We start from the raw sequence: 144,179 nt of genomic DNA on the forward strand, positions 1-144,179 counted from the left end.
ATGCCAAGTTGTAATTAGATCGCTTGCTGAGTCGGCACACACAAACACAACACAATCGCCCTTTTTGCTACTTTCCTCCTTGTGGAATGGGTGCAACACACACACACACACACACACATGCAGTGCACACATCTACTAGTCTTTCTCTCAGCTACAACCGAAACCTCAAAAGATTAGTCAGCATGGAAGTGGGTCCGAGGTGCAAACTATCATCCACCTTAAGCTCCCCTCACATCAACCCACTCACGTCTCTCCTGAGTCCCCACTGTATTCGCCAGTCGACTCGACTCTCCATCCTTGACCCTTGCCTTTGGCTACTGAAAACAAGGTTGACTTGTTTCTCTCTGTTGGCTGAGATAAGCATGAGAACTCCCAGCTTCAGCCCTTCACATGCTATCAGGTGACGTGCAAAAATCTGATCACAAATGGACATTCACCGTTGTAGACCCCATCATGGTATCCACAACTTGTCTCTGCTGATGTCATAGTTTGCTGAGTTTGAGTCGTTTCATGCTTTGATGTTTGGCGAATTCCAAAAGTTTAACCTTATCCCCATCTCCATCAAAATCATTAGAGCATGGTCGCATGGCGCGATATCTTTGTCGTTAGCCGGTTGCCAACAGGTAAAAGTAGAGAGAAAAAGTTAAGTCACATCTATTTAATTCTCTCGAAACCTGTTCGGATTCTCTCCTGAACACGAAGATTGCCTCGTAAACACCACGATTCTCCACTTTGTAGAGCAGCCGCCCTGCTGAATGCGCTCTTTCGTTTCTTCAACCTTTGCTTCAGCAGTTGACCAGCCCCTTGCAGCCAATGATGGCGCGTCTCATCAACCGAATGACCGGGCTGGAATGCTGTTGAGCAGGCGTACGCGACCAGGCTCTTAGCTCGCCACCGTAAAGACTTCATGGCTCCACACCCCCTGAGTTTAATCTCAGGAGCCAGCACCCTCGCTTTTGTTGCACTTACAGCTGGCCCAAAATCAAGACACACCAACGGCCAGCCCCTAGAGTTTCTGGCTACGCCCTTCACACTCCACCAAACCCCAGAGACTATGTCCTCCACTCTCTACCTTGGCTTGCTACAGCCTGCGCTGTTACGGCCCTGCCTTGAAGTTTCCCCACACACACATACAATGCCTCGCTAGCCTGCTGTGCTGCATAACTCCCCTCTCTCCCGTAGCTTGGTGCAACCCAACGAGCTCGCTTGTGATGCCGTCAAGAACTCCCACCGCCCATACAGCGCTGATATCCTCGTTCCACTTTCTAGGTTTTAGAACCAGGATTCGATCTTCGCATGAGCCCTATTTGGAAGCTAGCCGCGGCAACTCAGTGCAGTACAAGCCTACAGTTATTGTTGCCATACTAATAATGCCATCATGGCCTCCTTGCAGACGTCATGCAACGCGCTCATCTGGGCTACCACTTAACCTCGCTATCATACGCATGGCCCACCATAGTGCCTAATGTGGAGCAGTCTCTCGCTGCTTTTGGGGATGTACTACTTAGTGCTACACACCGGCTCAAGCTTCCCTTAGAAGTTCAAAACACTCCGGGCCTCTGCTACCAAGTCCTCCGATTCTCACCCTCATCCAATATCTGCTGAATGTGCCGATACACAACCCCACTTGCCATTTAATGTGTTTCTGTGGCCGAGGTCGTCGCTTTTGCAGGCCCCGAATCACCATCTCTTCCACAGACTCCACACCTCTGAATCACCACACATGCATCAACTTGTGAGAGCTTGCCTACGTGGTGCAACACAATCGAATCTTCTCCCTCTATCTGTCTTTCGCCTGCAGGTGGCCAATCCAACTCAGTAAGGATAAAAGGATATTGCCACATTATTTTATTTTAATTTTGAAAAGAACAGGAGCGGTTCTCACTCATGCTTTCATCTCGGGCCTGATATAAAACAAAAACAAACAAGGGGGTCTCTAATGTGTTCATGCTGGCGGTTGGCCATCAAAAAAAATAATAAAAGAAATTTAGTTTATCATTGAGCCAAAAGAGAAATTTGGGGATGCTCAAAAGCACAATCTGCCAATAAAGATAATATGTACACGATTTAGATTTCTTTTGAGATTGATTTCAATGTTCAAAAGCTTTAAATATGCACTTATTGTTGATCAATTTTGAAGCGGCAAGGTTGAGCTTTTTGAACGAAGGGAAGACATAATGTTTGGCTATGCAAAGTCCAGCATCATGCATCTTGTCTAGTAACAGTCAGAGTCGGTTGTCCTAGAAATTATGCATCAAATGACCATATTCATTAGATTATAAATTTGAGGATGACACATTTATGGGTGCTAGATAAGCTACGTGAGAGATTGAGCTACTATGTTTTACATTAACCATATTTCTTTGCTTGAAATGAACTTGCTACATGAGAGCACATTGTGTCATGAATCAAGAATCTGTACATGGATTGAGTCTATGATTGAGCATGACACTGCTTGGCTTGATTGAATTTCTCATTGCATTGAAGGAAACTCCTTTGTGGTATGCATGCGAGCTTTCTTTGAGAGTAAATTGATTATGCGTTCATGCTTGATCAAGAAGTCTTGTATATTAAAATTTGGGCTTGGTATTGATTGTGCATTTTAGTGATCGCTTTAAATGCAAAACCCCTACATAGCATTAAAAATTGAGATTCTTTGAATGACCATGGGAGAGCAGTAAAATTTCAAGCTTGTGATCAGTTGTGAATTCTTCTAGAACTTGTGATGAATGATCATATGACTATATAGCACTAATGATTGTGCTTTATTTTGAAGGGATGTGGGCAGGCATGTGCTTTTAATTGATCCAAGGAGGGTTCATCATTGCAATGTATTGCAATATGTGGCTATTTAGAGCCATTTAATTTCATTTGACCCAAGTTGTATAAATTCTAGCTCTAAGTTTTGTCTAAATGCAAATTTTTTCATTTGAGCTAGTGTTTAGTCAACTTTTTGAGAGATTCCAATTGTACAATTTGGTTATCAAGAGCCAATTCACTTAATTAAAAATTGCATGATTTCTGGCTTAACTTAAATTTGACACATTTTCATTTGAGATAGCAATTAATCAACTTTTGATTATGCATGAGAGAACATAAAATTTGCAAAATGAGCTTATGTAGAAGAATTATTTCTCTCATTTTTGATATGTATGTATACACTTGCTACTAAAGAGCATCATGTGCATAACCAAAGGCACTTTTTTCCCTTAGGGCTTTTTTTCTTTGGCATATTTGGGTATTTGAGACCCTAGCTTTAGGTTTTCAATAATGTTTCTTGTGTGTTGTTCTTGGCTTTAAATAAATGGTTTTTGGAGTGTTTGTTAACACTTAGCTTCAAGAATCTTGGTTTGTAAATAAAAGGAATCAAGAGACTAGCTTCTCTACCAAATGGATGCTTTGCTCAAGGATGCTTTAAAGAGCATGAATAGATGAAATCCTTACATGATATTGCTCTTTTGTTTCTCTCTCCATTCTCTATGCTTGGATTGCTTCTAAGCTATGGTCCTTTTATTTTCAAAAGCTAGGCATACTAAAGTTTCAACACTTTGATTTGTGAATATTAAACTCATTAAAAATTTGGTTTTATGTGTGCTAATCATAGGTAATTGGCATTGACCTTAGGCTAATGTAGGATCATTGCTTGTTAGTCATAGACTCTTAATGATTGACTTAATACTCCACTCATTTCTAGCATGACCTAAGGCTATGATTAGGTTTTTAGTCTCTGAGTCCATTTGCCATAAACACTTTAATCATGAAGGCAATAAAAAAATGCTAAAAAATGAAACAATGAAGCAAAAAAGGTGTCCTAAAAAAGTAGCAAAAATGCTACTAGACACATGAAAAAGAAAGTTTTATGTTATGTTGTGTCCATGTGAGGCCTAGCACCTTATTGGCACTTGGTAGGGGAGGGGAAACACCTTGGCTTGCTTGATCAAGGCCCTAAACCGATGCTTTGGGATGATAGGGTTAGCCATCGCCTTGGTAGGCTAGTAGATTCTTGGAACACCTTCTTGGGGTTCAAGGAGCATGGAGTCATAGCTAGACTTGCCTTGGGGTGATAGCCTTGTGATGTGCTGTAACTTTTTCTATGAAATGTTAAAAAATAGTCTTCCATAAGTTTCAAAAAGTTGTGACAATGTACTAATTGATTAGGAGCTTCTTTGTGGCCATAGACATGATAGACTTGGATGCTTTATTAAGGATTGATCATATAGTTTTTAGGTTAGTAGTTTTATGAACTTGCATTAGCATAGGGTCATAATTGTGGCCATAGACATGATAGACTTGGATGCTTTATTAAGGATTGATCATATAGTTTTTAGGCTAGTAGGTTTATGAACTTGCATTAGCATAGGGTCATAATTGATTGCTTGTGTTTCACGCATAAAACTGAAATTTCAAGTGGTTTAATCTTTATAATAGTTTAGGTGTTTTTTTGCTTTATGTTGTTTAAATTTGGCATCTTTTAGAAGCAAAAATTTACTTTGCATGATTGTTCATTGCACTTTATGTTTTATTCATCTTTGTTGGCCTTTGATACTCATGACTTGTCTTATGTTTTGCAGCTCAACATTCTTCATGGACGTGCTTTTTACCATGTCATCATGCTCTGCTTCAGCGACGCACAAGGACGTGCACCAAATTAGGAGGGGGGGAATGTTAGTAGTATCTAGCACGTGATACACCGATTATGCATCAAGCTAAGGATGTGCTATGGATATGCACAATATTTCCTATTCACATTGTATAAGGTCTTGGGCTCATTTGGAAGTTCCAAATTGTATATGCTAGAGGGCTCAACTTAATCCCATAGTAGAAAAGCTTGTGGTGCATGCCTTTATGCAAAGAGGCTTGATTCTTGAGTAGTCATTCTTGAGAGCTCTCTCTTGAGTGGTCTTGGATAGCCTAGCCTTGAACTTAATGTCCATGCTTAGAAGGCTAGTGCTAATCCTTTGTAATTAGAGAAGCACTTCTTGATTAATCTGATCTCTACTTTCTTCATTAGTTTTAATTATTCTATATTCCATTATGTCATGAAGTAGTTTCACCTTCTCATTATTCTAGATTTGAGTGTGTGGTGATGACTTCTTGCTTATTGACCACTCCTATCATTCTATGAGTACTCAATTAGTTATATTTAACATCTCTAATTAGGTTGATTAAGTGGATTCTTAATGTTGTGATTAGAGTATATGCCCTATTGTTTGCTCATGTGTGGATGGATTTAATGAGATTCAAGCATCGTTCACCCTTGTGTGTGTAGCTTTTGATTAAGTACCTTCATTGGCATGTGGTGATTGGAGAGGCCATCACCAATGCAATTAGTGTGTTCTTGTCAAGAGAGTGCTTTGAGATTCAAGTCTATGGTGGCAAGTCAGACTTTGGTGGGCTTAATGTGTGTAGGTGATGCTTTATTGATGATTATGGTGTGATTAGAGTTAGTGATTCATGTCTAATCTCTATTTCATTGGAAGATCGAGCATTCTCTTGAATCCTCTCATTCAATACATCCAATGATGCTCATGCCTCCAAACGCTAGACGGGTTGCGCCCGACCGGCCCACGGATTGATAATTTTGTTGGACTTGGGTTGTGATTAGATGATGCTACGATGACCCCCAAAAACTTACATCCATGAGAAGATTCACCTAGCAAAATACATCACAATACTCGAAATCAAACTGCAATGTTGCATCAAGAAGAAATGAGTAGATAAAGTCTACAGACACACATAGCTCAACAAATGTACGATAGCCAAAAACTTAAGACTTTAAGTTACAAAAATGACCTTTATACTTTGGCCAAAGTATAGAATTTGGTCCTTGGCACAAAATAGCTCACACTAAGTGCCAAAAGATGTGATCATTACAAATTGGCAGCTTGTATTCTAATAATTTCTCATGTACCAAAATAATAAAAAATTCCAAGTCAAGATGACAAAATTAAATAATTGGTATCATATAAAAGTGGGAAATTTTACAAAGTAGTGCCACATAATCTTAATTAGTTGTTATTGTAACCTAGCACCTAACATTCCCCCTACTAGTTCATGTTGTCGCTTGACATGGCACGACGAGAGTGCTAGGTAGTGTGTCGGGGCTTTAGCTTCAAGTCTCTTCTTCATTTGCTCCAAGTCCTCCTACACTACAAGAGGTTGTGTGCTCTTGTGACGCTGTTAGCGACGGAAATAAACTGGGTTTTTATAACCCCCGACGTCGCTAAAACCGTCGCTAATAGCGTCGCTATAAGCGTCGCTATATAGAGACGCTCATAGCGACGGTTATAGCGACGTTTACACAGAAGTCTATAGCGACGCTACAGAGCCATAAATAGCGACGCTATAGAGCCATAAATAGCGACGCCCGAGAGAATTTTTTTTTGGTGACAGGGCATTGAATGCCCTGCCACCCATCAAGCATATTGTACTTGATTCACTTTTTAAAAAAAGTGCAAGGGCAGATAATAGACCCAAAATAGTCACCCACAAGACGCATTGTTTGCAAAATTGACAAGCGTAAAATTGACAATTGTACACATCATAGGCAAAATGAATTGATTGGCAAATGTAATAATGACAATTGTACAACATCATAGGCATAAAGAATTGATTGGCAAAATGAACTGCGGTGACAAATGTAATAATATACATGGTTCAAAAAGACGTATAAAATCCGTCTCATGATACATAAGCTATGAGAAACCCTTAACTAATGCTATCTAGCTACGGCTAAACTGACGTCGTCTAGTCAGACGTCTCATCGCGTCCAAGCGGCGTATCTGTCGGATTCTGCAAAAAAAGACAATAAGACAGCTTTCAGTAAGTATAAACATATAACGACATTTATAAAACAATACAAAAAATAGAAAAGAGTAAACCCTAATACTAACCATGCCGCCGCGAGAACTGAGAATGTCCATCAGGGCGTTTAAGCCCTTCCTGCCTGCGTACTCGCGCTCGTACGGTGTGGGATCACGTCCTGTCATCGACCACTGTCAAAACATACAAAGATTTCATTATGTTAGAATTAAAAAACTCAAAAACCCTAAACTATCGAACATAAAGAGAAATGCGAAAACACTTACAAAATCGGCCTCAAATGATGCCCATCCACCGCTCCCCAAGTGGTGCGAGCTCCCTGCCTCTACTCGCGCTCTGGCTGCATCCTTTTGTTGCTTCCACTTGTCGGGATTCTCGCACGCTCCTTTCTTCGCATTCTTCCAATCTTCTTTGGCCAGCCAATCTGGCCTGTTCCACCCATGCTTGATTGCTTTTTGCACTTCGGAATGCTTGTGTTTGCAGTATTCGCGCATTCGAATCTTCATCAAGTCTTCATTGAAGCGCTGATCCCGTGTTGGAACGGGAAACTCATCATGAAGTATGTTGATGACTCTGTTTTTTAAATCACTTGGTACTTCACTCCATTTGTTTAGTATGTAGTGTCTAAACAGCTGAGAGCAAAGACCACGCATGCGCGAGATCACCTTCTTGCCGTCATCATCCATGATGATGCCGCCGCTGAAGTCGACGGAGTAAGGCAAGCCCTCTGGCCGGTGACGCGTGAACCTAGGTGTCCCGGCAGGGGTCTCTAGCGGCGTGTCGATGGGGGTACGAACGTCAAGTGTCTCCACCGGTGTCTGGGCCCCGAAGCGAGGAGTGTCGAGTGGGGTGGCTCCTGGCGGAGTAGGTAGAGGTGTGTAGCTGGTAGGAACAGTCAGCCGCGCAAAACTTGGCGTAGATGGCGATGCTATGGCTGGTGTGGGGGCGGGCAAAGAAGGGGAGGGTAAAGAGCCTCGTCGAACACGAGGCGGTGTGGAGGCATCGGCGGCGGAATCCCCACAACAACCGCCACCGCCACCACTAGAGCTCCGGTGTCTAGACGAGTGTGAAGATCGTCTCGTCGATGCCGAAGCTTCGGAGCGCGCCGAATGCTCTGAAAGAGAGGGAGATGCGGATGGAGTAGGAACGCGCGATGATGCGCCAGAGCTATGACGCTCCATGTACCACTGTCTCTGCTACGGTGACAAAGAAGAAAGAAACTCCTCATCATCCATACCTGCATTAAACACACGAATATTTAAACTTAATATTGAATGAATAGAGTAGACAATGATGCAAAGACCATTAAATACAATGACGTAATGACGCATATAAATACAATGACGCAATGAATTGAGTGATAGAAGAGGCAAGTCGAAAACTCAGAATTTTCAATCAAAAGATGTGAGACGAGTAGAAAAGAGCGTTATACACCATGGAAGGTACTTAGAGAGCCAGAGATTTTACAACACGGAGCAAAATTGTTCAAATACAATATTTGTGGCTTTAAGAGATCTCTCCATCTCCACTCGATTCGTGCCCTTTGTCGCTCTTGCTTTGCATCCTCATATTGTGAAATCCACTTTTGCATCACTGGATTGTGAAGCATGCAAAATCGGTTGATTTTAGCCTCTAGATCTTCCGTCATCTTCTTCTCAACACCGAGATTGCAAATGACAATCCCAGATATGCGCTCATCATCTATGGTTCGCCATAGCGTGTCCCGGGCTTTATCAAATCCGTCTAGCCACTCTCCAATGTACACTAGGGACTCTGATACCAACCAACCTTCTACCATGCTACCCTCCGGACGTGCCGTTTGACGCACATATCCCTTAAGCGTTTTCATGAAACGTTCTAAGAAGAACATCCATCTGGAATGAACTGTGCCAGCTATTTCCACCTCATCAACTATGTGAACAAGAAGATGCACCTGAATGGTTAGCATGGTAGTAGGAAAATGTTTCTCAAACATGCACACAAGCTCCACAGCATTTAGTTTGGCGAATGGTATGGAGTCTACGTTGATCTCCTTTTGTGAGATCCATTGCACCAGCTTTGCATGTTTTTAGATTGTGTTACGGATGTCGAGAGACAAACATCCCTCAATGGCAACCGGTAAAATAAACTGTAAAGTATGTGCAGCAATGATATTAAAGTCCACATTTTATGCAATGATATTAAAGTCCACTATGAACGTACCTGACACATTTTATGCCAATCGTGTGACTTCAAACCGGTAAGCTTTCCTTCTTTAGTAAAACACGTTCGGAGCGAGTGCATTACGCCAGTGGGGGTCCGCAAAGATCGAATGGTCTCTTTTACTTTGCGTTCTTGGGCTCCTGTGAAAATCCATGGTGCTTTAGGGAGTTTTATCGATCCATCAGATGCTGTTTGCGGCCAATATTGCTCCATACGATCCACATTTCTAAGGTCAACTCTGGCTCCCAAAGTATCTTTCTTGCCAGTCAGATGGTCCCATAGTAGATTACCCACATTCTTGAATATGTGCATTGGATCGAGCAAGTGATTGATCATGAGTCGGGGCCAGTATGGTAACTCGTACCATAGAGATAGTCTCTTCATCCCTGGAGGCAATCCGTCATCGCACATCTCCTTTTGCTCTAACCATGCTTGTGCAGACATCCTTGGTGGCTCTCTTCCCAAAAAGCCGTTGCGTAACACATGATTCTCTGGAAGATACGCTTGATGAACTTCGTAGATTTGCTTCTTCAGTGAGGGCGCCCTACGTGCATTCAGTCTAGGTCCACATGTGACACATGCTCTGTATCCGCTTGTTTGAAGCCCTGCATGTATACACATGATAATAGATCAACTATGGGAAAAAACAAGATTTACAGTGTCTGAGTGAGGAGTGTCAATAGATCACCTGAGCATTCTGTTAGCCCGGGATAGTCATGCATGGTCCACATTAGAATGCCTCTGATCAAAGCATTCCGTCGTCCTGTGTGTCGGCTCATATCCACCACCTCTATGCCAATCCACAATTGTTGTAGCTCTTTCAATAGTGGACGAAGATACACATCCATATTCTCCACTTTATATCGCCCTGGCATCAAGTCTGGATCATTTCATCAATCTCGGGCTCAAACATTGCCTCGTTGGGAATGTGCTCTGCATGATCATCCCCTGAGCTGTCAGAGGCTACATCTTGTGGCCTCACATATGCTGCTTGACCAAAGAGCCTGCGAACACGTCTATTGGGTTGCAAGATTGCTGCTTGTTGGCCAGCGTTAGAGTCCGACGAGTTATAATTGGCAACAACTCGATCTATAATAGATGGATCGAACTCGCCAAATTCGCGAACGTGCTGCAAAGAAACACGTCTTGTCCGTCGCACAGCATGCTTGCATTGATTACAAGGACATAAGACCCTCGTTGAGAGATAGGTGTTTCGGTTGGACGGTCCCACATCCTCGTCACATTCTATTGGCATTCTTCGTCTTATCTCTCTCTCTCTCTCTCTCTCTCTCTCTACCTCACATTCTCTAGTCATGTCCAAATTTAATATTCTATTGGCATTCTTCGTCTTATCTCTCTCTCTCTCTCTCTCTCTCTCTCTCTCTCTCTCTACCTCACATTCTCTAGTCATGTCCAATCCCCGCACACCTCGGTCCAGAGGTGCACGGAGATCAGAACCACCGGGTTATAATCTCGTCTTTATTGGTCAATACCTATATTTGTGGGTACAAGAAATCTACAGACCCACGTCTACATGATACTGCATGTAGTGGACAAAACCCCTTTGCCTCTTCTCTAGCTGTAGCACTTCACAACATCTTAACATCTTTTCACAGTAGATCTTTTCACTGTTCGTCTAACTCTAAACCCTAAACCGTAAGTAATTCTTGTGTGGACTCGATCTAACGTAAATAAGCGTAAATCTAAATAAACGTAAATCTAACTAAAAATAAACCTAAATCTAATTTAACGTAAGTCTACATCTAACCTAATCTTTAACGTCTTTTGGGATAGTTTCCTACGACGTTAAAACTCTCTTCTTCTTGTGTGTGTGTGTGTGGGTAAACCTAAATAAACCTAAGTCTAATCTAATATAACATAAATCTAAATCTAACGTAAATTATGTTATATTAAAAACAAAGAACTAAACTAACATTGATTATAAGAACCTTAAAACTGATTTAACACATAATTTTTCACATAACTCGGCAAGAGTTGGCATTCTCATCACTAAAGATGTGAGAGTTAACTTCCGGCGGTGACGCTGCCTCATCTCCATCCACATCTGACGACAGCAATTGGCCCTTTGGACCGTTCTTGCTCTTGTTACTAACTTTGAAGTTGCTGTTGAATGACTAGAGGTTGTCTAGATGGTCATTGTCGGGGATGTAGTGACTCTTGCCGCCCTGAAGATCCACCTTCTTCCCTATCTTCTGAAGACATTTCACCAGTACTTTTGGATCGACGGAGCCCACCATGAGTGAAGGCAGCAATACCCTATATTCCATTGAGGGCTTTCTTCACCCGCTTCATGCAGGCATCGCAGTCTATGGAGACCTAAATCTAATCTAATATAACGTAAATCTAAATCTAGCGTAAATAAACGTAAATCTAACTAAAAATAAACCTAAATCTAATCTAATTTAACTTAAATAAAGCTAAATCTAATTTAACGTAAGTCTACATCTAACCTAATCTTTAACGTCTTTTAGGATAGTTTCCTACGATGTTATAACTCTCTTCTTCTTGTGTGTGTGCGCGTGTGTGGATGTGTGTGCCAATAAAAAGAGATAAATGGTATAACCTTTCTATCACCCATGCCAAGTATGATAGATTGGTTATGCCATTTCCCTCTTGAATAATAGGTCTTGAGTTCAACTCCTCGTCAGCTAGATCTTTAGGTCTTTTAATTTTAATTAGTTTCCTACGACGTTAAATTAGTTTCTCTCTCTTTCTCTCTCAATGTGTGTGCGTTTTTTTGTTTATGCATGTTTTCTCTCTCTTTTCCTCTCTCAATGTGTGCGTTTTTTGTTTATGCATGTTCTCTCTCTCTTTTCCTCTCTCAATGTGTGCGTTTTTTGTTTATGCATGCTCTCTCTCTCTTTTCCTCTCTCAATGTGTGTGTGCATTCTTTGTTTATGTATGTGTGTGTGCGTTTTTGTTTATGTTTGTACTCTTTCTCTCTCTCTCTCTCTCTCTCTCTCTCTCTCTCTCTCAAAAACACTATGTGTGTGTGTGTGTGTGTGTGTGTGAGAGAGAGAGAGAGAGAGAGAGAGAGAGAGAGAGAGAGAGAGAGAGAGGGAGAGAGAAAGAGGGGAAGGGAACATGAGAGTGAGGAGAGGGAAGGAGCATACCTGGCTCTCCTTTCTCTCCTCGTGTGTGTGTGTGTGTGTGTGTGTGTGGAGAAGAAAGAGAGAGAGAGAGAGAGAGGGAGAGCGTTACCTGCTCCTTGCTTGAGGGCGCCGAAAAACTCAGATCTGAGATCTGAGTTTTTGGGCGCTCTCTGTTATTTTTTTTAGCCCAGCCGGCGTCGCTATGAGCGTCGCAAATTTACTTGTAAATTTGCGACGCTCATAGCGACGCCGGGATTTTTTTTTTGAGCGTCGTTGTGTGAGCGTCGCTAATATGAATAGCCTCTTGTAGTGCTAGTATCTAATTCTTTGATCTTTATCTATCTCTCACATGAATTCTATGGTGATACATTATTTGAGCAGAAAGTGTGAGTATCCAACAAACCTTGCCCTTAGGTTGGCAAGTACAGGGCCAAAGATGCCATTTCTCTAGGTAAAAAAGCCGATGTAGAAGGCCTCTTTGAATGTATGCATGTAGTATGATGGTAAATCATCAACCGATAGGATTTCTTCAATGGGTTGAGCTGATAAGTCACAACAAAGGCCTTTACTACCTTCAAGGAATGACATCCATGGTGCATCTGATTGCTCAACAATGTGGATATCTCCAAGCATGTCAATATCATCTTTGATATTTTCACTATCATCACACAAGAGAGGTCTAGAATGCCTCTAAAGGTTTGTATGGTGCCTATAAGGGTTTTCACGATATAGTTTCTAGTAGAAGGTCCATCCTCTAGATTTGGTATGTGAGGGTAGTTCAATCAAGTCAATCACTTCTCTTTGAATCTTTCATATGACTTCCAACTTCTAATACTTGGCACTAAGCGGTAGATTGGGTCTCCTTTGATCTTTTGAGGTGCATTGACAAATAGGATATAATATTTGGGATGTTTCTTTAGCAAATTGACCCTGGCCTTCACTTTGGCTCTGTCTCTTCAATGGCATCTTCAACTCTTGCTTGTGCTTCCGTTGTCTCTTTGAGCATTCTATCTTTAATCATGAGAAGTTCAAATTTTATCATCAATAGAAATGGAAGTACATGTCAATATTAGTCTTCATTGACTGACTTCAATGTGAGCTATCCGATCTTTAATGAGTGCAAAACTCTTGATCCCATTCCATAGCTCCTTTCCAAATATCACAATTTTCTTCAAACATTGCCTTTTTGAGCTCTTTTTTCCCTTCAACTCTGAGATTCTATGTGGCTTCTAATGCACTAGATTCACCTTGTGTTAGGAGTACCTTTGGATCTTCTTGGCCATCATCTACATTGGGTGCATCAGAGTCTAAGATGATCGTTTGAAATATTTTGCGTTTGCAGACCTCATGCTTGTTAAGTTGTTCTATGGTCACTTCAATAACCTTCTCTTCTTGTTCTATGCATACTTCAATGACTGATTCTCACCACTCTACCACCGCTTGTGTCTCTTCTTCTTGTTTGTCCAAAAACTCTTGTAGAGTTTGACTATTGGCTTTGAGGGTAAAATCAGTAAAAGGTGATCAAAAAGTAGTATCTTTGACACTTCCTTAAGACATTTTGGGACACCCATTTTTAAGTACAAGAAACAAAACTACCCAATGTATTATATATCGATAGAAAGCTCTTGAGAAGAGAAATCTAAATCTATGAAGTTCATCAAATTATAAGCTTTTTAAAATTAATTTTATCAGGTGCCCATTTTTCATGAAAGTACTTGAAAGGTGGAAAAACTTGACCTCCTTTTCATGCTTTCACCCTTGAATAATATTACTTCTTCTTGTAGCTACTGGATGGTTGCATTTTTTCATCCTACATTTTGAAGGTACAATGCTTGATAGCCATCAAAGGCCTTCAATTGACGATCCAATGTAGCACTTTACTTCTCAATTGCTTTACTTGCTTTTTTTTGGCTATAAGTTGCTCCCTTCATTTTGTCTACCAAGAGATATATACATTTGTTGAGCATAGTCCTCTACTTCTTGTAGATCTCCAGTTGTGGTTGGCCTTGAGATTGTAATCTTGCCCACTACTCTATCTTCTTCTTTTGCTTAAATTGCTTCTACTTCTTCAAGCTTCACAATTTACAAAATCTGCAATGAACTTGAAATAGTATCATGTACATGATCTTTTAGAACACTTTGATTTGTTGCCTTCAACTTACATACAATATCATGTATATGATCTTCTAGAACACTTTGATGTGTTGCCTTCAACTCATCTTCTTGTTGTGGCACAACTTCTGGGATAGATTGTGGAATTTTTGGTTTCTTGGTTCCAAACTCCTTGGTCTTCTTCGCTTGGTCTTTTTGTGCTCTAGATCTCTCTTTACGTCTTATTCTCAATAAATCTTTTTGACTTCTTCATGGAGGTCCACTTATTGTACCATGGAAGGGTTCCTCATCCTTGAGCTTTGCAGCTTCCATTGTTCTTCTAGATCCCCTTGTAGTGTCCTCTCCATCCCAAATATTAATTTCTCTCTTTCCAGTCTATCCACCCATTACAATAGATCTTTAGTGGGAACCAAGCTTCCTTTTTCTTTTGCTTAGAGGTGTATTTCTCTACCCTTTATTCTTCTTGGGTCTATGTAGCTTCAGATTGCTTGACTGACACTTTTGATTGGTGTTTAGTTTGTTTGGGTGGAGATCACGCACATCATGAGCTGGCGGTGGAGGGGTAGGTCTTAGAGGTGTGTGTGCTTGGCAGTTTTTCTCCTCTTCTTCATCTTTCTTTCTTTCTTCTTCTTCCTTTTATGTTTGCACTCTTATTTTCTTGTTAGCTTCCATTCTAGCTTTTTTTGCAATCTTTGCTTTTATTTTGCTCCATAATGGTCTGGAATAGCTCTTCCTCTTCTCGTCTAATATGTTCAATATTTCTCATTTTGAATTTAGCCTTCTTCTTTTTCTTGGTTTTACTACAACTTTAGCTACATTTGCCTGCTCTTGGTCCAATCATGCTTTATTTTGTACGTTAGTCTCTATGTTGTTAGCATTTTTTACTAGATCAAGGTTCTACTAGTTCTAAGCTTTGCTCTTCCAGTCATCTTGGCTTTGAGGGATTGTCTATTTGTCTTATTCACTTGAACTTTATTTCTTTTGGTGATCAAAATCTTCCTCTTCAAAAGAGGTGTGAACTGCTTGTAGCTTTTGTTTAAGTCAAGTGCTTAGCCTTGGGGATTTTCTTTGGACCTCCTCCTTTGGTCGGATCCAATGATTTTTCTCAAGAGATGGTAGTAAATTGTTTGCCATCTTGAGTGCATGATATGAAAACCTTGTTAGAGCTTTTGCTCCTCCAATGTAGTTTACCTTTTCCATCGTCTTGGTTGGTAGTTTTACGAGACTCTCATGGACATAATTGTAGGTAATTTTCCCCTCTGATTGGCACTATCTTTTGTCGAATCTTTACTCTCTAAATCTCTCATTGATCCTAGGTTCCGTAGCACTTGGGTTGACCTAAATGTTCATAAATTAATATTGAATTTGGATGCTAGCCTAGCTAGATTGCTTACCAAGTTTCCATAAATACATAGCAACTTTTGAGTCCAATCTCTTGTCAAGGACTTCTATCTCTAGCAATGCTCCAAGGCTATGAAGAAAACATTAAATTAGGATATTGATTTTCTATGTACACTTTCTATATATGACCTGTTTTTGGGTGAGAAAATCCCCGTTTAAGGTCTCACTGAATCTACCAAATGTCATAGCTGCCCTTAGAACTTGTTTCTCCTATATCTTGGCTTTGGTGGATATTTTTAAGCAAAAGTTGGATATCTGCAAAGTACTCAAGTATATCTACAAGACTATTAATCTAGATATGCCCATCGTGAAGGAAAATTTAGTATCACCTTAAAGATCTAGACTTGCTATCAAAGATTTGACTTGATACACTTGTTTTCAATGCAAAGTTAAGTACCCTGACAAAGCTTGGTTTAATTTAGACCACTTTAGCTTGACCAAAAGCCCAGTTTTTAATTTGGTAGACTATTTGATCCGATTTTGGTCTTTGATAGTGATCAAAATGTCAAAATTAAATCAAACTTCACCTATGGGCTATTTTTAACATGTACATACAATGTTTACCAAGAGACTTACAAACAATCATAATTTTGGCCCAAAACTATAGGGTCACAATACTCAACTTTTGGTCCAATTTTAAGACAAATTTAATGGAGTGATATTCACCTACTTGGTGAGTCCAATTATGTCCCCTATGGACAATTTAGATTTTGTCTCGAGCAATTCTAATACATTTTTTGTATATTTGCATTTTTTGTCTAGTTTGCTCTATTGGTCTTAGTTGTAAAGTCCAAATTGTCCAAAACATACTATGTAGCATTGTTAGCAGCCAAGCTGACAATAACACCATTTTTTATCACTTTGAGCCAAACCCTTTATAGCTATGCATCAGATTAGTGAATAAAAATTTTGTCGAGGCTAATATTTTGTATTAAATCCATTCATTTTGACATGTATGATAGGTAAATGGGGTCAAGAGCTTCTTGTTTGTAATTTTTATGTTTCCATTAAGTGTGATCCTCAACCCTAATTTATCCAAAGTTTGAGTCAAAGTAGACTTTGTTTTAAACATTGGCTAAGGTAGAAAAGCCAATTTTGTAAACATGAACCTAAGTTTTGGATAATGAAAGTGAGTGTATGATTACTGTTATTGATTGTGTCCTCCCTCTTGCCTCTCTTGCTCATATCTCCCTTGTACGGTGTGGCATTTCAATCCCGAGTATAGCTAGGTGTTTCGGTGTGATGGCACTTCTATTTTATGTAAGTTATTCGCGATAATTTGTGATTTTTTGTATGCTTGTCTACATTCTACTTTTGCTCATATTGCACAAATTGCATGTTCAAATCAAGTTTTGAGCATAGAAGTAGGTAGAGCTTGCTTAGAGGAAGGTATTAAGTGCTTCAAGTGTCCGAACTAACCTGCTAAAAGTAAGCTATTTTTATTAGATGCGATTTTTCCAAGGTGTTTATAAGAGAATTTGGCGTCATAGAGACATCTAATATGGCATGGTCTTTCATGTTCATCTTCATCTTGAGCCATTTTTTAGTTTCAATAGAAGTAGCATAAGTGAAATATTGTCAATGTTGCTCGTTGCTAATTTTTTTGAAGTGGATCATTTTTTGGCAAATTAGGTAAGAAGCGCGCCTATCATTGAGCATACTGATCTATAATTGCATTTTCATAATTGACATCACCAACATACTCCTAACATCATTAGAAATAATTGCATGTGAAAAAATTGGGAATAGAGCACCGATTATACTCACCGATTATACTAGTTTATATTAAGCACATGTATTATCCAAGGTACACATCCATGAACCATTTTGCAACTTTGACCTTACAACCTCATTGTATGCATTTAGTTAATAAATAATGCCAAGTTTGGTGTCATTTGATTCACTCGATCTTTAAACATGGTTAAAATTGGAAAAAATTGTTGAATAAGTGAAAAAGAGGGAAACAACTAGGATTTTGACATCATTAGGTCTTTAGACATAGTTAAAATTGGAAAAAACTACTCAATAAGTGAAAAAGGGGGGACGAAGTGGGATTTCAATTCATTGGATCTTTAGACAAAGTTAGAATTGGGAAAAATTGCTATATACGTGGAAAAGAGAGAAACAACTAGGATTTTGGCATCCAAAAGAAAAACTTATCATCAATGAAACCCTATAAGTGTATAAAAAGCTTGGGCAATCCAAAAGAGCAAAAAAGTATTATATTAGGTGGTCTATAATAGGCACGCTTAATATCTAGCATCATCATAGGAACACAATTTTTCTTCTTTGAGGTAACCTAGGTCTTGCACATGGCATATGAAAGCTGTTTGGAAGAATTTGGAGTTATAGGTGATGAGAAATTGCTAAAACAATCTGGAACCTTTTGAGAATTTCAAAACTTGAGATAGAAACTAATTTGAAGAACCAAAATGAGTGAAATTCAACAGAGGGGTATATTTTCACTAGTACAACCCAGAGGATCCCAAAGACTAGGAAAATTTTTGCCAGATTCAACTTTCTATATTAGGTGGGCCTAATACAAACAAGTGCAAACATCGTATTTGTGGAAAATTTGTGAACTCCTCAAAAGAGTTGGCTTCAATATCAAAGTAAATTTGGCAAGTTGGACCATTGAGGAGTCACACTAATTTGCAGGATTTGGAGCAGTTTGCAAAAAACCAACCAGTGATTACCCCAAAGGAAGATCCTTTAATCAAAGGAGTCGATCACAAGTTTGCAATTGATTGAATAGTCATTGAGGATATGTATTAATCTAAGATTTGGAAAAGTGATCTAAGATTTGGCAAAGTGCTAGGAAATCTTAGTACATTTGATGAAAAATTTAGTAAAGTCTCAACGAAAGAGAGTGTGAACCAAGATGACAGATTGTCACCATCTTTGAAGAAGTGCAAGACACATACTCTGATAGTAGCTCAGAGATGCCAATGGAAACAACTTCAAGGATTGCGGTTCACAACCTACCCCTGAGGTACCATTATATCTTGACGTTTTTTGAAGCAAAATGGTCATGGAGCGTATAATTATCTGGATGCAAAAGATAAACCTTGTGTGAGAATAAATGACCATGAGATAGAGTTTGAATAAGAAGCCCAAAACAATCAATAAGGAGGATCCTACATGGATTCTAAGGGCATAATGTATGTGTTAGTATAACACCCAGACACTATGTATGAATGGGGAAATATCGTTGAAACTCTCATCCCTAGTGAGGATATCATGAAAGGACCACCTTCCATAGGGATGTTAGACTATAAACTAATCAACTCTGAGATCGTGAGATGCTTGAAAGTCTACTACTATAAAAATGTGGATTCAAACAAAAGGTGGAAAACACAAGACCAACAACCCTCATAGATAACAGGAGAGTGTATATCTTTAGGAAGAGATGATGGAGCCATGTTTGTCTTTAGGCTTTGAGAAAAATACAACGACGGGTTTCAAATCCATGGCATAAGAAGATATAGATACCACATTGTATTACGGGTATTTAGTGAAACATTATAAGCCAAGACCAAGAAGAGTAGAAGTTCCACAACCTTCCACTAACAACACGCACAACAAAAGAGGCTTGACAATAAGCCAAACACAAAACAGAGAGCTAGATGATTTGATACCACGAGTTTGGCTTAACGGAGGGGCCTATGAAACACCTGATGTGGATGTGTAGCTCAATCCGAGTCTGATAAAAAAATGTAAATTTGGTGGCAATGATCTCCCCTTGGGTAAAACAACCCCAAATGTATGGTGCCACTCAAGTAGTAAAAGATCCTCTTAACTTAGTTCCACTGTGTAGACCTTGAGCTATACATAAATCTGCACACAAGTGAGATTGCATTCTAAACATATGGCCTCATTATGCATGCATAAATTAAGCAACCAACATCTTGTTGATAGAGTGTGACATCAAATAATCTCCAACATCATGACGACTAAGCTTCAAAGCTATCTCCATAGAACTAGATATCCTCAAGGCTAAATCTATGCAATATTTTCTCAATATACTTTGTTTGGCACACAAAAAATAAATTATATGCCCAATAATGATGCAAAAGCCCTAAATTTGACATCTCAAAATAGGCATTCAAATTAGCCTTAAAATCAGCAATATGCCCTTCAGCCAGTCCAATGAGCAACATGTCATCTACATAGAACACAAATTAGAAAAACATCATCCGCACACTTGACATAAAAAGTGTTCTCAATTGAACCATTCAAAAAACCATTTGCAGCAACCAAGTAAGCATGAATCTTTTCATATCAAGCACATGGTTCTTGCTTCAAACCTTATAATGCCTTCTTAAGCTTGCACACCTTGTTTTCCTACCCTTTTCATACAAAACCACGAGAGTGCACTACATAAACTTCATCATGTAAATTGCCATTCAAAAATGTAGTCTTTATGCCCAACTGGATGTACATTCCAACCATTCACAATAGCATTCTAATGAAACGCATTATAGCCAACCAAAATTTTGAATTTTGTGCTTCATTAATGAGAAAGGCTATTCCTCATCATACACACTAGATGCGATCAAGACATAACACTGTCATGCATAAGAGGCATGCTAAAAATGACTATTAAAGGTGCAATTGATTTACTACCATGTAGGGTTTGCACAAGCCATCTTAGCATACCTTTAGCTTGCTCATTTTCAACTCTATCCTCATCAATCACATCTTGTAATTCGCATCAAAAAATGGATGATATGTAGCATCATTTGAAACCTACGTAGGCTGTTTATGTGCTTCTTTAGGACTTACATTCATATTCCCACCACTGAATAGAGGCAACAAATTATCATACACATTTGGTGGGTGCTTATCTGTCTCTTTGGTACATGCTAATAGGGGCTGAATTGCTTCTTTCATAAAAACAACATCTTGAATAATCAAGATACAGTATTTGTGGATGTTACAACTTGGAAACTTTGCTTTCTCGACTATAACCAACAAAAACACATTCCACGACCTTATCATCCAAATTTTGCATTGTTGGCTCATTCACCAAAGCATAATCCAAGCAACCAAACATATTCAAGTGACCAATGGATGGATTCTTAGCGTGCCAAGCCTAATAAGGAGTGGCAGACGACAATGATTTAGTGGGACACCTGTTTAGCTCATATGCATCACATATGATAGCCTCAAGCTAGAACACATATGGCAAGGCTTGGCTTTTGACCATACATCATGCCATTTCCATAAGTGACCTATTTTTCCTCTTTGCTATATTTTGTTGGGGGGTATGCGGCATTGTACATTGGCTTTTTACAATTCCAAAAATGCACTAATCTCTTTAGACATATGATCCGCCCTTCGATCAAAATGAAGGGAGCCCACACTACAATTAATTAGATACATTTTTAGCCATAAGAAAACCATTTTTGAAACACATAAATACTTTGCGCTTTGTCTTAAGCACATACACCCATGGATGCCTACGACAATCATCGATGAAAATCACAAAGTAAACAAATGATTCCCAAAAGAAGAGATGTGCATTGGATCCAAACATCGTTGTGTACAAGTTGCACTTTGTGATTATCCCACACAGAGCCATCCTTTGAAATCCTTAAAATGTTATATTTTGCCCAAAATATATCCTTCACATATATGTTTCAATGGTGCCTCAAGAGGGGGCGATGAAGCAACCATATCAGGTCTATGCAAGCGTAGCAAATTGACAAATTTTAGATGAGAAAAATAAGCATGCAAAATTTTTGCATCAAGAGATAAATCTTCCACACATTTTGTATAGACATTGAGCTTATATAATCCAAGAAACAAATTATTAGATGCCACAAATATATCACCAAAAACGAGATCAAGTATACTACATCTTTCATCCATAAACTTGACTACAAGACAAGGTTTCTCAAGTGCACATACAAACAAATGATTGTGTTTGATCCTAGGTACATATAGAGCATCCAAAAGTTTCAAAGAGCTACAATTGAAAATAGTAAGTACAATCGTCCCAATTCCTTGAACTAGATAAGAGGCATTATTGGCACACATGATAGTATTCCCCTTAGAGATAGTCTCAAGAGAAGTGAACAAATTATGATGAGATGCAATATGCTTAGTTTCACATTGCACCCCTATCAAAGACACATGATTCATAGATTCTAAAACACATGCATCATGTGGTTATGTCACCATAGGATCACCCACCAAAAATCACCTCAAATGGAGAACATGACCTAGAAGTGTGTTGGCGACATTACCGTGGATGTCAAATCCCGCTCTGATACCGATTGTTGGAATTATAACTGCATGAATGCACACATATGGAGAAGATGAAGGATAAGCTCAAGAGCACACAACATAGGAAGTAGTATCATTAATTGTGTCAATACAATGATAAGGCCTTGAACTAGAGTGCTGATGTATATATAAGCCGGGAAAAAAAAAACCTCCGAAAGAGGAAAAAAGTGCCCCAATGGTCCTAAGTGTTTTCACACACATCAATACCATATTATGGTAGCACCTAAGGAGTGAATTTTATGTCAAAATATTAAATTTTCAAAAATTAATGCACTTATACATGTTTCACGGTGCAAACAATTGATTTGCTTTGATTGTGCTGGATATATAGATAGGGAGAAATGCACTTATTGTTGTACAAGGTCTGTCATAGTTCTAGAACCCAAAATATTTGACTTGACTAGGGAATCTAGCCTTTTTCACAATATCGAATTGAGAGCGTCTTTTCCCATCTTATTGGGACAAATAACTTCAAGTAGCATCTCTTGCAAGGCTGCATCTCTTGTCAAAAGGCTAGAGGTTAAGCCTAGAGGTGCAAACTATGACCAGGAAAAATATTGAAATTTGGCATGCTTTTTGTACAATTTCTTATCAAATAGTATTTCTTGAGAAGGCAATAGCCTTTTGTATATCATTGAAAGCCAAGGGTACCACACTCCAACCAAGCATGCCAAATTGTTCTTAATCATGATATGGTCTCAAGAGACTACCTCTTAGCAATGCTTTATGACGCCTAACTCTATTTCTAGATTACTAATGACATCAAATAGAAAAATTGAGTGCCTTGATCCGCGTATTTGACCACATATTTTTTATTTGTGCTTGTGTGTTTTTGAAAAAAAAATCAGCCCTAATTATGGTGGGGGTTTGGCACATTCCTCCTGAAGGGCATAATCGTATAATCAGGTATCCTTAGTCAATTTCAAGCAAAACTCTCAAGTGTTGGTGGTTGACAATGCCAAGTTGTACTTTGAGAAAGGACCTCTATTCTAAGACCAAGAAAGAGCTTTGAACTCAATGCTCCACCCGTTGTGCACCGGCTCCTCTTTATAAGGTCAAGCCCCCATGCCTAATTCCCATAGGACCCTACCCTTGCTACCTTTGGTCTTACATGACTCCCCCCTTAGATAAGTGATTTTGTCCTCAAAAAAAAAAATGGGGTATTTCTTCGTAAAAGATCACAAATTTCTTTCTAGGTGGCATCTTCTCCAAGTTTATCTTTCCACTTAACTAATGCTTGTCGATGTACATGATTCATAAATCTTGATAGTCTAAATGTGCTCGGATTCATGCGGCTAGGTTGGAGGTTCAATAAAATCAACCAGAACTTGATGATTAATTACATTGTCATCCCTATGCAATTGTCTTATTAAACAACTTACATGAAAAATTGGATGAATACAAGAATGTGCAGGTAAAGAAAGTTTGTAGACCAGATCACGAATTCACTTGAGTATCTTAAAAAGGCCACAATATCTAGGAGATAACTTAGGTGTAGACATAGTTTTGAAACTTTATGGATGTTTTGGAACCCGTAAGATTACCTCTTCTCCTTCCATGAAGGTTATTTGCCAACATTTCTCATTAGCATACTTCTTGTAATAGTCATGTGCTTGTCAAAAATTTTGATGAGCAATATGCAGGATGTTCATATGGTCTTGGATGAAGTCCTTGACTTGCTGAGTTTTCTCAGTAGCCAACCCCATCATAACTAGTGATCTAGGTTGAACCTATAAGCATTTTGTAACATGCTTGGCACTATTATAAACAAAATCCAAAATAGGGAGATAATTTTCCCAAGTGGATTGCTTCTTGCTAACGTATAGTCATAGCATATCCTCTAGCACTTACTTAACTCGTTCAATCTACCCATTCGTCTTTGGATGATGTGTAGTATCGATATTGAGTTATGTTTCCATTGTTTAAACACACCCCTCCAGAAGTGACTATGAAACTTGGGATCACGATCACTCCTAATGTTACTAGGCAATCCATATAATCAATACAGCTTTGCGTGACGCAAAGATCTTGGCTAGCTTTGGAGTTTGAATAGTAGACTTGATTAGAATAAACTTATAGAGTTCCGTCAATCGATCTACTATCACCCATATCAAGTCATGTCCGTGTTAATGTATGGTGGTTGGTAGGCCCACTATGAAATTCATCAATATACTCTCCCATTTTCCATTGGAATCTCCAAAGGATGCAAGAGGCCTCTTTTCTTCAGGTGCTCTAATTTATTAGCTTGACATTTTTGGCAGTGCAAGACATAGTCTTGAACATAGCCATGTAAGCCTAGCGAGTAAAATTATTGGAGAAGAACTATCCCAATAGCTGGTTTGCTAGCATCTATTTTGAGCACAAAAGGTTTCATAGGATCCACAATAGCTAAAATAGGTGCAATATTTAGAGCAACCTTAATTGCATCAAAATTTTGTTGTTGAGATTCTCCTTAAAGAAATGTTTCCCTTGGCCTTCAATTGGTTAGTCATAAGAAACAACAATTTGAGCATAGTTTTTAATGAACCTTTGATAAAAACCTGTGAAGCTTAAGAAAATCTTAAGATCCTTTGATTTTTTGGAGAAGGCCAATTGCGGATGGCATCCCTTTGAATTGATCCATTTTAGTCTGATAGTAGAGATTGCATGCCCCAAATAGTAAATTTCTTCTTTCAAAAAAACAAACTTGGTTTCCTTAGCATATAATTTGTGTTGTCATGGCAGATCAAATACATGCATCAAATGTTGTGCTCTGCTTCAGATGCACTATATAATACAATGTCATCAAGAAAAACAATGAAAAACTTGCCCAGATGTGGCTTCAAAATTTTTTCCATGAGTTTCATGAAAGTAGTTGGCGCATTGGTTAAGCCAAAAGGCATAACCAAAAACTCATAATATCCAAATCTTGTTCAAAATGAAATTTTAGGTATATAAGCAAGTTGAATTTGTACTTGGTGATATCCTATCCACCAATCTGTTTTTGTAAAAGTATGGACGTGGATGAGCTTGTCAAAAAATTCATCAACTCGTGGTAATGGATAATCTTAATGGTAACCATACTCTAACCACAATAATCAATGCACATGCACATACTATCGTTTGTTTTCTTCACCTATCAAAATGGAAATTGCCTATGGTGAAGAGCTAGGTTGAACAACCTCTACTAAGATAGTCAACAAGCTGACATTCCACCTCAATAGCCTTAGAATGAATCATTATGTAGGGCGGTTTACTAATGAGCTTACTACCTACAACCACATCTATGTCGTGCTGCATAGAGGACATCAGTGGTAACCCAAGAGGTAAATATGTGGGGAATATATCTTTGTATTCCGTTACAAATTGATTAGAAATATTTGCTTGTTGTGATGAGAGAAAAGTTGCAAGAGAAGGAAGATAAGAAGAAGCATGTAGCATTGAGGAATCGTCTACCATAATGGAAGTATTACTAACATTTGATAAAAATTGACACAAAGCGTAACACAAAAAGAGCTCTTCTATTTCATTATCAAAAGAGAGATTCATAAGCTTGGCTATACAAATAAGTGGTGAGAAAGGCACATCCTTTTCCTCCAATAGTAGCACATGCACACCATTGGACTCTATTATGCTCATAGGTATGACATAATGATGATCCTAACCCATGCAATCATTTCCAACTTAACAAACATGTAGCTTATCCATAATCATGACTTGAAAATCCAAGGCTATCTGATACCCGTGAATCTCAAGTGGTACACCCCTTTACTTGTGTATGCCACACTTTAGTATCATGGACATTTATCATAGCTACATTGTAGCGATAGGAACTAAGGCTTTGAGGTAGATTGAGACATTTCACCAACTTGTAGTTAATGAAACTATGAGACACTGTTATCTATCAAAATTCTCACCTTGTGACCTTTGATAGACCCATGCATTCTCATGAGCTCGTGTGGCCCCAAAAGTCGGTTGCCACATAGAGATCGTAATATAGCACTAATGGACCACTTTGATATGTGCTACCTCCACCTTGGAATAGCGAGAAGTGGATTCAAGAGGAAGCAATTGCACCATGTGCAAAACTTTCTCCTCGCCCTAAGCAATATATATTTTTTTGGAACAATCCTTTTTGCCATGTCCGCTTCCCAAGCAATCAAAACATAATTTATCCTTCCTCGCTTTTTTGAATTCCTTACTTTATAGATGGCCTTGAGCCCCCTTAACCTTTTTGGACACATTAAATGATGCTACCACAAATTTCCTCTTATTATGACTATGAGATGGATGTGCAGTGGAAATTTCTTGAATGTGTATGCTATGCAATATTTTGTGATGTGGATCATGATGAATATGAGCCTGCACTATAGCTTCCTTAAGTGTTGTGGGATCTTGGGTTTTAACGTGCTTCTTATTAAGCTCAAGATTTAACCCACAGATAAACCCTCTCGCCTGCTAGAAGGCATCTAGACCCTCTAACTTGAGGATAATATCTCCATAATGCAAGGTATACTCAAGAAGTGTCCCATGATGATTCATAGAAAACTTATCCCATGGAGTCCAGTTTCTGTCCTTCTCATTAGTGGGAAAAAATTCCTTTCTAAACACATACTTGAAGGCAACCCATTAATGTGGCTCGATGCCCTTCTCCTTGAGCAACATCCAGCATTTATAAGTATTACCTTCTAGTGTCAAACTAATTTGCAATGCCTTGACTACATCCAAATTTTGATGGAAATCATGGATACCATCCCATTTACTGAGGAAGATATTTACTGCATCCTTCTTGCGTTCTTTCTCCTTCCCACAAAAGATCAATGGTTTTGTGTTTTTTAATAGCTCGTCCACTTCTTTTGGGGCGAGAGTGGGCAATGACAAGCCTGACACGGAGCCTTGATTTGGCATGTTAGGGGCAAGGTTTAACCATAAAATGCCTGATAGAACCCCATGGTACTCACTTGCAGGGCCTGTTGAGTTAAATATTGCACTATCAGATTAGATAGTTAGTGAAATTTTCACTTCATGAGACTAGCCGACCGAGGCAACAACAGGTGCAACAAGTGTAGGAAGTTCAAAGTCTATTTATGTTTGAATCCATGGTGTAATGCTTAGTTGATAGGAAAAATTAATACCTTGTATAAATCCACCATGCAAAGATGTTGCACAAGTGTTGACAAGCAATCACAAAAAAGAGTAAGATTGTTGGGCCTTGCCAAATCAAATTTTGCAATTGAAATGATGTGTCATATCGAATTTGACATCGAGGTACCGAATAAAAGCTGGAAACCATGTAAGCCTTAGTGTTGCAAATCTTCAAGGTCGTAGCAGTGCCGCACATAATCTTCTTGTGGCCCAAATTCATACTTGGCACAAGTAATATCGTATAACAAATTTTTGAGGTTCTTCAACTACCACCAAAGAAGCTGCTCTCAAGTGACTATTATTGGATCACGAATGGTGCAACAATGATGCCTAAAGACCTTGCAAAGAAACTTTGTGGGTGGAAAACCCCTTGATGAATTTGAAAGCCCAAAAATTTGAAGATTACACCCATGTGTGTGAAAAGGGAGGTTTATGAGGCAACCATGGCATTGCAGACATAAACAATGGTTAATGAGCAACATGCATGCATGCGGGAGAGGTTGAATGGACGTGGCACTTCAACGCAAATTGGTCTATAGCTTGATGCACACCCAATGAGCCCAACTTTGTTCAAATTCACGTAGGTGGACTATGTAAGGGAGATGATGTGTAAGGGGCCATGCACATGCCGATCTTCTTCCTTGTGGGGGTGCTCCTCCACGGCTCCCCTATTGCATTCATGCAAAAGGCACCCAAAATAGGATCTCTACTCAAGCTCTGATACCTATCTAAGGCCAAGAGAGAACTAGAAATTCAATGGTCCACCCATCTTGCCCTGACCCCCCTTTATAGGGTCAAGCCCCCATTCCTAGTTCCCATAAGGACCCTACCCTTGCTCTCCCCTTGCTACCCTTGGCCTCACATCGCTCATGTTGGAGATGGAGGGCATGCATGAAAATCATGAGAGAGAGAAGAGAGGATGCTATATATGTGGGTGGATCCTCCTCATCCAAAGACTACTACAACTCGAAATGTAGCTCCCACTATTTGGTATGGATAGAGGAAAATAAAAGGTTAGTTATGTTGGTGAGTTTGTTAGTGGACAGAGCACATTGGACATATATACAAGTTTTCTATCCATCAACCTCCCACTTAAAGGCCATTGTGCCCTTAAACAAGCTATGGACAATATATACAAGGTAAGTAGCGTTTGGATCTCTACCCAATTCTTATAAGCACTTGATAGCAAGTAAACTTCTTGAAGGGTAGACCTTTGGTTAGTAGCCCAACAAGTTTTTATTTGTGTGTAAGTTAGATGCGCTTGTCCTCAAGAACCTCACATGGGTATTGATATTTAACATCCATGTGCTTCATCTTTGCATGAGACCCTAAAAATTTTGCATAAATGCTTAAATCTTCCAATATCCTAGTAAGTGCCATAGCTTCCTTGTTGGCATGTGATGTAGCAACATACTCTATTTCTATGATAGACACTTGAATGTCCAAATATAGGACTAGTGTAAGAACAATCCCTCTTTTTTACAAGGGAAATGCTAGGAGCTTGACCAGAAGGCATTAGAAATATTTTCTTGGATAATGAATTTTTATAGTGAGGTTGTGTTTTACACCGCATAGACTTGAGTATTTAAGGTTTAAACACAAATCTTTTAGTTCACGGATTTAAAGTTTAAAAGATAGTTTCTAAGAGATTTTGTGAGTACATTCACAGTAATAAAGAGGTTTTTTTTTTGTAGATCCTGTAAGTGGCCTCAGTAAGTGGCGTGGCGGCCAACTGTTGAAAAAAGTAATGAAATTATTCATAGATGAACATATGATATGACATAAATGAACTTTTAAGCTCAAAAGATAGTTGACTTTAGACAAGTGACAATGATTGGTACAAAAACAACTCAGTCTTAGAATTATTATGTACATGGCTATAAGAATGAGATCTCATTCTAGTGTAAAAATACAATAGTTGATCCAAAAAGTATGTCTCAAGCTGTAGTAAGAGCCAGTGATGTCACGGACAGTCATTTGCTTCAAGCCAAATAAATTCCAAGAAAGGAAAGAGTCCTTACCTACATCCATCCAAACAAGACAACAGATATGTTAGCCTTGGATGTGTTTTACGGGAGTCAATGGACTATATCAATTGTTATTCATGTCCAACTTACAACTTTTTCAACTAAAAAGCTAACATCCAAAGTGTGTATGTATTCCAGTTCTTTATTGTTTTGAAAAAAGTTCATTATCCCAAATATTTTTGGAAGTACTTATAGGTATGGTTTCTATATAACCCCATTTTTTAAAACCTTAAATAGATAATAGCATACATATGATTCTGATCAGAAGGCCACCACCCCTTCTGATCTAAGTGTCTTAACCCCCATATCATCCCATACATAAATTTTTTTAATATTCAAATTATTTTACCAGATTTATCAAGCTCAAATTCGTCTAGCTTTTTCAAGTACCATAAGCCACAAAAGTCTTTGAATCAACAACTTTAGAAAAAACTTCCATTGATAGTTTTAAGGTTACCATCTTGGTTAAGAAAAACCAAATTCCACACGGAGTCTATCATACCACAATTAGTATGCCAAATGAGATGAAGACCTACTAAATCAAGTCAAGCTGACCTTCACAAAGTTAAAACACTATCACATCCTGGTAAACAAAATCAAAGATAGCAGCACCCTTTAATACGTTGGTAGCTTGCTACAAGCTTGGTATCAGATGGAACAAGAGTTACTTCACGGTATGAAGTCAACAAACCAACAATTGCACATAACAATTGCCCCTTGGGGCTAGTAGTACCAAATCTACCATTACCTTTCAAGGGTATATTATACCACCCTATTATTTAAAAACCAATTTTCAGGCAGCGTAGTGCTAGGACAGAGTTTCTATGGCAGAAACCAGAAGACTAATGTGCCACATTGGCTTGTCAGAAAATAGCCTTAAACAAGAGCCAGAACATTATTTACGCACGGGTTTCACCAAGCCAAAGGTGTAATATGTTTTTACCCAAAAGCTGCCAGTGAAAAAATTTAACACAATAATCAAGTTTGCAAGAGCCGATTAATAACCAATAGTGCAACCAACGTCAGAGGAGAAATGATGCAGGCGTTAAAAAAACTGTTAATCCAAAAATTACGGACGTAATCACCATCAACTATCAAAATCAAAGGCATCTCAACAACTTAGCATGCTTTGAAGTGGTGCAAAGTACTGCAAAACAAACAAAAAATTATATAACCAACCTGAGATGCCTCCTTGTGTTCCACCATCTCCTTTGCAACACAGTAAGCAAGTGTTCAGGCCTTCAAAACCTCACTTTTTATGTACGCACACAAAAAACACAAGAGCCACTCCACACGCAGTTACGTTTTGATTACAAATGAGTCCCAAACATCGTGAACCATGGTATTACTTTCTAAACGGCCCTGCCTCACGAGGCTAAGTGAGGGGTAAAGATTATCCCTCACCTCATTATAAATACCCGATTTGGTACGTGTTCTGGAGAGCCAAATTCAAGGCAAAATCGTGAACGATCTGTTATCATGACAAAGAGAGTACACTCCAGTGGCAGTCACCAACCTTAATCCAATGGATTGGGGGGGGGGGGGGGGGGGGGGGGGGGGGGGGGGGGTTGTGTGTTTGTTTGTGTGTTAGGAGTGAGCGAGAGCAGACTACATTTTATATTTAAAGCACTGGATCCCAGTGCAACTTTATAAAAAACAGTCAGGGAGAAAGTAAAAGAGAATAAAAATGCTTTATGACTATCTTTGGTAATTTGGATCTACTAAACCAGGTTAGGATAGGATGGATATTTAATCAATCTATACTACGTCTAGTATACTCTAATGAGTTTTCTAGAAGGAAAAACCCTTGTCATGTGATTATCATTTATGGGATGGATATACGAAGCAATTCGGCATTCTTGGAATGCACGTATGCACCACGGATCTCTCTATTATGGAGAATATATCTGTAAGATGCCTCCTTTCCAAAGGCCTCAATCACATACCCCCTCACCCACTTAATCCCCATATTGCTTTAAAAGGACTTACTGGATGCTCGCATTACCATATTCTTTGCAGGGTTGAGTTGCAAATGTCTTCGGCCAGATGTAGGAACTTAGGACATCTCTCTCTCTCTCTCATTGGAGAGAGAGAGAGAGAGAGAGAGAGAGAGAGAGAGAGAGATTTTATTAGCATCATTGGAGGTCAAATATGACCTATGGGATCAAAGCTAGATGTGATGTAGTATGTATGGGGCTGATGAGTGATTCTCAACAATCCAAAACTGGTGATGAGAGGTGCAAATGGAGAGTCCATATTGTGTCTAGGAGAGGAAAGCGTGTAGGTCTAAGTCATGGCTAAAAATTTGAGGGAAGCAAGTTTGGATGGGACCAAAAGTTGAGAACTCTAGTAGTGTGTGGTATTCAAACTCTCAAACTTGAAGTGAGCATAATGTGCACAATCAATTTGACTCTTCTTCATTGCCTTAACAACCTATCTCGCATCAAAGGGAGTGGGAGCTAAGCCTAATGGCTGCGATAGTGCATATTGTTGACGAGGGAATAGGCTCAAGCATGTAAGAACGAGTACGGTTTCTTTCAGCAAAGAACATGGTTTTGTGATTGGGGGCAATATTGATGGTGTAATGTATGAAACGTGAAGCCGGATTCCTCCCAAGTCATAATACATTGGCTTTGTAGAAAAGCTTTAGTCACGTGGGAGTCTATTGAGGCATCATGTAGCAAGTGTAATGCATCCCATCTCCCAAACCACTTCTTTATTTCTTGCATCCATCCCATGCTCAAGATCTTGCTTTTATGTGTCTTTTGGAATTTTTTTCTGGCTTCCCATGCAATTATAAGAAGTTGATGTAAGGGGTTTGGGCGCATCTTTGTCATGTACTCCACAACACTTTCCATACCCATAACCTCAATTGGACGAGATCTTGACTCAAGAAGTAGGAGAATATATGGTCTTTGTGTCTTAACTTGGCAAAAGTTTGTGAGAAACTGCTTTTGAACATTCTCAAACTCTTTCCAAGTAGACTTGGAGATGCTTCCACCCCACACAAAATTTGACATTTCCCACGTTACACATATTCTCAAATGCATAGTACACTCTCTTCCTACCTTCCAAATGATGCATATCACATTCATGCCACTTGTGATTGGCCAGGACCTTAACGCCAAGGTACGTAAAGCTCTCAACAACTTCAAGTATCTCTTGTTTTAAATGCATGATTTCTCCTTATGGTTGGTTTTCATAGGCATAACCTTTGTTTAAGATTCGTTCACAATCAGCCCACTATGCAAGAAAAATTTCTCAAGGACAACCATAAACTTTTTTGCATCCTCTAAAGTGTGTGCTAGAAACACTACATCATCTGCATGCAACAAAAGCATGATTACCACATTGCAAATAATGACATCTGCAATCCCTTCTTCTTTCATAAAGGCAAGTACCATTTTTTTTCGATTGATCGACGCATAGATTAAAGAGAGTGGGTGACACCCTTGTTTTGAAATCCATACAAAGAGATAACTTCTCTTCCCTTTGGTTGAGATTATCACGCTTGGTCGTTTCTTCACATGTAAGGTCAATACATAACGTTTGATGGTCTGATTTTGGAGTCCATTGGCCTAGGATAAAACTCTTTATGTGATGCATAATGGCTTTAGAGAGTAGCATATAGTAACTTTCCATAGTAATGAGAGAGAGAGAGAGAGAGAGAGAGAGAGAGAGAGAGAGAGAGAGAGAGAGAAGGATAAGTAGATAGAGATTAAGAGATAAAGAAGGAAAAAAATGTTCTATCTCTCGCTAACTCTCTCTCTCTCTCTCTCTCTCTCTCTCTCTCTCTCTCTCTCTCTCTCTCTCTCTCTCTCTCTCTATCTCTCCCCTTCCTTCTCAAGGTACCCAACCGCATGTCTGCTCAAAGGAAAATAGTAGGGTACATTTCTTATTTGATTTTGAAATGAGTCTATGAATATGAGACGTGTCATTTAAACTTCAACTTATTATTTTTTAATTAATAGTGAAAAAGTGATGGGTATGACTTCCATGGATATCTTTGATTTTGCAACAAGTTTTGAAATGGATGTGTCAAACCTACCAATAGAAACGTACTTCGTCAATGGATATAATGGATGTGTTAGACCTACCAATAGTAACATACTCCTCAATTGGTAATAACTCCTCATCAAACTAACAAACCTCCCAATGGTGGATATTCTAGTTGAATGAAACCTAAATTGACAATAGATGTTGTGTGCAATGTTTAAGGTGCTAATGGTGGTCACATCCAAATTGCACATTACATTTTTGATAAGACGGAGGAAGTCACAAAGAACACTCTCTTGAACCTTGTTGAGGAGAAAAGACTTCTTTCATATCATGAAGAGATCTCTATAATCTTTGTGGTGCATGAATCAATTTTATTCCTCCCCACCAAAACTTCGATGCATGGACTGTACAATATTGAGATTCCATAGTGGAATTCTATGGATGTGTGTTAGTTTGGAAAAATAGCTTGGCTCTTGCATACAGTGGCCAATGAAAATGGAAGGTTGGATGTTGTGTGCCACGTTGATGATCACATGATGGTGAGAGATGTTATAGGTGTTGTTGGATGGCAAAAAGACCACACCAACATGCAAGACTCCAATATGCAAAAAAGGAAACAAAAATGTTTGTTCATTGCTTGTTTTTGTAATGAAGATGGGGCATCCACCACTGACAACATTAGCCATTAGATTATCATGAGAGGACACTTGGTTTGATCCACTCCAAGAGAGTGAATGGACAAAACAAGAGGATGGCATGCCATTGAGATTGTCATAATTCTATAAATTTTGTGTGGAAATTCAGGTAATGTGGAATGTAGGCATGGCTTCATATGGCAACTACTGACTCAATACACAAACCAAAATGATATTTTGGTGTAGTTCAAAGGAGATTCTAAGATGCTAGCATTGCTTAGGAGCCACATGGGTCGAATGGTGAGAATTTTTGAAGACAATCAAGAGTACACTAACAAGATTTATAGCATCTTAGACCAGAAAGCAATTTGTTTCAAAGAGATGCAAGGGCATGGAAAGAGATTGAGATGGCTCATATGATAGAGGAAGGAGCAAGCACTCAGAAGGAGCCAATAATTATAGAGTTGGAACCAAGAACCCATGGCTTAGATTAGGAACCTCTAGTTTTTGAATGATAAAACCTTGTAGTGATGGCAGACAATTGGCAATTTGATCGATTAAGCTATCGTTAAATAAGCTATGATGTAGTTGCTGCATTGATTAGCTAATTTTTCAAAAACTTGGCTTTAAACTCAAAGGTCAACTTTTTTGACGTTATATGTAATAACTGAAAGTATGTTCTTCACTTTGAAAATTTTAAATTCTTCAACGGTTCTAAATTAAATTTGAAATTTTCAACATTTGTGGCTTTGAGGAATTTTGTTGGACTTCAAAGGCACTGACTAAGAAGCCTTGGTGAGATTGAGCCCTTGAATTTTCAAGACCTTATGGGCCTTAACTTTAAAAGGCCTTACTTCTTGGACAAGGCTAGGGTGAAAAGAAAGTTATTTTTGAAGCAAGTAGCCTGCAAGTTGCGGAAGGGCAATGTAGGAGGAGAGAAGTAGGTTGCATGGGATTGTACAGGGGCTCTCTCAACCATCCATCTCTCTCTCTCTCTCTCTCTCTCTCTCTCTCTCTCTCTCTCTGTGTCTCTCTACCATCCATGGACAACATTTGGTAGTAGCACACCATCTTGCTTTGTTAATCATTCTATGTTGTAGGTGCACATCTATAACATCAATTCCTCTCCTCATTATTTGCATCCCACCCACAACCCCAAGCACCACATATGTAGCAAAATTGGCAAACATTGTTGGTCATAGAAGACCAAGTCCATCGGTCTTAGTGGCAACATGGGTTGTAGTAGAAGCTAACAGGGGACAAAGATCTTCATGAAAGGTGGGGAAATGCTTAGTTGGCATAGATTCTTGGAAGTCAATGTCTCTCGTTCACTCTCACATTCTTGCCCTCCACTATCGGGTTCACTTTGTGTTCCTCTCTCTCTCTCTCTCTCTCTCTCTCTCTCTCTCTCTCTCTCTCTCTCTCTCTCTCTCTCTCTCTCTCTCTCTCTCTCTCTCTCTCTCTCTCTCTCTCGTGATGCTTCTTTGCTCACTTGATACTTGTGCAAGAGATGGATAGTATGTCCCTACATACCTCATCTGGGAAAGAGACAAAGACCCCAACCACACAAGCATGACATGCAATAAATTTTATTTGTTTTTATAGGGCTCTTCCTTACATAGGGTCTCTCTTCAAGTGGAATTTATGCTTGCACTTGGCTATCAAATCCTTCATACAAGACATCCCTTCTAGATAGAGACATGAGAAGACTTAGAAAGGGAGCATGTTGGTCAATACGTATGCCAATTATGGTTATCATAGCATAAGAAGTCATCAAAAAGCTTCTCCTCCATGACGCCATTTCTTACAGTGCACTTATTGCTATTTATGTGAAAGAAATTATTTTGAGTGGATGATCGTGTCACAAAGTAGTGGGCTATTTTCAACAACTACAAAATGTGTTTTCTCTCCAAGTGCAATAGCCTATGCTTGCGTATTGGAGGCATGTGCAATATGCACGATGTTTGAATGGGCAATCAACTTCAATATGTGATTGTTTGTGAGGCTTCTAGAAAAAAAAAAAGCCATGCTTGAAATTTTGTTTGTTTACATGAACACTAAGGCTTTTCTATTCTAGAAAACACTAAAGTTATTTGAAAATATCTCTAGGAATGTGTTGATTGCAAGATATGTCCAACAAAGTTATGAGCATGTAGCATTGGGTAGTTTTTTGCGAATCTAGAGTAGGAATTCTCTCCAACTATATGGTCAACGAGTATGCCAATGAAGTGATTGATGCCAAGACTACATCATCGGTAGAGGAAAGAAGGTCTATGCCATTCAAATTGGACGTAAAGTGAGAGCATTTCTTTAAATGCAACACATTTGCTTACATCTAGAAGCTAGCAAAGCCCCTCATAAATAAATCCCGTATAGATAGGTACAGTAGAATGCATATACATAAAGAGATTTTTGTTTAGTATGTACAACATCTCTTGGATTGCATTTGTTATAGCATATGTCAAGGAAGTTGGTTTGATTTACAAAGAAGCTCCAAGTTGCTATTATTGGATACAAACTAAGGGCGTCTCTCTCCTTTCTCTCCAAATATGTGTGTGTGTGTGCATGCGCGTGCGCACGCGTGCAAAAAATAAAGAGAGGGCTTGGACCCTTTTGTATGGCATGAGAAAATTACAATGAGGAAGAGCTAGTCTATTACAAAATACCACCTAGCCAAATTACAAGCTACACAACATGTTGCACCACCACCCACACCAAAATGCATATCCCATAATGAAGATCTTAAAGTTGAAGTAAGTGCTACCATGACTCACATAGATGTCTTCAAAAATGCTAGGAAAGTTCATGAAGCCACACAATAGAGTATACACCTGTGACGCAACACGGGAGAGAGAAATAGATTGATTGACAATGAAAATACAGAATACACAAAGTGAATGGATAAAATAAAAAGTATGTATGGATGTAAGGTAATCATTACAAGAAAAGCATAACTCGTTTCATAATATCCCGACCACCCCCAAGCTATCTAATCTTAATCACACTTTCACTCTCAATCACAATCTCAATCTCAATCTTGTGCACAATCTAAATCTCAATCACACTCTCACTCTCAATCTCAATCACAATCACACTCTCAATCTCTAGATGGCAACAACGATCATAATCCAAATCATAACACAATCATCCCAATATCATGACACATTGCACAGATGCCATTTCACACATTTATTTCTGCAACTTCTACAAAATAGCCAAAAGAACATACTCGTGCAACCAATTCAACATGATAATCAAATTAGAAAGCATAATTTTGTATCATCATAAAAGAGTATAATCACCTCTTGATTGAAAACATAGAGTGCATCAACAAGTGTGAAATAACTGCCATTCAACGAAGTTAGCACAATCTTTCCAACTCCCTTGACCAGATAAGAGGCATTGTTGGCACAGGGACAGACTTGAGAGAGGTAAACAAGTCACAATGTGAGATGGAAAAGTCACATAAATTTAATGTAGTCTTAACAAATTAACTTGAATATAACTTCTCATCAAAATAGGAATTTGCATAGATTTCAAGCTGTATAGGAAAAAACTTATTCTAGGAAGAAATTGAGCTTCATAACTTAGTTACGAGACTTGATTTTGTTATAATAAAAAAACACAAATCTTATAAACGAAGAGGAAACTTTTGGTCTTTCAAGGGCTCTTTCATTAACATGATGAGGTTATGGGGCAAAAATTAAGGTCTATATTATATCTATAGACCATCGTCTATGCATTTTTTAAGGTTTCAAACTCACAAGTATCTTGTACTTTAAGCTCATTTAAAAAGATTTAAAACACGTAATTTCTTGCAAAAAAAACATTGCTACGAAAAACTAATGAAAGTGTGTATGTAAGTTCCCCAATTGCGTCCATATGAGATATTTGTATACAAATAAGTGAGAAGAATGGAAAAACCCAAAAGTGGACTTTATTTTAAGACTAATGTTTGATAAATAAAAAACTCATAAAATATAAGAATTACAATATGCATAGTCTTTGGGATATTACATAAATCACCAAATGTGGCTTGCATAACCATTAAATAGTACCAGCTTAAGTCGTATATCTAGTATATATGCATCTTAAGGCACTGCAAATTTAGATGAACTAAATATTTCATGTGGTCTTTAATTAAATTTGTAAACATTGCATATCTAACCCACACAACTTTCATATATTTAATCTAAACATTGCATATTTAACCCACCGACTTTGTATATTTAAGTATAGTCACAAAGAATTTTTGTTTCACATGACAATTACAAAAAGATCAAAGACGTATATAAGTAGTTACCAAGCATTGTTGCATGTACCCTGCTCATTTTTTCTTGGACTAGAGTACAAGTTTTAGTGAAATATCGACTGCTATTTTGTGTATGTGCTTTTCAGGAGTGTAGTTACTATTGAGGTTGTGTACAAAAGTGATGGATTATAATTGTTATGGGTACTTTGATAACAATTTATAAGTTTGCAAAAGCATTTCTTGAGATTTTTTCTAGATTTCATGTGCCATTTTATTCAAAGTTGTGAAAAAAGAACACTTTACTTTTTGGTACCAAATTAGTGATAGATAGTGGTCGAGCAATTTTCTCACAAAATTATAAAGTAAGGCCAAAACATTTACGGTTGCAAACCATTCTGCATAATTAATGGGATTGAGAATATCATGGGTATACGCAAATAATATACTTCTGCTTACAAAGATTTATCTCAAATATACTACAAGATTTGGTGACCCAAGTCCAAGAGGGAATTCTAGTTTTGAGATCACCAAGCCAAATGTTTTACCATTAGCATGTATGCTTTTGAGAATTCTTATAAATGAGACCCAAATCCATGAGAGAAAACTCTAGTTTTGATACCAATAAGTCAAATGATTTATGCTTAGCATTCAATCAAATAGTCTTTCTTCTATTTCCATTATGTTGGATGAAGAAAGAGCCATTTAGTACTACTAATCCTTAAACCAATAAATTATCACTCTTCCTTTGTGGGTGAATTGGATCATATTCTCGTCCGTACTTATCAACAAAAATAATATGGTTTCCCATTATTGACTCATATGAAAACAAGTACAAGACTTTATCCATGCTTAACTTGTTCACATGGGGTTCCATGCACCGGTAGTAAGAGGTGAATCTTACTTCCTTGCGCTTGTAAATCCCAATGTTTTCATGGATTGTCGCCCATTCTTTCCACTCTCTTGTCATGAATGTAGCAGGCTCCGAAAAGAGTGGGTTTAGGAGGTATCTCTTGAGTCTCCATAACCATCTTCCCTTTTGCTACATTGTCTCCATATCAATTGTAACTTTTAGGGTCTTTGACAATGAGACATATCATCTGTCATTTTGGGTTAAAAAATATGAAGCCTTAACTAGGTAAAGCCAAAACCAATGAGTGAAATAGGAACAAAAGAAACTTGGGATGAGGAGGTATTCTCAACTAGTTCCATAATAGTCAAGGGAAGATAGCATCAACTCAATTTCAGAGTTACCACAGAGATTCCTTACAAGCTCTTTTACCTCTCTCTCTCTCTCTCTCTCTCTCTCTCTCTCTCTCTCTCTCTCTCTCTCTCTCTCTCTCTCTCTCTCTCTCTCTCTCTCTCTCTCTCTCATTCTTTACTGAACAATAAAAACTAACAAATGGACTCGATGATTATTGAGGGATGAATCCCTCACCTTTTATATGGAGGTGGGAGGTAGGAGGATTTAGGAAAATCACAAACCACTCCACAATTGTAGTTGTACACCAGAAGCTTGGACCGGTCTTGTAAGAGGCAATACTTAGAGAATCTAGATAATGAGAACCCCTACAATTTCATAGGAACTTGCATTGAATCACAAGTAGAAGAGAAAACAAGGTTACCATCCAGGCAAGACATGGCGGTTCTACACCCTTAATATAGACAAAAAAGGATAGAAGTTACCATAGTAGGTAGAGGGTACCATGATCAAAGCAAGGTATAAAGCCCTTGTATCAACAACCATCCATCACCCATCATGCAACCCATGGCAAGAGTGAGACGGTAGTCAAGAGTTCATATGTAAGCATGAGTGTCATCAAAAAGAGAAACGAAAAATACTTAATGGTAGTGAAGGTCCAAATCAGATCCATATACAGAGATATATTGAGTGTAGTCCGTATGTTGCAAGTAGAGAGCTTGTCGGCAAAACAGGTGGGAGTCGTAGTATAGTGGTTGAGAGGTTCAATGGAGGAAAGAAGACTCAGTGTGAGGCATGATAGGGAAAGCGAAAGAAAGTGGTGGGAAGGAAAATTGACTTTGGGAAGTGCAAGTCAGTTAATATGTCAGAAGGTTAGGTAGGTGAAATGCAAGGGGAGATTCCCGTATTCATGGAATAATTACAAGTACTAACCTCAAAGGCCCTTCACATGGGAATTGGAGATAGCACAGCATATACAGGGGGCCAATCATAAGGTTTAAATTTGAGGCTTACATAACCAAGAGAGGGTTTAGGATAGGTTCCAATGCATCAGTAGCCTAGGATAGAAACTATAGGAAAAAAGAATATTGACATGGAGAAGCCCAATATCATGGAATTGTAGGGCAATTTTAAGAAGGATCTCATATGGCATCCTTATAAACCTGATATTGTCAGTATGTGCCATCCCAAGATTGTGAGAAAGATAGCTACAAAATTTGCAAATCTTCCTAGTGAGACCACAACAATAGGGCAAGGAAGACAAGGTAATTTTTAAAAAAGGGAAAAATAAGAGGCACAAGTAGTTTTTTATTACAAGGGTTGTAACCTAATTCTTGAAGTTGTGTATTAAGTAGAGTACTGGTTTCCCCTGGGTTGAGAAATATAAGAGGGAATTCTTCTCCATTTAATTTTTCCATTGTTGCTAATTAGGAAAGTTGTTTACAAAGAATTGAAGGTGTGTTCCCAGCTTTCTCGAGTCTAACAATAAAGAATCTCATTATATGAGATCCTTGATTTTGGTTACTAGGTTGTCTGGGCAAGCCCACAAACTATCAATGCTAAGCCAATGTGGGTCTAAGTTTAAAATCTTTAAAAAAGTAGTTGAGAGAGGTTCTAATGAACCTCTATCTCTAGGTGGAGTTTAGCATTTGAGAGATGGGGTGATTTTTTCCTCCATGCTAAGGTTAAGAAGTACAAGCAAGGTTTTGATGCCATTATAGTTACAATACGAGGTCAAAAATGTCCCTGGTTCATCTTCTTTGAGCTCTTTGAGGACTTCGAGCATCATATTACGGAAGTGGATAAAAGGGATTTGTGCTAGATCCAAAGTATGGGCTTGTCTTCCAAGCTAAGAGAACTTGAGTAATTGTATCTATTATTTTTTGTTTCAAAAAACCATTATGGTGTATGAATTTGTTTAAGGGTTTAGAAATTTCCACAAACTCAACAAATGAGTACATGATGAGAATACTAGTAAAATTGAACTTATCCCGTTTCAACTATATCTTGTAGTAAATAAGGTTTTAGTAGTTCAAATCTTAAAAACATAAGTGATACAAGTGGTAAAGGGCTCCTTGTTCAACAAAATAATCATGTCTGCAATATTCTGAAATATGGGTAAATTGTGTTCAGTCTCTTTTATGACTCAGAGTTATTAAGTTTTTTAAACCATTTGTATTCAAAGTATGCCAAGTAAAGGTTACAAATTGCAAGTGAACAAGAGAGACCCAAAGAGGTATTTTTTTGTTGTTTGAAGTATTTATCACCGAGTAGTAGTTCTACTTGGTTAAAACGAAAAGGGCATGTATGTGTGCCTTTTAGAACCCAACATGGGTCCTTAAAGAGTGATATAGAGAAAGAATGTTTTTTTTGTCGTGTTTTAGCAAGGTTTACCAACTCTTCTAGAATAGAGAGTGATCTTTTAGTTCCAAAAATAAAAATATTCTTGTAACATTGTGCGAGGTATGTCATGTAGATATATGTGATCTGTTTTGGGAGATTTAATAATAGTTCTCTACAAATTTCAATTTGGTTGAGAGAGGTAAGAGAGAATTTGTCTCTAGTTAGTCTTTCCATTGTTGTTAAGTAGGAAAGTTGTTTATAGAGAATTGAAGGTGTATTCCAAGCTTTGTCGAGTCCGGCAATAAAGAATTTCATGGTGAGATCCTTGATTTTGGTTACTAGGTTCAAAGTATCCCATAAAGTATCAGTGCTAATCCAATTTGGGTCTAAGTTTGAAACCTTTTTAAAAAAAGATTAAAAAATTAGTTGAGAGAGGTTCTGATGAATTTTTGCCTTTAGTTAAATCTTATTAACCAAGTCGGTTAGGTAGTATAGTAGAGCAGAAAATGCTAAGTAGGGAATGAGTGGGTGAAGGGGAATATGATTTAGTCCTTTGTTGAGGAATGCTTGAACATCAATATTTTTGAAATATCAAGGATCAAAGTACATATATAAGCTCCTATATTCAACTACAATAGAACACATAAAATTAAGACATTGAAAAATAGGGAGAAAAAGATTTCTTAAAAAGTCAGTACTATAGAACCAACTTTTAAGTGGGTCCATGTACTTCCGTCCAAACATGGCATGATTGAGAAGGAAAGTGTTATCAGAATATTAATGAAAAATTTCATGCAATATAGCTTTTGGTGGGTACAATTCCAAGATTTTCTTCACAAAGAGACAATGAACAAAAAATTGATTCCCATCCTCCATCTTAATACATAGGATCATCCTTCTAGTACGACCTAAATTTATTACAATTACATATCAAGGAGATGCTTTACACTTAGACTCTTGGCTCTTCCTTTATTAGTAAATCTTTTAGTATTCCCTCTAGCAAAACTAGACCTTGAAGCCATAGAAGAGATCACAAAAGATGTTAGCAAGTTTGAAGTTCTAGTAAGAGAAATAGGGCGTTTGAGGGAGAGGGTGTACTTTTCCTCCATCTTGGGTTTAAGAAGTCAAGAAAGGTTCTGATGCCAATTTAGTTATTATAGGAGGTCAATAACATCCCTGATTCATCTTCCTTGAGCTCTTTGAGGCCATCATGCATCATATTATGGAAGTGGATATCATGCTAGAACCAAATTATGGGCTTGTATTCCAAGCCACGAGCAAAGCAAAGACAAGTGAAACTTTGTTTCTTTGTCAAGAAATAGGAGCTCCAAATGATAAAGTATGTTCCAAACGACAGGGTTGAACTAGATGATGCTTGATTGCCATATTGCTTTGCTATCTAAAAATCTACAATCACATTTGATGTATGGCATGTAAATATTTTAGATAGAGCTAGAGTAATAATCCACATTAGATTTGGAGAAGGCAACAATACGTTTTGTACACCCATAGATGCTAGTGTTGGTGGAGCAATGGGAAAGATCTAGAAAGCTCATGGCAAAGGGAGCATTCATTAACTCTCCTTTACCCATTATTGAGTTCCTTATAGAATATTTTCTTGACACTTGTCCATGAAAGCAACATGTAGGTTGGGTAAAAACACCCAATTTTCTAGTCCATACTTGATTGTTGACGTTGGTGCCTTTGACTTTGACTTGTTTTGGAGGGAGAAAGCAAAACATTTGGATACTTTAGGTACCATCTCAAGGAGTGTGACTCACTAAGAGAGCATAAGTGTTACAAGTCAAGCCAGACGGGTGCCCTTCAAGTCGACCCCTTCTTCCTTAAGCCTAAAAATTTAAAGTACTCTCACTCTTTTCCGATAGCCTTGTAATTATTTTGATCATCTTGGGGCAACAACCACCATTACCACAAGAGAACGGAGCCATTGTTCATTACGCCTACCCTATAGATAAGAGACAGTCGAAGGTCATATGAGAGAGACGGAGAGAGCAACTTACACACTAGAAGAAAGTCCATATTGGGCTAGTGCTGACGTAGCTTCTGATCCCTTGTATGTTGCTCAGAGAACTAAAAACGAGTTCACAATGGATGAAAACGTACTCATGCTGTAACATTTAATGGCCTAATAACTTTTGTGTAGCGGAAATGAGCATGAACATAGTGGGCATTTCATTAGAATAGATTCCTAATGAGAATTACAAGAGTGCTTGGGTGGAGAGAGCAACAAAAAGCATAACACCTAGTTAGATAGCATCGACAATACTTTCAAAAGAGAGAGAAATTAAGCTAATGACAAAAGTTGAGGACCGGATTTGTATGGAGCCGGTCCCCCCTCCAAAAGGCTTTGTATTATGGTTTCTCCCATCAAGAGAGACATTGTACAATACAATTCTTTGTGTTCCTTCAAGACTAGCTAGTGCAATGAAGATGAAAGCTTCATGCACTAATCAAAACACTTAGCAAACACAACTTGAATTATCCCCATTCTCAGACCCAAGACCTCACACACCTTTGAAGATGGTGAGAGCTAGCAGGGTATGGGAGTAGATTGAGAGGAAGAAGGAGTATCTTACGAGAAAGATGTACATCTCCTCACATAATCACTCATATTAGCATAGCTTAGCTTAGTAATTAGCTTGGTAGAGGAGATGAGCATGCATTGAAGCTTGGCTCTTGGTTGGATTTGCATCCACATGCCAAGAGTGTGTTGATGTAGGCTTATATCTCACAAGCTTGGAGTAGGTGATGAGCTCTCCATTAAAGCTTGGGAAGAGATAGTCTTCTCTTTCTTCACACATGAGATTGTGTGAGTGTGTGTGTGATAATGCCTTGCAAAAATCAGCCCCCTCTCTCTCTTGGGCGAGCCCTCTTGCTATTTGCTCTTGCTGAGCCCTCATTGGCTCTCCCCAAGTCAAGCCAATGACTATTAAGCAGCATAAGTGATAGCCTTCTGACATGTGTCCCCCTTTCCCCTTTTGTGAGAGCTTTAGGTAATTAAATAATTAAACTAAACTCTCATTGGACCCCTTTTCCTCATGGCCAATAGGAATCAGGCAAGCCATTGGGCTCCTGAATGCTCATTGGACCCCTTGTGAGACTGCCCAATAGTCTTCTAGGAGACTTAATTCTCATTGGTTTCTTTTATTAAATGTTTTTTTAATTAATTAAACTAGATTTACTCTAGCTTAATTCTCATTGGTCCACTTCAAGGGTCATCCAATAGAAACTGGGCACACCTTGTGGGCATCTGGCCTAGGGAGCTGACATGTGTCCCTCATTCCCTTTGTGTAAAGGGAGCTTGTGTGTGTGTGTGTGTGGCTTTCTCTCTCACCCCCTAGAAGAAGGGCTCGCCCCCTCCCATGTAGGGATATGTGTTGACTTTGGAGAGCACACAAAGCATCCAATTCCCCCTAAGCTTTAACCCTTTGGACACAACCTTTGAATTTTGGAACCTTAGCATTTTGGAAGTTTTAATGGGTTGAACCTTAGGGTCTTTTTAGCCCATTGTTGCACATGGATCTTTTGCAGATGGCCCCCCCTTTGGATCCCTATTTTCCCTCCTTTGGATCCCTATTGTGGCTGGTCTGCTAGCTTAACCAATATTCTAGCCTTTTCTCCCCTGGCACTTCCCCACATTAAATGATCAGTTTAATATGAGAAAATCATTTAGGAGAATTAGATATTGATTATTATGACATTACCTCTCTCTTGAAATCATAGTCATCCTCGACTATGGTGTAGAGAAGATAAAGCATATTCATGAGTCCTTTTCTTAGCGGGTAGAGGATCCCTATGTTACCCTACGATATCATTCCACAATGGATGACTAGTCCATTTGGCGCTTGAGAGCCTCAGGCTGCCGCAAGCATGTCTGCACATTAGTCCTATCAGTCTTCCATAATAGAGTGACAAGCTCTACCTTGTGTTTGGGAGACGTCGTCTCCGCAAACTTGATCTAAGCATGCATACTACTTCATTTTTGTGCACAATAAAGAAAAAGAAAGTCTTATAAGACAAAAACTTTGTTCATTTTTAACATTTTGTACATTTGCTTACTCATTGGGAAGCATTGTAAGCATTGACAAGGTTTAGGTTATCCTTTAATTGTATGCCTTGCATCCATCTAGCATCTTCAAAAGGATAATTCTTAAATTTAATAAGATATCGTCGGATAGTCTTACCGCCTCTTAGCACCTTGTCTTCATGTCGGAGAATGGACTCGGGCTGCAGCACCTCCTCTTGGTCCTCGATCTCCGGCATGGCTTCAATAGTTGGTTCTTGAGGTGGCTCTCCTTTGTAAGGCTTTAATAGGCTCACATGGAAAGCATTGTGTATGAGCCAATGATTGGGCAACTTGAGTTGATAGGCCATCTCATTGATTGGCCTAAGAATCTGAAAGGGACCATAGTACCTTTTTGCTAGTTTAGCATAGTACTTTTGGTGGCCCGTAGGATTCTTGCCCGTCGTGTGCCTTAATCGAGCCTTGGGAAACTTTAACAAGACCCAATAGTTTTCTTTAAAGGCTTGGGCTCTTTTGTGCTTGTCAGCAGCAACCTTTTGCCTTTGCTGTGAGATAGAGATAGCATCCTTAATCTTTTGGAAAGATTCTTGTAGGTCTAGGCTATACTCATATGCAGCGAAGATCTTCCCATGTACCTTAAGTAGCAAGGGACTTTTTGATCTTCCCTCAATTACCTCGAAAGGTGCTTTTCCCGTGGAAGTATGTACAGTGTTATTGTAAGCATACTCCACTAAGGGTAAGTACTTCTCCCATTGGGATCTTTGATCTACTTCCGTTACATAGGCTTTTAGTAGATCGATAATGCTTAGGTTAGCTATTTCACTTTGGCCATCCGTTTGTGGATGATAGGCCGAAGAGAAGTTTAGCCTTGTCCCTAAATTCTCAAAGAGACCCTTCCAGAAATTACTGGTCATTCTAGGATCTCTATCCGACACTATGGACATTGGCAAGCCATGGTACTTGAAAATTTGTGAAATGAAGAGGGTTGCCATTTGATGGGCTTTGATAGTCTTTTTGACAGGTGTAAAATGAGCTTGTTTACTGAACCCGTCTACTATCGTCCATATTCCCGTATTCCCATGGATAGACTTAGGCAGTCAAAAGATAAAATCCATGGATATGCTCTCCCATGGTGAATTAGGGATTGGCAAGGGTTGAAGCAATCCAAGTTGCTTCCCTCTATCAAATTTTGTCTTTTGGCATACCACACATTTAGAAATATACTCTTGTATGTTCACTTTCATGGTAGGCCAATAGAAATATGTTTCAATTCCCTTTAAGGTAGACTGAATCCCTCTATGCCCCGCATAAGGTGGATCATGAGATTCATACATTACTTTCTCACGTAGTGAGTTAGTAACGCATAGTCTATTGCCATAGAGAAGATAACCATCTTGTAAGGTAAATGGTTCTTCTTTCTTCCCTAATGCAAGGGCCGAAATCACATCTCTAAAATCGGGATCAATAGCGTACTCATCTATCATTGAAGATACATCATTGTGAGTTGCTATGGAAACCGCATTCACTCTCGGCCGTCTTGAGAGTGCATCAGCTACTTGATTATGCTTGCCAGCAATGTGAGCAATATGAAAATGAAATTGCGAAAGGAAATTTGCCCACCTCATTTGTTTGTCGGAGAGCTTGGTCTGCATCATGAAGTACTTAAGACTTTGGTGATCCATTCATAGAATGAAAGGAGTCCCCAATAAATAGTGCTTCCATGAGTCTAAGGTATGTAGAACTGCAAGGAGTTCCTTTTCATATATGCCTAGAGCTTGCTCAAGAGGGTCGAGCCTTCGACTCTCATAGCCTATGGCATGCCCTTCTTGGAGTAAAACAGCTCCAAGGCAATCACCACAAGCATCACATTGGACCTCAAATGGTTTTGAGAGATCCGGTAGTGTAAGCACAGGTTGAGAGATAAGCTTTTCTTTTAGCTTTTCGAAAGCATTGTTCTCCTTAGCAGACCATGTATACCTAACGCTTTTCTTTGTCAGGTCATGTAATGGTCCCGCAATTTGTGAGAACTTTTCTATGAAGCGTCTATAGTATGCACACATACCTATAAAGCTTCTTAGTTCATGAAGATTCATTGGTTTAGGCCATCCTTTTATTACCTCTAACTTAGATGGATCCATTTGGATGCCATCTTGAGAGATAATATGACCTAAATACTGAATCTCTTGCAAGAAAAATTCACTTTTCTTTCGATTAACATAAAGTTTATTCTCTCTTAAAACTTGAAATATTACCTGGAGGTGTTGCTTGTGTTCCTCCAATGAATTAGAGTAGATGATAATATCATCAAAGAACACTCCAGTGAAGGTTCGATGAGGCCTGAACAGTTTCTCCATCAAGTGGTTGAATGTGGCTGGTGCATTGGTCAAGCCAAAAGGCATGACAATGTATTCGTAAAGACCAAATGTGGTGCGAAATGCGGTCTTTACAATGTCTTGATCAACTATCCTTATTTGATGATAGCCACTTTTTAGGTCAATCCTACTGAAGTAGGTCGATCCTTGTAGCTTATCAAATAGGTCTTCTACCCGTGGAACGGGAAACCTATTCTTGATAGTGATCCTATCTAGTGCTCTATAGTCGACACACATACGATATGTGCCGTCTTTCTTTTGCACTAATAGCACAGGTGAGCAAAATGGAGATGAGCTTGGCCTAACCATACCCTTCTCAACTAACTCATGCACTTGCCGCATAATCTCCTCTTGTTGAGCTTGAGAAACTCTATAAGGAGGTTTGTTAGGCGGTGAACTTCCTGGAAGAAGTTCGATTGCATGGTCATCATTACCTCGTTTAGGAGGTAGCTCACAAGGGATGTCGTCAATAAAAACATCTTGAAACCCCTTGAGAAAATTGGATAACTCTAATTCCTTTTGGTTGCTTTTATTTTCTTTTGCTAAAGCATTAGGTTCATTTTGAGAGTCTTTAACAAAAATCATGTACACGGAAATAGAGCTCTTTATTGACTTGTTCAAAGCTTGTGTAAGTACAATGGGGATAGTGTTACCCATTTCCTTAGCATCTATATACATGTCTTTTTCCCTGAACTTAAAGGAGATTCTCCTTTCAAGAAATTTAACATTGGTAGCCAGGCGGTCAAACCATGGTGCCCCTAGGATTACATCCTCATGCTTGAGAGGAGAGATAAAGAAGTCCTCTTTGTCCACATAGCCTTGGACATGAAGCCTCAATTTCCCGATTAAGGGAGTGACTGAAGCTTCTTGCCCCTTCAAGGCACTGTCTGCGGGTAGGACATCTCCCATCTCATAGGATTGTATGCCTAGCTTGGTGGCTAACTCTATAGATATAAAATTGTGAGTAGAACCAGGGTCAAAGAGAATAAAAGCATCATGTTCTCTTACCTTTCCCCAAGCATGGCATAGAGGAGATCCTTTGTGATGAGTTTGGTGAGTCTCCTACTCTTGGATTTCAACCAAGGAAGCTCTAGGAGGATCTTGGCGGTTGTTCTTTTGGGGACAAGCGCGGTACGCATGCCCTTGTTCGCCGCACTTGAAACACCGGTTATCCTTGCGATAACGTTCAAGCTCTTCAGGAGAGAGTTTGTTCTTACCTTTGTAAACTCCCTTCTCTTTAGCCTTGTTGGAGTTGCCCTTAGGAGACTTTTGGACATTGTCCTTCCCCTTAGGCTCATTGGAATCCTTGTTTTCCGGGGGCTTATTATTTCTTTTAGCCCCTGTTTGGAAATTGATTCGAGAGGCCACCATAGTATGGTGTATTACATCCGATATGGTACGTGGCCTTTGGGAGTTGACATAATCCGCCATTTCTTCAGTTAAGCCCGCACAAAATTGTTGCTTTTTCTCTCCAAAATACAACTTTTTGAAGACAGTGGCTTTGAGTTGTAGGTCCCAAAACTTGTCTACATATTTGTGGATGGATTCATTGGGAGAGAGCTTTAAGCTTCGCCATTCGGTGAGTACTTTGTCTTTTGCATCGGTGGCCAAAAACTGCTTCATAATGGAAGCTCTTAAAGCTTTCCATGTTCGTGGAGCTTCACCGTTGGCTCGTAGGCTAGACCACCATTGTCCGGCGGACTTTTGAAAGTGCATAGCTACATGGCGTAGCTTAGAGGACTCCGTGAAGCCCTCATCTCCAAGCGCCGCATCAAATTGCTGGATAAAGGCCAAGACTTTGTCCGTAGCACCAAAGGTACCATCATAAGTAAGGAAAGAGATGCTCTTCCCTCCCTCTTTGAATTTCTTCAGCTTGGACGACCTCTTCCATGTGGCACAGGATTTCCTATGGCCTCTTCTTTTTTATGGTTCAAAGGTTGCACCATCACTTTCTTTAGAAGGTGAAGAATTTGAAGAAGGTGGAAAAGAGGGTGACCTCTTTCTCGCCTTTTTCTTGTCTTGATCTTTGTCGTCTTCACCATCACTTTCATAAGAGGAAGAGGATGAAGAAGATGGAGAAGAGGGTGTCCTCTTTCTCGCCTTTTTCTTCTCTTGCTTTTTATCATCCCTCTTTGAATTGTGGTGAGGAGAAGAATACGATGATCTTCTCTGCTTTGGTGGTGATGGAGAGCGTTTATCCCGCCGTCTTCGTGGAGCCATCTCCGCCGAGGTGGCGGGAGACTCGCTTCTTTCTCGTTCCTTCGGTGGAGGCTCTTGAGTTCTCCTTTGGGAAGCAGATGCATCATCAAGAAGTAAATTCTTGAGCCCTTCGTACGGATTCTCTTCTTCTTCCCGAATTGGAGAGAGACCTCTTTTGGTAGTCTCACAAGGAGGCTTCCTAGGTGTTCTCTCGTCATGGTGATGAGCTTGGAGAATCCTGTGAGCACGGAGCTGCCGTTGCACTTCACTTTGAGACATGGATTGCCCATGGCTTGTTGAAGCCTAGAAACAAGATAGTTAACAATCATTGAAGCATCATTAGTAGCTTGCTCATGAGCAAAATCAAAGTTATCAACATTAATTTCACTCTCTTTACTATTGTCAGCCATTCTAACAACTTTTAGGTGTAAACTTTTTAGGTGTACTTTGGCACTTCAAGCCCTAGTTGCTACTCCTCTTTACCCCTTTAGAAAAAGCACTCAAGCTACTGTACCCACGGCTCGAATACCATTAATTGCAAGGAATAGAAGAGAGGGTCTTTCAACACCAAAACAGCTCCGGCTCCTGTCAAGCTTCTAATAGCTCAATAGTGGTTAAGCCGTAGGCAAGCCCCATAGGACTCCACTATTCAGACCATAGCTCTCGATGGTGATGCCCCGTTAACTGCACGAACGTAGGCGCACTGCAAGGCAAAAAAATCCCTATTCTACTTACTCACAGGCAATTAATAATACCAACCATTTGTAGCTAGCTTGAGGACCTCCCTTCTTGAGCAAGAAAAGAGAAACCTTGTGCTCTGATACCAATGTAACATTTAATGGCCTAATAACTTTTGTGTAGCGGAAATGAGCATGAACATAGTGGGCATTTCATTAGAATAGATTCCTAATGAGAATTACAAGAGTGCTTGGGTGGAGAGAGCAACAAAAAGCATAACACCTAGTTAGATAGCATCGACAATACTTTCAAAAGAGAGAGAAATTAAGCTAATGACAAAAGTTGAGGACCGGATTTGTATGGAGCCGGTCCCCCCTCCAAAAGGCTTTGTATTATGGTTTCTCCCATCAAGAGAGACATTGTACAATACAATTCTTTGTGTTCCTTCAAGACTAGCTAGTGCAATGAAGATGAAAGCTTCATGCACTAAGCAAAACACTTAGCAAACACAACTTGAATTATCCCCGTTCTCAGACCCAAGACCTCACACACCTTCGAAGATGGTGAGAGCTAGCAGGGTATGGGAGTAGATTGAGAGGAAGAAGGAGTATCTTACGAGAAAGATGTACATCTCCTCACATAATCACTCATATTAGCATAGCTTAGCTTAGTAATTAGCTTGGTAGAGGAGATGAGCATGCATTGAAGCTTGGCTCTTGGTTGGAATTGCATCCACATGCCAAGAGTGTGTTGATATAGGCTTCTATCTCACAAGCTTGGAGTAGGTGATGAGCTCTCCATTAAAGCTTGGGAAGAGATAGTCTTCTCTTTCTTCACACATGAGATTGCATGAGTGTGTGTGTGATAATGCCTTGCAAAAATCAGCTCCCTCTCTCTCTTGGGTGAGCCCTCTTGCTATTTGCTCTTGCCGAGCCCTCATTGGCTCTCCCCAAGTCAAGCCAATGACTATTAAGCAGCATAAGTGATAGCCTTCTGACATATGTCCCCCTTTCCCCTTTTGTGAGAGCTTTAGGTAATTAAATAATTAAACTAAACTCTCATTGGACCCCTTTGCCTCATGGCCAATAGGAATCAGGCAAGCCATTGGGCTCCTGAATGCTCATTGGACCCCTTGTGAGACTGCCCAATAGTCTTCTAGGAGACTTAATTCTCATTGGTTTCTTTTATTAAATGTTTTTTTAATTAATTAAACTAGATTTACTCTAGCTTAATTCTCATTGGTCCACTTCAAGGGTCATCCAATAGAAACTGGGCACACCTTGTGGGCATCTGGCCTAGGGAGCTGACATGTGTCCCTCATTCCCTTTGTGTAAAGGGATCTTGTGTGTGTGTGGCTTTCTCTCTCATCCCCTAGAAAAAGGGCTCGCCCCCTCCCATGTAGGGATATGTGTTGACTTTGGAGAGCACACAAAGCATCCAATTCCCCCTAAGCTTTAACCCTTTGGACACAACCTTTGAATTTTGGAACCTTAGCATTTTGGAAGTCTTAATGGGCTGAACCTTAGGGTCTTTTTAGCCCATTGTTGCACATGGATCTTTTGCAGATGGCCCCCCCTTTGGATCCCTATTTTCCCTCCTTTGGATCCCTATTGTGGCCGGTCTCCTAGCTTAACCAATATTCTAGGCTTTTCTCCCCTGGCACTTCCCCACATTAAATGATCAGTTTAATATGAGAAAATCATTTAGGAGAATTAGATATTGATTATTATGACACATGCACATAGCAAACAAGAACTACAAGCCTAGGTATTATCCGCTTAGAGCAAGCCGAGCACAAGATATAACCAAACTTGAGGGCCTGTGCTACGAATACAAAGGCAACCATTGGGCAAGGGGATGTCCTTTTAAAGATCAAGCACTAAAATCTTTGGATTTTGTGAGGGGTGTGGAAGAGGCCACTTTATTCAAAATTGTGCAAAAAACCCTGATAATCCTGGGAAAGCAGCTATAAGTGTCATTGGGATTTTACCATGCACAAGCGGATCAAAGAGAGGGCCTCCTGTCAAAGTTGTGACTAGAGCTCGAGCTCAAGTTGTTGTGAAAAATCAACCTATCGCAATTGACCTAGAAATTCCAAACCAAACCAAAACGGATCAGTTAGAACTTGTTGGGGTATAAAGCCCAATGTGGTCGACCAGGTAAGTGGGCGGGCCGCCAGGTATGTACACATATTCTTTTGTAAAAACCTAATAAGAACTCACTATGCTTTACACATTACAGTAGAGCGAGTTCACCATATCGCCGTGCTCTTCTTCTCGCTCACTCTCTCTCACGTCGCACTTCCGCTCGTACTCCTTCAACTGGTATCAGAGCTCAGATCGAGGCTCGGGGCAGCACTGCAGGAGGCTAGAGCCACCAGCTCAGATTGGAGTGAAATTCGACAGGCAAAGACACGGCCCCAAATTTCATTCTGAGGTCATCTCGGTCACCGTTCGGCTTCGACAAAGTTCTGCGCAGGCCATTTTCGACTACGTGGTCTCAGCGGGTGTAGATTCGACACTGCAAATTTGGGGTTTTCGGCCTACGATTGCAGGTGCTGAGGATATCGACACTCCCAGAGTGTTGATTTGTGGCTGTCTACACATCGAAGGATGGCTCACAGTTCTTGGAGGTGTGTCACATACGACACGGGCGCATCTACACACAGACTATAGGCGACATCCACTAGTTCATCAGGTAGCTTGTGTTTGCTTCTTGATATTCCAGATTTCATCCTGACATTGCAGGTACTTCCACATGGGATGTATTGTCAGAGATGATGTATGTCTGTTGAGGGTTTGGTGGCTGTGAGTCACGTAGCAAACAACCGCCGCAGCGGTTACAGTATACAGTGGGAAATTTGTGGATGTATGACTTTGTGGGAAGTCTATGTACTGTCAGATTTACTGCAGCCTTTGTTGAGGGTCGAGTGAGGTTTTATTGAGCTGGGGGATTCTTGAATGTTGAGATCCTTTCGGTGATACAGGTCTTGGAGCGATCCCTCGAGCACCCTTAGATAGGCAGCTAGGATGTATTGACTATGAGTTAGACAGTTGGGATTGCATCTTTGCTTTACTGCCGTTGAGGCATTGTCGCAGTCTATGCTTACAGGACAGTGACAGGACAATCAGAGACAGTACAGGTGCAGGACAGGTTTACCCACAGCTTATAGTGTCAGAGAGACAGTGTTTTTTGAGCTGTTTTTTGGTCTGTTTTTGAGTACACCAGAGCCATTTTACAAAGGAGACTCTGCCAAAATTTTTGCAGAATCTGAAGCTTTCTTGGTTCATTTGACAGGTTGATATTGGTTCAGAGGTCAGTTTACAGGGGAAACTCTGCCGAATTTTTCCCAGGAAAGTAAACTACTGTGAAGCGTAGCTATGGCTGGATCACAGGACACTGCTCTTTACAATATCAAGAAGCTGGATGGAACCAATTTCCCATTGTGGAAGAAGAAGATTTGGCACGTGTTGGTACAAAAGAAGCAGATAAAACCTATAAAGCTCAAGGGGATAAAACCAAAAGATATGGACGAAGATGAATGGAGCGAAATGGATGAATTGGCACTTTCTACCATTATGCTGACTTTGGCAAAAAGCGTTTACTTCAATGTAGCAGATGAGATGTCGGCTTATCAAGCATGGTTAAAGCTGAGTGATCTTTATGAGAAGCAGAGTGCAGCTTCGCAGGTATACTGGCTTAAGAAGCTTGTTGACTTGAAGATGAAAGAAGGGACACCTATGTCCAATCATCTGAATGAATTCAACACAATCTATAGTCAGTTGTCAGCTCAAGGTGTCAAGTTTGATGAACCTGTTAGAGCTATGTTCCTGTTGATCACATTGCTGGAAAGTTGGGACACTTTTCGCACAGCTTTGAGTAATTCTGCACCTCCAGATGGTTTGAACATAGCACGTGTAGAAGGAAGTCTGCTTACTGAAGAAACCAATAGAAAGACAATGGACAAAGGCAAAGGAACAAACTTAGTTGTTAGGGGAAGGACCAAAGAAAAGTACAAAGGTGGAAAGAGGAATCAGTCTCGTAGCAAGTCCCGCAGTGCTAAAGGCAAGAGTGACATAGAATGCTACCATTGTGGCAAGAAGGGTCACATGAAAAGAGACTGCAGAGAATGGAAAGCAGAAAAAGGCAAAGAGAAAGCTGAAGACCATGGTGAGAAGAACAAGTCCTCAGTGAAGATTCAAGAAATAAATGTGACAAACACTGTTGCAGAGGATGACAATCTAGTGTCAGGAGACATCTACTTCTTGAAGAATACAATAGACTCAGCTCTTCTTACAGCATCTGATGGAAATGCACTGAGTGACTGGATTATAGACTCAGGGGCATCACTTCATGTCTCCAAACAAGGACTGGTTTACCTCTTCTGTGACCACTAAAGATCATGTTCGGCTAGGCAATGGGCAGACATGTGAGATCTTAGGTGTTGGAGATGTTCAATTGAAGTTTCAGAATGGCTCTTCTTTCACGCTGAAGAATGTGAGACATGTTCCCGCAATTACAAAGAGCTTGATCAGCACAGGTTTACTTGATGATGCTGGCTACGTCACCACTTTTGGACAGAACATGTGGAAGATATCCAAGGGTTCTATGACAGTAGCACATGAAGTAAAGTCTGGAGGACTTTACATGATTTATGTATCAAATGTCTCTAAAAATGTAATCAATGTAACCGAGCAGCCGAACGTTTCTTTGTGGCATAGCCGGTTAGGACATATGTCCAAGAAGGGAATGGAAATCTTGTCTCGTTCTGGTTATTTGCCTGGCTTTTCATTTAATGATTTTGAATTCTGTGAACATTGTCTTTATGGTAAGCAAACACAGCAGCCACGTACGCATAGAAGCAGTAGAAGAGATACACAGTTGGCACTTGTTCATAGTGATTTGTGTGGACCTATGCCTAACCTATCTCTAGGGGGAGCTTCTTACTTTATGACATTTATAGATGATTACTCGAGGAAAGTATGGGTTTACTTTCTCAAGCACAAGGATGAAGCGTTTAGTGTTTTCAAAACGTTTGTGACACTTGTGGAGAATCAGAGTGGCAAGAAGCTTAAATGCTTACGCACTGACAATGGTGGAGAGTATGTTTCAAAGGCCTTTCAGGACTTTTGTGAGTCAAAAGGTATAAAATGTGAACTTACTGCTCCTTAAAATTCTCCTCAAAATGGTGTTGCTGAGAGGATGAATAGGACCATACAAGAGAAGGTCAGAAGTATGTTGTCTAAAGCACAGCTGCCAAATGGGTTTTGGGCTGAAGCTTTATCAATAGTTGTTCATCTTGTAAATACATCTCCTAGCAAGGTTTTACAGAAGGATTCAGTGCTAGAGATGGTATGGTCAGGCAAAATGCCCTCATACAAGCATCTCAGAGTCTTTGGCTGTGAGGCATATACTCACGTTCCAAAGGAATTTAGGAACAAACTTGAGCCAAAGAGTAGAAAGTGCATCTTTCTTGGCTATGGTAATTCTGGTGAGATGGGGTACAGACTTTGGGATCCCGAATCCAGAAAGGTTGTCCGCAGCAATGATGTTCACTTTAATGAATCCAAATATCATTCTAAACCAGAGAGGGTTGAGGAGATTAGAAGAGTTGTCTTCCAAGAAGATGGACCTGCACGTGCAAGACAAAATGTCAGGGCTCAAGAGGAGCAAGGGCAGGATAGAGTGGAACCACAGGTTGTGGCTGAGCCTGAGCCACCTATTGTGCGTAGATCTGGACGTGTCACGCGATCTCCTGATAGGTTTGTTCCATCTATGAACTATGTCATGTTGACTGATTGCAATGAGCCTTCAAGTTACAAGGAAGTAGTGCAAATGAAGGACTCCGGGAATTGGCAATTGGCCATGCAGTCAGAGATGACAGCTCTGCATAAAAACAAGACATGGAAGCTAGTTAAATTACCACAGGGCAAAAAGGCTCTACCTTGTAAACGGGTTTACAGGTATAAGATCACCGCTCATGATAATCAGCCAAAGTACAAAGCAAGGCTTGTTGCCAAGGGCTTTAAGCAAGAACAAGGCATTGACTTTGATGAAGTCTTCTCTCCGGTGGTCAAGATGACTACATTGAGATGCTTTCTTGCATTGGTTGCCATATTAGATTTGGTGTTGCACCAAATGGATGTCAAGATAGCGTTCTTGCATGGTGATTTAGATGTGGAAATTTACATGCAGCAGCCAGAAGGGTTTGTTGAGAAAGGCAAGGAAGATTGGGTATGCCAGTTGTTAAAGAGTCTTTATGGCTTAAAACAATCACCGAGGGCATGGTACCATAAATTCCACAAGTTTATGCTTTCTCAAGGCTACAAACGTAGTGAGTTAGATCACTGTTTATATACAAAGAAAGCTAAGGATGGTAGTTGGTTGATCCTTATTTTGTATGTGGATGATATGTTGATTGCTGGCAAGCACTTGGAAGAAATTTCAGCTTTCAAGTCAAAGATGGCAAAATTGTTTGACATGAAAGACATGGGTGAGGCAAGTCATATACTTGGTATGCTCATTGAGAGAGACAGATCAAAGAAGTTGATTTGGTTATCTCAAACAGAGTATATTGACAAGGTTTTGCAACGTTTCAATATGGAGAAGGGAAAGGCATTGAGTGTTCCATTGCCACCATATGTGAAACTTAGCAAACAAGATTGTCCTGTGTCTGAGGAAGAACAGGATGAAATGGATAAGATTCCATATGCGTTTGCAGTGGGTAGTTTGATGTATGCAATGATTGCTACTCGCCCAGACATTGCATTTGTAGTGGGAGTAGTAAGTCGATACATGTCAAACCCAGGCAAGAAACATTGGGAGGCAGTGAAAGGAATATTGAGATACTTGAAAGCTACAAAGAGTATGCGTATATGCTATGGGAGTCAGGAGCTAAGTGTAAAGGGTTTTACAGACTCATATTATGCAGGTGACTTAGACAACCGAAGGTCTACGTCAGGGTATGTCTTTACATTGGCTGGTGGAGCAGTATCATGGCGTTCTAGATTATAAGATTGTGTTACTCAGTCTACTACAGAGGCTGAATATGTTGCAGCATCAGAGGCATGCAAAGAATCAATTTGACTTAATCGACTAGTAACAGATTTGGGAATCAAAGAAGAGATTCCTGTATTATATTGTGATAGTCAAAGTGCTATACAATTGGCTCGCAATCCAGTTTATCACTCAAAGACAAAGCATGTGGATGTGAAGTATCATTTCATCAGGGAAATGCTTGAGGATAAGCAACTTCAGCTTGTCAAAGTTCACACCACAAAAAATCCTGCTGATCTACTTATAAAAGGACTTCCCTCAGAGAGCTTTGCGCATTTTCGCAAGCAGTTAGGTGTAGGGTAGTACATCACTTCTCTACATCTCTTGTATATTAGCTTGTATAGTAGCTTCTCTCACATTTAAAGTACCACATTGGACTTTAGGTGGGAGGTTGTTGGGGTATAAAGCCCAATGTGGTCGCCCAGGTAAGTGGGCGGGCCACCAGGTATGTACACATATTCTTTTGTAAAAACCTAATAAGAACTCATTATGCTCTACACATTACAGTAGAGCGAGTTCACCATATCGTCGTGCTCTTCTTCTAGTACACTCTCTCTCGTGTCGCACTTCCGCTCGTACTCCTTCAGAACTCAAAGAAGATCTTGGAAAGTCAAACAAAAAGAAAAGAAAGGAAAGAGGCTGCAGAAAAAGACGATTTTGGAAGCTAAAGTGAATCAAACCAAGGAATGGCTAAAACAAGAGAAAGAAATTAAGAAAAACGCAAAGGAAGCGGAAGGGTCAAAGGTTGACTTAGGTGGTTCGATCTTGGTAGAGAAAGTGAATGAGCACCTATACGCAATACTGCAAGAATATGCGACGAGGCTCCATAACAACCAAGCTCAAGAGAAAAGACTGTTGACCTATCTACATCTTGAAGATGAATCTAGGATAATGGAAGTATACAAGAGACTTGTAGAAACTGCTCAAGCCATATTGTAGTCGGAAAGGCCAAAAACTTTTGAATCGGTAATGTAGGAATTGAGAAAAGTAAACACGAGAAAAGAAAAGGAAACCAACGCATTTAAAGATGACAAACTTCACGAATTTTGTGACCAATGTGGAAAAGATCACTTATATGAAAATTGCACTCAGAATCCGGACAATCAAATAAAACCAGTGCAAACAGACAAAGAAGATCCGTAACTACTGGAATTGTTGCAAATACAATAGACAAGGGTAAATCATTGGACATGCAACCAATTCAAGAGGTAGATGAACCATGGCCACAATCATTATGAGAAACGATCCAAAACATAAAAGATGAGAGTGCCACTTTGATTTCAGCACCAATTTTTGAAATAAATGTGGATCATGAAATCTATCCATGAGATATTCAGTCATTGTATGAAGACACAAGAACGAAGGTTTGATAGTGAGCAAACCAGCATCCATAAGAATGTTATCGTCCTTCATAGGGGAATATGAGACTAAATTTGAGGTTAAGGTTTCCATCCAAATGACAATTCCACAAATGACGGATGCAAAGAGCTTGCACGACCTGTTATCTTCACCTATCGAGTGCACCATCACCCTCGCGAAACTGTTGAAAATCAAACCATATATGTGACGACAAATGAGAAAAACTTGGAGAAGTTGGGAGTAAAAGTCCAGCCGATAGATGAATGAATCGAAGCATCCAGGAAAGAAAACCATCTTGGGCACCCAAAACCAAAACCTGTACCAGTAAACAAGCTTAGGTGATTATTGTGAAGGTGAAGATGGAAACACTACCTTACCTCTGGAATACAAGGGAGTAACCACCACTGTGATACTCGACGACAGTGGGGCAAGAATAGCCATCACTACAAAAGAAAATCTAGGAGAAATGCAAAAGACCAGATCCCAGAAGAACGTGCATGAAATTATAATTAGCCGATGGGTATGTGGAAAGACCTTTGGGAATGTTAGAAGAAGTAATTGTATCATCCTGTGGAATAGAATAAGAACACACCTTTGTAGTGGTTGATTAGACAACAACTTTTCAATTATTGGGACAATCGTTTATGCGTTAACTCAAAATCATTTAAGATTGGGATTATGACCATCTCTACTTAGGACACAAGGGAGTTGTCACTAAGGTGAATACCAGGAATCATAGTTATAGGAACCTCAACCAAACCCTTGTTGAAGAGTTTGTTATAACTAGGGATGACGAAACACAAGTACCTGTTTGGCTAGTGAAGGATGCACATATTTGGATGTGTGGAGCATCAAAATATAGGAGTCTAAAGAAGGAGGAGTGCACATTAGAATGGACCATAGAAGACAAGTGCTATATAAAGAAAACCTTTATAAAGAAAACCTTTCTAAAGGAGGTATTTGGATGGGATCAAATACTCGCGACTCTCAATGTCTGTGTAAATGAGATAACAAACACCACCTTCTGTGACAAAGACGGCTATGATATAAGACCGTTCCTAATGATTTAGAATGTCCAAGAAACTGAAGACATTTTGAAGACTACAGAAACAGAATGGGTAAGAGACTATAAATGAATAGTGGAAGAGGTTTCCATACGTGACCTTTCACATGTTGAAGCAAATGAAAACCACAATTCAAGGAGCGAGGAATTAGGAAACGATGTAGAAGACGAATTCTCAAGTAATTTGGAACAAAATTGCACAAAAGAGAAATGAGCCAATTTTCTACGAAATCCCTAACCAAAAATTGTGAAGATAAGAGAGATATCAAAGAAAACAAAACAAGAAACAACAAAATAAAATTCAGAAAAACATGCCAAAGTTAGTAAAATTTTTTGGCCAATTGATAACAATTTTCTATAATTTTCTTTGCTTTTTAACCTAATAATGATAAAAAATTAACAATCAAAGCTAGGAAGTTCAGTATCAAGTTCTGAAAACAAATGTCAAACCCACAAAGCAAGAGCTTCGAGCATGACAAAAATAAGGTGAATGGGAACAATTCCAACTTTGGGTACAATTCAAACAGACCAAAAATTGCAACTTTGACAACAAGTGATAACTAGATATCTGAACGATGAGCCATCTGAGTCGTAGGTGATATGCCAAGGCAACAGTGGCCAAAGAAGGTAAGTATACAAGATGCACTCGGACATATATAGGCAAAAAGGTCAAAATAGAGTTCATTTTCATTTAATAATTTGAGAGGGATAGATAGATAGAGAGAGAGAAAGAGGGGGGGGGGGGGAGAGAGAGAGAGAGAGAGAGAGAGAGAGAGAGAGAGCAGCGAGGACCTAGAGTACGTGCTGTATTTTTGCCTGCTACACCCATCTCGAGACTCCACACACCACCAGATTTCACAGGTATTATTCTAATCAGAGCATGAATAACTTGGTATAGTCAGCACTGCACAAAATCTACGACAACAACTGTTTCAATCAAATCAAATGCGGCAATCACCCAAACTAGCAGAGGGACTACAATGCATATCAAGCTAACCCTCTCAATGGGCATAATAAAACCATGCAAAGATGGCTTGCATATTGGGGTGGAACATGGATCGTGATCCATGACCCCAATAATCCATTTGCAAAGAAAAGTTAAGTAGAAGTATGCTGACAAAATTGCCAACACACTCATGCAATCATAGAGCAAAACCACTGTAAAACATGGATCACAATCCATGTCCCCATTTCAACCAAAAAAAGAAAATTGTCAGCACAGCTTGGTACAAGGTGTATTAGAGAAGGTGCCACTCAAGTTTGGAATAGAATAAACAGTGCAAACAATAAAAACCGAGGAAAGAAGAAATTTTAGCCTGCAAATGGTCATTACCACCTATGAATGAGAAAATTTGATTCAACCCCCAAAAGAAGTGCATCATAGGTTGAAAAATGCATCTAGAAGTAACTCTACAAGTTTTGTTCAAAAAGGTGGTTGAACTTGGATTGGAATCCATGACCCCCAGATGGAGTTTAACCAAAATTTTGGTCCAAAACTGCAGTAATGGTTCTAAGTATGAAATGTGTCAAGTTTTGATAGTTTGATAATCTCAAAGGACTTTATGTGATAGTGAAATCAAGGTCAAGGACAGAGTACAGAATATAGGGGATTGAACAACTCAAAACACTAAAGGGAACTTGGTAGCTTGTTTGACCAAACATACTGGAAAGCCTAGAATATCTAAAACAACTTCAAATCAGACACAACTCATTATGTAGCTGGGATGAGGGTACATCTTCAGCTCAAAATCATCAACAAAGCTAGCGGACAAGCATATTAATCACAATATGAACTTGTCCAAAGATGGTGAAAGGCCGAATCACGATAGATATGATAAACCAGGCATTACCCTAGCCTCCAAGAAATCATAATCTCCTTCTCAAGGCAAAGGCAATGGACAATGACAAGGCATTTGTGAAGCAACCTGGGCACAAACTCACTTATAAAAACCTAGTATACTCAGAGACAAAACTATTGCTCAAACTCATCGCACAACACTTGAAAGTCCAGAAACCACCAAGGTATACTAAACCCAATCTCCACATTGTGGTGGTAATGGCAATAGGGTTGTCAGAGCAAAGGGTCATAAGATGTGACCTAGGAACATATATCCTAGACACTTTACTGGAAGCAAATCTAAAGCACAGTGACCGCAACAATACCTACATGAATGGTGAACTAGGGCTAACCAAAATTTCCTATCAAGCATTGGGAATGATTGATGAACTACCACCCGCGAAGATGCAATTGGCATTAATTCATAAATCCAAAAGAGCAATGAAGCCGGTGGCAGGACCCTCAATAATATGAACCACGAAGAAGAAAGAATCTCGACAAAGCTCAAGAAAACAAAAATTTGACAGTGAAGAGATGGAATCTGATATACCACCAAGTGATGAAAATAAATCAAAGACAAGGATACTCCCTCATAGTATCAATCTTCAGAAGGGGATGAGGAAGAAAAGGAGGGATATGAAATCCATAAAACATGTCTCACAGATAGGTCGGACATGCCAAAAAATACCATACCCATTATTCGAACCCAAAGGTCTATGAAGGAAGCTAAGTCCTTAAGAGAAAGGCTATGGAGTCAAAGGGATGAGGAAAAAAGAAACCTTGGAGCTGAGGTAGATGATGAGGGAGAAGAGGATGAGAATAGGCCACTGGAACACCGCAAGGCTGAGGTTCTAGAAAAGATCAAACAGTATAAACAAAGGGTGGCCATGGAGAATTTGAATATTGCCAGCAACATGCAACAACAAATACAAAATGATCTCAAACTTAAATCTAAGAAAAGGGAACAAGAGGAGTCCAAACGGCAACACGTCAAGATGATTTGAAATCATATGAAGAATCTATAAAGCAAAGGAGATAGAAAAAACTCATAAGGAAGGAGAAAATATAGAAGAGGAAGGTGGTGTAGAGCATTTTGAAACTCACACCAAAAACACCATCAACAATAAATGCAACCACCCCTCCTCCTACTCAAGAATCAACTGACTAGATAGATGAGAAAGAACATTTCAAGGAAACAATAAAATTGCCCAAGAAACCAAAAGACAAGTGTTGCAAACAACACATACATCACAAAATACCGAGAGAAATGAAGGTCAAGAGATTAAACAAACTCCAATTGCACGTGAAGCACAACATGATAAGGGTGAAATAACGGAATCTATAAACACAACAGAAGTTGGCACCTCCGACCAAACTCATGGGACAAAACAAAAGCATAGGCCACCCAACTCACAGGCAATAGTAGATGAAAGGAGCCAATTGATAAAGTCTTTTGACATTGATGCACATTTGGAACAAATCAAGCTACATTTTCAATGTCAAAGAGTACTCTAGAACCTACCTGACTTGGAGCTAAAGGATACCAAAAGAGAGGAAGCTCAAGCAATTAAGGATAATCTAGAATTACAACAAAAATTTGAGGGATTACAAACAGTACAAAGACAGCTCTAGTAGGAATTGCAAAGGGAACAAGAAAATGATGCATATTACTACAAGGAAGTTCAAGTTTTTAATGAGGTAAATACAAATTTGCAAGTAGCACAACAAAACCTAGAGGAAGAGCTAGCCAAAGAAAGCAAAAGAATGCCAAACTCAAAGAATCATATGCAATTGTGAGAAAAACACTCACACAACTCCTAGCCATGCAAGAGACACATCACAACCATCCTCTTTGACACAAGAGCTAAAGTTCCTAAGGCAGCCCTAGCTCAAGAGCAACATGACAGACAAATCATGACAACAGGGCATAAGGAAATTCAAAAAGCAAAAGACGATGAAATTCCATAGCTTCATGAACAACTGGCAAAGGCCAAGGAGTTAAATGCTGAGAGTGTGTCGCACATAAGGCGACACTACAACAGCGAGATATGGCAATTGATGCCTTGAAAACCCAGGCAACTAAAATCAAAGTTTCTTAGGTGATAGGCCAAGAACATAATAACATGGATCCGCCACCTCTCGACATGCCTAACACTAGTATAGAGGGGTCCTTACAGGACTTTGAAGATATAGAAGAAAAAGAAGCTCACAAAACTGTGAGAAGAAATTCAAAGGTGGATCTCTAAAGTGTGTGATCTTTCACACAAGGAATATCTGCACTATGAACTCAAGGTACTCGAATCAGCTGCACTTTTGATGATTACACATGATGAATCATGGGCATGAGATGATTGCATTATCAATAATGCGACAAGAAGCTCTCTTGTGGAAAAGGAAAATGTTTCCCAGTATAGAACCCAACCACAAAGGGGATTATAGGGATGTCCCTGTAATCCTGTAATTGCTTTACAAATTCAAACAATCCTTGATACCCAACCCCTTTGGAGAAATAAATGGTTTGAAAAGCATCCAACAGAAGAAACATATTACAAGGATGCGCCACAACATCTCAAGATCGACCCAACCTATTGCCCTATCAACAAAAGACGATCCTGGGATAGCTTCTATTTATGGTAAAGCAAAAGACCTGCAATGCTTAACTACCTAGTAATAACAACACCAGCTAATAATATTTCCCCCTCAAATAAATATACGGTATGGAACCTCAACGGAGTCATCAATTAGATGAATGTTGTTCCAGATCTCACATGCCAAATGCTTGTAAAGATTGCCAAAATGCTAGTCACATGCATCACACTATTTGAAGATAATGAAGTTGTCGACCACCCCTTGCAAGTATTTGTAGAAGGAACTAGAGGTTTGTGATGACATCTGGAAACCAAAATTCCAAGAAAAAAAATCATCACGGGGTTGTAGGCCCGCGTCATGTTTTTGCCCTCTCACAACATGCAAACTCTCAAAGAGGCATTCATGACCGGGTTCTTTGTGAAATCGACTCATCCATATTCAACCCCATGACAAAGAATCTCCAAGCTCAGCACATTGTAATGAGTCTAACTCCGGTACGCTAACTCCGGTACGGTCGACCACTACCCAAGAGAACCCTAGATATAAAGTCTAAGTTGTAAACTGGGAAAGGGCATGATTATTATGAAGGCTTTTTGAGGAGTTTGAAGCACACGACTTAGGGTGATTTTTCCCTACAACTTGTAATCCGCATATCTTGGGTTGTGATAATAACATTTCAATTTGAAAACTTGCAATGTATTCCTTGTTCGATGGTCTTTCATTAAAGTATGCTCATTGTCGATTCTATTGTGATTTTTGACTACGAGTACAAATGCTAAATCTGTTGATTTGAGTATGTTAATGAGTGTTTTTTGACATTCCAACTGTAGGAGAGTGTTCCTAGACCCTAGGAAGACCTATATGATGTGTTCTGTTGCTATTTTTAAGACCTAAATTATGATCGATTGTGATTTTGGTACCTCCTCAAAATGACTTAGGAGCATATTGTCTCTAAGTGTTTTTTACCTTCTCCCAAAGTTTTGTAGATTTTGGACTCCGTCTAAGTGCCGGAACAGATTGATGACTGAGCATAGTGATGTAGGACATAGGTACATGGCCAGATCCAAGAGCACGAGATTTGCATGTGTTAGGTGTTGAGTTATTCCGTCGGCTTACTTCTTTGAGTTTGACAATCTCGAAGAGTCTTTGTGCTCCATCCGAGTCGCTTCCTTGAGTATTGACATTATGTTCGTGCCGGAAAGCTATGCTATAGACGTCCGTTGCGGCAATCCGCTAACAATAAGTCGTGTTGAAAATTCTTAATTAACAACTTCTAACATTACTAGATTGCGACTATAGATTCTTCTAGAGAAATTAAATGATGGAACTACAAGAGTAGCAATGAAAGCACAATTTAATCCACATAAACTCTTTAGAAAACTTGTTAGTTTGCACGTGAAGATGAGAAAGTGGCTAGTAATTGAGTGTAAATTTTTTTGGAGAAGTAGAAGTTGCTTCAAATCATCTTCAAGAAGTTTTGAGTCCTTTTTTATTCTTGACAAGAACTGCTAGGAGTTTAATCCAATCATTGGAGTAGAGAACCTTGAAGATACAATTCTATATTAGAAAAGTTGATAATACGTTCGAATGCATTTTCTTGTTCAATGCAATGAAAGACATGAACACTTGAAGATACAATTCTATATTAAAAGAGTTGATAATATGTTCAGATGCATCTTTCTCTTCGATGCAATCAAAGACATGAACACTTGCTTTAGAGGAGGTGAGCTCGACAAGAATTTGAAGCCCAAGGGCTAAAGAGTCATTATGAAAAACCCCATTTTAAATTAGAGTGGATAAGTTACAAAAAACCATCTTTTTTTTTTACTACAAGAAGAAACCTACCCAATGGGATACATACTACCCCTACTAGATAGGGCTAAGACCGTCATTTTTTCTTTGGAAACCCTTTCAAGAAAGGGTCTGCTATGTTTCAAAGGGGATTTTTAAAAGTGTTGTTTGTTACATTTTGCTAAATCCATTCTTAGTTCCTTCATAAGCTTATCCAAAATCTTAAGTTTGAGTAGACACGTTAGGCAAGAAGTAAGTATAATTACCTGCTTGAGTAGAAGCTAAAGGTCTACTAACTTTATGAAGGCAAGTATGGATAGGAAAATAAGGTACAGCCAAACAAGCCTCTTTTGGAAGTGTGAAAGGAAATGAGGGGCTTTCCTCAAATCAGGATTTATGAAAATATTTCCTGCTTGGTCAAGGTAGATGGTTAGGGGATACATGGGACATTAGAACATGTATTTACAATTCAAAAGTAAGCATTACTAAGTTTGAAACATCCTATATGCAAAAGGTACAAAAATATGGAGATCAAAAAATTTTAATAAGCTCCTAGTGGTTGTTAGTAAATGAGTGGCTAATATGGTAGTAAATAGATAGTTGCGTGCCTACTAATATTGAAAAAATCCTAGTTTATCATCTATCTATTGAAGATAATAGTCATTGCAACTTTTTTGAAGTCGTACAATTATAAAATTTATGCAAAAGGGAGTTTATAGCATGTGTATATAACATAATCATCTACATTTATGCTTTTTTTTTTTACACTCTACTGCATAATCTTGTCCTATGAAATGCATAACCATGCAAAGAAACAACCCATAAACAAACAAATATGCTATGTTGTGTGCATGCTTTGTGAAAATAGTGTATCTGTATATCATTGGAGTTAAGAAATTGAAGTAATTCATCATTCTTCAAGCTACACATCCGTAGATGATTGCAAAACAGATTTTTCAATTTATACGAGACATAGTACATAAGACTGTGAAAGTATCTAGGCAAAGGAAGAGTCTTCTGAGGCATTCATTTTCAATTCTCCTTCCAGTATAGAGCCAAGGATTTCAGGTGTAGTGCCCTCAACATAGCAAACGGAGAAAGAAGGTGCCCTTGATAGGGAGACTCGTTACTACATTAGCTTTGATGTGTAGGTGCATATACAATTTTGATGAGAAAAGGTTTTACAATAGCTTTTGATGGGATCTTATTAATGCAAGGCAAGCACGTGAGAGGATTAAGTGAGAACGTAGGACTTTGGGCTTGAGATCATGTTGTGGCAAGAGATTTTTTAATAAAAACAATGATTTTTTAAAAACTTAATCCTTTGAGATTCCTTTTCTACAGCTTCTCCTTACATAACTCTTCTTGGAGCGAACACTTTCTTGTTTTGCAATAACTATAAAAGTCACAGTATTAGAGGATTTTCTTAGAAGCTTCTCCCCTTTGTTTTAACACTAGTTTGGTACCAAAGCCAAACATCTAAGTGTCCTTTTTTGACAAATGAATCAAATATTTCTTGTGGTAGGAAAGGTATCTTACAAAACCCTCTTGATAAGTATCAATGTGTAAGTTACATGCTGTTTAAAAAATACAACTTTGCAACTTGATGTTTGTATCATAAAGTACCACACTCATCAAGAGGACCCACACTCATAAAGAGAAACCACTCAACGTTGTGATTGGTGTTCTGACAAAACCAACATCATACACCCCCCAAAAAAAGCATTGTAGCTTGTAGAAAATTGTGATTGATAATTGTACACTTGTTCATTGGATATTTCCAAGTTTTTTGTGCAAAGAAATTACTCTTATAGAGAACATATAATTATGCCGAATTGTGTGTCTTTTAATCTGGCAATTCCATGGGTTGTCTTGTGTATGCAAAGAAAAAAGCGTTTTTAATGCATTTGGGAGTTTTATAATGTTACACAATGCTTCTTTCATAATGTAACACAATGCTTACTCTATCCATGGAACACTTGAAGTAACAAATAAACATGCTTTAACAAGCTATACTATTGGATTATACCAAAATTTCAAAACTGCACAGGAGAGAAGTTCTTGTATTTTGTATCTTCGAAGAGCTCAAAACCTTTGTATGAATCAATAAGACGTGTCAACATACATTGTATAAATACACTTGTGGTGCCCAAAACTTTGGTTTCAATGTTTTTGAGAAGGACTTAAGATTTTAAAAAGATTTTGCGAGTTAGAAGTTTCAATATTAGATTCAAGTGACATGATTTCAATGAGTTAAGGACTCCAAAAAATATGTAGTCTCCTGGTTTTGACCTATAGAAGCATTTGAAGTTGTCAAACTGCATGAAAACAACCTTAGTTTCATGGGATAGCCTTTGGAAGGCCAACATTTTCCTCTTTGTTACCATCCTTGCAAATTTTGCGAGTCGGAAATTTTAAGATTAGATTCAAATGACATGATTTCAATGAGTTAAGGACTCCAAAAAAATGCAGTCTCTTGGTTTTGACCTATAGAGGCATTTGAAGTTGTCAAATGCATTAAAAGAACCTTAGTTTCATGGGATGGCCTTTGGAAGGCCAAAATTTCCTCTTTGTTAGCATCCTTGCAATTATAGGATCTGGCTTATAACTCACAAGTGGCTCAAAAGCTAGTCCTTCAAAAGAGTATATTGTTTTGCAACCTTAGTTCTTCGCAAATTACATTTCCAAACACAAAAAAAAATCAATTATCCAACAAGTTATGAGCATTTCATATGCCATGCATGTGCAAGTCTCAATCATAGCATAAATCAAAGAACCAAAGAGCTCTTATTTCTTCAAGATGTCTTGTTTTCATGCAAATTTTGAGTTTTTATTTCTCAAAAAGGGGTGGTGGGAGGCTAAGGTCTCTTTCTTTTGATCTAATCATTGTTACCCTAATTTATTAGTTCATTTTTTTTCCTGATGGCTACATCCAAAGCATTGACTATTTCCTAGGAACCAATTCACTTTAGAGTATCTTTAGAGGTCTATGATACTTACTAATACTACCATATTTCTTTACATATTTGTGTGTGTGCATGCGTCTATGTGTGTGTGTGTGTGTTTGTGCGCACGCGTTACATAAGCTATTGAAAAATAGTACATTACAACCAAACAAACCAAGAGGGTTGAAGCAAATTATTTATGTACTAGATCCTCAGTATAGACCTTGACACTACAATATCAATGTTTAGATTTTGAAATTTACAAAGATCGTTACTACATTTAAAGAACTTTCACAAGTTCATGGATATGGATCTCCTCATACAATTGAAGCATTTGTAACTCCAAGGAGGAGACCTATTACCTAATCACCATCCAAGAACACAAGAACATCAATACTAGCATTACTTGGGAAGACAGGTGTCAATGACCCCTTCCCCTTGCTACAATTGGAGTATTTGTAACTCCAAGGAAGAGACACGTTACCTATCACCATCCAAGAACACAAGCACATCAGTATTAGCATTACTTGGGAAGACAAGTTTCAATGACCTCTTCCCCTTGTTATCCTTGTCAAAATAACAAAGACGCTAACAACTAAGCAAAGATCAAATAAAGAAAAGGCAAAATTAAAATATCTAGTTGATACTACTGATATCAGAGATTCATACATCATGAGCCAATTGGTTATATAATTGTGATTTTTTAAACAATTTACAATAGTAGATCCATCACATGGTGTCATCAAAGGTGCATGTTTCTTTTTTGAATACAATGTGCGCTTATGCCCAAGATGGGGGAGAGGAAAAGGCAAGAGAGGTGCGTATTTGATTTTTTTGTAGATATGCAAGCAACCATATGCGAATCGATTTTTTGCTACACTGAACCATGCTAGTGTTTGTGTCTTCTCCGAGATCACATTTCAATCAACAGCCACACTATTAGGCAAGAGAGAGGAGTGAAGAATTACTTGATCACAAAAAGCAATTTCAAAGCATACTTAAGATTCATCTACCACAAACTATTTGATTTACATTTCAATTATATTGCAACTTCTATGTGAGCACGTTTCTAGCACAATCCCTAGATTTTTAGTTCCTTAAGGAAAATTTTGACAGCTTTTTTTTTGTATTGTGTCCATATTTATAAAAAAAAACCAATCATTGCCATCTCATATGGGACCCTCATGGGAGGTTTAAGGCATAAGACCAAAGCTAAAAACATCAAAATGTTTTTTTGAATCAACATCAAAGTAGATCAATGCAGCTGACCTAACCAATATCAACATTCTCAAGCTCTATAAACCAATTAAAAAAGTCTTCAACAAAACAATTGTCTATAGGAATCCATACATCTTGTGAATGATATTTCTTTTTTTTAAAGAACATTTTTTTAGGAGAGTATAAATTGAATCTATCCTAAAATCTTAATTACTATTAGACTACACACTTCCAGCTCAATAGGTAAAGACGCAAGCAGCCATGTACCACCAACACATGCTTGCAAGAACATTTTCTCTAGCACATATGAGGAAGAGCTTACCTTAAAAAATCAATTTTTTGAAATAATCTTAAACCATACTGAGTAGGTGCCGATGCACCTACTTGTATGATGTATATTTTTATATTGCATAATCATTGACGAATACATGTTGGACACCATATGGACACCCTCAATAGATGATGAAGATGACAACTTTTGAACAATAAGGTTCATGGCCAGTTGAACCACCATGGCTTGTCATCTGGGTGTGTGTGCATGTGTACGTTCAAGAAGCCACAAAGAGGGCAAGTCAACCACCCTTTTCAAGTAAGAAGAAGGAGGTCTTCACAGACAGCCTTGATGCTGGTCATTTATGTTTTGCAGGTCAAAGAGGGCAAAGTGGCCATCCTTTAATGATAGAATAACAAGCAGGTGCACAAATCTTGGTGTGTGTATATGTGTGTGTCTGTATGCATGCACAGATGCACAAATGTGTAGATGTAGTAGCATATTGCATGCGTAAGCAACAAAATATCTTTTTGAGGATGTGTGTCTTTGTTGAAAGTAGGGTTGCAAGGAAACACTCACAGCCTGGAGAAGATGAAGAAGCTCAAGTCACACAACAGAGAGTGTATTTTTTAGTGCACAATAGAGAGATAAGTTAGCCCTACAATGATGGGAATATATAGAATGCACGGGGGAAAAACCTCCTAGTCATGGAAAAAATGCCCAAGCAGTCCTAAGTGTGATCATACACATCACTACCCCATATATGGTAACAAATCCCCCCTGGGAGTGCTGCAGATTCTGAGAATGCCATGCCTTGAGGACATGATCAGTCCACAAAGGGAAGCAAGCCCAAGGCTTTGCAAAAATCTTCAAATTTCTCATGAGGCATGTACAAAGCATGAAAAACTGGGTTCCTTGCAACTACCAATGCGCTCTGACTGTTAGTGTAGATGATGTTGGTAGTGCCCTGTCCAACACCCAAATCATCAATAAGGCGTCTAAGCAATACAAACTAAACTGTAGCTGTGAAGACTACCCTATACTTAGACTCACAACTAGAAGTGGCCACAGTAGGTGGCTTCTTGTTCAACCATGATATGCATGAACTACTAAGGATGAAACAAAAACCGATTGTGGACACTCGCACGTCATAACAACCATTCCAATTTGAGTCCAAAAAAGCATGAAAATCAGGCGTCAAAGATCCCCCTTGGGATAAAACACCACAAGATGTAAAGCGCCACTCAAGTAGCAAATGATTCACCTAACATCCTACCAATGCTTAGACCTTGGGCTATGCATAAATCTGTTGACCCGTGAGACTGCAAACTGAATATCTGCCCTTGTATTGCATACATAAATAATGCATCTAATGTCAGTCTGATAAAGAGTGGCATCAGCAAGGTCTTCAACATCATGAAGACTCAATTTCAAACTTCTCTCCATTGGAGTTGCAATAGGTTTGCAGTCCTCAAGTACAAACTTACATAGTAATGTCTCTATGTATCTTGCTTGACACAAAGCAATACCTCCATCACACTACTTAAAATGTATGCCCAAGTAATGATGCAAAATCTTGAAGTCTTTCATCTTGAAAGTAGCATTCAAATCATCCTAAAATTCAGCAATATGTGTGTCATTTGGGCCATAATCAGCAAATCATCTACATATAGAACGACGAAGATAAGACATCACCCTCACACTTGAAATGAACAACAGTCATTCAACAAGTGGGAGCAAAAGTTTCTTCATAATCAATGCCTTTCTATTGTGCATAACCTTTTGCAACAAGTCTAGCCTTGTAGCAATCAATCCCACCATCCGGCTTGTATTTCAACTTGTAAATCCACTTTGTATCAATGGCCTTTTTGCTAGTAGGCAAATCACATAAAGTCCATGTGCCATTTTCTATAAGTGCATCATATTCTAATTGCATGGCAGCCATCCAATTTTTTGAATTTTGTGCTTCATCAAAAGAAAGAGGTTCCTCCTCATCTCACAAGAACTAGAAACAACCAAAGCATAACAATCTAACATATAAAATGCATGGTGAGAACCTGAACGAGTATAGCTAGACATAGGTGCATCCAATTTACTATCGCACAAAGTATGCACCAACCATTTTGGCATACCTCTAGCCTCCTCATTCTCATCCCTTTTCACATCAAGTACGTCATGTACACTGCATCAGTAATAGGCACTGTACATTTGCCTCATTGGAATTTACATTCAAGTTTCCACCATTAAAAAGAGGAAAAAAAGTGTCATAAATGTCATGTGAGTTTACATTAGTGTCTCGAGTACACGATAATAAAGGTTGAACAGAGTCTTCCACAAACATAACATCTCATGAATCTAAGTTATGTTATGTTTTCAAATGGTATAACCTGTAACTTTTCTTTGAGTAGTACTGTAACCAACAAAGATGCATTTAACAACATCATCATCTAATTTTCTACTCTATGTGTGGGGCACCAAAGCATAAGCTAAACGGCCAAAAACGTGCATGTGATCAATAGATGGATTTTTATCATTCCATGCTTATAAGGAGTCATAGACTATAAGGTTCTGGTAGGAAACCTGCTAAGTACATAAGTAGCACACATGAAAGCCTCAAGCCAAAACAAATGTAGTAAATCTTGACTCTTGACCATGCATCTTGCCATTTTTGTAAGTGACCTATTTTTTCTTTCAGCAACACCCTTTTGCTGAGGTGTATATGGCATTGTACATTGGTTTTTTATACCATGATTAGCCAAAAATGCATTAAACTCATGAGACATTTATACTCTCCCCCTCGATTTGAGTGAAGTGTGTCAATAATACATTTAGAGACATTTTCAACCATACCCAAAAATTGCTTGAAGCACTCTTATACCATACAAATGGCTGTCTACTGAGAGTTCCTGGATCACACCACATCTCGGAGTTGAATTTCATATACTTTCACAAGATTGGTTTATAGTAGGGCTGGATAAAAGCTCCAACTGTCCTACTCTTATGTGAAAAAACTTGGCTTGGACAGCAACTCACTCTTGGTTATCTGGGAAGGAATTCACATCGCTTAACTTGTCTCCTAGTTAGGTTACTGATAAGATCTCCAAGCATCTTTTAAATCTTAGTTATTCTCTTCAAGCTACCAAGCTTTCAGTGCCTTTTCCCACATATAGACATCATAAGCATAAATTCATATGGATATCAGATGCTTCCAACAGTATTTTTTCTGACATTACTAAAGATATCACCCTTTGCTTTGACCTTGTACTCTCAAAATTTGAATTTGTTTGTGCAACTAAACAAAAAATCCTTTCTAACTTCCTCCAAATACACTATAACCCCTTTTGGCTAGTAAAAAACTCTATTGAAGTCACTCTTAACCTCCCCAAACATATATTCCATCTCTTCACAACAAATATCACTCAATGCTACGAGAATATACCTTTGGATGGAGAAATAGGGCTAAAGAATATTCTACTACAATGATTGGTTAGCATTTGAACATGCTAGGAAGAGAGGTTTCTTCTACATTTCTCTCTCTAATAAACCAAGATGGATTAAAAAATCCTACTCTTCTCATCCCTTACACTTCAATGAGGAAAAACTATTTAGTAACATTTCTTGGGTTCTCGATAATTGCACTATAGACCAGTGCTTTTGCATTAACCAAAGCCTTCGCATCCCTATGGAATTTTCGTGCTCACCCCTTATGTGTAATTTATATTTAGCCTTCTTTGAATACAAATGGTTTCTCAGAACCATGGGTGATAAAATTGACTGTCATAAACTCTCCCTATTTAAGTACATCTACAGGTATATGAATGATGACATCCTAAGCCACAACAATAAAACTCTTTCAGAGGAAATTAATCTTATTTAACCTAACTACCTCAAGATTGAACCAACTTATGGTCAAGGTTTTACTACAACCTTTGACTTCTTTTCTACCTCTATACTATTACCATATACATGTGAACACACTAGGACCGCCGGGGCATTTTTTCCCTCTTTAGGAGGTTTTTTCCCCCGTTCATTGTGTATACGCCCATCACTCTAGGGCTATCTATCTTTCCATTGCACACTAAGTAACACACTCTCTATTGTGTGCCTTGAGAATGGGCTTTTAGTGTAGAGTGCACTTACAATCCTGTTGTCCATGATGCATGCATGTCAGTTGCTGCAGATTCACATGTGTGGTATCTTGATAGTGGTGCTACAAAGCACATTACCTCACATCGTGAATTGTTCACCTCTCTCGAGTCTGTCCCTCTTGGGAATTCAGTCACTTGTGCCAACAATGCCTCTTATCCGGTTCAAGGAGTTGGAAAGATTTTTCTTACTGCTACAAATGGAAATTCTTTCACACTTGTTGTTGCACTTTATGTACCTAGAATCTAGGAGAATCTTTTGTCTGTATCTACACTTGCTAGACTTGGACTTGTAGTCAAATTTGTGGATGACAGATGTACAATTCATGATCTCAGTTTTGGTGATGAAATTGTTGCATCTGAGATTTTGTGCCATGGGCTGTATAAGCTCACTTTGTATGACAAGTGTGGACAAAATTTTGCAAATGTAGTTGCTGATTCAAGGGCTATTTAAGATACAAAACTTTGGCATGCACGTTTTGGTCATTTGAATTTTTCCAGTTTGCTGCGTTTGCAGAAATCTGATGCGCCGCCTCTTGAAGCACTTGTCAAACATGTTTGTGAAGGTTGTATTTGGGTGAGATGCAACATTCAAAGTTTCCAAAGGATGGTTCAATTAGGGCCACATACAGGTTGCAGCTTGTGCATAGTGATGTTTGTGGGCCCATGCAAACTTCGTCCTTGGCCAATTACCTATACTTCGTGACTTTCATTGATGATTACTCCATGCATGCATGGGTATTTCCGCTTAAAGCGAAGTCCGAAGTTTTCATGTGCTTCAAACAATATTTTGGTTATGGCTGAAAATGTCTTGAAATGTACTATGGGCACCCTCCGTTCGGATCGAGGGGGGGAGTATATGTCTCATGAATTTAATGCATTTTTGGCTAGTTGTGGGATAAAACACCAATGTATAGTGCCCTATACACCTCAACAAAATGGTGTTGTTGAGAGGAAAAAAAGGTTACTTACGAAAATGACACAATGTATGGTCAAAAGTCAAGCTTTGCCGCATCCTTTTTGGCTTGAGGCCATCATGTGTGCCACTTATGTACTAAACATGTATCCTACAAAAGCTTTGCAGTCTATTACTCCATAAGAAGCATGGCATGATAGAAAGACTTCTATTGAGCACATGCATGTTTTTGGCTGTTTGGCATATACTTTGGTGCCACAAACACAACGCAACAAATTGGATGATAAGGCTGTCAAATGTATTTTTGTTGGCTATAGTGCTGAAAGCAAAGGTTACAAGTTGTATCATCCGTAAACAAAACGTATTCTGGTTCCACGAGATGTAGTGTTTGTGGAAGATTCTGTTCAACCCTTGCTGTCATGTACTAGAGACAGTAATGTAAGCTCACATGACATTTATGACACTTTGTTGCCTCTTTTCACTGGTGGAAATACGAATGTAAACTCCAATGAAGCAAATGTACAACCTATGGGGGTTTTTGAAAATGTTACAGATCAGCCTATTACTGATGAAGATGTACATGATGTACTTGATGAGGAAAGGACATCTGAAAATGAGCCGGCTAGAGGTATGCCAAAATGGTTGGTGCATACATTGCGTGACAATAAATTGGATGCACCTTTGTCTAGTCGTAATTGTTCAGGATCTAGCCTTTCATCTTATTGATCAGATTGTTATGCTTTGGTTGTGTCTAACTTACATGATGTTGAGGAACCTCTGTCTTTTGATGAAGCACAGAATTCAAAAAATTGGATGGCTGCCATGCAATCAGAATATGATGCACATATAGAAAATGACACATGGACTTTATGTGATTTGCCTCCTGGCAAAAAGGGCATTGGTACAAAGTGCGTACAAGTTGAAATGCAAGCCAGATGGTGAGATCGATCACAATAAGGCTCGACTTGTTGCAAAGGGTTATGCACAACAAAAAGGCATAGATTATGAAGAGACTTTTGCTCCCACTTTTCGTATGACTATTGTGCATTGGCAGCTCATTTTGGTTGGGATGTACATCAATCAGACATTGTTACTGCTTTCTTGAATGGTGACATATTTGAGGAAGTTTATGTAACGCAGCCTCGCGGTTTTGTCAAGAAAGGACAAGAGGGAAAAGTGTGCAGATGTAAGAAGGCTTTGTATGGGCTGAAGCAATCTCCTCCTGCTTGGTATGAGAAAGCTAACACTCATTTGGTCAAACAAGGCTTTCGTAACAGTCCAACGGAAAGCATATTGTATGTAAAGCGTGAGGGTGATGTACTTCTCATTGTGGTTCTTTATGTCGATGATTTGCTATTCACTAGACCAAATGAGAGACATATTGCTGAATTTAAGGCTGATTTGAATGCTACTTTCAAGATGAAAGATTTGGGCTGTTGCATCATTACTTGGGTATATAGTTTAAGCATTGTGATGGTGGTATTGCCTTGTGCCAGAAAAGTTACATAGAGACATTGCTATGTAAGTTTGGACTTGAGGATTGCAAACCTATTGCCACTCCCATGGAAACATGTTTAAAACCGAGTCTTCATGATGCCGGTGATCGTGCACATGTCACTCTTTACCAAACTGCTATTGGATGCCTCATTTTTGTATGCAACACGAGGCCGGATATTCAGTTTGCAGTCTCACAGGTTAGCAAATTTATGCATAGCCCAGGGTCTAATCATTGGCAGGCTATCAAGAGGATTTTTTGCTACCTTAGTGACACTTTACATCTTGGCTTGTTTTATCCCAAGGGGGGATCATTGTCGCCAGACTTACATGCTTTTTCGGACTCAGATTGGGCTGGTTGTTTTGACACGCGAGTGTCAACAATTGGTTTTTGTTTCATGCTTGGTAGTTCATGTATATCATGGTTGAGCAAGAAGCAACCTACTGTGACCACTTCGAGTTGTGAGGCTGAGTACAGGGAAATCTTCACAGCTACGGTTGGGTGTGTATGGCTCAGATGCCTTATGGTTGATTTGGGTGTTGGACAGGACACTGCCAACACTATCTACATCGACAGTCAGAGTGCATTGGCAGTTGCAAGGAACCCAGTTTTTCATGCTCGCACAAAGCACATTGAGGTGCATTACCACTATGTCAAGGAGAGGCTCTCAGCAGGAGAGATCAGCTTGGCTTATGTGCCAACACAGGACAACCTTGCAAATCTTTTCACAAAGGCACTGTCTCGTGAGAAGTTCGAAGCTTTTCGCAAAGCGTTGGGCTTATTCCCCTTTGTGGACTGATCATGTCCTCAGGGTATGGCACTTCCCTTTACTCATGTGCCAGCTCTTGTTCATTTCCATATACATGTGGTAGTGATGTGTGTGAACACACTAGGACCGTCGGGGCATTTTTTCCCTCTTTAGGAGGTTTTTTCCCCTGTGCATTGTATATACGCCCATCACTCTAGGGCTATCTATCTTTCCATTACACACTAAGTAACACACTCTCTATTGTGTGCCTTGGGCTTCCTTTATTTTCTCCAAGCTGTGTGCGTTTCTCTGCAACCCTAATTCCAATATATACAATTCCTTAACTTCAAAATTACACTTAATAACCCCTATAATGGTGGCTATGACTACCATTTCACTTGGAAGAGAGACCTATTAAATATCCCTCCCATAGAATTCATCAAGAAGAATAGTAACCGACCTCATAAAGCTACTCTTAGTACATGCATCAGCCTCCTATACTTGATCTTATTTCTTCCTCTAACTGCCTCTTAGCAAGGGAAGACATCAAGCTACTTATTCACAAGTTTTTACTTAATGGATTCAAGAGGAGTGAACTAGTAAACAAAATCACCAAAATTATCTCTCGGAATGACTGGCTTGGCTTACAATTCAGTCATGCCAACCTCATCTCATAAATTAGTAGTCCCATAGACAATGGGCCTACTAAAGACCCATTGTGTATGGAGCCTGGGACACGATGGGTACACACACACACAGAGGTACAAGTACCACTGCCTGGTATTGGTCAAAATCCTGCTTGAAGACATTAAAAGGCAAGGAACCTCTCCATCCTTTGTGGGGTGCTCTCCCTAAATTGGTTGTTGCTCATGGGATTTAGGCCTCATAAAAATCCCCTCCTAGGGGAGGCATGAGTCTTTTTTCTCCTCCTTGGGAGGCAGGCCGTGCAATAAGTATCTTCCTCCCACTCTCTACACAACTCCTACTATTCCTACTCCTTAGTGTCACATGCACCCAAAGGTCCACATTGGTGTGACCTGCATCACGGCATTGTTGTGCAATTTGCAAGTAATGACGCTTTGAGGGTGTGAAGTCCTTTGGCAACCGAACATGTAGAGAAACCGTTTCCGAACTTGACAATCTTGTTGTGGATGGGAGGTTTGTAATTTTGCATAGCTCCATGGCAAGGGGAATAAAGCTGGCCTCAAGAAGGAATGGAGAGCTGCAGTAGAGGCACGGAGTGAAGAGCTATGGGATGGAGAGCTTCAGGAGAGCTACAGAGTGGAGACAAGAGCTATGGAGTGGAGTGCTGCAGGAGAGCTACGGAGTGGAGAGGAGGGCCATGGAGTGGAGAGCCATGGGGGGGAGAGCTGCAGAAAGCTATGGAGTGGACCTGCAACAAAGAGAGAGAAGGAGGAAGCCATGGAGTGGAGAGTCATGGGGGGAGAGCTGCAGCAAAGCTATGGAGTGGACATGCAACAAAGAGAGGAAAGGAGGAATCTATGGAGTGGAGAGCCATGGGGGTGAGAGATGCAGCAAAGCTATGGAGTGGACCTGCAACAAAGAGAGGGAAGGAGGAAGTGTGTGTGCTGAAAAGTAAGAGAGAGAAGAGGGAGGGAGAGGAGTGAGAGAGGGAAGGAGGTAGAGTGTGTGCTGAAAAGTAGGAGAGAGAAGAGACGGAGAGGAGTGAGAAAGAGAGGAGTGATTTTGGAGGAAAATAAAAAAAGGTGGGAAGTTTCATATTTTGTAGGTCTAGCTGTGAGATTTTGAGAGAGAAATTTGATTTTTGAGTGTATATATATAGGTTGGGGAGAAGTTTTTAGTAAAAGCGAGGTTTTTTTGAATTTTTTTGGAAAAAGTGTTTTTTTGGGCTGAGGCTATGGATGCCCTTGATGATGTGACAAAAGAAAGGGGGGAAGGGTAGTTATTGTCATAAGGACCAACACTCTTTTGGGTAGAGAGAGAATGTACCTATCCTCCCTCCTTAGCCTCTATTTCAACCTACAAAAAGCCTCTGACAGCCTAAAAAGAAGCCTATGAGAATACCCTCATTCAATGGCCTTGTCTCCTAAACCACACACATTTTTAGCCTTAATCCCTTAAAATTAGGGATTCTTACAAGGCTCTTTTGGGGTTCATATTTTTTCTAATGCATTTTGAGCATGTTTTCTCACTACTTGCATATGTGGTTATGCACTTTCCGCTTGGTTGAGCTATTTTTCCCAAATTGTATGCCTACATATAGTAGATTGTTGAGCTATTTTATGCATATGTGAGCATCGACTTTGATGCAATTGATCATGGTTTTTTATAATTGTGTAGTAATAATCAAGTGATCTCTCACTTTGTTGCCAGTTTGGCATGGTTTATGGTTGAGTTTGATTTCTCATCATAGTTTGGTTTCTTGGCATCCATATAATAGACATGTGTGATAGCTCAGAGTCAACAATGATGAATCGTAGAGACGACGGTCTTGCAATTTTCTATATATGTGATGTTGGCATTGTGGTCACACAACACACATTAGGCACCACTGTTTTAGACAAATGAGGTAGCAACAAAGATCTATGTGTGATGTAGATGAGGTTTTGATGCATGCTAGAGAGGTGGCTTCGTATGCCAGTGACGGTGATTTCACGTTTGCCTTTAGTGTTCCTCTTACTCACATATCTTACAACAGTGACACTTCGCCTCGTTGGTTGTTAGATGAGGATGCAATTTTCAATGTCATGCCATATCGTGAGTGGTTTAGCACATTCTCTAGTGGGAGCTTTGGTTGTGTGCACTTGGACGATGTTTTGGTGTTTGACATTGTAGGTGCAAGAGATGTTTACTTGTCATTTCCCAGTGGTGTGTCATATACGCCATGACATGTGCGCTACGTTACTCAACTAAGATAGAACTTCGTCTCAATGAGACAATTAGTAAGCCTTGGGTGTTAAGTAGTGCTTAGAGTGCAGTCTTTCCAGCTGCATTGCAGATGCATGTATCTAAGGTACAAGACGACATAGTCTCGGTTTTCTTGTTGGCATGCATTGAGCGAGAGCTTAGACGCATCTCCTTTGCATCCACCATGCTCACGAGACATAGCATTTAGTTGTGCAGGATATGCCAATAGACTCTGTTGAGAGAGAGCTAGAGTGGCAATGCTCTAGTGAGACACAACAAGTGTTGTTAGAGCCTGTAGGCAGAGGTAGAGCGGGTTTGCTCCCTAGAGACACAAGCAGAGATGATGGACATGGAGTTCTTTGATATGCTCATGCTAGAGGCTGATGATTTGATGCCACGATACACGATTTTGCTTGTGGTGTGAGAGAGACGTAGCCATCCCAGTGTTGGTGATGAGACATCCATATGTGATGAGTAGCCTTGATGATGCAGTGCATACAGATAGCACAGGAGAGGCTAGGACTACCAGGTTTGCACAGATTTTGTCAGCGTTTTGGTTAAAGGAGGGAGATTGTTGGGGTAGAAGCACTATGCCTTTGCCTGAGGCTGAACATCCATTTTTTGGCTGCCCACTAACCAAACTAACCTTATTCTTCATATACCAACGAATAAGGAGCTCCTCACATCTTAGAGATTTGCCGCACCCACACAACATGTCTCTCCCCTTCCTCTCTCCCGCACCACACCATGCACACACGCATTCCACACAAGAGCGCACTCACAATTCAGTTTTGCTAGAGAAAATAAGAGGTGCTACTCATAAGGGGGGCAAAAGAAGAAGAAGAAGTAGTTGAATTGAAAGATTCTTGAAGGAATTTTGAGAAGAAAGCGAAAGAATCGAGGCCACCAATAAGAGGTGCTACTCATAAGGGGGCAAAAGAAGAAGAAGAAGTAGTTGAATTGAAAGATTCTCGAAGGAATTTTTAGAAGAAAGTGAAAGAATCGAGGCCACCAATTGGATCCAAGAAGGAATTATTGCTTTGATATCGTTGTTTGAAATAGGATTGCTCAAATCAAAGTTCAAATTGGCAACTTGCAAGCTCAATCCTCCAACGCGAGGCCAAACTTCATAACAACTCTTTTAGTTAAAAAACCATGTGTAGAGGGGCTTACAAGCCTAAAACTCCTTTCATTGACATCAACCATAGTGTGGAGAAGTGGTATCAAAAGGGGCACCCAAGGTTTGCCATCAGTTATCTAGTGGTCTTCTTGCAACTTGAAAACAACTTTGGTGATCACCATCTCCATCAACGTTGTCGCTCAGAGTATTATGTGTTGCTCATTTGCTTTCAACCATGAATCCACACCTTTTACCTAAAGGTGGAGATTAAGTTGGCTGCCTGGTAACACAAAAAATCTTGGCCATCCATCTTCAAACTCCTTTGGCCGCCCATATACAACCTACCTTTGGCCACTCACCAATTTTTGGCCATTAAAACAAAGCACAGCTTCCTCCCAACCGCCTTTTGAATTCCAAAGCCATTCAAAATTCCAAGGGTACACAACTTTCCCTTGTTCGAGACTGGCCACCCAAAAACCTTCAAGGTCAAAAGAGTAGACTCCTCATGCAGAGGTTGAGCCCGCAGTTTCCAACTTTTTTGATAAAAAAAAGGCCTCTTGCCATTGGTTTTCCAATCCCCAAAGTTTGTAAAACACGATGAAGCTTATGCTAGCGATTGCCAGTTGCCTTTGGCAATAGATAATCTCCAATTCTTCTTTGGCAATACAAGATAGATTTTTGAAGGTTTGACAAACCAAAATTCAAACCATATTATAAACTACCAAAAGTGAAAAAATTTGAGCTTTTTGAAGCTTACCTTATTCAAAAAATTTGACTGTGTTGCTGATTGTCTACTACTTGGACAAGAGAGTTCAGAGGCCAAACAAAAATTCAATTTTCTGGCTTAGTGGCCTCCTCAATCGATTGATAATTTTCAACCTTGCCTTAGTGTTGCACTCATGAGTTGGGTGTCATCACCGACCTTACAACTAAGTTCATTTTTCTTTTATTTTCTCACTACTTGCATACCAATAATATCCACACACACACACACACACACACACACACACACACACACACACACACACACACACACACACACACACACACACACACACACACACGCACACGCACACACACACACACACACACACACACAACCATCATGGCTCATTTTCCATAGCCACCCACCATTGCTGAACAACTTAAAAATTTGTAACAATCGCTTGCATATAAGCGCATGCAAAGACCATAGCTAACAAGAACATAAAAAACATTTAACACGTGTTTGATCTTATTTCATAAAACCATTGGTATTTCAATCCCAAAAAAAGTCCATTTTTTCAATTTGAATTTGAGTATTTGGCACACATTGGGGAATTCATGTAGAGCCAAAGAAAATGGAAGCCATTTAGTCATGGTCTAAACCCAAAAATATTTATGAGCTACGTTCTTTCATTGGTCTTTGTAGTTATTACAGGAAATTCATTAGTAATTTTGCTTATAAATCTCAGTTGTGTTACAATTACTCAATATGATAGACCATTCTTTGTTGTAGTCATTGATGCTAGTGGAAAAGATATTGGTGCATTTCTTATACAAGATAACCATCACTTGTAGTTAAGAGTTGAAAATTAAAACCTTCTGAATCAAAGTTCACCACATATGAAAAAGAATTGACTGTTATAGGGCATGTTTTGGGTGCTATTTTGATAAGCACATATGAAAAAGAGTTGATTGTTATAGGGCATGTTTTGGGTGCTATTTTGATAATCAAAACTGATAAACAAAGTATCAAGTGTTTACTATCTCAACCCTTAAGAGATGATAGACATATTAAGTGGGTTGTCTCCATTCAAATTTTTCTGTCCAAGATTCAATATCAAACTAGTGAAGAAAATGTTGTAGCTGATGCTTTGAGTCAAAGACCCTCTCTTAATAATATATCAACCATTACGGGTACTTAATGATTCTATGTTCAATACTTATGCATAAGATGATGATCTCAAAACCACATGGTTGCATATGCTTTTGAAAATTTTGTGCACACATTTTTGGAATACACTATACAATAAAATTTCCAAAAATTGTGTATCACAAAACCTTTGCATCGTTTACTCATCGAAGAGTTGCATAAACCACCCTACATCAGTCACAGAGGATTTGCTGCTACATTGCAATATTTATTTTGTGATTTTATTGGCCTACTATTAAACGCGATGTTAAACAGTATATTTTGCCTAGTTTGATTTTCCAAAAGATTAAATCGGAAATAGATAAGAATTTGGGTCTTTTATACCCTCTCCCCATTCCTCAAAAACCTTGGGAACATATTTCTATGAATTTTGTCATTGGTTTTCCACTCAGTCTTCACAAGCATAATATGATATGGACTATCATTGATCATTTTTCTAAACAAGCATACTTTATTCCTTGCAAGAAAACTCTCATAGCACATTAAGATGCACTTCTTTTTCTTAAAGTTGTCTTTCCACATCATGGTTTGCAAAAGGTAATATTTATATATGATTGAGATTCCAAATTTTGTTGTGCTTTTTGGACTATAGTTTTTTAAAAAATCTCAATATTACACTTAATTTTACTTTTGCATTCCATCCTGAGTCTAATGGTCAAATTGTACCATTATTGATATATTGAAAGCTTATATTTCTTCTCAACCAAAGAAATGGGATGATTATCCGCATAGTTTATAGTGTGCTTATAACAATACCACTCACTTTTCTACAAATAAATCTCCATTTGAGATTGTGTATGGTCACTCTCCTCCTACTCCTGCTTCATGCCTTTCTAATCTTGTGCATATTGCGGATAGTTTTATTGAAAATTTTCATGACATTTATGCAAGTGCTCCTTTTTCTATTAAGCATTCATAGTAACTTTACACTAAGCATAGTATCAAGCATCGCAAGGCACATGAGTTTAAGGAAGGTGTTTGTGTATGCTTCGTATTGAAAAGTGCAAACACTACAAGAGGTACTTAATATTAGCGACGCTCGCAGTGCAACGCTCAAATGTGAAAATCCACAGCGTCGCTATGGGCATCGCTAAGTTATAAGTAACTTAGCGACGCCTATAGCGACGTTGATAGGAGTAAAAAAATAACTGAGAGCGTCCGAAAACTCAGATGACGTCCATAGCGACGCCTATAGCGACGTCGACAGGGGTACAAAAATAACTGAGAGCGTCCGAAAACTCAGATCTCAGATCTGAGTTTTCGGCGTGCGCTCAAGCGAGCAAAGGTAACGTGCGCTCTCTCTCTCTCTCTCTCTCTCTCTCTCTCTCTCTCTCTCTCTCTCTCTTTCTTCTCCACACACACACACACACACACACACACAAGAGGAGAGGAAGGAGAGCCAGGTATGCTCCTTCCCTCTCCTCACTCTCATGTTCCCTTCCCATCTTTCTCTCTCTCTCTCTCTCTCTCTCTCTCTCTCTCTCACACACACACACACACACACATACATTGTGTTTTTCAGAGAGAGATACAGAGAGAGAGCACATGCATAAACAAAAAACGCGCACACACATGCATAAACAAAGAATGCACACACACATTGAGAGAGGAAAAGAGAGAGAGAGAGAGAGAGAGAGAGAGAGAGAGAGAGAGAGAGATAAAACAAAGAGAGAGAGCGAGAGAGAGAAGAAGAAGAAGAAGAGAGTCTTAACGTCGTAGGAAACTATCCCAAGAGACCTTAAAGATCTAGTCAACGAGGAGTTGAACTCAAGACCTGTTATTCATGAGGGAAATGGCATAACCAATATATCACACTTGGGTGATAGAAAAGTTATACCATTTTCCTCCTTTTATTGGCGTGCACACACACCCACACACACACACATCCGAGAAGAAGAGAGTTTAATTTAACGTCGTAGGAAACTAATTCAAGAGACCTTAAAGATCTAGCCGACGAGGAGTTGAACTCAAGACCTTTTATTCAAGAGGGAAATGGCATAACCAATCTACCACACTTGGGTGATAGAAAGGTTATACCATTTTTCTCTTTTTATTGGCACACACACACTCACACACAGATACGAAAAGAAGAGATTTTTAACGTCGTAGGAAACTATCCCAAAAGACGTTAAAGATTAGGTTAGATGTAGACTTACGTTAGATTAGATTTAGGTTTATTTAAGTGAAATTAGATTAGATTTAGGTTTATTTTTAGTTAGATTTAGATTTACGTTATATTAGATTAGATTTAGGTTTATTTATGTTAGATTTAGATTTACGTTATATTAGATTAGATTTAGGTTTAATTTGAGTTTAAGATTAAATTAGATTTAGATTTATGTTCGATGGACTAGCTTTTTTTAGATTTAGGTTAGATTTTAGTGCATGTCAATGAAGGTGCGCTCATGATGGTAAGCATTGTATGAAAAACACTTGCTCGTATGAAAAACACTGAAAAAGACTCCTTTTTCCTACATGAGAAAATTTATTGCGCTCACAGCCTCGACAGCAATTCCACCTACATGTTCGACTACTGCTACCATACAATAAGCCGTCATGATGAGCCAATGGAAGAGCAAATTGAGCCTACACAAAAATTAGTGATGCAAGATGACGATTCCAAGGGTCTCACACACACACACACTACAGCCCGTCAAATCTAGAGTAAGAATTAAGTGCTTCGAGCACGCATCAGCTACATTGGAAGAATGGCATACCTGCATGCTACAGAAAAAGATCTACTTTTAAAAGATTCTAAGATGCTGTGAAATGCTACAGCTAGTGAAGAGGCAAAGGGGTTTTGTCCACTACATGCACTATCATGTAGACGTGGGTGTGCAGATTTCTTATACCCACAAATATAGGCATTGACCAATCAAGACGAGATTATAACCCAGTGGTTCTGATCTTCGTGCACCTCTAGACCGAGGTGTGCGGGGATTGGACATGACTAGAGGATGTGAGGTAGTTTACAGTGTGAACAAAGAGAGAGAGAGAGAGAGAGAGAGAGAGAGAGAGAGAGAGAGATAAAAGACGAAGAATGCCAATAGAAGATTAAATTTGTTGTCCAGGTTATAAGATTTTTACCCTCATTATGAGTACTGACAAGGATGTGGGGCCGTCCAACTGAAACACCTATCTCTCAACGAGGATCTTATGTCCTGTAATCAATGCAAGCATGCTGTGCGACGGACAAGACGCGTTTCTTTGCAGCACGTTCGCGAATTTGGCGAGTTTGATCCATCTATTATAGATCGAGTTGTTGCCAATTATAACTCGTCGAACTCTGACACTGGCCAACATGCAGCAATCTTGCAACCCAATAGACATGTTCGCAAGCGCTTTGGTCAAGTAGCATATATGAGGCCACAAGATGTAGCCTCTGACAGCTCGGGGGATGATCATGCATACCACATTCCCGACGAGGCAATGTTTGAGACCAAGATTGATGAAATGATCGAGACGATCATGGATTCAGAAAGGCTTATCTAATGATATGAAAAGTGAAGCCGATACGCCATTGTATAATGGAGCACGTGTGTCTAGATTGAAAGCGCTCCTGGTTCTTCTCAACATGCGGGAAAAGTTTGGATGGAGTGACACTAGCGTCATAGCGCTTTTCAGGTGATCTATTACAATTAGTTTACTTTAATAAAACTCTAGATGTATAATGATCGGATAGATTTTTACACAATTGTACCGTATTTTATGTTGTGTAGATTGCTCAAAGAGCACATACTACCAGCTGATAATGTGATGCCAGATTCCCGATAGGAAGCAAGAAAGATTTTGCGAAACTTGGGGATGGATTACAATTTGATCCACGCTTGTCCTAATGACTGCATTCTTTTCAGAGGGGAATACATAGACATAGAGAAGTGTCCGAAATGTGATTTCGAGAGATATCGAGTAGATCTCCATGGAACAAAAATTCCGCAAAAGGTTTTGCGACATTTTCATCTGCTTCCTTGCATCAAGCATTTCTTCGAATGTAAGTCCATGGCTTCCCTAGCATCATGGCATGAGGAAAATAAATCTTCGGATGGTGTACTACGTATTCCTGATTATTGCGCAGCCTGGAAACATGTAGATGAAACATGGTCGGATTTTGCTAGGGAATCTCGAAATTTGCGCTTAGGCTTGGCTATGGATGGCATAAATCCATTTGGTCAAAGATCAACATCTTACAGTGTATGGCCCGCATCTTCAACTACAACATTCCCCCGTGGGGTTGACTACGAAGAAGGGGCACCTATGGCTCAGCTTGATTGTGCTGGGGCGATATAAAGTGAAGAATATGGATGTGTATCTTCATCCACTATTGGAAGAGCTACAACAATTGTGGATTGGCATAGAAGTGGTGGATATGAGCCGACACACAGGTCGACGGAATGCTTTGATCAGAGGCATTCTAATGTGGACCATGCATGACTATCCCGGACTAACAGAATGCTTAGGAGATTTACACTCCTCACCCAAACACTATAAATCTTGGTTTTTCTCAAGCTAATCTATTACCATGTGTATACATGCAGGGCTTCAAACAAGCGGATACAGAGCATGTGTCACATGTGGGCCTAGATTGAATGCACGTAGGGTGCCCTCATTGAAGAAGCAAATCTACGAAGGTCATCAAGCGTATCTTCCAGAGAATCATGTGTTACGCGATGACTTTTTGGGAAGAGAGCCATCGAGGATGTCTGCACAAGCATGGTTAAAGCAAAAGGAGATGTGTGATGACGGATTGCCCCTAAGGATGAAGAGACTATCTGTATGGTACGAGTTACCATACTAGACCCGACTCATGATCAATCACTTGCTCGATCCAATGCACATATTCAAGAATGTGGGTAATCTACTATGGGACCATTCGACCGGCAAGAAAGATACTTTGGGAGAGCCAGGGTTGACCTTAGAAATGTGGATCGTATGGAGAAATATTGGCCGCAAGCAGCGTCCGATGGATTGATAAAACTCCCTAAAGCACCATGGATTTTCACAGGAGCCCAAGAACGCAAAGTAAAAGAGACCATTCGATCGTTATGGAGCCCCTAATGCACTCGCTCCGAACGTGTTTTACTAAAGAAGGAAAGCTTACCGGTTTGACTCACACGACTGGCATAAAATGTGTCAAGTATGTTCATAGTGGAATATATCATAGTGAGAATTGTGTAACAAATTTGTGTGTGGACTTTAGTATCATTGCTGCATGTGTTTTGCAGTTTATTTTACCGGTTGCCATTGAGGGATGTTTGTCTCTTGACGTCTGTAACACAATCTACAAACTTGTGAAGTTGGTGCAATGGATCTCACAATAGGAGATTAACGTAAACTCCATACCATTCGCCAAACTAAACGTTGCGGAGGTTGTGTGCATGTTTGAGAAACATTTTTCTACTACCATGCTAACCATTAAGGTGCATCTTCTTGTTCACATAGTTGATGAGGTGAAAATAGCTGGCACAGTACATTCCAGATGGATGTTCTTTTTAGAATGTTTCATGAAAACGCTCAAGGGATATGTGCGTCAGAAGGCACGTCCAGAGGTTAACATGGGAGAAGGTTGGCTGGTATCAGAGTCCCTAGTGTACATTGGAGAGTGGCTAGACGGATTTGATAAAGCCTAGGACACGCTATGGAGAACCATAGATGATGAGCGTATATCTGGGATTTTCATGTGCAATCTCGGTGTTGAGAAGAAGATGACGGAAGATCTAGAGGCTAAAATCAACCGATTTTGCATGCTTAACAATCCAGTGATGCAAAAGTGGATTTCACAATATGAGGATGCAAAGCAAGAGCGACAAAGGGCACGAATCAAGTGGAGACGGGGAAGACGACCACCGATGCCATAAATATTGTATTTAAACAGTTTTGCTCCATTTTGTAAAAACTCTGGCTCTCTAAGTACCTTCCATGTTGTATAACGCTCTTTTGATTTTGCGCTCACATCGGGCAATCCATGGCCACATGCAGCTCCACCACCTGGTTTTTCAACTGCAAGATTTGATTGTGTGCGCTCTCTCTCTCTCTCTCTCTCTCTCTCTCTCTCTCTCTCTCTCTTTCGATTGAAAATTCTGAGTTATCGACTTGCCTCTTCCATCACTCAAGTTGAATAGAAGAAGAACGCGTTCTGTTTGTTGCTAGCCTTTGAACATTCCAAAGCTACAAGCACCTTCAAGTTCTACGTCAAAAAAGAAAGAGATGGTTGGGATTCTTGTAGGATTCTCCGTTTTGAACAATTTTGCTCCATTTTATAATATATATATTGTGTTCACGTGGCTTTTTGTCCATTTCTATTTATATGTGTCATTGTATTTAATGGTCTTTGCATCCACTCCAGGTACGTATGCTCTAGGTATGTTCTCACAAGCAGGGACGACGAGCACTGTGCTCCGAGTGGGATGGAGACTGAAGCTGCAATCGCGAAGGGAGTGATTTGTCTCTGCTCATAGATACAGCTCGTCTCACTGCTAGATCTAATTGATCGCGTGAAAGAGACGCTAAGAAGCACTACTACTGCTTACTTAGCGTCTCTTTCACCCGATCAACTAGATTTAGTGGTGAAAGAGACGCTAAGAAGCACTACTACTGCTTCTTAGCGTCTCTTTCACCCGATCAACTAGATTTAGTGGTGGGGCAAGCAACATCTATGAGCAGATACGGACTTCCTTCGCAATTGTAGCTTCAGTCTCCATCGCACCCGGAGCGCAGTGGGTTTATAAATTCACCCTCATTCAACGAAAACTCTCTACACACGAATCCCTCCTCCTCTCTCTCTCTCTCTCTCTCTCTCTCTCTCTCTCTCTCTCTCTCTCTCTCTCTCTATCTATCTATCTACTTGTCCATGTTTTCTACTCCATCCATTCGATATTAAGTTTAAATGTTCGTGTGTTTAATGCAAGTATGGATGATGAGCAGTTTCTTTCTTCTTTGTCACCCGAGCAGAGACAATGGTACGTGGAGAGTCATCGCTCTGGCGCACCATCGCGCGTTCCTACTTCAGCCGCATCTCCCTCTGTTTCAGAGCATTCAGTGCACTCCGAAGCTTCGGTGTCAACGAGACGATCTTCACACTCGTGTAGGCACCGACGCTCTAGTGGTGGCGGTGGCGGTTGTTGTGGGGATGCCGCCGACGATGCTTCGACACCGCCTCGTGTTCGACAAAGCTCTTTACCCTCCCCTTCTTTGCCCGCCTCGACACCAGCCACGACATTGCCATCGATGGCCGTTCCTAGCAGCTACACACCACTATCTACTCCTCCAGGAGTCACTCCAGTGGACACTCCTTGCTTCGGGGCCCAGACTCCAGTAGAGACACCTGACGTCCGTACCCGCGTCGACAAGCTGCTAGAGACCCCTGCCGGGACACCCAGGTTCACGCGTCAGTGGCAAGAGGGCTTGCCTTACTCCGTCGACTTCAGCGGCGGCATCATCTTGGATGATGAAGGCAAGAAGGTGATTTTGTGCATGCGCGGTCTTTGCTCTCAGGTGTTTAGACACTACATACTAAACACCTGGAGTGAAGTACCGAGTGATTTAAAAGAGAGAGTCATCAGCATGCTTCATGACGAGTTTCCCATTCCAACACGGGATGAGCGCCTCAATGAAGACCTGATGAAGGTTCGAATGCACGAATACTACAAGCACAAGAGTTCCAAAGTGCAAAAAGCAATCAAGCATGGGTGGAACAAACCAGATTGGCTGGCCAAAGAAGATCGGAAGAATGCAAAGAAAGCAACGCGCGAGAATCCCGACAAGTGGAAGCAACAAAAGGAGGCAGCCAGAGCGCGAGTAGAGGCAGGGAGCTCGCACCACTTGGGGAGCGGCGAGTGGGCATCATTTGAAGCCGATTTTGTAAGTGTTTTCACATTGCTCTTTATGTATGATAGTTTAGGGTTTATGGGTTTTTAAATTCTAACATAATGGATTCTTTGTATGTTTTGACAGTGGTCGATGACAGGACGTGACCCCACACTGTACGAGTGTGAGTACGCGGGAGAGAAGGGCTTAAACGCCCTGATGGACATTCTGAGTTCTCATGGCGGCATGGTTAGTATTAGGCTTTACTCTTTTCTATTTGTTGTATTGTTTTATAAACGTCGCTATATGTTTATACTTACAGAAACCTGTCTTATTGTTTTTTTTTGCAGAATCCGACAGATACACCGCTTGGACGCGATGAGACGTTTGATTAGACGACGTCAGTCTAGCTGTAGCTAGATAGCATTAGTTTCTTTTTGTCATAGCTTACGTATCATGAGACGACTTTTATATGTCTTTTTGAAAACCATGTATATTTTTTCAATAATGACAATGGTGTTGTAACTATTACATTTGCAAAGTTTAACAATCAAGTGATTTTGCCTATGATGTGTACAATGGTCATTGATTCACTTTCATCAATTCACGCTTGTCAATTTTGTATCTTTATTTTGCAAACAATACGCACTATGGATGATGGAGTTAATGGTTATATTGTCTTGTGGGTGACTATTTTGGGTCTATATCTACCTTTGCACTTTTTTTCAAAGGTGAATCAATTAATGAAACATTCAATATGGTCGAATGCCGTGCCACCAAAAAAATTTCCTCTCGTGCGTCACTATGACCGTCGCTATATAAGGCTCTGCAACGTCACTATGAACGTCGCTATAGATGGCCTGCAAACATCGCTATAATCATCGCTAAAGGCATCGCTATATAGCGACCTTTATAGAGATTGTTATAGCGACGCTTATAGCGACGTTCCGGTATCGACGTTGTTAGCGACGCTCTTAGCGACACCAAGGGTTATAAAAACCCAATGTATTTCCGTCGCTAACAACGTCACAAGAGCACACAACCTCTTGTAGTGAAAATTAAATGTGTTGTCACCAATGTTTTTGTAAAGCTTGCTCCTTGTTTTTATGGTCCTTTCAAAACTTTTGTTGTAATAAATGATGTTTAATATTATTTAGATTTACGTTCACGCTGACACATTCACAATGCATTCCACATTAGTGTTTTCCAACCACCCTTTTGACGACCCCTACCTGCACATCACATTTGTGAGGATCCACCTTGAATTGTAGATCAAGAAGAATAACTCATCCCTCCACAAATGATTTATCATGAGACCACCACCACATGCATTGGCATGGTTTACAACTACTATCTTATGACTTTAAAAGGCTACCCTAGAGAAGATGCTAAATGGATGCCTAAATTTTTTTTGCCAAAACTTTCCAAACCTTCTTCACACTTTTTATCACTCATGGTCCAATTGATTTTCTATTGAGCAATTGAGGATAGTTGTTATCCTTGATGGGAGGGATGTTACGAGATTGGACACCCTCCTGTTGTTTGTGGTTAGCATTACAATTTTGATAGCTGGCGTATAATGGTTAACTACATTGTTGTATTTTATTTTCACTAATAGTGAGTTGATGCCTCATTGATGCTCTATAGATTGAAACTCTAGAAACTAAGGAGAAGATGCTAGCAATAAATAATACTTCTCATCCATTTACCTTTGTGTATTGTTGTGGTTATTTTCCCACTGAGCTGATAGGGCTCCATTGTACATATTTAGTGAGAACCCACCCTATAAAGGATCATGCAATAAGTGATAGCTACCACACATGAACTAAAGTGTAAGGAGGAGCCGCAAATTTTTGGCACCTCAACAAATTAATAATAGAAGTAAATATTCAACTCCATAAGAGGTGATGTGGAGTTTGGGGGCTACACTTTTTAGGCCATTCTCTTGCACGATTCCTCTCTCATGTCTTATGTTAAGCTATGTGTGCACAAATTTTGTCTCCATCTCCTTGTCTTACAAGCTATTACTATCATACCTATTCTCTTGTTTGTGTATGTGTGTCCTTGTCTATTTGTGTGTACTTTGGTTTTGGGAGAGATGGTGAGAGGTTTGATGGGTATGTGTGTGAGGAAAGTTGAATAATTTTTAGCATCCATTCTCCCCTTCTCCCAACAATTTCTACAAGAGTGCAACTTGACGTGTAATGAGAGTTTTGTTACATGCAATAAATATGCTTGTTTATTGTAATGACCAATCGCTATCCAAATCATATCATGTTTATGTGTAGCATGGGGAAAACCTATAATGAAATCGATTGAAATGTTGTCAGGTTGGAGGGGAGAAACACCGGCATACTAAAACCATAGAAACTCTATACACATAATCAACATTCCATTTCAAGATTTTCAAATTAGATATAGACATGCCAAACACAAACTTACTTACTTACACACATACACACACATATTCAATCAACTATGAAAACGTACTAAGATAAGAATAATTAGATTGATGTAGACAAGACCAATAGTATGAACACAGAGTAGAAGAAGAGAGAGAATTTTCTCAACAATGGCCTAAGTGTAGGCATAGAGCTCTTGAGGATGATAGAGCAGAGGTGCCATGGTTAGTGAGAGTATGAGAGAGACAGAGAAGAGGATGTAGAGACAAGAAAAGCTTGTCCACAATTATGCAAATAGAACTACACACTCTCATTTCATGCATTTATAGACTTTACAAGTAGCAAAGGTGTTCTCTCCATGGACTCTTCTCACTTTATAGCTCATGTATGGATCTCCATCATCATCTGCATGAGGTCACATGTACATCCTCACCTTTTTTCCTAGAGGAAATTCTTGCAAACAACGACAAAGTTAGGTATACCCAACAATTGCCTCCTTAAGATGAAATTTGCGGGGTTTGCAAAAGATTCACTCTCAATATATTTTTTCTTCTCTTACTTTCATATCATAATGTTTTAGGTTCACTCATAAAACATCATTTTAGTTTTATGACACTAAGTGTTTTTTTGTTTTCCCATAACATGGTGCTATTAGAGAGCATCCCCCTTAAACTAGGGTGCATGTAGAGATAGTCACTAAAATTGGAATTTTTTGTTTACTCCCAAACCCCTAGAGTTTCATGTTTACTCCACTTGGGTTTAGGTTTACCCGATAACCTAATAGAAAGAGATTTTTTAAGCCGGTCTTCCCTCATTGTCAGAGGCAGTGTCTATAGCCCTTCACAATAAATCTCTGATGTTATTTTGACAAGAAATAAAAAATACTTGGAACATCTTTTGATCTTTCATCTTTCCCTCAAGCCGTGCCATTTGAGATATCCATTGTAATTAGAGGAGGTACTTGATTCTATTTGAATATGCTTGAAAACCGAATGTCACAAGCATAACAAAGTGAGTTAATCACTCAGAGAGATTGCAGGTTTGTCCTCCAATGTTTGTAAAAGAGTACTTTCAAATGTAGAACTGTCTTAAAGATGTTATTATCACAAAATCTAAGTGATTAGAGACTTATAAACCTTTAAAAATCAAATCCCATCATTTGAAACTATCCTTCCTAAAAGCGGTAGCTCAAAACTAATCCCACTTTGGAGATTATGTGAGAACCTGGTGTATTTGGCCTTCTAGATAAAGAAGTCACTAAAAGCGTGCATAACAAATTCAAGTAACATTTATCATCCATTCTTGAAGGCTTTGTGTTGTGGATCTTGGTACAAACATAAAATGCTCTTGTGATCTCCAAGATGCGTGGAGCAAACCCATGGACTCCAATTTCCATGAGAATGGTTGCAAAGGCATGTGTGTGTGTGTGTGTGTGTGTGCACATGTTGAAGATCGTGTTAAAACACATTGCCTTGTGTTGAATTGGAACAACACCGTTTACTATTGTAAGGCTTGGCTTGGATGAGGTGGCAAGTTAACAATGCAAAACGGCACAAGTTGATAAGAAAGAGATCTACAATGAACTGGAATCCAAGTGCCTATGGAGAATGTATGTGTGTGTGTGTGTGTGTGTGTGTGTGTGTGTGTGTGTGTGTGTGTGTGTGTGTGTGTGTGTGTGTGTGTGTGTGTGTGTGTGTGTGTGTGTGTGTGTGTGTGTGTGTGTGTGTGTGTGTGTGTGTGTGTGTGTGTGTGTGTGTGTGTGTGCGTGTGTGATGTCTTGAGGTGCTGCCATAGATGGCATTGGTTGTCCATTGGATACCTTCATTTTTTGTTGACGGGGGCCAAGTTTGATGTTGATTATGCATGCAAGACAAGCTCACTCATGCAGCCTACCCACTATATGAGATAAGAAGATGAAATGTTGTTGAGCAGACAAGCATGGAAGTAGCTATCCAAATTGTTGAAGGTGATATGGATGAAGGTGATTATGGATGAAATCTATGGCTACACTCATGCTAATACCACTTGTAGGTGTAGAGCTATGAAAGATGATAGTGTAGAGGTGTCATGGTTAGTGAGAGTACTTGAGACAAAGAGAGAAGAGGATGCGCAGATGGGAAAATCTAGTACACGATTATGCAAATCACAACACACACCCTAATTTCATTCCAAATTAGTGTGCTTTAAAGTTATTGAAGGTATTATCTCCATATGATCTTTTTAGCTCATTTTATAGCATGTGTATGGACTTACATCATCATGTATGAGGTCACAAGTACATCCTCACCTCTTTTTTCCTAGAGGAAGTTCTCACAAGCAAAGACAAAGTTGGGCTTACCCAATACTAATCTTAGCCCCCAAAGTGTCATGCAAAGTGCACGATGGCACAAGTCTTTTGCATGTGGCTATTTGGTATTTCTACTAAAGTAGCTTCTACCAATTTTAGTCCCCTCTTTACAAGTATATCATTCCCATCTACATATTTACAAGAGACGCTTTCGATGATCATTATTTATAGATTAGATTATTCATCAAGGCTTAGCTATGTATAAATTAATATATTAGGTGTAATCATGATAAAAAATGAGATACTACTCCACAAACCTCCTTCAATTCCAATCTATAATTCCATCCACATGTTAGTTAAACCACTAATCATAAGAATAACAAGCAAGTATAAACAATTCCAGTTATCCCTATTGACATAAGATACTAAACCACACCAACACGGTGATTTTCCAAGCGCCCCAAGTCAATCACACAAGAGGGTGGACAAAATCATAACATCCCTCCTACTAGGGATAGCAATTTTCCTTAGTTGCTCATAAGAGAAAATTAGTTGGCTACTAAATGATGAGATGTGAAGAGAAGGTCAAAAAAATATCAAAAGTATTTTCCACACATCCAATGGGGTATCTTCTTTAGGATGACCTTTAATTTTCAAGAGATATTCTTTTATTTTTTGCCATACACACAATTGTGAGTGGATGTATTAAATTCACGATAAGGAATGTACGATAACCCTCAAGCACGGGATGAGCCTCGAGGGACCATAAGATACATATATAGAAGCTACAAATACCTAGATTGATGTAAGCTACTTCAAAAGATTCCTTTTGTGACGTTATCAAGTTATGATGGTGATGGCTTGGATTGCTTGATTTCACTCATCAAAGTGGAATCAAACAATCCAATAGATATGATCACATCCATGCTTTCTTGCATAACCTTTGTGAATCTAGCTCTTCCTTTTACCAATATTACAATCACTTTCCTATTTTTTCGGATAACCTCTCTGAAGCTAGCTCTTGAGAGGTCATTTTATAAGACCCATTGGGTCCTAACCCTCCAAACTTTTTTAAAGTAGCATCAACGAACAATTTATGATTAAAAGAGCTTGGTTCTTCACAATCTTCCCTCCCAAGAGTAGATCATTCTTGAAGAACACAATCTTCTAGGTCTTTTGTATCCATTTGCAAATTTTGCGTGTAAGGCCTCTTTTAGTTAGGCACTCCTTGAACAATTGAGGGGGATCTTCACTTTGCTGTTTTGCATCTCGAGCACCTATCTGAGCCAGTTCCTTTGGCGAGTATCTTAATGCCGATTGGAATAGACCCTCATATGAATATCTTCATCGCATGGGGCCACTGACGGTCCCATATGTTACTTGCTATCATCTCCCAAAAGCAAAACTTTTAAGAGATATCTATTACAAAATCTGCTATTGCAAGTAGTAATGGTTTCATGATCTACTATAGTGTTAGGGACAAGTTTTCCTTCTCAATCAAAAAGGAATGGTGGTAAATCATAAGATGGTAGGGGTCCTTCAAATAGTTTTAATCAGCTAATGTGAAAAGGATTGTGTATATGCTAGTGTGAAGGCAAATCAAGTTCAAATGAAACATTATTGATGACATGTGAAATGCAAAATAGCCCATAAATATGATGAGAAAGTTTAACAAAAGCATTAGTATCAACACTTTGAACCCTATGCTTTTCAATTCTCAGCATCGCATAATCTCCTTCTTTGAAAACATGATTTCTTCAATGTTTGTTTACATCCTTACTATATTGTTATTGTGAGTATTTTATGACAGCACATACATTAGTATAGATGGAATGGAAATCAACAACAAAACCATCAGTAGCTATAATAAATTTAGACAATTAAGAAGCACCGAAGGTGATTTGCCTATGGCAGAATGTGTGGCTTTGTTATATGCAAATTGAAAAATGTGTAAATAATCATCCCACTTTTTGTAATGTGGATGCACAAATGCTTTCAACAAATCAATAATTGTGCAATTAATCACTTAATTATGCCCATCACATTCTAGATGAAAAGATGATGTGAAATCATATAGTGCCCACATTTCCAAAAAGAGTGGTCCAAAATGCACTACAAAACTTTGAATCGCGGTCAAAATTCATAACTGTAGGTAAACCGTGATGTGGGAAAACATTTTTCAAATACAAGAGTGTGACTTAATATGTAGTGAGATTTTTATTACATGGAATGAGATATGCTTATTTATTGAAATGGTCAATCACATTCCAAATCATATCATGCCTATGTGTAGTAAGAGGAAAACCAGTAATGAAATCCACAAAAACATGTTCCCAAGGTCTTTCAAAAATGGGCGTTGATGCAAAACACCTAGTCCCTTACATGTGGTAGACTTAATCTTTTGAGAGACCAAAGAAGATCTGACATACTTCTTAATATCAATGCCCATAATAGGGTAGATTGCAACACAAATTATGGTAACTATCAGCAAAACCTAGATGACAAGAAAAAAAAATTATACAATTCTTCAATGATTATAAGACAAAATGGTTGAGCAACACAAAGCTTTTGCTTAAAATATAGAATTGGTCTTGACTAGTATGCTCCAAAAATTCAAAGCAATGTGAGATAATGCGCCGGTTCCTATAATAACTACATAAGCCAAAAAAAAGTCTCAATTCATGCATATTTCTAAGGGTTGACTATAGTTTGATAGCCTCAATTTTCTTAGAATCTTCATGAATACCAATTTTAGAGACTATATGTCCTAAATACTCAATGTTATATTGAAAGAAAGAGTTGTTTTCATGATTTGAATACAATTCATTTTTTCTCAGCAAATCCAAAATATGTGTAACGTGCTCTTTTTGTTCATCCACAAACTTACTAAAAACTATTATGTCATCAAGGAATTTAATTACAAAATCTTGGTGATCAATGAATCTGCGGTTTATCATACGTGCAAAGGTAGCGTATGTATTAGTCACCCTGAATGGTATAACAAGAAATTCATAGTGCCTTGTGACAATAGCTCATGTAGATTTGTTTTACAAGTCATGTACCCAAGGGATAAGGAAATTTGTTATTGATTGTTATCTTATTCAAGGTTTGTTAGTCTATACACAAACGAAAGGTACCATTCTTCTTCTTGGCAAAAAGAAGAGGTGCTCCAAGTAGTGAACTACTAGGTCCGCTAATCATTATATCTAGTAATTTTTCAATTTAGGTTTGTATCTCTTTGTGTGCAAGTGGGTTCACACGATAAAGTCCATGACATGGTGGTTCACTTCAAAGAATGATGTCAATTCGATGATTTTTTGGTTTAGAAGGTGGTAAATTAAGCTACAATTGATTTATAAAATAGTCTTGAAATTTTATGAGAAACAGTTTGTGTGGCTCTTCACATGTAGGTGTTTCATTGGAAGGTACTTCATAGACAAGAACTAAGTACATCTTTTCTTGTTTACGGATTACCCTCTTGGCTTGAGTGTGATGTAAAGGTGCAATTGTTTATGTTTCAACAATTTATTTTAAACAAATTAACTCATTGTTATTTGTAAATAAAAAAGAACGTGTAGGATTAAACTCCATGATGAAACCGCATACCAAGAATCATGTCAATACCACATGTAGAGGTGGTAAAAAAATTATACATGTTGATTGAAATTCGGCATGTTAATCATTAAATTCTCCACGATGATTGCGATTGTACTTCTAGGTATTGAACATGATTTTACTCCTACTACAATTTATTGGTGGTAAATTAAGCTTAGATTTGATTTGAGAGAGGGAGAGAGTTGATGTGATAGACATGAAGAAATAAATCCATGAATACTCCTACTACAATTTAATTGTAATCTCTGTGCTTTGCACTTTATCCTTGATGTCTAACAATGCATGAGGGATAACATGAATAACTAGATCTTCTTGTGTAGACTGTTCTTGATGAGTTGCCAACTCTTACCAAACTTTTGCTAGTTACTCGGAGAATTATGACTCAAGGAAACCCTCAAGCTGTCAAGTTTGATGCATTATGCACATTGCTATTACAAGAGTAACTTCAAGAAAGAGCAAGTCTAAACAGTGAGCAATTGAACACGCTTTTATTGTTTCTCAAAGAAAAGGTGGTAATAGCAATACAACCACTTCTCATGGTTCTTTTGTGACTAGTAGATCACATGTGCTTTTGATGGCAACAACTTATCTAAAGATTCTCATTAAAAATCAAGAAGAAGATGCAACATGTGCTTTTGATGGCAACAACTTGTCTAAAGATTCTCATGAAAAATCAAGAAGAAGATGCATTGCCATTATTGCAAGGATCGCTTGATCGCTACAAGGCTAGATTTGTTGCAAAAGGGTATGCACAACAGAAAGGCATTGACTATGAACAAACCTTTGCTCCTACTTCTCGTATGACTACTATTCATTTTCTATGTTATAAAAACTAATATCTAATTCTCCTAAATGATTTTCGCATGTTAAACTAATCATTTAATATGGGGAAGTGCCAGGGGAGAAAAAGCTAGAATATTGGTTAAGCTAGCAAACCGGCCACAGTAGGGATCCAAAGGAAGGAAAATAGGGATCCAAAGGGGGGGCCATCTGCAAAAGAGCAATGTGCAACAATGGGCTTAAAAGACCCTAAGGTTCAACCCATGAAGACTTCCAAAATGCTAAGGTTCCAAAATTCAAAGATTGCGTCCAAAGGTCAAACATTAGGAAAATTGGATGCTTTTTGTGTGTCCCAAAAGTCTTCATGCATCCCTACATAGGAGGGGGCGAGCCCTAGTTGTAGGAGATGAGAGAGAAACTCACACACACACACACACACACACACATAAGCTCCCTTTACACAAAGGGAATGAGGGACACATGTCAGCTCCCTAGCCCATATGCCCACAAGGTGTACTCAAATCCTATTGAATGACCTTGAAGGTGGACCAATGAGAATTAAGCTAGAGTAAATCTACTTTAATCAATTTTTAAAACACTTAATAAAAGAACCAATAAGAATTAAGCTCTCTAGAAGACTATTGGACAGTCTCCCAAGTGCTCCAATTAGCATTCAACAGCCCAATGGCCTGCCTAATCCCTATTGGCCAAGAGGAAAAGGGGTCCAATGAGAGTTTAGTTGCATTTATTAATTACCTAAAGCTCTCATAAAAGGGGAATGGGGGACATATGTGTAAGGTCTCTGACCCCGATAAAAAAGAGCACCATTGTACCTTGAAATGAATATACTGGAAAAAGTTACTATTTTTAGCAGTTTTCCGAATTCTGTCGGTGCCATGATGTTTAGAATATTTTAAAGCTTCGAAATGTGAATTAAAATAATTTTTGTAAAAAAATTCCAAAAATAGTAAGTTTTTGGTCACCCAACCGTCCAGTTTTGACCGTCTCGAAAAACTGCACCCGTACCCCAATTTCAAAACATGCATTTTCAGACCCCGGGGGTTGCTAAATATGGCAGGTACTCGGGCCAGTACGCCTTAGTTAGAGCTTGCTATAGCAATTTTCAGCATCAAAATCCAACTCGTATGACCCGTTTTAGCCTAAGATCAATTTTTCCCAAAATTGTCCGGGGAGGCACCGGGGGCTCGAGGTTGTGTGGGAGCAGGTTCCAGGCCACTCCAGATCAGCTTTAGCAGCTAGGGGGCGCCTTTTGTCCTTGTGGCAGTCTTGGGAGAGTTTCCAAGCTTGCAACTAAGTGTGAGAGCCAGTTAACCAAGCCAACTGGACACTTGGTGGGTAGGCAACTGGACTTGCCATGCTTAACTGGAGTAGCTCCCAGATGCAAATAGCAAGCAGGTTCCATTTTCAGCTTGAGGAGGCCTATTTAAAGGTGTTCTCACACACACACACATACACACACATGCTCACACACACACACCCAGTACACACACACACACACCTACACATACCTTAGGGAGGTGCTGCCGGCACACACACAGTTTTTGAAGGAGAAGCAAGGAGGGAGGTGCTGCCGAAATTATCATCTTGAGGATTCATTGGATCAAAAAAATCAGAGGATTCTCATCCCTAATCACAGTAATTATGGTTTTAATTACAGTTCTTCTTAATTCTCATCATTACTCTCCCATATTCTTCGTCTACTATGTCTACTTTCAGCTATAATTCCCTATAGCTGCTCTCTAAGTTTACATAGCTATACTCCATTACATAATCATCATTCAATTAGCTAATTTATGCCGCCATTCATCATCCTTAATCAAAGATTAATACATGATTAGAAAAGATTCTCTCTCTAGGCAGCATAGTTAATAAATTGTCAGCCACAGTAATAGTGTAGATTTGATGAAATTCATTCTTTTACCACTCAATAGTGTTGTAATTAAATTAGACTCAATCTTCTCCCACATTAAAATGTGATTAAAGCTGAAAAAATAATTGAGCTTGCTTACTTCATCTCTTTTGTAAATCAATTAGTAAAATTCTGAATTTCTTAATCATCTAAGCCAAGTGATTAACCTTAGAGACAGTTCCCATAGGCTAAGTAAAGAATTACCCTTAAAATTGCTAGGTCTCGAAGGAAAAATCTAATCTCTTGCATAAGGAGGATTCTTTAATGATTCTAATCTACCAATTGGTTTGTTATGATGCTCTCGGACTTTAACTCTTTTTCAAGTTTATCATTTAAAGTAGTGAGTAAAATGGCCCCGGTTAAGAGAACTCGCTTCGGTGGTGCCCACGACCGCGAGGCGGGAACGAGCAATGTGAACGGAAAGGGAAAAGTTCCCATGGACGAATAAGCACCAGCTATCTCACGGGCCATTGACGAAGAAATGGAAGAGGTAGGTCATAATGTCATTCAAGTTGTTTAATTTAACATTGCACACGTTTAGCTAGGAATGAACATATCCCCAAACATGTTGGAGAAATCCGACGGAAACCTCGGCATTGAATTCATTTGTACATTAAAGTAAAGTAGGAAAGAAATGATTGATGGGTATGTTGTTTGCAATAGGAAAGAATGTATGCTAGGAAAAATTTAGCTCAACATGTTCATTCTATTTCCAACTTTGAATCAGTCCTGACCCCCCTATTGATCACAGGGGGCAGAGTTCCTCGTTAGGGGCTCTTGAATCCACGACTTGCTTTTTATGCGGTGGATACCCACGACTTGCTTTCTATGCAGTGGGAACCCACGTCTTGCTTTCTATGCGGTGGGAGTGCCATGTCGTGCTTTCTATGCAATGGACATACCTAGTTGTATGGGCAACTAGGCGACAACGGGAGGAGTAAACTCTCGCTGAAGGGGGGATGTTGTACCTCCAGAACATTGGAATTTTAATGAATAAGTTTGAGTAGAATTTTTACTAGAATACTGTCTTGGTGTCGTTTGCAATACTGATTAAAGGGTTGTCTTAACGAACATTGTGAATCGGAATCTAATCAAGGAACTTTTATGTTGAACTAGGACACACAAGGAAGTGTGAGTGTGGGGGTGGAAAGTGGGGGCTTGGCTTAGGTTGCCAATGCCTATGAGAAGAGTGGTCCCGATTGGTCGAGAACTCTCTGTCCCCATAGTGTTTAAATCGATACTAGTAATACTCATTGCCCCTAGAGCGACGAAGTCTCAAGTGTACGTGCCTCTGAAACATGGAGAAAAAGGCACTCGGGGTTTCTCTCCTCTTGGAAGGTGGGTCTTAGAATCGCTAGATAGGTTAAGTACGCTTCCCCTACGAGGTGGAGCTAGATCTCATTGCTAGTAGGCTCGAACTCGACTCACTTTGTGATGAGAGATAGGCCGCTAGTTGAACCCTGAACCACTTTGTTTGCTTCCGTTATAGATCTAGTGGCCACCAGGTTCACCATCAGATCCGGCGTTGATACGGCGGGGTGGGGACCTCACACCTGGTATCAGAGCCTAGGTTAGGCTGAGAAATAAAGTCGTATTGTTTGAATATTTAAAAAGGAACTGAAAGTATATAGGTAGCTGATCCGAATTCCTTGCATTTGTGTTGCAGGAAGACCCCGTGCTAGAATATCGGAAGTTCCAAGTGTTTGAGCTTATTTATGAGCAAGCTCGACGATCCCTTGTTTACCAGTTCAGGCGAGATGTCATGGAGATACTGATGAAGGCTCATACGCCACACTCCACTCGCATCGATAGAGGATGGGGACTTGATTGGACACTTGCAGGAGGGGTTTACTACATCAACGCTCGGAAGCTAGGATGCCTGGCTACCGATTTGAAGAAGATACGTTGGGGAGAAGAGTTGAGGGTAGTGGAGTTATTCTACCTACTGCCTACTCGTTTGGACCTGACTGTCTCAGGCGACTCGAATCAAACCATCAACTACTGGCTCCTAGAAAAGGTCACCAAGGTGATCCCAGCTAACAGAGTCAGAACTTTTGGAGTACCAAAAGAGGAATCTCGGCTCGATATCTTAGTTTATTATCCACTCAAGGATGAGTACAGGAACTACTTCACGAACAAAGTAGTGCATCATGCTAGGCGTATCTTATACGCAATCCAAATAGCCATGTAATAAGTTGATCATCAGTTATCATAAACCTTGAGGGGTTTCAATTGTAATAAATTCTCATCAATAAAGTGCTTTTTGTCTCTGAATCTCTGTCTCTTGATAAAGTGGAATCTTGAATTTTATTTAAAGTCTCGTCTCTATTTTGAAATCCAAGTAATGGCATCAAGAATCTCGTATAACCCATGTAGGCACCGCCTGTTGCTCTGTATTCGGCAGCGCAAGAGAAGAAGCTAAGCAAGCCCAGCCTCCGATCTTTAAGGGCGAGGGGGCAAATGTGGAGAGAGATACGGAAGTGTGGATGGAAGCCATGGACGATTACTTTGAAGTTGCAGGGACCCAACCCTTAAATCAGACCATGCTTGCGATGTTCCTTGACTGGCGATGCCAAGATATGGTGGAAGCAACATTGCAGGGACCTGGATATTAAGGGATCTTCCCAATCCAAGGAAGACATCAAAGCTGCAATAATGGGGTGTTATTTACCACCTGCCTATAGAACCTTGAAGATGAATGAATTCTTTTCACTTCAGCTGCACAGCTGACTTCATCTCTCGAAGAATATTATGCAAAGTTTGTCACTCTTCGGAGATATGCTCCTAAGATGACCTTGGAACAACAGGTGGCGAGGTTCTGCCAAGGGCTAATCAACCCTTTGAATACTTGGTTGGAAGCTCTCAGGCCAACGACACTACAGGATGCCTTGTTGAGGGCCAAACCTCTAGCTCTTGAAGTACAAAAGGTTAATCAGAACAGGAGGAATCATTGGGCAAAGAGGGCAAGGACAACTGCTTGGAATAACAGACCAGCCAACCAAGCATATGACCAGCGCCCTATTGTGGCTACCACCACAACCATGGAGTTTCCAGATGTTCGATGTTATGGTTGCGACGAGTATGGACATTACAGATCCAAGTGCCCCAGGAACATTCAGGCAACCAACGCCAATGCCATACCCTTGAATACCCATGGGCGTGGCCAAGCTAACGGAAGAGGAGGACGAGGAAGGATGAACAGAGGGCGAGGGCGTGGAGCTACCGCCAGAGTGAATGCCGCAGTGGTACAACCAACTATGGGTGATGAAGCAGTGGAGAGAGCAACCCTACATGCTGCAATTGACAATCCCAATGGTTGTGAGAAATATGCAGTCATTCATACGCCAGGATCTCTCAGAGGTGAACAAGTTAACTTCCTTATAGATTGTGGTAGTACTCTTTCATTTCTTTCACCCAGATGCATGAGGAAGCTAAAGCTAGATAAGTATCCAACAAGCAAGCTAGTTGTAGAGTTAGCAAACGGCAAGGAAGTAGTATCTCAACATTCTGCACGAAAAATCGACTTTGATTTAGGGGGAAACCCAACTTCTGCCCAATTCCAAACCCTACCCTTAGGATTCTTTGATGGGATACTAGGGATGGACTGGCTAAAGCAAAATAGGGCCCACATACATTGTGCACAAGGAAACTTTACCTTTACAAATAACTTGGGTAATGAAGCCTTAATCCAGGGGGGAAATGGGAGACCTAGGGCTACTCTAGTTAAGGCCATCAAAATTTTAAAGGGACTAAGAAAGGGACAGCAAATTTATGCGGTAAAGCTCAACAAGGTGGACCAATCAGATACCTCACTTCGACCAAACTGGTTGAGGGAGTATGATGATGTATTCCTTGAAGACCTTACGAATCTTCCGCCACATAGAGAGGTTGATCATGAGATTAAGACTATCCCTGGATGTGAACCTATCTCAAAAAGACCTTATAAAATGTCACTTCCAGAGGCCATCGAACTCAAGGAACAACTTAGGCAACTCATTGAGCAAGGATTCATTCGACCCAGTACTTCTCCTTGGGGTGCACCAGTTCTTTTTCAGAAGAAGAAGGATGGAACCTTAAGGTTATGCATAGATTATCGTGGACTGAACCAGATAACTGTCAAGAACAAGTATCCAATTCCAAGGATTGACGAACTCTTGGACAGGCTCCACGGTGCCAAAATATTTACAAAGATTGATTTAAGGTCAGGATATTACCAAATCAGGATCAAGGAATCAGATATTCCAAAGACGGATTTCAACACTAGGTATGGACACTACGAATTCACAGTAATGTCTTTTGGTCTAACAAATGCTCCTGCAAGCTTCAATCGACTCATGCAGGATATTTTTAGACCTTACCTGGATGATTTTGTCTTGGTTTCTTTGATGACATTCTGATCTATTCTAAGAACGAGGCAAATCACGAAGAACATGTTCGCAAAGTACTTGATCTTCTTCGGGAACACCAACTTTACGCTAAAGAGAGCAAGTGCACCTTTTTCTCAACAAAGGTCAACTATCTTGGATTTGTCATATCGACGACTGAAGGGATTTCAGTAGACGAAGACAAAGTCAAGGATATCGTTGATTGGCCTCAACCATCCACCGTCAACGAAATAAGAGGATTTTTTGGAATAACGGGATGGTACAGGATTTTTGTCAAGGATTATGCACGTATTACTGCACCTTTGACGGAACTCCTGAAAAAAGGAATGAGGATCGAATGGAAGACCGAACACGAGTCTAGATTTGCTAAGCTAAAATAATTCTTGGTCTCAGCTCCTATTTTAAAGCTTCCAGACTTCAGTAAAGAATTTTAAGTAGCAACAGATGCTAGCAAATCTGCTTTAGGCAAAGTTCTTACTCAAGAAGGAAGACCGGTGGCGTATACTTTGCGAAAGCTGAGGGATCATGAGAAGAATTATCCTACTCATGATTTGGAACTTTTAGCGGTTATTCATGCACTGAAGTTATGGAGACATTATCTTCTGGGGCGCAAGTTTCAGCTGGTTACAGACCACAAGAGCCTAAAATGGATTTTTACTCAACCTATTCTCAATATGCGACAACGGCGATGGATAGAGCTATTACAGGAATATGACCTTGACATAAAGTAGAGACCAAGGAAGGAGAATGCAGTTGTAGATGGTCTTAGTCAAAAATCCTTTCTCGGAGCTATCTCTATTCCAAATAACCCTATCTGGGATAGAATCAAAGAAGCATCCTTGGTAGATCCAGAGTACCAACGTATAGTATCACTAGTTCAGCAGAATAAGATGCTTGAAACTAAAGATTACTCTCTTACGGGAGGATGTCTTTACTACAGACATAGACTCTGTGTACCTAGAGATCCAGCCTTAAAGAAGGCCATTTTGTATGAAGCACACGATAGCCCTACATCTAGACATCCAGGCTATGCTAAAACTCTTCATGCTGTCAGGAGGAGTTATTTTTGGTCTAGAATGAAAGGAGACATACTTCGCTATGTGAGGCAATGTCTTTCTTGTCAGCGGATAAAGGCCAAAAGGATCAAGTTACCAGGGCAACTTCAACCTCTTGACATATCCCAGATGAAATGGGAAAGCATCAGTATGGATTTTGTTACAGGATTATCTTCTACAGGAGGGTATGATTCTGTTTTCGTGGTTGTTGATATGCTCACAAAAGTGGCTCATCTAATACCCGTAAAGACAACCTTTACTGCTTCAGATGTTAGCCGGGTATTCATTAAGGAGATTTTTAGGCTACATGGTCTACCCAAGCGTATCGTCAGTGATAGAGATGCCAAGTTTACATCAAAATTTTGGACTTCTCTTTTCCAATCTATTGGGTCACAATTAGCTTTCAGTACAGCATACCATCCGCAGACAGATGGGCAAACTGAAAGAGTTAATCAAGTCATCGAGGACATTCTCATAGCCTATTGTTCGCAAGACCAAAGAAGTGGTTACAATATCTACCTTTGGTGGAGTATGCTTATAATTCTTCCGAACACAGAAGCATTGGAATGTCACCTTTCAAAGCTCTTTATGGACAGGACTGTTTAGCACCACTAAACTTCTCAGACCCAACCATCAGGGTAGAAGCCTCTAGGAAGATGTTAGAAGATATGGAAGCTCAGACTAGAGCTATTCGCCAGGACATTCAGGCAGCTCAGGATAGGCAAAAGCACTATGCAGATAAGAACCGTTCAGAAAGAACTTTCAAAGATGGGGATAAGGTTTTTCTGCGAGTCCGACCAAATAAAAGCAACTTATCTCTAGGCAGATATAAGAAGCTAAGCCCAAGGTATTGTGGGCCATTCGAGATCATTAAGGTTGTGAGTGACCAAGCCTACGAGCTAAAGTTACCCGCAAACTTGAAGGTTCATGATGTATTCCACGTCAGCTTACTCAAACCCTATATTCCTAACCCTGATCAATTCTTGGACTCAGATCAGATAGTCATGCCAGCACAAGGAGTTCTTGAGCTCCAACCTGACTATGTACTTGAAACAAGCGAAAGAAAGTTACGCAACAGAACTATCACAGAGCATCTAGTAAAGTGGAAGGATTACCCTGAAGAAGATGCAACTTGGGAGGACGAACCAACACTCATAAAAGATTACCCAAACACATTCTTGAGATGAGGACATCTCAAATTTTTCACGTTGGGGAGGTTGTAAGGTCTCTGACCCCGATCAAAAAGAGCACCATTGTACCTGACCCCGATCAAAAAGAGTACCATAATGAATATACTGGAAAAAGTTACTATTTTTAGCAGCACGTTCACCATCAGATCAGGCGAGATCCGGCGTTGATACGGCGGGGTGGGGACCTCACAATATCTCAGAAGACTATCACTTATGCTACTTAATTTCCATTGGCTGAGGCTGGGGAGGTCCAATAGGATGTGAGCATGAGCAAATAGCAAGAGGGTTCGACCAAGAGAGAGGAGGGGGGGGGGGCTGATTTTTTTTAAGGCATTATTCACTTACACACTCACACAATCAATGTGTGAAACAAGAAGACTCTCTCTCTCTCCTTCTCAAGCTTTAATGGAAAGCTTACCACCTACTCCAAGCTTGTGACAAGGGAGGCCTACACCAACAACTCTTGGCTTTGTGATGCAAATCCAGCCAAGAGCCAAGCTTCAATGCATGCTCATCTCCTCTAGTGATTTTATGAGGAGATGTATATCTTTCTCGTAAGACTGCTCCTTCTTCCTCTCAATCTACTCTCATACCCCGCTAGCTCTCACCATCTTCGAAGGTGTGTGAGGTCTTGGATCTGAGACTGTGAGGGAATTGATGTTGTGTTTGATAAGTGTTTTGCTTAGTGCTTGAAGTTTCCATCTTATGGCACTAGCTAGTATTGAAGGAACACAAAGAATTGTACTGTAAAATGTCTCTCTTGATGGGAGAAACCATAATACAAAGCCTTTTGGAGGGGGAACCGGCTCCATGCAAATCCGGTCCTCAACTGTTGTCAATTGCTTAATTTCTCTCTCTTTTGAAGTATTGTTCATGCTATCTAACTAGGTGTTATAATTTTCTTTGCTCTCTCCATCCAAGCACTCTTGTTATTCTCATTAGGAATCTATTCTAATGACATGGTCACTATGTTCATGCTATTTTTAGCTACACACAAGTTACTAGACCATTAAATGTTACATTGGTATCAGAGCACAAGGTTTCTCTTTTCTTGCTCAAGAAGGGAGGTCCTCAAGCTAGCTATAAATGGTTGGTTTTATTAATTTCATGTGAGTAAGTAGAATAGGGATTTTTCAGCCTTGCAGTGCACCTGCCTTTTGCAGTCAACGGGGCATCACCGTCGAGAGCCATGGTCTTGATAGTGAAGTCCTACGGGGCTTGCCTACGGCTTAACCACTATTGAGCTATTAGAAGCTTGACAGGAGCCTGTGCTATTTTGGTATTGAACAACCCTCTCTTCTATTCCTTGGAATTAATGGTATTCAAGCAACGGGTATAGTAGCTTGAGTGCTTTTTCTAAAGGAGTAAAGAAGAGTAGCAACTAGGGCTTGAAGTGCCAAAGTACATCTAAAAGTTGTTAGAATGGCTGACAATAGTAAAGAGAGTGAAATTAATGTTGATAACTTTGATTTTGCTAATGAGCAGGCTACTAATGATGCATCGATGCTTGTTAACTATCTTGTTTCTAGGCTTCAACAAGCCATGGGCAATCCATCCCTCCAAAGTGAAGTGCAACGGCAGCTTTGTGCTCATGGGATTCTCCAAGCTCCCCACCATGACGAGAGAGCACCTAGGAACCCTCCTTGCGAGACTCCCAAAAGAGGCCTCTCTCTGATTCGGGAAGAAGAAGAGGATCCATATGAAAGGCTCAAAAATTTGCTTCTTGATGACGCATCTCCTTCTCAAACGAGAATTCAAGAGCCTCCACCGAAGGAAAGAGAAAGAAGTGAGTCTCCTGCCACCTCGGCGGAGATGGCTCCACGAAGGCGGCAGGCTAAACGCTCTCCATCACCTCCAAAACGGAGAATACCATCACATACTTCTCCACATCCTACTTCAAAGAGGGATTATAAAAATCAAGAGAAGAAAAAGGCAAGAAAGAGGCACCCTCTTCTCCATCTTCTTCCTCTTATGAAAGTGATGGTGAAGACAAAGAAGGTCAAGGCGAGAAAGAGGTCACCCAAACTCAAGAAGTTCAAAGAGGGAGGGAAGAGCATCTCTTTCCTTACCAACGATGGCACCTTTGGTGCTACAGACAAAGTCTTGGCCTTTATCCAACAGTTCAATGCGGCGTTTGGAGACGAGGGCTTCATGGAGTCCTCTAAGCTACGCCATGTTGCTATGCACTTTCAAAAGTCCGCCAAGCAATGGTGGTCTAGCCTACGGGCTAATGGTGAAGCTCCACGAACATGGAAAGCTTTAAGAGCTTCCATTATGAAGCAGTTTTTGGCCACCTATGCCAAAGACAAAGTACTCATCGAATGGCGAAGCTTGAAGCTCTCTCCCTATGAATCCATTCACAAATATGTAGACAAGTTTTTGGACCTACAACTCAAAGTCACTGTCTTCAAAAAGTTGGGTTTTGAAGAGCAAAAGCAACAACTTGGTGCGGGCTTAACTGAAAAAATGGCGGAGTATGTCAATTCCCAAAGGCCACGCACCATATCGGCGGTTCTACACCATACTATGGTGGCTTCTACAATCAATTTCCAAACGGGGGCTAAAAGAAATTCTAAGCCCACGAAAAACAAGGGTTCCAATGAGCCTAAGGGAAAGGACAATGTCCAAAAGTCTACTAAGGGAAATTCTAACAAAGCTAAAGAGAAGGGAGTTTACAAAGGCAAAAATAAACTCTCTCCTGAAGAGCTTGAGCGTTATCGCAAGGATAACCGGTGTTTCAAGTGCGGCGAGCAAGGGCATGCGTACCGCGCTTGTCGTCGAAAGAACACCCTCCATGAACCTCCTAGAGTTACCTGCCCTAGAAGAGGGTTACCTATGTAAAATTTTAAGTCTAAATATCAATTTGACAAAAGATGCTATTTTTAGCAAGTTTCAGTGATCAGATGTCATTTTTGAGTTGTGATCCTTGTAGAACTTTTGATTCTGGTCAAATTCAATTCTTGTGAAAATTTTCCAAAAATAGAAAGTTTTTGAACCCCGGCATGGTTTAGGACCGATCGATTCGTCTAACTGTGCACCGACCCAGATTTCCTTAAAAATAGGATCCGGACGCCAGAAGCTGCTATTTTATGGAAGGTAGTCGTATGTGTAACCTGCAGGTCTATCTTGAGTTAGCAAGTTTCAGAATTGAATTTGGGTTAGTATAGATCAAGTTAGCCTAAGGTTAGCATTTCCTAAGGTATGTGTATGGCATGTATGAGGATGTGCATGCATGGGTATGCATGGTCATGGGTATGCATGGGCATGTAACCCCATCATGTATGGCCATGGGTCATGTGTATAGGTAGCCTTGTGCCAAGTGTTGGGTCAAGTATGGGTATGTGGCATGGAGGCTAAGTATGGACTAGAGAGGTGTATCACTTAATTAGGTAAAAGGGGACACCTCTAGTGGTTAGTGAGAGAGTTGTGAAACCTCTACTTCTTCTTTTGGCAAGAGGGGGCGAGCAAGGGAGGTATGGGCATGCCTTGGCCATCAAGCAACCCCCAGAAGCCTATATAAGGAGCATTCCCACCCAGTTTTACTAACAATTTCCAAGTCAGTGCAAGGAAATGTTGTTGCCATCATTCTTTTGTGAAGCCTTTCTACATCACATAATACACAAAGGAGGCCTTAATTGAGGATAATTTAATTATATTTATGTTAATCCTATTGCTCCATAGTCTCTTTTCTCTAGAGGATTCCTATGTTGAGCTTAATTATGCTAGCTGGCTAAAACACTAAATAATTATATTCTCTATTATATGTGGGGTATTGTCAATGGTTTCCATTCATTGATTGTATCCATTGTTGGGTTAAGGAGTACCTTGCTCTTAAAGATAGTTAATTTTCCTTTAATTAAGCATGAGTTTATGCATATAATCATCATTGCCAGTTGTGCATAGTTATGTGTAAAGCTCTTCACCTTTGATTCTCTAAGATATGGTGAGACTTTTTGTGCATCCAAATTGAGGATTAATCAAGGAATTAAACCCTTGATTTTCCCATGAAATTAGGACATAATTATGAGACTTCTTGCATACAAAAAAAAAAGATGTACAAGTAGGGTATTGTGTTGCTTTAGCAAATTGTGTATGAATCATCTATTATATTGGGTATTTTCATGGTTATAGTCTACCATTGTATGTTATAATGATTCATTTAATTAGTATAGTAATCTTGATCTCATGTTGCATACGAAAGAAGTTTTGGTTATGATAATCTTAGGATGAGGTATGAGTTATTAAGCCATAATCATCTCGTGGCATTCTTGAGTTAGCTTGCATACTTGCAGTATAAAGGCTTAGCATTTAATCTAGCATTATGTGTAAGAATAGGGTTATTTCTTGTCAAGTTTTCTCATTGGTTATTATGGGAATTACGCCTAGTCTCTTGTTTCTCCAAAAGAACTAATCCTAGTAGTGAGATATGGCCCCCAAGAGAACCCGGTTTGGTGGTGCTAACGACCGCGAGGTAGAAACTAGCAACATGGTGAACAACGGTAAAGCACTGATGAGAGAAGAAAACCCGGCCGTATCACGAGGCATCGAGGAGGAAACTCATGAGGTTGGATGAATTTAATTTTTGTATTTACATAAACATTGCATTACGATAACTTAGGAATGTTTAAATTTCCCAAACTATGTTGGAAATCCAACTGAGACAACGGCATTGGTATCTTTTAAAGATTTTATTTAGATTTAAGTTGAAGTAAATAAGAAAGAAATGCTTTATGGAAAGACTGCCTGGAAGTAGGAAAGAATGGTTGGTAGGAAAAACTATCTCAAGCAAGTTTCATTTCTTATTCCAATGTTGATCTAGTCTGAACCCCCTACTGATCACAGGGCGGTAGCTCGCAAAGTTTTCACAGGAGCTAAATCCACGACTTGCTTTCTATGCGGTGGATATGTCCATGGCTTGCTTTCTATGCGGTGGATACATGATTTTTACTCAGAGAGTTACTCCATGAATTGGGTGGAATCATGGACTGGTTGTATGGGCAACCAGTTGACAACGGGTGGAGTTAATACTTGCTGGAGGTCCTCACAACTCCAGGACATTGGAATTTTTAATGAAATATTGTTTGTTGAGTATTTTTCCTAGGAAAGATATGTTTTGGTGCTGATTTGACAATGTTTGAAGGGCTGTTTTAACGAACTTGTGTCGAGGAAATATAAAAAAGAACCCTAAGTGTTGAACAACAATGTGTTAGTAATTAGGCCACACAAGACTGTGTGACTGCGGGGTGGAAAGTGGGGGCTTGGCTCAGGTTGCCAAAGCCTATGAGACGGGTGGTCCTGATCATTTGGAAACTCTCTGCCCTGCGCAATAGAGAACGTCATTAGATAAGATGAGAATAGGACCGATAGTACGAAATTACGCTTCCCCTGCGGGACGGAACTAGACTCCTTTTCACTAGTGGCTTGGACTCAATTCACTAAGTGATGAGAGACCATCCACTAGTCTTCTTTTTCTTCTTAGCCAATTTTTATGTTTGCCTCCGCATAGGGTCTAGGGACCGTCAGGTGTCCTCCAGTTCTGTCTAGGTGAGACGGGGAGGGGACCTCAGAGCTGGTATCAGAGCCTAGGGTTCAGAGCCTAGGTCTGTCTGAAAATTTTAAAAACAAGAAAAATTGGTTAGCTAATCCAACGCTTATGCGTCGATATTTCAGAAAGATCATGTGGTTGAATATCGCACGTTTCAAGTATTCGAGCTTATTTATGAGAGAGCTTGTCGTTCTCCAAACTATCTGTTCCGATGGAGCGTGATGGAGCTATTGATGAAGGCTCACACTCCTCATTCGACTCAGATAGATAAAGGTTGGGAGCTCGAATGGAGCAATGAAGGCGGGACTTATTACATCAATGCTTGGAAGCTGGGATGTCTTACCACGGATGTAAAGAAACTACGCTGGGCTGAGGAGCTGAGAGTGGTTCAGTTGTACTATTTCTTGGGTACAAACTCGAGTATCACTGTTCCCACTTATCCAGGAGGCACGGGGAAACCCCTGAACGAATGAGTATGGGATAAAGTGGTGGAGATGATCCCATATCGAAGGATCATAACTTTTTCTCAAAATACCCCTAAGAATTTGGATCTTGTAATTTACTTTCCGATTTCCAATGAGTATAAGAACTATTATACCAATCAGTTAGAGGATTGTCGAAATGTGACTACAAACACCCATCATTTGTATCACCATATTCCAAGTCAGCCAGCTATGCGGATTCTTTAGAGGCCGCAAAAATTTACAATAAGTTAAGATGAGATACCCTAAGCCTCTTTTGTAAGGCTATCCTTGTAAATATTCACCTTATGAATAAAGAACCAAATCTTTTGAATTGACTATCAGCGACTGTTAACACAGATTCAACAAGGTGAAGGACCTAAAGTAACTTCTAGACCGGCTAAAGACTATTCTCTTCAAGGGGAATTTCTTTATCTTGGTCAAAGACTTTATATACCTAAGGATCCAGCACTAAAGAAAGCAATTTTATTTGAGGCTCATGATAGCCCGACTTCTAGACACCCAGGGTATGCAAAAACCTTGAATGCAGTCAGAAGAAGTTATTTTTGGCCAGCAATGAAAGGTGGTGTTCTTCGTTACGTAAAGCAATGTTTATCTTGTCAGCGAATTAAAGCCAAATGAATCAAGCTTCTTGGGGAACTCAAACCTCTTGATATACCTCAAATGAAATGGGAGTGTATCAGTATGAATTTTTGTCACCGGATTACCTTCTGTCGGAGCCTACGATTCTATATTTATGGTTGTCGATATGCTCACTAAGGTGGCTCGCTTAATACCTGTCAAGATTACCTACAGTACTTCTGACATCAGTAGGGCTTTCATCAAGGAAATCTTTAGACTTCACAGTTTACCGAGAAGATTCGTCAGTGATAGAGATGCAAAGTTTTGGACTTCTCTTTTTCAAGCTATTGGAACTCAGCTATGCTTCAGTGCAGCATATCATCCTCAGACTGAAAGGATGAACCAAGTAATCGAGGATATCCTTAGAGCTTACTGTTCACAAGAGCCAAGGAAATGGATTCAAAATCTTCCTTTAGTAGAATATGCTCATAATGCTTTTGATCATAGAAGCATAGGAATGTCACCATTTAAGGCACTCTATGGACAAGAGTGTATAGCTCCATTGAACTTTTCTGATCCAGCTATTAAAGTGGAAGCCTCAAAGCAAATGTTAGAAGACATGGAAGCACAGACTAGAGCAATTTGCAAGGATATTCAAGCAATTCAGGACAGACAGAAGCATTATGCAGACAAGAAAAGATCTAAAAGAATTTTTAAGTTAGGGGATAAAGTATTTCTCAAGGTTAGACCCAAGAGGATAAATCTAGTTGTTAACCCTCACGCATATTCCTATCACCTACGACAGACGCTGTATTATTTATTTGGTAGAATCAGGTATCGGGCTTGTCGGTCCAATAGAAAAAGGGTAAGAGTGATCGCTGATGAACTGGAACATTCAAGGGATTAGTTGGCTAAGCATGGGCGTCCAAGTGTGAATGGGGCGAGCTCATATAAAAGTCAACTAAACCTAAAATTCACTCATTCTCTCATTTGTGTAATTGAAAAGTGCTCTTGCTCCATCTCCATCTTCTTCTTCTTCATCTCCTTGTGTGTGTGTGTGTGTGTGTATGCGTGAGAGAGAGAGAGAGAGAGAGTGTGCGCGATCGAGCATTGTGGCGGCACGACGGCAGCGAGGCGGTTGAGCGCGGCGTAGCAGCGTCTCCCTCTTCTTCGCGGCAAGGAATCCTCCACGACAGCAAGCGTAGAGCGGTGAGTGACACACCATCGTCTTCTTTGAGCTTACTAGTTTAGGCTTGTTGTGTGCTTGGAGCCATTTGTGGCTCGCACATAGTGTATCGGCAAGTTCCTTGCATTGACACGTGCAACATACGCACACATTTTTGGCGCCGTTGATGGGGAATGCCATACACTAAGCTTGAATGGCACTCTGTGCTTCTTTTGTGGTGCAATTTCAATTGTAGGAAAGGTAAGGAAGGAAGGGGTGTGTGTTGAGAAGAAGGATTTTGTGTTTCTACTGTGTATTTTTTTATAAATGAAGTTTTGAAAGGTTACTGTGCTTTCTCTGTGATAAGGTCTTAGACTTAAGGTTGTTAGTTCTGTGTAATGTAAAGTATAGTAAGTAGGAAGTAGATCTGTGAGAGCTAATGAAGTGTGTCAGTGTGTAACAGTAGGTGTATTAGTTGTAAGTAGGTAGGTAGAGTGTGTGTGTGCTCGTGTGCACGCCGCAGCGACCTTATCCAAAAAAAAAAAAACTTTAAAGGTAGGACCGAGATCGAGAATATCTCCAAGACCCAAGCCCAAGCTCACGCTCAGGCTAAGACCTCAATCGCCCTTTAAAATTACGTATTTTAGCTTCACACGTAGCTAAAAATCGACTTTTTTGAGGACCAATTCAGGTGACCGAACATTGTGTTGTAAAGCACACCGCGACCCTCTGAGTGATATGCTCGTTTTGAGCTATCACACACTTTAATCAAAAAAACGATCATTAAAAACCATAAAAAAACGAGTGAAAACGGACGCCTAAAAAAGTAAGCGGTTAACCTTCGAGGTTATTCGCCAAGCTTGTAGGGTGCCAAAGGCACATGCATCTACACTCTGGTTGTGTGCTAGAGATGGAGCAACTAGAGAGAATTTGACTTACGCAAGTTCTCATTATCCACCTACCTTAGGTTTCGGGCCCTCGACGGGGACCCAAGGTAGTACAAACAAGACCCGAGTATAGCGGCTAGTGACTCTTCCTCTGACTACGACATCATGGAGGGTTTCCTAATGCCTAATCCTGATAGCTGAAGCCAAGACATGCATGCCATGGGCCCGCAGTTCAGGCCGAGCGTGCTTAGCCGCTTGAAGGAAACCTTTAGTAGAGCCACTCGCTCCGAACATGGAGCTAATGATATAAATGAGGGGGGTGGGGAAGTAAATTCTCCATTCATGACCAACGTAGAGCCTATTCCCTTAGAGAATGTGCACGTGAATACTTCATTCACTGCATCTCCTGACTCTTCAGAGCTATTCCCCTCCGAGGTCATATTACCTGATGGTAGAAGCCTTGCCGAAGTGCAAGAGGTTGAGCGATATATCATTGCGGCTAGGGAAAATGAAGTCGAGACCTTACGCAAGGCGGAGCAATGAAGAGAGTTAAAAGCAAAATCCCCTATCTCAATATCCTTGCTAGGAGAGCAATCGAGTGCTCCTGACTTAGCAACTGCTAAGGGCCAACCCCTAGAAAGCAGTATTGCATCTAGCTCAAAGGACAACCCTAGCACCTCAATCTTAGGTGGAGCGTTCTTAAATGAGAATTGGGAGTACAAACTACAAATGGAAACTCTGACCGACCTATACACAGGTCACACCTATCACGTGGGTTGGTTAGATGTCCTACAATCCACAATGGGTGCTACTAGTGTGGAGGATCAAGAACAGAGAGTTTGTGAGGTCATCCATAGGGTGATTGAGTTAGAGAGACAGAACAAGGGGATCAACATGCCTTCAACGGGTCTCATGAGATTTTTGGATATAGGAAAGGCTAAACAACCGACCTTATCGCAAATGGAGACTCCCTCGGTAAGTCCGATGGATCCTCCATATGTTGTTTCGCCAGGGGTCTCAGTGCAATCTGAGCCCACAAGTGATAGCTTTACCTTTCCAAGTCTAGCTCATCTTTCCCTTGATGACACCACGGCCACCATTCCTACCCCAATGATGGGCATGCCAAGAAACACGCCATGGACCTCATTTGTTAGTAAAGCACCGCTACATGGTAGCTCAATGCCTGCAACAGTACCTACAAGTGTGTACCAATCATATACACCCATGGGTCCTCATACTCATGTAGTTCCTACCCCTCCCATTGTTTCAACTACCTATTCTCCACAACCCCAACACCCAAGCTCTTATTTCCATGGGACCATACCGGCTAGCGCTAGCATGTCACATCCGACGTCTGCTATGCCTAGGGCCACACATATGAACTTTGGGCCACCACATGGCACAACATCGTACCCAACGTGGAACCCAAGGGCTTCCTATGCGCCAAGCCCAATGCCAATACCTACTCCACATGTAGTCTCTGGAGCGCCTTCACCCACGGTGTCTGCTCACTTAGGTGACTTGGCAACGTTTGCTCAAGCTATTGGTCGATCTATTTCTGAGAATATGCATAACACGCCTGATAGAGAGCCTAGAAGTAAGGCAGTACAAATTGCCAGGCTCACACAAAAATTTAGTGGAGATGGGGATGTGAGAAAGCATATCGAAGTGTTTGAACAAATATGTGATTCTCTAGGAGAACACAATGACCTGCATAAGAGTAATGCTTTAAGCCTAACCTTAAGTGGGAAGGCAGGGATTTGGTATAGAACCCTAAGGGTGGAAGAAAAAACGTTTTACCCTACTCTTAGGAGACTATTCTTGAAAGAATACATACGAGAAGGAGTACTTTGGGGTGTAGCCTCTCAGCTCCAGAAAGCCCAACGAGAGGAAGGAGAGTCGGTGAGAGACTTTATTAGTCGAGTGAAGCATTTGAATTCTCATTGTAATCCAAATGAGCGCTTCAATAATAATCAATTGCTTGATAGATTCATTAGGGGATTACCACATGAGGATATCTACAATGGCCTAGTCATTAGAGGTATCACTACTTGGGAAGCAGTCACCACCAATGCGATCCAATTGGAGGATAATTTAATGATTCAAGGAGAAAGAGTGTCTGTTGAGCCTAAATCTATTAGCTCGCAAGCATCGGGGCATCATCCAATGACCCTAAAGCCTATTGCTACGGAGCCAAATATATCTGAGATGACTTTAGCAGATCTCACCAAGGCTATTCAAGAGAGTCTTAGAGACAATCTTGCTCCGCAAAACAATCATATGTATCCAAGAAGGGAGCAACAATGGTGCTCAGTATGCTATGGACCGCATAGTACCAGTGAATGCCTTACTTTTAGGGTAAAAGTCAATGGGAATTGCAATGCCTGTGGGACGTATGGTCATCAAGCTAAGGATTGCATAGTATTTAAGCGCACGATGGCCAATAGACCAACCTTAGCATGGACAGACACACCTCAAGTGCTTGCATTGATGCCGGCCCCACCTCTTGAACAAACAACACAACACATGGTCCCTAGGGCCCAAAATGTTGTTCAAACAACACCCTTACCACCTCCAGTGCTAGGACCGCAACCACCACATCCGAGAATCACTTCTGTGAATCAAGTGGGTTGTGAGGCATCTATTGCTTGTTTGGAAGGCTGTGAGGAAGATATGGACCCTAATATTGCCTATGGGATGGATGTGCTTGAAGAAAGTCCACAATACTACATGAGGACTATTGGGGACAAGTCAAACCTGTATCTCAAGTACCTGGTCTTGCGGCAAGAGGCCAAAATATCAATTACATTGCTAAGAGACCACCTCTTCAATGCTATGAGTGTGGAGGTCCACATCGTGTAGAGGAGTGTCCTATTAGGCTACAAAAGAATGCCACACTAATGCAAACCAATCAAGCGAGCACGTCTACAATGCCCATACTCATGTGTAATCGATGTGGCATAGATCATTTGATTGCCCAATGTCCAAATAATCCAAATGCACCGAAGATCACGTCATTAAACTTGATTGAAGTTATCGAGGAGCCATCACAAAGTACACCTGTGGTACCAGTAAACGTACTCACACGATCGATGGTCCAAAAACAAAATTATATTCTTGAGGAAAGAGACACGGCATCAATTGCCCAATCTCAAAAAAAGAAGAAAATACAAAGGAAGAGATCACAAAAAGCAACGAAGTCAGACCCCAGTTCAAAGACCAACATAGGGACTGGTGACAACCCCGTATATATGAATGACACTGAAGAGGATTCTGATTCAGGTGAAACCATGGAGACCAAAACGACCACTAAGATAGAAACCAACAAGGAAGATCTTCATGAGCCACAATGGCCAGGATCCAAGAAGAAGATAGCAACTTATCCAAACCCTATAGAGGAGATTGAGCGAGTCAAGCAATTAAGGAGTTTGTTAGAAGATACCCAAAGGGATCTAGAACCAGCACCTAGGCAGATCCAGATTATGGACACCGTGTTCCCTACGCAACAACAACCTCACCAAGTCCAAAGACCCTTAGCCATACCTAGTGTCATCCAAGAAGAAAGTGACTTAAAGTCATGGAAAAGTGGGCGTACTCACTTCTTGATGGAAAGAATGTTTACAAAGGGACTACCTGATGCTATCAAAGAAATTGAGATACCATCTTCCCCACGTCCAGGGACTGAAGTCCAAAAGGTGCCATTAAACATTTCCAAATTGATGGATTTCATGTCTTCAAAAGTTAGAACCACCATCATGTCCAAACTATATAAAGACCCTGAGCTAGTCTCAGCTCTTCGAGCCTTCCTCGATGGAGAACTAAAGTTTGGGCTACCACAATTTGCACAAATGGATGGAGCTGGGGAGATGCCAATAGAGGAGGAACACTTAGATCCACAACCCAACCTAGATGAGAACCTTGTTATAGAAATACCTGTTAACAAGTTGGGACAATACTTTGAGGGTGATGAATCCAATGCGACCATACCAATCACTACTAAGGGATTATCTGTGAAGGGAATCCTTGATGGTGGTGCTCGGGTTAGCATTGTGACTAAAAATTGTTGGGAAACTATGGGAAGACCTCACCTTGCGACCACAACCATTGTAGTGAAGATGGCCAATGGGTCTATTGTTAAACCTATTGGTTGCTAGAAGATCTCAAGATCAAGGTCTTTGGACATAAAACAAGGATTACCTTCATTGTTAAAGATTTCTCCAAACACACTATGGCATCGGAGATGATCTTAGGACGTCCTTTCATGAGGGAAGCAAAAATGGTGCATGACTAGTCTAAAAACCATGTCTACTTGCAGTTCCAAGATTCTGTCATTCGAGTGGATCTTGTGACTGGTCGAGCACATCCTCTAGGAAACAGGTTTATAATTGATCATAGATCTGACACAGCAGTTCACTCGGCCCCATTCCAGTATTGTTACACGTGTAAAGCGAACACTGATATTGGGGAAGATTCTCCTTATATGGATGTACTACCTGGGATGACTGAATCGGACAATGTGGATTGGGTCCACCTAGCAGCAACCATAGACACTTCGGGAAATAGGGGGATGACCTGGGTAACACCTGAGGGGGATGAAATGCCCGTACCCTTAAATATGCTACAAGCAATGCATATAGCTTCTAACAAGACTTGTCCTAATATAACAAAGAAAACATACAAGTGGGTCCCTAAAGCTTCTTTAGCGACCATAGCTAGTACTAAAAAACAGAAGCCTTGTAAGAAACGTCCCACTCGCTCCAAGAAATGTAAGGAAACGTGGCGTTGGATTCCTAAACGACTATTGGAAGCCCAAGGCTACTATGAAGGAAATGATCGAATCTGGGTGCCAAAACGTAGATTGTGTTCTTACCGGTCACCTGAGCCATGTGCGCCCAATCCCGTAGCTTCAAAACGAACTAACGATCGCGGAAAGAAAAAAAATCATAGAATGCTACACACCCGCTACAGAGCTAGTTTGGGTACCGAATAAAGAACGATTTGTTCCACCTAGCTCAAGAAGGGGGAGTCCCATGAAGCTTCTAGCTCCTCATGTAATGCATCCATAGAGGTAAAAGCTTCTCCACAGCCTTCATCTACAATACTGGACCTTCATGAAGCTACAAAGGAATCCACACCTCCCAGTGTTCAAGAATCACCTGATGAACCACTTCGAGTTCGATCCTGGGAGAGTACCTTACCACCCTTGCAACTCGACGAGGCACCTAAGGTAATAGAAAACTACTGGCAAAAATCCTCACCTATTACCAACTGGAACAGTTGGTTTCAAAGGGTGACAACATCATTCCAAAAGGTATGATCTACCCAAGGAAGGGGGGAGTGTTTTTTGACATCCATCATTCACTTGCTTCCCTCTCAAACTTCCTCCCTGACCTCTTAATCTCCAATCTTAGGGAATGTATATATAAAGCCTTATACTCACAAAAACAAGGTAAAAAAGCAAAAGAGCAAGAGCCATAACACAAAATCATAAAAACACATTATGCACAAGAATACGACCCTTGTAATATTTGCACTCTAACCATCATCTATTTGCATGTACAGATATGGCTAGTACGCTAGAGTCATCCACTCCTGCCTTGGGTGAGAGGTACCCTCGTTACTTTTCACAAATGTTTCACATGGTCTTTTCGGTCCTTGCGTGTGAATGGGATTTGGTAGGTCGGCTAGCATGTGAGAGGAATTTCGAGGAGTTAGAATGGCTGATACGTCTCTTGACCACGACTGATCCATACTTAGTAGAGAGTGTATCTCCCATTGCACAAGCCTATCCTTTTGACCAAGATAACTATAGACGTCTAGTGACCTTCTTAGTAAACATTGGTGCCTCTGATGATGATGAAGATTTACATGATTATACGGATGGCACGTATGGTCTCACGGTGATGATTTTGTTTTTCTCGATGACGAGGATAGGGGTTTAGCCTTAGGGTTTTCTCCCAATCTCTACAATATCCTATTCCCTTGACTCTCTAGGGGAAGTGCAAATAATTAGGTTAGGGTTCCTTATGTTTTTTTAATTGTGTTCAATAAGTGTTGGTACCTTTTCCCACTAATGTGCCTCCTAGAGGTATTCTTTGTGTTTCCTAGTGTGTACAGGAACGTGTTGTTGTGGTTAGGATTTGGACCTTCATAGAATCTTTCTCTCGTTCACACTTCAAATTAAGCGCAACCATCAACACAAACAGGTGTTTCTTGTCCATCAACATTGCCCCTTATCTTTTTGCATCCATGTTTGTCTACTTTAATTGTGATTGGTAGCATAATATTCAGTACATTTGCTTAGTATCAAACATTAAATTCAATGTAATTTTTTGTCATAATCACTTGTCTAAATTTAAAAATCAAGTAGTCTGACTAAGCTAGTTTGACCAAGCTAGGTGTTAGAGATCTTCTCTTAATACCATGGGGAATGCCTTCCTACTAATCAATGGTTACTTAGGTTCTTAATCCAATTTAGGCAGCATTGTGTGAAATGTACTAGGGATTTTTAGTGGGCTTAGTCCCTATTTACATTTAGCTTAAGTATTATAAAGGGATTTTACTAGTGTGATAAGCCTGGGGGGGGTGTAACAATGTTATATGACCCCCCAAAGTTACATTATTAAAATGCTAAAAACAAACAAACAAAAAATCAAAGTGCCACAATGTAAAATCTTAAGCTGGAAGAGAAACCTCAGCTTGATTTGGTACTCCACTCACATGTATCGCCTATGGTACTAGATCCCTAGAGGTTCCCAGTGTGGGCGCTTTTCCTTGAAAAGCAAAAAACCCAAGGCATACAAAATAAGCATACACATCAAATTGAATCACTGTGGAAAGAGTTTGGGGGGTCAAAGAAAAGGTAATCAGTCAGGCGATGATTTCATGAGAAATTCCTTTTATCGTAGCTTAACTACAAGATCTTCTAGGTATAGCCTCTAGTCAGCCCTCGAACATGAAATACTTGGCTCTCGCGATTAAACAACTTAATTGACCAGAGAAAATTAAGAAGCTTACCCATGGTATTAATAGTCGATCTTTAGTGCCTTTCGATCGTTGAATTAGCGACCCCGAACTTGTTTAGTTTTTTACCTTCCCAACTGTTTATGCGTTTGATTTTATTGCAATTTAATATTTATTGCTGACAAATGGTTTAGAATTATGCTACCAATCAATTTGTCTGCCTAAAACTGCATATGCTTTTTAATTGTATATGAGAATGCAATTACTGTGCCAATGTTGTTTGATTTTGCAGTGACTAAAGAAGGCTAAGGACATTCATCTCAAATGCTCTTCCACCTCAATGAACGAACTTCAACTCAATAGCTTCCGAGGACGGAATCTACATCGGGAAGGGGGGCATGTTAACCCTCACGCACATTCCTATCACCTACAACAGACGCTGTATTATTTATTTGATAGAGTCAGGTACCGGGCTTGTCGATCCAATAGGAAAAGGGTAAGAGTGATCGTTGATGAGAGGCGCACTCTAACTGGAACATTCAAGGGATTAGTTGGCTAAGCATGGGTGCCCAAGTGTGAATGGGGCGAGCTCATATAAAAGTCAACTAAACCTAAAATTCACTCATTCTCTCATTTGTGCAATTGAAGACTGCACTTGCTCCATCTCCATCTTCTTCTTCTTCATTTCCTTGTGTGTGTGTGTGTGCGCGCGTGCGCGTGAGAGAGAGAGTGTGTGTGTGCGATCGAGCATTGCGGCGATACGACGGCGGCGAGGCGGTTGAGCGCGGCGTAGCGGTGTCTCCCTCTTCTTCGCGGCGAGGAATCCTCCATGACAGCAAGCGTAGAGCGATAAGTGACACACCATCATCTTCTTTGAGCTACTAGTTTAGGCTTGTTGTGTGCTTGGAGCCATTTGTGGCTCGCACATAGTGTATCGGCAAGTTCCTTGCATTGACACGTGCGACATACGCGCACACTAGTCTTGGGAAAATTCAAGAAGCTTAGCCCGAGATATTGTGGACCTTATGAGATTGTAAAGGTTGTAAGTGACCAAGCTTACAAGTTGCAGTTACCCTCAAACCTTAAAGTTCATGATGTTTTTCACGTGAGTTTGCTTAAACCCTATATTCCCAATACCGATCATCTTGTCGATGCAGAACAAGTTGTTATTCCTACTCAAGGCATTCTTGAGCTACAACCTGATTACATCATTGAAACACGGGAAACAAAACTAAGGAATAGGAACATTATCGAACATCTAGTCACGTGGAAGGATTTTCCAGAAGAGACGCAACGTAGGAAGATCAACTAACACTTCAGAAGGATTACCCAGACTTACCCTTGAGATGAGGGCATCTCAATTCTTTTAGTGATCAGATGTCATTTTTGAGTTTTGATCCTTGTAGAACTTTTAATTCTGGTCAAATTTAATTTTTGTGAAAATTTTTCAAAAATAGAAAATTTTTGACCCCCGGCATGGTCAAGATCGACCGGTTCGTCAAACTGTGCACCGACCCAGATTTCCTTAAAAATAGGGTCCGAACGTCGGAAGCTGCTATTTATGGCAGGTAGTCGTATCTGTTACCTGTAGGTCTATCTTGAGTTAGCAAGTTTCAAAATTAAATTTGGGTTAGTATAGATTAAGTTAGCCTAAGGTTAGCATTTCCTAAGGTATGTGTATGGCATGTATGAGGATGTGCATGCATGGGTATGAATGGTCATGGGTGTGCATGCATGGTCATGGGTATGCATGGGCATGTAACCCCATCATGTATGGCCATGGGTCATGTGTATGGGTAGCCTTGTGCCAAGTGTTGGGTCAAGTATGGGAATGTGGCATGGAGGCTAAGTATGGACTAGAGAGATGTATCACTTAATTAGGTAAAAGGGGACACCTCTAGTGGTTAGTGAGAGAGTTGTGACACCTCTACTTCTTCTTTTGGCAAGAGGGGGCGAGCAAGGGAGGTATGGGCATGCCTTGGCCATCAAGCAACCCCCAGAAGCCTATATAAGGAGCATTCTCACACAGTTTTACTAACAATTTCCAAGTCAGTGCAAGGAAGTGTTGCTGCCAGATCATTCTTTTGTGAAGCCTTTCTACATCACATAATACACAAAGGAGGCCTTAATTGAGGATAATTTAATTATATTTATGTTAATCCTATTTCTCCGTAGTCTCTTTTCTCTAGAGGATTCTTATGTCGAGCTTAATTACGCTAGCTGGCTACAGCACTAATAATTCTATTCTCTATTATATGTGGGGTATTGTCAATTGTTTCCATTCATTGATTGTATTCCATTGTTGGGTTAAGGAGCACCTTGCTCTTAAAGATAGTTAATTTTCCTTTAATTAAGCATGAGTTTATGCATATAATCATCATTGCCAGTTATGCATGTTGTGCATAGTTATGTGTAAAGCTCTTCACCTATGATTCTCTAAGATATGGTGAGACTTTTTGTGCATCCAAATTGAGGATTAATCAAGGAATTAAACCCTTGATTTTCCCATGAAATTAGGACATAATTATGAGACTTCTTTTTCCTAGGAAAGATATGTTTTGGTACCAATTTGACAATGTTTGAAGGGCTGTCTTAATGAACTTGTGTCGAGGAAATATAAAAAAGAACCCTAAGTGTTGAACAACAATGTGTTAGTAATAAGGCCACGCAAGACTATATGTGAGTGCAGGGTGGAAAGTGGGGGCTTGGCTCAGGTTGCCAAAGCCTATGAGACGGGTGGTCCTGATCAGGTGGGAACTCTCTGCCCTGCGCAATAAAGAATGTCATTAGATAGCTCATTACGCCGGAGCGGAAGGAACTCGGTGTACGTGCCTCTAAAAATTATCGGGAAAAAGGCACTAAGGTTACTTCCCCTCCTCGAAGATGAGAATAGGACCGATAGTACAAAATTACGCTTCCCCTGCAGGACGGAGCTAGACTGCTTTTCACTAGTGTCTTGGACTCAATTCACTAAGTGATGAGAGATCATCCACTGATCTTCTTTTTCTTCTTAGCCAATTTCTTTGTTTGCTTCCACATAGGGTCTAGCGATCGTCAGGGGTCCTCCAATTTCGTATAGGTGAGACAGGGAGGGGACCTCATACCTACCCGCAGACGATGCTTTCAAGGGGCAAGAAGCTTCAGTCACTCCCTTAATTGGGAAATTGAGGCTCCATGTCCAAAGCTATGTGGACAAAGAGGACTTCTTTATCTCTCCTCTCAAGCATGAGGATGTAATCCTAGGGGCACCATGGTTTGATCGCATGGCTGCCAATGTTAAATTCCCTGAAAGGAGAATCTCCTTTAGGTTCAGGGAAAAAGATATGTACATAGATGCTAATGGGTAACACCAAACCCATTGTACATATGCAAGCTTTCAATAAGTCAATAAAGAGCTCTATTTCCGTGTACATGATTTTTGTTAAAGACTCTCAAAATGAACCTATGCTTTAGCAAAAGAAAATATACATAATCAAAAGGAATTAGTGTTCTCCAATTTTCTCAAGGGTTACAAGATGTCTTTATTGACTACATCCCTTGTGAGCTACCTCCTAAACAAGGCAATGATGACCATGCAATTGAACTTCTTCCAGGAAGTTCACCACCTAACAAACCTCCTTATAGAGTTTCTCAAGCTCAACAAGCGGAGATTATGCGGCAAGTGCATGAGTTACTTGAGAAGGGCATGGTTAGGCCTAGCTCATCTCTATTTTGCTCACCTGTGCTATTAGTGCAAAAGAAAGACGGCACATATCGTATGTGTGTCCACTATAGAGCACTAAATAGGATCACTATCAAGATTAGGTTTCCCGTTCCACGGGTAGAAGACCTACTTGATAAGCTACAAGGATCGACCTAAAAAGTACCTATCATCAAATAAGGATAGTTGATCAAGACATTGTAAAGACTGCATTTCGCACTACGTTTGGTCTTTACGAATACATTGTCATGCCTTTTGGTTTGACCAATGCACCAGCCACATTCAACCGCTTGATGGAGAAGCTATTCATGCCTCACCGAACATTTACTGGATGTTCTTTGATGATATCATCATCTACTCTAATTCATTAGACGAACACAAGCAACACCTCCAGGTATTATTTCAAGTTTTAAGAGAGAATAAACTTTATGTTAATCAAAAGAAAAGTGAATTTTTCTTGCAAGAGATTCAATATTTAGGTCACATTATCTCTCAAGATGGCATTCAAATGGATCCATCAAAGTTAGAGGTAATAAAAGGATGGCCTAAACCAAGGAATCTTCTTGAACTAAGAAGCTTTATAGGTATGTGTGCATACTATAGACGCTTCATAGAAAAGTTCTCACTAATAGCAGGACCATTACATGACCTAACAAAGAAAAACGTTAGGTATACATGGTCTACCAAGGAGAACAATGCTTTTGAAAAGCTTAAAGAAAAACTTATCTCTCAACCTGTGCTTACACTACCGGATCTCTCAAAGCCATTTGAGGTCCAATGTGATGCTTGTGGTGATTGCCTTGGAGATGTTTTGCTTCAAGAAGGGCATGCCATACGCTATGAAAGTCGAAGGCTCGACCTTGTTGAGCAAGCTCTAGGCATATATGAAAAGGAACTCCTCGGAGTTCCTTTTCATGCCTTAGACTCTCCGACAAACAAATGAGGTGGGCAAATTTCCTTTTTCAATTTCATTTTCATATTGCTCACATTGCTAGCAAGCATAATCAAGTAATCGATGCACTCTCAAGACGGCCGAGAGTGAATGTGGTTTCAATAGCAACTCACAATGATATATCTTCTATGATAGATGAGTATGCTATTGATCCCGATTTTAGAGATGTGATTTCAATCCTTGCACTAGGGAGAAAGAGGAACCATTTACTTTACAAGATGGTTATCTTCTCTATGGCAATAGACTATGCGTTATTAACTCACTGCGTTAGAAAGTAATGTATGAATATCATGCTCCTCCTTATGCGGGGCATAGAGGGATTCAATCTACCCTAAAGGGGACTGAAACATATTTGTATTGGCCTACCATGAAAGAAAACATACAAGAGTATGTTTATTAATGTGTGGTATGCCCAACACAAAGTTTGATAGAGGGAAGCAACCTGGATTGCTTCAACCTTTGCCAATCCCTAATTCACCATGGGAGAGCATATCCATGGATTTTATCTTTGGATTGCCTAAGTCTATCCATGGGAATACGAGAACGACTATGATTTCAAGAGAGAGGTAATGTCATAACAACTAGTATCTAATTCTCCTAAATGATTTTCTCATGTTAACTGATCATTTAATATGGGGAAGTGCTAGGGGAGAAAAAGCTAGAATATTGGTTAAGCTGGCAGACCGGCCACAGTAGGGATCCAAAGGAGGGAAAATAGGGATCCAAAGGGGGGGCCATCTGCAAAAGAGCAATGTGCAACAATGGGCTTAAAAGACCCTAAGCTTCAGCCCATTAAGACTTCCAAAATGCTAAGGTTCCAAAATTCAAAGGTTGTGTCCAAAGGTCAAACATTAGGAAAATTGGATGCTTTGTGTGTGTCGCAAAAGTCTTCATGCATCCCTACATAGGAGGGGCCGAGCCCTAGTTGTAGGAGATGAGAGAGAAACTCACACACACACACACACACACACAAGCTCCCTTTACACAAAGGGAATGAGGGACACATGTGTAATGGAATTGTCCTATTTAATTTGAGAGTAGCGGAAATTAATGAGAGTACTTTTGAGAAATGACTTTGTGAGCATAGCGAGCGAACATAATTGAAGATAGCAACATAATCATAGCAATTAGTTAACTTGGCATGAACAATACTTTTGCAAGAGAGAGAATTTAGAGAACATGACAACAGTTGAGGACCGGATTTATGTGGAGCCGGTCCCCCCTCCAATAGGCATTTGTATTATGATTTCTCCCATTAAGAGAGACTTGTTACAATGCAATCTTTGTGTTCCTTGTGACCTAGGTGATGCAATGAAGATGGAAAGCTTCATGCATCACAAACATAACATAAACTTGAAGAAAGCTTTAACTATCCCAAGCCTCAATCCCAAGACCTCAAACACCTTCGAAGGTGGAGAGAGCTAGCAGGGAATGAGGGTAGGGAAGAGGAAGAAGAAACATTTCGTAGGAGAAAGAATTAGTTCCTCACTTATCATAACTCTTGTTGCTAGCATACTTAATAGCATAGTAATGAAGAAGAAGGAGATGGCAAGCTTAAGCATTGAAGCATGGTTCTTGGTTGGATTTGCACTCCATATCCAAGAGTGTTGGTGTAGGCTCACAACCTCTACTTGCTTGGAGAAGGAGAGGGAGCTCTTGCACTTTGCATAGCACCCAATGAGAGTGTTTGTGAGTGTGTGTGGGTGAGTATACCCCCTAAGCAACCCCCTAGCTTGCTTGGGTCAACCCCCCCTTGTAGCTCATGCTTGAAGCTCATTGGACCCCTCCAGGCCTAGCCAATCATAAGCAGGAGGCATTACAAGTAGCAAGGGTAGCCTTGAGACAAGTGTCCCTCTTTTCCCTTTGAGAGAGAGGGCTAGATAAATGCTAAATAAATTAATTAAATCTCCTAAATTATTATTGGACCCCTTGGGTGGCCAACCAATAGGCTTCAGGCACACCATGAGGGCAACATGAGCAGGAACTTGACAAGTGTCCCTTTTGCTTTCTTTGTACCATGCATGCCTTGTGTGAGCATGTGGGTGTTCTCTCTCATCCCCCCTCATGTAGGGCTCGCCCCCTCCTTGTAGGGATTGAATATTTGACTTTTTGACACCTCAATCCCCTCATGCATAGGCCCAGTTCCCACCACAAGCTTGGCTCTTAAGCACTTTAAGCTTGGGATGTGTTCTCACCTCAAGTGCAACCCTAGCATCTCAAGCATGTCAAGCACCTCAAGCATCTCAATCATTAAGCACCTCGAGCATCTCAAGCACCTCCATCATCAAGAACCTCAAGCAACTTAGTCATCAAGCATGACAAGCAGGACAAGCACCTCAAGCACCTTAGTCATCAAGCATGACAAGCAGGACAAGCACCTTAGTCATCAAGCATGACAAGCAGGACAAGCATCTCGTGCCTCAAGCTCAGCCTTAGCTTACCTAAGGTCAAAGGACTTTTACACACATTATTGGAGGTCTTCAATGAAGCTAACCCTAAGGTCTTATGCTCCATTTGTTAGCCTTGCTCTTTGATAGACCATCTCTCATTTGGGCCCCTTTACCATTGGCCCCGTGTTGAGATAGATCTATAAGCACAAGTCTATATCTTAACACTTGTTCCCGTTTATTCTCATACATTAAGTGATCAATTTAATATGAGAAAATCATTTGGGTTGGTTAGATATTAGATATTAATTTTTATGACACATGTCAGCTCCCTAGCCCAGATGCCCACAAGGTGTACTCAAATCTTATTGGATGACCTTGGAGGTGGACCAATGAGAATTAGACTAGATTAAATCTAGTTTAATCAATTTTAAAAACATTTAATAAAAGAACCAATAAGAATAAAGCTCTCTAGAAGACTATTGGACAGTCTCCCAAGGGGTCCAATGAGCATTCGGCAGCCCAATGGCTTGCCTGATTCCTATTGGCCAGGAGGCAAAGGGGTCCAATGAGATTTTACTTGCATTTATTAATTACCTAAAGCTCTCACAAAAGGGGAATGGGAGACACATGTCAGAAGGCTATCACTTATGCTGCTTAGTTTCCATTTGCTGAGGCTGGGGAGGTCCAATAAGATGTGAGCATGAGAAAATAGCAAGAGGGGTCGACCACGAGAGAGGGGGGGCTGATTTTTCAAAGGCATTATTCACTTACAGACTCACACAATCAATGTGTGAAGCAAGAAGACTCTCTCTCTCTCCTTCTCAAGATTTAATGGAAAGCTTACCACCTACTCCAAGCTTGTGAGAAGGGAGACCTACACCAGCAACTCTTGGATTTGTGATGCAAATCCAACCAAGATCCAAGCTTCAATGCATGCTCATATCCTCTACCATGCTAATTACTAAGCTAAGCTATGCTAATATGAGTGATTATGTGAGGAGATGTATATCTTTCGCATAAGACTACTCCTTCCTCTCAATCTACTCTCATACCCCGCTAGCTCTCACCATCTTTGAAGGTGTGTGAGGTCTTGGTTCTGAGACCGTGAGGGAATTAATATTGTGTTTGATAAGTGTCTTGCTTAGTGCTTGAAGTTTCCAGCTTCATGGCACTAGCTAGTATTGAAGGAACACAAAGAATTGGATTGTAAAATGTCTCTCTTGATGGGAGAAACCATAATACAAAGCCTTTTGGAGGGGGACCGGCTCCATGCAAATCCGGTCCTCAGTCATTGTTAATTGCTTAATTTCTCTCTCTTTTGAAGTATTATTCATGCTATCTAACTAGGTGTTATACTTTTTGTTGCTCTCTCCACCCAAGTACTCTTGTTATTATCATCAGGGATCTATTCTAATGAAATGCTCACTATGTTCATGCTATTTTCTGCTACACACAAGTTACCAGACCATTAAATGTTACATTCTATGTGCATTGGCAACTCATTTTGGATGGAATGTTCATTAATCAAACATTGCTAATGCTTTCTTGAATGGTGATATATGTGAGGAAGTATATGTAATGCAGCCTCGCGGTTTTGTTGAGAAAGCACAAGAAACAAAAGTGTGCAAATGCAAGAAATCTTTGTATGGGTTGAAGGAGACTCCTCATGCTTGGTATGAGAAAGTTAACACTCATTTGGTTAAACAAGGCTTTTGTAACAGTCTAAGTAAAAGCATTTTGTATGGCACTTTGTATGTCAAATGTGAAGGTGATGTATATCTCATCATCGTTTTGTATGTATGTTGAGCCAGCAGAGGATCACACCCACATTTTTTGCTCACACCCATCATTTTGTAACCATTGATTGTAATAAATGTCTTTCCGACATTAATTTTGATTTGAGCCATTCATTAAGTAACGGGACTCAATTGAGTTTCCAGCTTGTAATCCCGAAGTAATTTCACCTGTTGATGTAAATAATTAGAGATGTTCTCACCTCCAAGGCTGAGGTATATAAGCCAAAGTTTTGTAACCTAAAGGAGATTCAATTATTAATCAAAGTGAGTTTTTGAGCGCCGTGACTGTGTCTGAGAGAGACAGAGAGAGAGAGAGAGTCTTATCTTCTTGCTACGCGAGCTACGGGGCCGCCATTGGAGAAGCGACACCGCCATTGTGTTAGCAACGGTGAGAGCTACGCACAGATACCAAGAGTGCGCGCTATCGGCTTCTACGTGTGGTAAGTTCCTACGAGCTTCGGTGTGAGTTTTCTTCCAACTCGGGTGTCGGAATAGAGCGTGCAGCATATCTATAAAACCACAACGAGTAGAGCTACGCATTAGTACCATCGGGGTCAAGTTTCGGTCACCTGTATTTTTCGGCCTGTCTTCATACGCGTTTGCCGCACGGAGTGGTTATAGGTTGATTTTGCAGTTCAAGTCTTTAGGGTGTTGTTCTTACCTAGTGTATAGACTTCCCCTTGAGTTTGAGATCGATTCAATGATTCTAGATCCTGTTTCGTATAGCATTCGTTCGTAGTACGGATTTCAGTCACTTGCGTATTTTAGAACTTAGATTTGATTTCCTTAGTAGTGATTGTCATTAGAAGGTCGAGTAGGTGATGTGACACCCACCTAGTTGTTTCCATGCGCCTGCGGGTCAAGCTCCGTCCTCGTCTGACAAATTCTGTTGTTGGTTGAGTTCTCGCTATTTAGCTTCCGCTAGCGGCGTAACCGCCTTAACATTTGGCGCCGCTGCCGGGGACGAGAGCCCTAAGTAGGTGACCTTAGACTAATCCTACGAGGTGAGTCGTATAAACTACTTTGTATACTTTAGTTAGAAAAGATCTAGGAGTGGTGGACTCCGAAGGTCTCGAGAGATACTAGGAAGTGGGGTATTCCTGGGTCTTCCGTGTTGACAGTATTTTTAGTTTAGCTTAGATTAGATTGTTTTTGATGGTGTTTAAGTGGTTGTTGACATAAAAAGCATTTGCTACTCCTTGTGTGGTAGTAAATCTCTTTATATTTTCAATTGCAAAAAATCCATTTTATGATTAGAAGTAGCTTAGGTAGGGCCTAATTTGATCCTGATCTAGAGCTATCAATTGGTGTTCTATTTGCTTGATGTGTTTGATTGCATGTTAGATCACTGAAAAAGTCGCTTTGGTAGTGAAATATGCAATAAACAAAGTTCAGAGAAATTTTCTGTGTAACTGATTGTTGCTGAGCACTTAAAAGAGCTATTGGAAGAGTTCTGTGCTGAAAAACTGGAAATCTGCAACTTTAGACATCATACGCGTATGATGTCTTAGGACCTAAACAGAGACTAAAATTGAAAATTTGACATTGCCAGAGTGTTTAGAAGGGGGGTTTTACCCTAAGATCAACTTAAAACAAGAGCATTAACACTCAAAGAAACCCAAAAAGACAAGTCGGGGTCCAAGAAACGCAAAGAATAGAAAATTTTGGATTCAAATCTTGTTTTTACATTCAAACCTGACAAAAACACTTGAAACTCAATTATAAACATTGGAGAAGGCTTAAAACCAAAAATAGTCAAAATCTGGGACAAAAGACATCATACGCGTATAATGTCTTTTGGCACTTCCACTGCTTATTTTTTAAATCTGACCTTACAAGATTGTTACAAACACTGTAGAAAGCATAAATATCAAGTTTGGACCCAAATTGATGAAAAACACATCATACGCGTATGATGTCTTTGACCTAATTTTGGACATATTTTGATACTTTGCTAACACAGATCCATTGTAATAGCTGTCTAGAGGTTATATTTCAAGTTTCATTTCATTTGGATCACAATTGACCCAAAAAACAAGTCAAAAGCGGAAAATTGCCAAGAAAAGCCTAAATTAGCCATAACTTGCTCAAACAGAGTTCAAACTGAAGTTTATGAGTGAACAGAGCATAAAGGGGCCACTGAGAGTGAGCATAACCAAAATAGTCAAAATCTGTGAAAAAAGACAACATACGCGTATAATGTCTTTTTCAGCATAACTGCGACAAAATTCTCACTTGATGAAACAGAAGTTGTCCAACTCACAAGATTAAACAATTGACCAAGTATCAGTCAGTTTGGATCAATTCTGACCACAAAAACTTGGGGAAAACAAATTGCCGAGACGGAAAAGTTACAGTCCTTTAGGGGAATTGATGAATTTGAGATCGGGCAGGAATCTCCGGAATAATCAACCAAAACAAGGGGAACCAGCAAGTGCCATATCAACTGAGGGAAGTGTAAACCAAAGTTGGGTGAAACCATTAGAGCCGATCTTTGAAGGAAGTGTCTCTGATACTTCTTCGGAGAGATCTTACGAGATTTTCACCGAAAACTTGGAACACTTGAACCTGAACAACAGAGAAAATATGGCAGCAGGATCATCAAACCCTTCCGCCACCATGAAGCTATTGTTCATAAAATACCAGTACGACAATGAGCAAGGTGCCAAGATCTACAAAGATGGAATGGACCGCTATTGTGTAAAGATAGAAGATAGACCTAGTGAGTTCAAGGACTTAGTGCCTGTGAGCTATAGCGGAGATAGATATCTAGATGACGAGGGTACCATGTACTTGGTAGTCCTAAACCCTAACATTGTGGACAAGTGGGGATTGATGGGCACCAAAGCCAAAATAGATGAAGAACTCGAGGAGAAAGCACCAATAATGAACTTCCCTAATGCGAGGTTAAGAAGAGAGAATGAAACTACAAGGATCAACACTGATAACATCTATGTGGGGCTATACAAATATAATAATGGGGAGCAAGATCTCTATTATAGATGTGAAGAACCCTACACCGGAGAGTTGACAGACCAAAAAAGACTTTATGTCTTTACCTACACAGAGGGATCGGAAGTGAAAATTGCCGCTTACGATAAGTATGGCAGGCAATACTCAACAATGGGCAACAAAGAATTAGAAGGATATACATACTTTGGGGGACCACTACATCAGTATTATGTTACTTCTAGCTCACATAGACCAGCACCAACAACTGGAGTGCAAAACTCAATGACAACAGGAGGACAAAGAACTCAGGTTACTGACTCTTTCAGTCAACCTTGGGACTCGAAGCTCGGACCAATGGGATCATTACATTCCAGAGAGTCAATGGAGACGAATCGAGGTAGTGCAGTTCCAATCCCCACCTATACCACTCCAGGTCCAAGGTTTGAAGCGGAACCATCACATTTACCTCCCAGTAGTAGATTCAGGGCAGAGGAACCGACAAGGGTAACCCATGAAGTCCATGATGCTAGAGAAAGCTTTAGCCGAGACACAGGAGCAATGAGATTGGTAGCAGATCATAGACGTATGAGACCATCTCAAGTAGCCAAGTGTATGCCAAAGAAGTATGGTGGTTCAGGAGATCCGTATGCACATGTGTCACTCTTTAAGCAAGTCTTAAGAGCTGAGCAGATAACAGATTTCCATACACAATACGAGGGATTTGGTCTTACTCTAGAAGGTACTGCATTGACATGGTTTCAACCAATGACATAGGGGGATTCCATGACATTGACCATTTGCTAAGAGAGTTTGCTGAGGAATTCTCAAAACGAGGGATTAAGCACAATACGGTCTCACAAATATATGCTTTTAAACAGAGAGAACACGAAAAAGTGAAGGAAGCTTCACTTCGCTTCAAACAATACATTGAGAGATGTCCAGTACGTGAACGACCACAAGATGACAGACTATCTGTTCTCTTTATTGAGGGACTGAGGAACGACACTCTCAAGAAGGACTTGCACTTGAAAGCTTGTACAAGTTTCGAGCAAGTAACGAGAGAGGCATTGTACTTAGTGGATAACTGTACGGTTTATGGAGAGGTGTCAGCGGATACAGATTTTGCATCCAGTAGCTCCTCCTCCGTAGCGAGCGAGACTACCACTAAAAAGAATGTTCAAACAACAACCATGCCAAATGTAGAGCAAATATAGAAGATGCTCTAAAAAGGATGGCACCATACCAAAAACCATTGCCAAAAACACTGAAATGGTGTGCTATTGAACAAAAATGGACAAATCATCCAACAGAGGAGTGCTATTACAACAAAGGGTATGTAAGGGAGCGCCAGTATGCACCACCTGCTCAATTAGCACCACCTCAGATACATCCAGTACCTCGATACCCAACGGGAAATGTACCAGGACCTATGGGGATAGAAAGACCGCAACCGGTATTGGGACAACAACCACCTTTACCAGGAGCAAGACCAGTGGGCATTAGATATGCACCAACCTTAGAGAATCAGGAAGAACAAGCCTTAGTGTCTGTTCAAGCCTATTATGAAGAATCGGGTGCACACATGTCTCCGACAGTGTATTACCCACCAGAAGAACCAAAACAACCAGAACCATGGGGCATGATGGGGAATGTTGGAACACCAACAGTTACAAGTGCTTCTGATGAAGAGAGATACAATTTGGACGCAAGAACATTGATGTTCATAGCTCATGGAGGGTTAGCAGGACAGAGACCATCCTATCCACAAAGGACGAATCAGGTAGGACCAAGACCAGCACTAGGACCCTGTTACAAGTGTGGAGGTGACCATCTGATGAATGTTTGCCCACATACGGAAATCATTAGAATTAACGCTTATTGCACTGAGTGTGGGGTTACTCACTTCATTGAGGATTGTTCAAAGAATCCAAACAAAGTGCAAAAGACGACATTGAATATGCTAGAAACTATTCCTACCAGCAGTGGGTCTGAAAATGAAACTCTGATACCAACGCAAGTTGTTACTAGAGCTCAAGCTAAGAAAACCACTAGAGAACCTGAGAATGGAAAGTTAGCGACTGAAGTGGTTAGTCAAGGACCGCAGAGTCAGAAAAACACATGGAAAGCTAGAAAAGCACGCATGAAGTTGAGAAAAGAACGTGAAAACGCTATTCTAGCTGAGGAACTAAAGCAAACTAAAGCTAAATTAGAAAAACTTGAGAGTCAAAACGGGAAACGAGAGATGAGCCCGGAAAGAACGAAACAAAAGAGTATCAAAGAAACAACGAGCTTAAGCTCAGGGGGATCAGTGCTAGTCGACAAGGTACACCAACCATTGGACGCACTGATGAGAGCTTACGAAGCTAGGTTAAAGAACAACCAAACACAAGAACAAAGGTGGATGACATACCCAAACGCGGAATTGGAAAAGCAGAGACTTGAAATGTGCCAGAGAATGATCGAGACTGCACAAGCCTTATTAGAACCACCAAAAGAAACAATGAATTGTGGAAAGGAAAACCCAATTCAGCAAGAGACTATCGTTTCACGGGTAGCTGAAAAGAGTCCCAGTGCACAAAAGCCTGAAAATACACAAAAGGATGACCGCATAGTATTGAACACAACCGATCAGGAGATAGAGAGTTTTCATCCAGTCATACAGAGGATTTACGAAAAAGATGAGGATTACAATGAATTTTGGAAACAAGTGAGAGAGGCAAACTTTGCAAACGAGCTAAGTTGCCAAGCTAATCAGACAAATTGGGAAAAGGACATCAGGAATCCTCCCATAGTGGAATTTGAGGCAGGATCTCAAGTAGACTTGGATCTGCAATCTTACTGGGGAGATGGGGGCTCTGTTAGAACAATGGAGAGCAAACCTCATTCACTGAATACCTTACCTTCATACTTAGGAGAGTATGAAGCAAAATCCGAGATTAGAGCACTTCCCTCACGAAAAATTTCATCAGAAAAAGTCATGGACTCGCAAGGATTGATAGAGATTTTGTCAACACCAGTGACATGCACTCTCACTCTAGCTGAGCTTTTGAGGCTAAGACCACATATGTGGACCACTGTAGGAAAATGCTTGGAGAAATTCGGGATAAAAGATCCAACATCGAGATTGCAAGAGAGCATAGAGGAGCTGAGCAAGCCACAAAAGAACGCTAAGCATGTACCCTTAAACAAGGTCGGAGAGTATTGCGAAGGTGAAGAGGGGAATACAACCTTACCAGTTGAATTCCAAGGAGTGAACACAATGGCAATACTAGACAGCGGAGCTGGGGTAGCCATTGCTACAAAAGAAATCTGGAAAAAATGGGGGAAACCAGCAATAAGGAAGACAGGTTGAAACTCCAATTAGCAGATGGACACATGGAGAAACCTATGGGGTTATTAGAGAAAGTTGTAGTGACTTCTTGCGGCATTGAATACGAACATACTTTTGCTATTGTCGATTTTGCCAAGGAGAATAACTATGATATCATATTGGGAAGACCATTCATGAGACAGTTGAAAATGGTCCAAGATTGGGGCTACGATCACATATACTTGAGAAATATGGAAACCACTACACGTGTGAACCTGAAAGACCATAGCTACAAAGATGTGAACCGAACACCGGTGGAGGATTTTGATTCAGCTACTTTGGCGGGATCCGAATTTCCAGCTTGGTTAGGTAAACCCAAGGAGTTATGGATGTGTGGAGCTTCGAAATGTGGAAGTCTGAAACGCGAAGAATGTGTTTTAGAAAGGGCTATCGAAGACGAAACTTATGTAGGGGAACCCTTTCCAGAGGACACGTTTGAACCATTAGAATGGACACACATTCTAGCAACCCTAGATGTTTGTGTAATTCCGGAGGGTCCCACAACAAAATTTTGCGACAAGGACGGGTACGACGTGGTTCCGTATTTCATGTTGAGAACTGTACTCGAAAAAGAAACTGAAAAGAACGATACACTGGAAAAGGAAGATGAAGAAGAGGTGTTTCACGACATTCCCAATCATCCACAGTGGGGAAATGAATCAGACAACGAGTCAACGGACAATTCAAGCGGAAATGAAGAAACTATAACGGATGTCCGATTTTATGATTTTCCGAACCAAACTAAACAACGCCAGAAACACTATAGAGCAAAGAAAAAAACAAAAGGGGTTAGAACCAATCTGATGCCTAGAATAAGAGGAAAAAATCAATTCCTAATGCTAGTAAAGGCTGAAGATTGTGTTAAGGATAAGATTTCTGGAAGAATGAGAGGCAGTGATCAAAAGAGCTTACGAAAAGACAAAAGAGGCTCAAGAAATCAAGTTCAAAAGAATGGAACGAAAACTGAAACAGAAAAATCAGAAAAGAACAAGCGCAACAGAGAATACACGGAGTCCAAGTTAGAACGTAAAACAAGTACAGAGAGCTCAAGAAAACTCTGAAGGAAGTTTGGACGACAGAAATTGAGAGTGGAGAGGACGAAAACGTCAAAATCAAGGAAAACATGGATGTTCCCTCTCACTATAGGAAATTCACAATAGAGGATAGGAAGGTGATATTAACACCACCTATTCGAGAGAGGAAGGAGAACGAATCTTATGACGGACCGGAGGATGCAAAAAAAGTTGATTTAGCAGCTCCAGGTGAGACGCCTAGACCGGTGTACATAGCCACAGATTTGTCTCCAAGCGAGGAAGAGAGACTTTTGAGTCTTCTCAGAGAGTACAGGGATGTGTTTGCATGGTCTTATAAGGACTTAAAGGGAGTTGACCCATCGATATGCCAACACTCAATCCCACTGAAACAAGACGCAAAGCCTAGCAGACAGAGACCATACACATATAATGATACTTTTGCTAAGCGAATCAAGGAGGAGATAGATAAGCTAATGGAAGCTGAATTCATATACGAGATTGAACACACTGATTGGGTATCTCCGATTGTGGTAGTACCTAAGAAGAACGGAAAACTCCGAGTGTGTGTCAACTTAAAGAAAGTGAATGCTGCAACAATCAGGGACAATTATCCCCTGCCGATAACTGATCATGTTCTAGAGCGTGTATCAGGGAAAACAGCATACTCCTTTCTTGATGGTTTTTCAGGATATAACCAGCTAGCCATAGCACCAGAAGATCAACATAAAACAGCTTTTGCAACGGAGTGGGGAATTTATGCTTATCGAGTTATGCCTTTTGGTCTAACCAATGCTCCCGCAACCTTCCAGAGGCTGATGACGCATGCTTTCAAAGAATACTTACGGTTGTTTCTCGAAATATACATGGATGACTTATGTGTACATTCTCTACTGAGAGATGAGCATCTAGAACACCTAAGAAAAGTATTTGAGAAATGTAGGACATATCGCATTTGTCTCAATCCTGAGAAATGTGTGTTTATGGTCCGCCAGGGCAGAATTCTGGGACATATTGTCTCACAAAACGGAATATCCACGGATTTAGAGAAGATAAAAGTTATAGTGGATATGCCTAGACCAACCAATGCGAAACAAGTACAGAGCTTTATGGGACATTGTGGATATTATAGACGATTCATTTACATGTATGCTATAATAGGCCAACCACTTTACAGGCTAATAGTGAACTTTGAATGGACAGAGGAGTGTGAGGAATCATTCAAGAAATTGAAAGAGGCACTCATTACTGCTCCAGTCTTGAAATCACCAGATTGGGAGAAGATATTCCATGTGCACATAGATGCTTCTGCATATGCAATAGGATGCATTCTGGCTCAGCCAGAAGAAGGAAACATGGATTTTCCTATCTGTTACGCCAGTCGACAGCTCAACCATGCAGAGAAGAATTACACCACAACAGAGCGAGAAGGATTAGGAATGATCTATGCTGTGAAGAAATTTCGGCATTATCTTCTAGCCAACAAGTTTGTGTTTTTTACGGATCACCAAGCCTTGCTCTACTTAGTGAATAAACCATGCAATACCGGGAGAATAGTGAGATGGTTCATTATCTTACTGGAATTCGACTTCACGGTAGTAGTAAAGAAAGGAAAAACACATCTTAGAGCTGATCATCTTTCGCGTTTAACGAATGGAGAAGACCCTATAGGAGTAGATGACGACATGCCAGACGCGTACTTGTTCAACATAGAAATGATACCTAAGTGGTCTCAAAATGTCGTTAACCTATTAACCTATGGAGGAGAGTTCGATAGAAGAGAATACAACCTGAAACATATTGCTATTCAGCAATCCAAGAATCTTCAATTGATTGCAGGAAGGTTGTATCAATTGGGAAATGATCATGTTTTACGACTATGCATCAATCCTGAGGAATATAGTATATATCTGCGCGAAGCACATGTTCAGGAATGTGCATTTCATTGTTCAAGAAGGAACACATATAGGAATTTGTTACAATTGGGAGTCTATTGGCCAGGAATGAAAGAAAGCATACATGAATATGTCACAGTATGTATTGTATGTTCATCAAAACCGCCAGCCGAGTATTCGACATTATATCAGATAATGATCGCTCCAGAATGGAGTCAGTATATTGTTGAATATCTCACAAATAGAACTTTCCCAGAAGGAACGTCAAAAGCTCGTCAGAAATCTGTAGAGACAGAAGCTAGAGAGTACGCTTTAATAGGAGATCAACTCTATAAGAGAGGTAAAGACAACCAGCTTAGGATTTGCGCATCAGAGTCTGAGTATGTGATAATCCTGGAGCAAGCTCATGGAGGAGTAGGTGGAGGCCATTTCTCAGGTGATAAGACAACAAAACTTGTCTTAGCTGCAGGAATATGGTGGCCAACATTACATATGGACGCTGAGGAATACGTTAAACGGAGTGATGACTGTCAGCGGACCAAAGTACCACTTAAAAGAGATGATATGCCGCTTAGACCAATGATGGGGGCAAGAGCTTTTGCAAAATGGGGGATTGATTATGTCGGACCCATTTCACCTCCTGCATATAAGACTCATGCACAATACATCATTGTGGCTACAGACTATCTAACAAAGTGGGTCGAAGCAAAGGCAACTCAAAAAGCAGATGCCAGGACCACGGCACAATTTCTGTATGAATACGTCTTTGTACGATATGGATTGCCAATAGAAATTGTGAGTGATCGAGGCACACATTTTATAAATGAGGTGATAAAGATCCTTCTAGATGAATTCATGGTAATCCATAGGAAA

Source organism: Adiantum capillus-veneris, chromosome 2 (genome assembly GCF_014529385.1).
Source record: "Adiantum capillus-veneris isolate H3 chromosome 2, ASM1452938v2, whole genome shotgun sequence".
Classification (NCBI taxonomy): Eukaryota; Viridiplantae; Streptophyta; class Polypodiopsida; order Polypodiales; family Pteridaceae; genus Adiantum; species Adiantum capillus-veneris.